Below are 144,179 nucleotides of genomic sequence, written 5' to 3' on the forward strand. Positions count from 1 at the left end.
ATAAAATTTTGCAAATTATTATTTTTTTCATGAATTTTGGCCACAATTTATACTGCTACATATCTTTGGTAAAAATAACCCAAATTAGTGGATATTATTTGGTCTTTGTGAAAGTTAGAGAGTCTACAAGCTGTGGTGCAAATCATGCAAAATTGATCACATCTGATGTACTGGTGGTCTATCTCATTTCTTGCGACCCGAACAAGCCAGGAAAGTCCAAATACCCCCCAAATGACCCATTTTTTTTTAAATTAGACAAGGTATTTAGTAAGAGGCATGGTGAGCTTTTTGGTGTTGTCATTTTTTCCCACAATTCTTTGCAAAATGAAGATTTTTTAATTTTTTTTATTTTTCACAAAATTGTCAATGTAATAGGTTATTTCTCTCACATGGCATGTGTATACCACAGATGACACCCCAAAATAAATTCTGCTACTCCTCCTGAGTATTATGATACCACATGTGTGGGACTTTTCCACAGCCTGGCCACATAGAGAGGCCCAACATGCAGGGAGCGCCATCACGAGTTCTAGGAGCATAAATTACACATCTAACTTGTTGACTAAACTATTAAACTTTTGAAGGCCCTGGAGCACCAGGAAGTGACACTGACATGGCACTGATGACAGATGGCACTGATACGTGGCACTGATGACACATGGCATTAATACGTGGCACTGAAGACACGTGACACTAATGACAGGTGGCACTAAGATGTGGCACTGATGACAGATCACACTAATACGTGGCACTGACAGATGGCACTAATACGTGGCACTGACACGTGACACTGATGACAGATGGCACTGATACGTGGCATTGATGACATGTGACACTGATGACAGATGGCACCAATATGTAGCACTGATGACACATTACAGTGATATGGCACTGATGACACGTGGCACTGACAGATGGCATTGGGGCAAATGGAACTGGGGACAGATAGCACTGACAGGTGGCACACTGGGGACAGATGGCACCGACAGGTGGCACACTGGGGACAGATGGCAATGACAGGTGGCACACTGGGGAGATATTTTACTTAGGGCCGCTGCAGCCGCTAATCTCTCCCTCCTTACACGCTGTCTGTGTGAGGAGGGAGAGCCGGCGCTGAGAGATGATCTCATATGTTTACATATGAGATCATCTCTCATTGAGCACGCCGATCGCGCTGTAAACAGCCGCTGTGATTGGCCATTTACAGCGATCTGTGACTGGCTGTGTCCAGGGGACACAGGCAGCACAGAACTTCAGGAGCGCGCATTGCGGAAGTAAACAGGAGAACGTCCAGGGACGGCCTCCCGGAAATTGGCGTCCGCTCTGCAGCCATCTTTCGGCTATAGAGCGGACGCCTAGTGGGTAAAAAACTTGTTTCCAGGGTTAAGGCAGCACTTCCTGTACTGTTAACCAAGCCTCCTTCTCAATCCAACGTTTCTATGGCAACCCAGCTTCCCTGTTCATAGCTGACTCGTTTTATTTCATAGTATTTCCTTGTGCTGATTACCTAGTGTTTGCCTATGTGAGTCTTATCAGCTTCAGTTTGAGATCTGGGCATGCTCAGTGACATCATTCTAAAGAACAAAAAGGATTACAACAATACTAAGCAAGTAAGGAGATATCTACAAGCAGTGTTCATTAGGGAATTGAATGCTGATTTACATGGGACAAAGTTGTGGGGAGAGTTTACAACCACTTTAAGCACTTCAATACTGGGCACTTTCACCTCCTTCCTGCCCAAGCCAATTTTCTGCTTTCAGTGCTGTCACACTTTGAACGACAATTGCGTGGTCATGCAACACTGAACGTCTATGAAATTGTTATCATTCTTTTTTTTACCTACACCAATAGAGCTTTCTTTGGTGGTGTTTAAAGTGCTTGTATAGTATTTTTTTCCACTTTACCCTACAGGTAAGCCTATATAATAATACATTACATGTGCTCTGAGTTTCCCTGCTGAAAGGTCCAGCAGACGCCAGACCTTGCCTAAAAGAAGTCTCCTGCGTGCATGCGCGGAAGTGACAGTATCGTGGCTCCGGCCACTCACAGCGCCGGAGCCGCGATACCCGGAAGACATGCCAAGGGAAAATGTCAGCTCTCTTGGCGTGGACCGAGACCACCTGTCGACGCATCGTTCTAAGGTAAGTATCAGCTCATTATGCCTTTTGCCTTACAGGTTTAAAAAAAATAAAAAATCTGCGGGTTTACTACCACTTTAAGGGGTTTGATAACCCACATGTGCAAATCAGTGCCAGCCCCTCTATTAGAGCCTGGCATAGCACACTGTAGAAGTCTTTTATAAAAAACAAGCATTGTAAATACCTATTTAGGGTGATCTTCAGGCCGGTCACATGACTTGCGGCTTCTGCAGGAGGTGAGGGGATCTCCCTCTGACAGCAACTGGGGGAGGTCACATGCCAGTTTTCAGGGCTACTGCAGTTTTCCTGCAGTAGCCCTGGAAACTGGCTGAGAATCACGTGATCAGCCTGAAGATCGTGCTAAAACTTAATTTACAATGCTTGTTTTTATAAAATACTTATACAGTGTTCTATGCCGAACTATATTAGAGGGGCTGGCAGTGAAATTTTATAAACTTTTATTTGTACTAGTAGCAGCAGGGATGGATACACAGACACAGAGCTGACAGACAAGGAGGAGTGGGTGAGGAGAGCCAAGAGCAGGGTTGCAAATGATGGTGGGACGTACGCTGACCACAGTGATCAGGGCTAGATTTGCCACCTCATCCCATTAAAAACGAACACATGTTAATTACACGGGTTCTGTGGCTGATTAAGGTGGTAATTAAACTCACTTGGTGTCTTATCTGCATTAAATTAGCCCCGGAACCTGTGTAATTCATATGTGTTCGGGTTTAAAGGGATGAGGTGGCAACCCTAGTCAGGGCTCAGCAACCCTGATTTTCACGGTCAGCGCAGAGAGTGGGATACAGGAAGAGGCAAGTTTAGGGAGGTTTTTTACCGTTTAGAGAGGGGTAAAATTACACAGCATAAGCACCGTGCTGTTTAATCTGCTTTAAGGGGCCAGGATCTGTAATTGTTTTTGGGGTCAACAAACACTTTAATCCTCACTGGGTTTCTTGTGGGCTCTGTTGGGACTGCATTGATAATCAGAACACTGACAATCATTGTAGATGTCCCTTTCACACAAATCAGTTATCGGCTCTCCTCTCCTCAGGCTGTCAACGCGAGGAAAGGAATGCCGATAACCGGCTTATTTTTACATCATGATTAGCTGTCCTTGGACACAGCTGATCACGTGGTAAAGGGCTGATGTGATTGGCCTTTACCCCCAATCTGTGATAAGCTGTGTCCTGAGGACGCATTGACCACAGAGGGCGCCACCCACAATGTAAGTCCAAAAGACATCTACAGCGTAGGCAGGAACTGGTTAAAGTGTAAGTAAAGGCTAAGCTTTTGGATGGATAGAGTGGAGATGGATTACAATACCTGAGGTTTTATTGCTGTATGTGCTCCCATTAGGGAGATTTACTCTGTTTACCATTATCATCGAAAGTAGATGAAAAACCTAAATTTTGGGTTGTCCCCAAAATAGTAATAGAGGGGGAATCTTTCAATGGGGACAGTTCTGGTGATATGCCAAGTTTCCCTCACTTTGGAGGGATTTCCTATCACTTCCTGCTTTGTTTATGGGACAGGAAGTGAAGTGAAATCTCCCTAATGGAAAACAGATGAAGGAAATAAAACTAACAGGGGTTATAGCCCTCCCTTACTCAATCCAAAATGAAAAAAGTTTGGCCTTTAGGACTATTTTAAAGCTCAGTTCCAGGCAACTGTCTTGTAGCAGGGGTGTGTGCCTACACTACAAGGGTTAATAGCTTGTTTTGTTTAGGGGAGAGGAGAAACAGTTTTACTTACCTGATCCTCTGCTCCCTGGTAGATGGTGCTCCCCCACACTCCAGCAGTAGAATGTCCCTTGGCGTCCACATATCTAATGCAAGGCTTTGGTTTTTATGATGTCAGGACCTTAGACTGCTAGAACGTGGGGGAGAAGAGGTTATAGGGACCAGTCTGGCAGAGGGGAGGAGGGGGAACACTGGGTAAGTAAGTTTTATCATTATGTTTGTTCCCTTTGACCAATGTTTCTCAACATTTTTTCATTTATGGCACCATTTGAGAACCTGCAAAATCCTAAGCCACCACAGTTTATAATGCGGGTCCCCCGTCACATCAGAGCCTCTGCCCCCCCTTTCACATTAGAGTCCTCAGTCCTCTCCTTCCCTCATCATATCAGTACCCATCTGTCACACCAGAGTTCTCAATACCCCCCCCCCCCCTTTTCACATCAGAGTCCTCACCCTTCCCCCTCTTTCCAAACCACATCAGGCAGCATTCCTTGCTCACTTCCTATACAGTCTCCTCTGATTCTAAACTTCTTCCTCGTATTACACTGGACCACTAGTTCAGCCTTATGTGCCATGTTGGTTTCAGCTCATCTCTGTACATGGGTCTGCCTTGTGGGTGCAGCAGCACCTCTCACAGTCCCTGTCATGGAAACCAAAACTACAACCACCATACCATCCCAGGAAGATGGCCCCATCTGGGACCCCTATTTGGGTTTTCAGCCATCCATTTTTTTTTTTTTTTTACATGTAAATAATTTTATTTTCATGCAGCCAATGTCTTTAAAGGAGAAGTATAGCCAAAGATTGTTTGTCTGTACTTCTCCTATTGATCACAGGAGTGTAATTCATTTTGCACTCCTGTGGTCCTTTTTCAGAAGAGCAGATTGATATCACCAATGTCAGTCCAGGCACTGTATCATCCAGACCATGGAGTCTAGATCCGCCAGGTGGCGGGACTGACACCTGACTCAGACTCACGGAGCTCTGAAAACCAAGCGATCTGCGGTGTTCGATCACTCGGTTCTCAGTGTAGAGGCACCAGGGGACCGATGCTGCATCCACCAAGGTAAGTATTAATCTGTAAAAAAAAAATAAAAAAAATAATAATAATCCTTTACTTCTCTTTAAATATTAATAATTTTTTCTCATTCTCCCTTCTTGGCATATTAGTATTTCTTCTTGCTGCTGCGTTTAGTATTTTAATTCTCCTTCATCGTGCCTACTTTTTCTCAGTAATCAACAGTTTTGTCCAAAGGACTCCTCCGCTATCTTCTTGTAGCTCTTTTGCTAGCGGAGGAGTCCGGCTTTCTTCCTCGCCGCCGGCCTCTTCTTCCGACTTCGGGGGTCTTGTCCCCCTCTTCGGTTCTTCTGCCGGGCCACCGCGCCTTCTTATAGCTCTTTTACAGGCGGTGGCCCGGTCTTCTGTCGCCGCCGCCGCCTTCCGTTCTTCGTCTTCTCAAAGAGATGTTGACTCGACGATCTCTCCGGCCGCAATGCCAGGGACGCACTGCGCTGCCACTTATATAGGGACAAGGGGCGGTGTCACATGGGTTGGCGTCACATGGTGACCCCGCCCCCTTACGATGTCACAGTCCCGGAGGATGCTGGGACTGTCGCCATGTGACATCAACCCATGTGACCAACCCATGTGACATAAACCCATGTGACACCGCCCCTTGTCCCTATATAAGTGGCAGTGCAGCGCGTCCCTGGCATTGCAGCCGGAGAGATCGTCGAGTCAACGTCTCTTTGAGAAGAAGAAGAAGAACGGAAGGCGGCGGCGGCAACAGAAGACCGGGCCACCGCCTGTAAAAGAGCTATAAGAAGGTGCAGTGGCCCGGCAGAAGAACCGAAGAGGGGGACAAGACCCCCGAAGTCGGAAGAAGAGGCCGGCGGCGAGGAAGAAAGCCGGAGCTGTGCAATAAAGTATTTTATCTCGTGTGTTGTATTTTTTTTGTACTTTTATTTTACAGGTGAATGGGTAGGGGTACATTGTACCCCATACTCATTCTCATAGGGTGGGGGGCCGGTATCCGGGGGCCCTCTTATTAAAGGGGGCTCCCGGATTCCGATAAGCCCCCCGCCCGCAGACCCCGACAACCAACGGCCAGGGTTGTCGGGAAGAGGCCCTTGTCCTCATCAACATGGGGACAAGGTGCTTTGGGGTGGGCACGCTGCCTGGTACGACTCAGGAGGGGGGGGAGCTCACTCGCCCCCCCTTTCCTGGCCGGCCGGGTAGCGTGCTCGGACAAGGGTCTGTTGTGGACTTGGGGGGGACCCCCACGCCGATTTTTTTTTCCGGCGTTGGGGTTCCCCTTTAAGTCCATATCAGGCGGCGGGGCCCGCGACGTCTCCTTCGCGGGCCCCGTCTACCTGGAGACCCGCTCAAAATGAGCGGACTTTTCTCCGGGCGGGAAAAGTCCGCTCATTTCAAAAGTACGGCGGACTGGCATACACACGCCTAGATTGTCCGCCGAAATGCGAGTCCGGCGGGAAGATTGGAGTGCAACACGGCATTCTAAGTCCGCCGTACTTTCGAGTCAAAAAAGTATGCCGGAGGCTACACACGGGGGGATTGTTTGGCGGACTTGAGTTTGCCGGACTTTTCCACCGGATTGTTTGATCGTGTGTACGCAGCATAAGAAACAGCAGAAACCAGTGAAATTAGCTAAAGATAGCATAACCAGAGAACAATAAACAGGACATCAAATTAAAACATTTAAATTATGTGCAATTGACTCTGCATGTCAAGCTAATGTACCTTGCACAGGGAACAAACATTGGAAACTCCCACCAAGTTGTCAGGAAGTGGGCTAGAGTTACTTTCCACCAAATTGGTAGCGGAAAGTAGTGGCATCTCTTGAGACCTTCTCCCTCACTGATGGAATGTAAGTCTCCTACTGTCTGTCTTTTGCATCAGACACTTGTCCATTGACCACAACTGGGGGTTCACGGTCTTTGCTAAAGGATCACTTCTGGAGGCAACAGGAACCAAAAGGTTGCCTCACTATGTGTGTTCTTCCCAACAAAGACCTTGTCATGAACCCTGTTGCCTGAAAATGGCCAATATCTCAAAGGTTCAGAGCTGTCCAACAACTAACATTCAATTACAACTTAATCTGCAAGTAAACATCACAAGGGTGCTTCTCTCCACCAATGCCTTGAACCTGTAAATTGCCCCTGCAGAAGCATATATTTCAAGTGCTTGTAGAAGTCTCTAGTCAGCAAAGTCACTTGATTCAAGCAGAGCTCCTGTGTAAATTCCTTTCACTGGCAGCAAGGACCTATCAAATCATCAGGGACTCTGGGAATATCAATTTGCATAGCAGGTCTAGTCAACTGGATGTTTCTTTCTTCTAGTGCCCAATGTAATGCTTTCAACAATGTTTTGGAGATTGATGACCATCTCTCTCTTGTACAGCATAACTTGATAGGGAAAGGCATCTCCAGTTGTCTTTTTGGAGCACCACATAAAGTACTTCTTAAAAATTTTGGGTCTGACTGTCACTGCCTCCCCAGGTGGAGCAGGTTTGTCTTAAGCCGCGTACATATGTAGCCGTCTGTCCGACGGACTTAGTCTGGCGGACTTCCCGTCAGACTTTCCGAACGGGCTACTTGCCCACACACGGCACTTTTTCAGCGGACTAATACGACGTACTAAGTCCGCCGTATTATCCGCCCTACTTTTGAAATGAACGGACTCGTCCACACACACACAGAGGAAAGTCCGCTCATTTCGAGCGCGTCTCCAGGTAGGTGGGGCCTGCGAAGGAGAAGTCGCTGGCCCCGCCACCTGGTATAGACTTAAAGGGGAACCCCAACGCTGAAAAAAAAATCGGCGTAGGGGCCCCCCCAAGTCCACATCAGACCCTTGTCTGAGCACGCTACCTGGCCAGCCAGGAAAGGGGGGACGAGCGAGCGCCCCCCCCCCCTCCTGAGCCGTACCAGGCCGCGTGCCCTCAACATGGGGGGTGCCTTGGGGAAGGGGGGGCATGTTGATGAGGACAAGGGCCTCTTCCCGACAACCCTGGGCGTTGGGTGTCGGGGTCTGCGGGCGAGGGGCTTATCGGAATCCGGGAGCCCCCTTTAATAAGGGGGCCCCCGGATACCGGCCCCCCCACCCTATGTGAATGAGTATGGGGTACAATGTACCCCTACCCATTCACCTGTAAAATAAAGTACAAAAAAACACAACACACAAGATAAAATAGTTTATTGCACAGCTCCGGAGGTGTTCCGTCTTCGGGGGTCTTCTCGCCGGACTCCTCCGCTATCTTCTTGTAGCTCTTTTACTAGCGGAGGAGTCCGGCTTTCTTCCTTGCCGCCGCCCTCTTCTTCCGACTTCGGGGGTCTTGTCCCCCCTCTTCGGTTCTTCTGCCGGACCACCACGCCTTCTTATAGCTCTTTTACAAGCGGTGGCCCGGTCTTCTGTCACCGCCGCCGCCTTCTGTTCTTCTGCTTCAGATGTTGCCTCATCGAGTCCTCCGCTCACAATGTCTCTGACCGGGCACGCGACGACTTATATAGGGATATAACCGGATGATGTCCCCGCCTATTATGATGTCACAGTCCCAGCATCCTCTGAAGAAGAAGGCGACAGAAGACCGGGCCACCGCCTGTAAAAGAGCTATAAGAAGGCGCGGTGGCCTGGCAGAAGAACCGAAGAGGGGGGACAAGACCCCCGAAGTCGGAATAAGAGGGCGGCGGCGAGGAAAAAAGCCGGACTCCTCTGCTAGTAAAAGAGCTATAAGAAGATAGCGGAGGAGTCCAGCGAGAAGACCCCCGGAGCTGTGCAATAATATTTTATCTTGTGTGTTGTGTTTTTTTTTGTACTTTATTTTACAGGTGAATGGGTAGGGGTACATTGTACCCCATACTCATTCACATAGGGTGGGGGGCCGGTATCCGGGGGCCCCCTTATTAAAGGGGGCTCCCGGATTCCGATAAGCCCCTCGCCCGCAGACCCCGACAACCAACGGCCAGGGTTGTCGAGAAGAGGCCCTTGTCCTCATCAACATGGGGACAAGGTGCTTTGGGGTGGGGGGGGCCACGCGGCACCCCCCATGTTGAGGGCACGCTGCCTGGTACGGCTCAGGAGGAGGGGGCGCTCGCTCGTCCCCCCTTTCCTGGCCAGCCGGGTAGCGTGCTCAGACAAGGGTCTGATGTGGACTTGGGGGGGACCCCCACGCCGATTTTTTTCGGCGTTGGGGTTCCCCTTTAAGTCCATACCAGGTGGCGGGGCCAGCGACGTCTTCTTCGCGGGCCCCGCCTACCTGGAGACCCGCTCCAAATGAGCGGACTTTTCTCCGGGCGGGAAAAGTCCGCTCATTTCAAAAGTACGGCGGACTGGCACACACACTGCCGGATTGTCCGCTGAAACGCGAGTCCGGCAGGAAGATTGGAGTGCAAAACTACTTTCTAAGTCCGCCATACTTTCGGGTCAAAAAAGTATGCCGGAGGCTACACACGGGGGGGATTGTCCGGCGAACTTGAGTTTGCCAGACTTTTCCACCCACTTGTTTGATCGCGTGTACGCGGCCTAAGTATCCCTGGAGAATGTCCCGTCCTCTTTTCAGCTCAGGGAAATTTTTAAAACCACTTCGCTTCCTCCACATCACAGTGTAACTGGGAGTTGAAGTCCAAGAACAAGCTATAATACAACTTACCAATATCAGGCACTTCGACACCTTCCTGCCCAAGCCAATTTTCAGCGCTGTCTCAATTTGAATGACAATTGCGTGGTCATGCTACACTGTACCCAATTTTTTTTTATCATTTTGTTCTCACAAATAAGAGCTTTCTTTTGGTGGTATTTGATCACCTCTGCAATTTTTATTTTTTGCGCAACAAATAAAAAAAGTTTTTCTTTGTTTCTGTTAACTTTTTTTTGTAAATAAGAAAGTTTTCATCTTCAATGATGGGCACTAACATGACTGCACTGACAGGCACTGATGATGGGCACTGCTATGCAGTACTGGGCACTCATAGGCGGGTGATGGGTGGCATTGCTGGGCATAATTGAATTATGTTACACAATGGTGCCAGTCAGTGCCATGTGGGCACTGATTGGCACAGATTTGGCATTTATTTTCACATGTGGGATGTACCTGGCCAACCACATGTTATGTGCCTCCTTGGTGGTCCAGTGTGGGCATCCAAGGGGGGGGCTGCACTGATAAACAATCAGCGCAGACCCCCGTCAGGAGAGCCGCCGATCAGCTCTCCTCTACTCATGTCAGTCAGACGTGAGTGAGAAAAAGCAGATCACTGGCTCTTCCTGTTTACATCGTGATCAGCCATGATTGGAGACCACTGAACACGTGGTAAAGAGAGATCGGTGTAGCGGTGTGTCAGACTGACACACCACACCACCAATCACCGTAATGTGCACCCCCACGGGCGTGCGGAGGCTGTTATCCTGAAGGATGTCATATGACGCCCAGCCAGGATAAAGGAACCACCACCCGGCCATCATTTTGCTGTAGGCCGGGAAGTGGTTCAATAGCTTTCCTAGCACTGCATTTCCCATTGTCCTTCGCACCTGTCCTCAGAATCTTCACCAGTTTATGACCTCAGTTCACCCCTTAGTCACTAGGGGTGTCCAAACTTTTTTGAAAGAGAGCCAGATTTGATGAAGTGAACGTGCGTGAGGGCCGACCATTTTGCCTGACATTCTTTAAACCAGGGATATGCAATTAGCGGACCTCCAGCTGTTGCTAAACTACAAGTCCCATCATGGCTCTGCCTCTGGCTGTCATGCTTGTGGTTCTAAGAGTCTTGCTATGCCTCATGGGAAGTGTAGTTCTGCAACAGCTGGAGGTCCGCTAATTGCATATCCCTGCTTTAAACCATTACAATTCAGTCTAAGTGTGTTCGTCCGAGCACTAATACACAGCCCAACAAGAATTATCTTGGCTATGTGGTGAAGAGATGAGCTTGGGGGTGATATTTGGCTACACGTTTAACACGCACCTTCACTTTAAGAGGGACGTTTCAGGAAAAAAAACATACATTTTAAATAAGGAACCGTGAAGCAAATTAAAGGTCAATACTCATCTGCAGCTCCACCGTTGCCAGGAATGCAGCCTGATGCGCATCTGCAACATCGTATGGGACAAGGAGGGGGCGAGACGAGCGCCAACAGATTACATACAGCAGAATCTGTTTTCTCGGCGGTCTCTTTAATAGAAAGTCCCGCCTCCTTTGATAGACAGAACAGTCGTCCAATGGAGATGGGACTTCATATTACAGAGGCTGCCGTACAAACAGGAAATTCACCTGTACAGACAGCCCCGTCCCTTCCAAGGCAGCCAACATGTATATTTTTTGTAGCCCCCGGGATTCGTTGTGGGGCCACAAAAGATATAAAAGTCCAAATCACCAGTTGGGCCGTTCGAAACCGGAACGCGGGCCGGACTTTGGACATGCCTGCCCTTGTGGATGGAGGGAAGCTTAACACTAGCTGCTCTGTGACAGCAGCCAATCCTACAAACTGTTGCCCCCCTGATGAGAAAGAATTGGAAACAGGAAACTGTCAGTAAGGTACAAGCAGCTGCTTCTTTCTCTGCCAGAATTACAGACTGGGTTACACTTTATTATTTGAGTACAGTGTGGCTTCAATAGACAATTTTGCACCTTTTTTGTATGTTTGTTGACCCCTATTTGACCCCATATTTTTTTTAGGTGAGCCTGCAGAATCTTCAGCAAGTCATTATCCTTTCCCCAAGATGATCAGCGCCTGCATCACTACTCTCCTCCATAGAAAAAAACAACACATGTGCACAATTTAAAATTGATGTTCATTGAAGGACACAAGTCATATATGGTCAGGTTATACTGCCACCTAAAGAAGGATTGGACACTGGCAAACAAAAAATCTGTAGGCTAGACCAGGATAACCCCACCCATTTCCAGCATACCTCAGTATCTCAACTCTGCTAGCAAACAAAACCAAGCTAGAATTATTTTTTTCTTCAATCAAGATTTCTCTCTATTTCAGTGCTCAAGCTAGTATCCATATACAGCTATTTGGTGCATCTCTTCCTCAGCAGGGCTTTGGAGCACCGTGAGCAAACCCCACTGCACTGGACATTGTGGGGCTAACCTGAAACTGACCGTCGGGCACTGGATTCCATAAAAAGGTGCTTTCCAGACGCTCTTCTAGTAAATAGCTGTACTTGCTGTGTCTGAAGACTTACTCTATTAGTAGGCTGAATAGGTTGCGCACTAGGTGCTACTCCATTGTTGGAACCACCTAATACCATTTTTCACTTTCATGCTACCTGTTCTCTTTGCCACCATTCAACATCAATGAAGTATCTCTCTGCTGCTGCTCCTGCTTTGCAAATAGCTACATGGAACTTTGATTTTTGGTCCATTCCTACTGTTCGCAAGCTACCAGCTGTATAGGTTTTTGTGAGCTCCAGAAGACTTGCTTAGTTGCATCAATGCTACGGGGTCACAATATATCTAAATCTAGGTACTGCATGGACAGTCTTACTGCAAAGGGTAATACATATGGATGGGGGGACCTGGTCTTAAAGCCCTGGGGACATTTGGCAGTTAAAAAAAAAAAAACATTCTGCAGTTGTATGTCGGTCTGCCCAACAGAGGCCAGCCATTTGGCTGGCTTGTTAGACATGCATGCAGGAAAATCAGCAGCCGACTGACCCCCAATCAGCGTTCTCAGCCAATGGCTGGACTAACCTCGCATGGTAAGTACAGTATCTCTGGAGACGTCAGCTTTATTTCATGCAACCTTCTGGGTTGCACAAAAAAAAAACTGCAGTGTATACAAGGCTCAACTGGCATTTAGGAAGGCAACTTTGTGTGAGTCAACAGGGAAATATTCCTGAGGGCAGATCTTGAAAAATAAATCTCTGAGGTAGGACTATATACACACAACACCTCGTACAAAGATTGGTGATCTTTGAAACAGGATCGCAAAGGCTGAAATCTCCCCCTTGATGGTAAACAAGACCATATGTTGCTTTAGACCAGATCTGGGAAAGGTTATGATCCTTCCCACAGAGTATTTCCTGGGATTACATTTTCTTGCCTTGCACCTGGCAAAGTATGCTTTCAATATGAGATTACTTTGTGCAGCATGGACTTCCTAGCTTTTAGGAACTACTGAATCAAGAAGCCCTTTACCCCCCATCCCTTAGGACCTGAGATTCAGCAGCAATGACATAAAATCAGGGACCATGAAGCAGGGACTCCTGGCAAACACCCTGTGGGCTCTTCCAGGTCATCTGGACCTTCTCTCTCAGGGATCAGTTTAGACAGTTGTAATTTTTCTGCAACCACAACATCCTGAAAAATAAGGTCATGTTGGTTATTTATTATCCTAATCCAGTTAGCTGCAGTCTGACATCCTGAAATAGCAACAAGAGCTGGTTGCAGGGCGAGGCCTACCAAGTTATTTAGGAGCATCTCAAATTTTCTTTCCGCAGAATCTTTAAAAGATGAAACATCTTTAATAGGTACAGTGAGATGCTTGTTTAGGACAGAGATGGCAGGGTTAACCACAGAAATAGCTCACTTTTTTCAACCTATTTTTCCACTAGCAACAACCTCCGAGTGCTGTAGGGCTATAGAAGAATCATGTCCTCAAAAGCTTGCCACTGTCCAATCACCTGGAGATATGAGCCTATAACCCATACCGTAGGAATAATTTATCAGTGTACTATTCAATTAAGATAAGGGGGGTAATAGGGTGGTGGACAGAACTCTTGAGTTTTCTTAGCTTAGAATAAAAGACCCGTCGTCCATTTGGAAACAGCATGTTAATACTCCTCTATAAAGATACGAATTTGCACAGAGGCTGCCCGAAAAAAATAAAAATAAAAAAAAGGTTTGGGCTAAATGGCTGGCAGAGCCATCCACTGCGATGCCTGACTACGCCGTTTGTCTTTTATCTAGTTGACCCTTTTTTAGGGCATCAATGGAGTGGTCTTGGAATTATATATAGTCTTTGAAGGCTGAGCACAAGCCATGTTCAGTAATTGTTTTGACCTTGCCACACTACTGGATATCCTTGTCATATTGTATAATGTTGCTCTAACTGAGCCCCTGTGTGGGCCTACTGGCTGGAACTGTGTAAAGGTGTATTTAGGTCAAGTACACTTTGTGTACCATTATCTTTTTCTTATATGTAAATAAAAAGAAAAAAAATAATAATTGGGGGGCAGTAATAATGGCACAACAGCACTAATAGACATAGTAGCCACAACTGTGGACCAGCTAATGTCACAAAATGGGTCCTGTTCCAACAGTCACATTCCAGGCATTTCCCACAATTTTTGGTGTAGCAGGGTTCTGGGTATTGCCTCCAAAGCTGCTGCTCAGGATCCAGATAGGTGCATAAGAAGCCCAACTCAGCAGCATGTAGATGAAATTCGAATTGAAGGAAAAAATATTTCCAAAAACAGTAAACCGTTAAAATGGTAAATCTTTTCTTATTAGTGAAAATACATGCATCCTCCAAGAATACAAAAAAAACCTGGAAAGTGGAAAGGGTACTGCAGCCTTTTTGTTTGCCAGTGTCCATTTCCTCCTGAACAAGGGCAGTATGACCAAAATTTCTCTGAACAGAATCATGTGTCCCTTACTAAAGAACTTTATTTATTTTTTTTATTGAAAAGATTGCAAAGTTCAAAACAAAAAGCTGCATACTCCCCAATCTACATTTTAAAGAGAATTGCAGGGTATGAAAAAAATAAAATAAACATTCATACTTAACTAAATGGATGCAGCATCGATTCAATGCTGCATATGTTCCTTGCCGCCTCTATGCCGAGGATTGCAAGATCAAACACCACTTATCCCTCCGCCCTCAGTTAGCAGAGATCTAGTGACTGTCAGTCACCAGCTCTCTGCTCCTCTCCTCCAGTGATCACTGGAACGCTGGGCTGTGACTGGAGTGGGAGTGTTTGGCTTTGGCTGCTGGTCAGGCATCTAGATGGATCGAGACATTAAAAGTAAAGGCCAGTACACACGGTCGGACTTTTTGACAACAAACATGCAAATTAGCTGTTTTGGAGCAACATCCGACTGTGCGTACGCTCCATCGGACAAACTTTTTCTGTTTTCATCGGACTTTTGTTGGCTGTGCGAACGGACAAACTTTCTGGCAACAAAAGTCCGATGGAGCAAAGTCCGACCGTGTGTACGCAAAAGCATCGGACTTTTGTACAAGGTACAAACACGCATGCTCAGAACCTATGCAAACGATCAGACTACAATACAGAAGTTGACCAAAGGTGGCGCTGGAGTCATTGAACGTCCTCTTTTGAAGTGGCGTCCGTACGTTGTGACATCACCACGTTCGTGTTTGTTGTCAAAAAGTCAGACCGTGTGTATGCAATACAAACTTGTGGACCACGCCCTTTGTACAAAAGTCCACGGAAAAGTTTGTACAAGTCCGACCGTGTGTATGAGGCTTTAGGATCTCTTCAGAGCCTGGACCAACAGAGTAATGTCAGCTGAATATGGGTCACAAGAGTGCCAAAAGAGCTTTGGCCCTACTTATCCTTTAAAACTGAAACAGATCTAATAGCAAAACTATAAAAATATGTAACGCAACCTTAAAAGTTATGCAACACAGCTCCCCAAGAGCATCTAGTCCCTCAGCAATGCGTTAAAACTTACCTTTAAAGAAGCCTCAAGACCCTTAGTATAATTTTTTTATACATCTCTGTAGAGTACATTGTCTCATTTTCTATGTGCTCTATAACCATAGTTATGATGTTAACCCTGCCCCCCTCTCCTTGATTTATAGCCGCAGTTTGTCTCAGCTATGTGCACTTTTACAAGCAGCAGCAAAAGGAATGCAGGGAAAGCAGAGAAATGTGTCAGTCAGCCTCTGCAATCATCTTGCTGTTTGTGTGTGGAAAGTGCTCACAACTGACACAGAGTGCAGCCTCCTTACAGTGGTTGTCAGATCAGCCGTGGGAGGAAAGGAGGGGTCAGGTTAGCCCTCCTAACTAGGGTTATAAAGTACTTAGAAACATGGTATAAGGTTCATCACCTATACAGGGCATCGTTGTGTCCATTGTGACTACAGCATGATACAGTGATGTCATAGAGGGTTGACAACACAAGTGCTGCATAGCCCCCTCCCACCACAACCAGTGGAATGAATGGTTCCTTCTAATTAACCAGTTTGCCTAACCACTTAGCACATACATCTAACTGCAGCACGTAGTTCTTGTCCATTTCATGCCCAATAGTGGAGAGTCGGCACTCTGATTGCTCTCATCCCCAGGTTAGTGACTTGGAAAGTATAGACATCATTGAATCAATATAAAATCTATTTCAGAGGTCAAACAATGACAGCTTATACCGTTGTGCTCATAAGTCTACATACCCTGACAGAAATGATGATTTCTTGGCCATTTTTCAGAGCATATAAGTGATAAAACAAAAACTTTTCTTTCACTCATGGTTAGTGTTTGGCTGAAGCCATGTATTATCAATCAACTGTGTTTACTCTTTTTAAATCATAATGGCAACAGAAACGACCCAAATGACCCTGATAAAAAGTTTACACACCCCAGTTCTTAATGCCGTGTTTTGCCTCCTTTAACGTCAATGAGAGCTTGAAGTCTTTTGTGGATGAGGCTCTTTATCTTCTCAGATGGTAAAGATGGCCATTCCTATTGACAAAAAGCCTCCAGTTGCTGTAAATTCTTGGGCTGAATTGCACGTTTGAGAGCTCGCCAGAGTGGTTCAATGATATTGAGGTTAGGAGACTGAGACGGCCACTTCAGAACCTTCACTTTATTCTGCTGTAGCCAATGACAGGTCGCCTTGGCCTTGTGTTTTGGATCATTGTCTTGTTGGAATGTCCAACTACGTCCCATGCGCAACTTCCTGGCTGATGAATGCAAATGTTCCTCCAGTATTTTTGATAACATACTGCATTCATCTTGCCACCGATTTTGACCAAATTTCCTGTGCCTTTGTAGCTCACATATCTCCAAACATCAGCGATCCATCTCTGTACCTTTCATCATGGGCCTTGTTGACTCCTCTCCAACTGTAGCATTTATGGTTGTGGCCAAAAAGCTAAAAATGTTGGTCTCATCACTCCAAATGACTTTGTACCAGAAAGTTTGAGGCTGGTCTCTGAGCTATTTGGCATATTGCGAGATACTTTGTGTCATCTGCATAGTAATGGCTTTCTTCTGACAACTTGACCATGCCACCCATCTTTCTTCAAGTGCCTCCTTATTGTGCATCTTGAAACAGCCACACCACATGTTTTCAGAGTCCTGTATTTCCCCTGAAGTTATTTGTGGGTTTTTCTTTGCATCCCAAACAAATTTTCCTGGAAGTAGCGGCTGCAAATTTTAGTTGGTCTACCTGACAGTGGTTTGGTTTCAACAGAACTCCTCATTTTCCACTTCTTGATTAGAGTTTGAACACTGCTCCTTGGCATTCTCAGTTCCTTGGTTATCTTTTTATAGCCCTTTCCTGTTTTATACAGTTCAACTTCCTTTTCCCGCAGATCCTTTGACAATTCTTTTGCTTTCCCCATGACTTAGCATCCAGAAACATCAGTGCAGCACTGGATGAAAGATGCAAGGGTCTGTCATGAGTCCAGAAACTCAGTGACCTATATATATATATATATATATATATATATATATATATATATATATATATATATATATATATACACACACACAAATTATAAGCAAATAGATCACAGGTGAGGATGGTCACCTTTAATAGCCATTCAACCCCCTTTGTGTCAACTTGGGTGCATGTTATTAGGCCAAAAGCACCAGGGTATGTAAACTTTTGATCGGGGTCTTTTGGGTAGTTTCTGTTGCCATCACGATTTGAAAAGAGTAAAGACAGTTGGTTGATTAAAAAAAAAAAAATGGCTTCAGCCAAAAACTAACCACGAGTAAAAGAAAAGTTTTTGTGTTATTCATATTCTCTGAAAAATGGCCAAGAAATAGTATTCTGTCAGAGTATGAGCACAACTGTATTTCTCTCAATACAGGTTTCATTGGAGGCTGCTGCCAAGTGCTTTGGCCTTGCTCGCATCAGGAGAGTATTATTGCAGTTTAACAAAACTTGCATCTATCTGAATAATCGTTCCAAGTTTCTAAAGGGAATTAGCAAATCATTTAGTACAAGACGAAAGGTTATGTACCAAATATAATTAAAAGCATCCACTGGATTTCAGTTTAGTAAAGCAAGATCAGCTGCATGCAGTTTTTTTCTCACTTGAGAACCAGACAGTAGAACATGCAATAGAATAGACCAGTGTTTCTCAACTCCAGTCCTCAAGGCACCCCAGTAGGTCATGTTTTCAGGATTTCCCTAAGATGAAACGGCTGTGGTAATCATTAACGCAGTGAAACTTATCAAATTGCCAGTGCAAAAAATGGAAATCCTGAAAATATGACCTGTGGGGGAACCTTGAGGACTGGAGTTGAGAAACACTGGAAAAGACCATGTATAGTCACATGTTCAGCCTTGACACTGATTAACATAGTACAGCATACTTGATATTGGAGTATGTAATGCCTTTCCTCATGCCACCACTTCACAGGATAGGAGCTGGGTAAAGTATACCTGAATTATTATAAACGTACCTTAATCCAGCACATAACAGGTACCTATACATCAGGTGCCTTGTCAGCATAAGGATCTTGGGGAATTCAGTAATGGGATGACAAGGATCATGGCCCCACTCACTTCCTATCCCACACTATTGCCCAGCAATGCTTCCAACAGTCATAAGCTAATAGGAAGGGTCGGGAGACACTACCAACGAATTTCCTCAAGGGGATGCTTATACTGAGAAAGGGACTGGAGATGACCAGAGCTAAAAAACATGTAACACTTAAAAGGATAAGTTCACCTTTGTGCAAAGACTAATAAATGTACCTTTTTGCAGATTTAAAAAAATAAAAAAAGTGAATTTTTTTTTTTTTTATCGAGAGCCTGTAAAGCATTGCACCAGCGATGAGGAGATCACTGATGCATGCAGGTCTCCTGCACACTGTCAGTGTATCCACTTACGAATATGGGTAAGCCAATACTTGCTGACAGGAAGACTCAATGAGCTACGAAAAAGGCTGTGGTAGCTCATTCAGAACTACAAGCCTATAGCCACCAAGGCTGTCGGGACTTCTAGTGCATTCATATACAGATCTCTGTGAATGAATGACACGGCTGCACTGCTTTCAAAAACTGGCAAGAATGGGGAACTTCTCCCCGTACTGCAGCACTAGGAACATGCTACATGTTCCACCCTAAAACCAAAGGCTAAACCTAACCAGCTTTTCTCTGCTAGTGACAACAGCACTGTGAAGCAAACCCTTTAGAATGTAGGCCTTTCTTGCACACCATGGCTTTTGATATTGAACCCTGCTCCCAGGTGACAGGGAATGTGAAGAGAAACATTACTCACACTGCTCAAAATACAGATCATAGCATGACTCTGCATGAAGCCTATCATCATGATTTCTAATAATCTTAGCTACAGTTTGAATCATATGACAACATTCAATTTTAAAACTCCATTAGGCTTATTTTACAAGGCAGTGCAGTAATGCACACCTTTGCAAATTCATTCTTTTGTCTAGTTACATTGCCCTATCACTTTCCAAGCAGATGACCAGGTCTGATATTGAAAAAAAAAAAAAAAAAATAAATAAAATTATATATATATATATATATATATATATATATATATATATATATATATATATATATATATATATATATATATATATATATATATATATATATATATATATATATATAGTGTTCTGCTAATATACCAACCAATTGCCAACATCCCCACTTTGTATAAATACTTTTCCAAGGCTTGCCAAAAATTATCTTTGCCATCACTCACAGCCACAAAACTTGCTACAATTAAAAAACATGTATTTTTTTTTTTTTTGCTTGCTGTATCATTCTTCATGTTTCTCAAATATTTCGTCAATCCTTATTGCAAAAAGTATGTATATTATGTTTATCTATACTTTACAACACCTCTTCAAACTTTTACAGAGCTGCAGCAAAACTGCAGCAGAAAAAAAAAAAACATTCCCCACCCCAAACACTCCAATCATTCAATAGAGAAGTAAAAATGAATAGAATCCTAATGAAGAGCAGGCATCCATCCTTCTGTACAAAGCCTCATTTGTGTCTAAATTTCTGCTTCAGCCAACCTGGCCAAGTTCAGTGCAAAAGCTGCAGCTTGAATTCGCTCCTTGAAGTTAGAATGGCAAACAGATGGATTTTTTTTTTGTTTGTTGACGCTGTGCGCTTCTGAATGTGAGAAATACTCTATATGTTGTGGTCTTCTGTATGCACAGACATTTAAAAATCCAAGTATAACAGTTTGTCAATGTGAATGGCACTTGGTGATCTTGTATTGTGCACAGTGATTTCATGGACCTGTTATCCACTAAAAAGCTAAGCTGTGTCCACTCTACAAGATCTCAGGAATAAACAGCACAACCAGAACCAGCAATCATCAAGAAAGAATAAATATTTTTTTTTTTCTGTTTGTACTTAAACATGATGCAAACACCGTGCGTCCCACCTCCTCCCTGCTCATGCAGATGCACTATTTACAGGTTTGAAAAATACTGCTGTCTTCTGTTCAGTTTAATCTTGTTTTGTTTTTAAAAGTCATGTACAAAGCTATTTTTTATTTTTCTTCAATTTTTTTCAAATTTCCAAAGCTGTTCAGCTCCAACCCAGGGTAAGAAAAGGTGCCAGGCATAACCTGAAGACATTAGGTAAAGAGAAGGATGGCTAAACAGTGGCAAGACAAAAGACTTGTATAACGCAGGACAGAAGACATAGGTTGAAAGGACAACTGGGTAGGGTATGGAAGGGAGGTCTGCCTTTCTGTAGAAAGCAGTGAAAGGGAAATCAGCTTGATTATGGCAAGCCAGTTAGGAAAAAGCACTGCAAATAGCTGAGGGGCTGTACACATTTTAACACCTTAGCAACACAAGGGACCAGCATTATTTTTGTCAGACAATTTGCCAAGAAAATTCAAGGCTTTGCCAGTCGCTATGTGCCAAAGGGTTAAACATGCCTACAATACTGTCAAAACCATTGCTTCTGCTAACTGCTTTCCTTTTATTATCACAATATAATTTACTTAAACTTTCAAAAAAAAAAAAAAAAAAAAAAAAAAAAAAAAAAAAACCCAAAAAAAAAAAAAATTAATAAAAATAAACTAAAGTCTGGCAGGAGCGCAAGAAATGAGAGCAAGAGAGGGAAAGGGGAGACAGCAAAATGTGCAGGGTCGGCCTCAGGGCGCATATTTGCATTTTAATGGGCATTGAAATCTAGTGTCAGGTGGCAACAGAGGTTGGTCTGTGTAAAGGGCTCAGTCCTCAATATATTCCCACAAGTCCTTTTCATAACCTTCGTGCACATGAAGCAGCAGAACCCGCCTCCTACTCTCACAGTATCTGAAAAAAGCAAGAATAACAAAGTGGTTAATACTGAATCAAGGTTTTAAAAAAGTCACAAAAGTAGCATGAAGGCTTTGATGGTTGACCTTGTTCTGAAAGTGCTAGTTGTTCATTTCCATTATGTTGTTATAAAACATCATAAAAATGTCAAGACAGTATAAAAAACACCTCCAACAAAATGGCCCTGTTTTGTAGACACCCTCAAGAACATCTTATCACAATGTTTTGAAAATGAAAACAAATGCTGGTATTGAAGTGGTTAAAACCTGAAGCTTGGTAATAGGGCACTAGATACAAGGCATCAATAAATGTACAAATCATACCGTGTTTCCCGGAAAGGAAGACCTACCCTCAAAAAAAAACCTAGTGCAATATTCAGGGAGGGCTGTAATACAAGCCCTACCCCCAAAATAAGCACTAGTTTAAAGGGGTTGTAAACTGCTAGAATCCTCTCTATTACAGTAGTATATAATGTAAAAAGGTGTGTCTCTCTGTAATCTGATTCAAGTACCTTCAGTACAGAGCCACTCAGCTGATTTCCCGCTGGTCCCCTCCTAGCTATCAGTGAGGGGATCTTGGGCACCCCTATGCAGTGCTCAGAAAGGGGAAGAGAGCTTTGGCAGGCCATTGAAGTGCCAAGCAGCGCTCGGCTGATTTCCCGCTGCTCTCTTCTCACAGTGGGGGATCTCTGGGCCCCCCTCCCTCTGCCATGCTCCGAGCAGGGAAAAACGGCTCCAGCGGGTCACGGAAGTGCCAAGCGGCGCTACAAGGTATTTGACAATTGGTATACAGGAAAACACCTTTTACATTATATACTACTGTAATAGACAGGATTCTAGCATTTAACAACCACTTTTACTATGTTCAAACTAGGGAATCCTGACAGGCAGGGAGGGAGAGGGGGGGGGGGGGGGGGAAGAGAAGATATCACATTAAATGGCAAGCCCTACCCCAAAAATAAGACCTACTGTGTTTTTGGCTGCCAAAATGAATAGAAGACCCGGGCTTTATTTTCGAAGAAACACGGTACACAAAGGGAGGAGGTGGTGAAGGGGTTAAGGTGCAGGATAAAGGAAAGGAGTGTTTATATCTGTAATCACTGTATTTGGTCATTACCATTGATCATAGACTCATATCAATTGGCTCTGTACATTAAACAAGAGGTCCACGCTGCTCACAGGTGAGCCGACTCCAACAGTATGATCTCCTCACTACAGCGTGCTCGCCCAGTCGCAGCTGAAGCAATAATGAAAGTAAAGTCCGGGTGGCTGCACACCAATCTGAGATCCTTCATTCACATAAAACCATAAAGAACATGAGCACTTTGATAAAGCACTTTATGTGCGAAACAGGTAAGCCATGCCTCCCTTGCTTGTACATGTAGTGCTCCTCGTGTTCTTCATTGTTTTATGTGTATAACGGCATTTGGATCTCAGTTTGGTGAGCAGCCATCCAAACTTTCTTTTCATGATGGCTCTGTACATTGTGCTGTGACCTGTGCAGTCCAACAATGGCTAAGATCACATTCATATTGGTGCACTGCCTGCATGTGTGTTTTCTGAAGTGCTGTTTATAAACACTCAAAACGGCAGCTAAATAGTAAAGTAGTATTCTATTTTAAACTATCAAAAGTGGAAGTTCTGCCCTGCAGACACCATGAGGCTCCTGATATTACATTAATTAGTGAGAAGACTTCTGTCACTCTTCTTGGATTTAGTTTCAGTGCGGTACTGGGGCTGGGCTTTCACTGATTTTAGTGTCAAAATCAAATTGAACACTCAGTTTATATCAAATATGGGCACAAAACAAACCCGTGTTAAAATTACCTTACACCTTAAAGTGGAACTACGCTGCATCTGAGCATCACAAACTAAAAACACATTCATTTTGAAAACCCAAAACAAACCTGCCCATTACCTAGGCTTTGAAACCAGGTAGAAACTTAAATGTATTAAAAAAAAAAAAAAACACAAACTGAACAGGTTATACTTTATCCATTTACTAAGGCTAGCAGCATAAGAATTAAAAATAGTCAATCTTGATTGAAATAGTGAAGTTCCGCTTTAGGTTTCTTTCTAAAGCACCTACAGTCCAGGCAGAAAAGCCTGTCCCCTGCCAACAGCTGCATAGTGGGACCCATGCTCACTATTGGGATGTACTGATCTCTCTACATAGGCCTGACACATGCCTTTACTGAGACAGGCCTTTAGCTCTGCAATCAAAAAAGCATATTCTCTCTCTGGGGATTTGAAAGCTCTGGCTGTGATGCAGTGGGAATATCAGACTTCTGCAGGGAGATCAAGGGCCCCACTATGGAGGAGATGGCAGGTGATGGGCCTTTTTTGGCTTAGACTATAGCTGCTTTGGAAAGAAAATGAACTTTAAGGCCTGGTTCATTCACTAGTGTGATTTCAGATACAACTTGAATCGCACAACAATTGAAATCACATTACGGACGCCTGTTCACATCAATGCAACACCGCATTGCACGATTTTGAGAAAGGTTCCTGTACTACTCTGGTGTGATACCAGTGGGATTTTGGTCCCAAAGCATATGCAAACCTTATCAAAGTTGCTGCTGCAGCTATACAATGAGGGTAATCCCGATTACTGTTACACAAAGGGTAATTCTGAGGCTGCTTGACATGATGAGGAAAGATCTGGGGCACAGGCATGTACAAGGGGCTACTTTCAATTGTGGCAGATGTAAATTTGTTTTATGGAGATTTTACTGCATGCAAGAGCCATAGCCCATTTTTACAATCCACAAGACTATTACTGAAACACGTGTACTGCTGCACTTGCCACCACTGCACCGAGATGCAATTCTGCACTCACCACCACTGGTGCACAATTCAGCATTCGTTAAGACTGCACCAACAAACTTTTTCACACAGCCATGCACTTTTGCACTCACTGACACTTCACCAATGTGCACGTAAACATTTGCCACCAGTGCAAAAATGTGAACTTATTTGCTACCACCTAATACCACTTAACAGGCACTTTTTGACTTGCAAGCATGTACAAAAATATAGGATTCCTATTGGTGTGTGTATTCACCCCATACAGTTATCAGAATTCAATTTATTTTGCGATAGTGTGATCCTTAATTAGGCATGAATACGTCTCTCAAAATTTGTCTTCCCCAATTCGACATATTTGCTGATGAACACCAGTATACCTATGGGGAACGTATACTCAGCATTTGCTTAGCAAAACCCTCTCAGAAGCACAGTCAGCCTGAAGATGGCTGCCTCATGCTGACAGTACAAAGAATTACAGAACAAGAAGTACTTGGTCATAACAAATCAAAGCAATTTGTTATATACAGTGTGTTGGTCTGCTTTAATGTGTCTTGTCACAACTATAGAACAGAAATTGCATCAAAAAAAGAATACCTGTACTTGTCTTGTACTTTCTGCTTTATGTCTTGAAGGGAATCCTGGGAAATATCCCTTTCTAAATATCCAGACAGAACTTCTGTCGCATTCTCTAAGTCAGCTTGATTATTCTACACAGGATAAAAGAAAAAAAAACAAAAAACACACAAAGATTGACAAATATATCAAACCTTTTACTATTTTTAAATATAGGCCACTGCACATACATACAATACAAAAATAATGTGTTCATAACACGTTATTGACATGGTAAAGCCCAAGACCAGGATTGCCCCGAAATTCACTTTGGCAGTGGGCTTCCCATCTGCAGTGCATTGGTTAAATGTGCATTAGGACCGGGGGGCCCTACCCACTTTAGCGCTGTTCTCCTCTGCCTGAAGCTCAAGGCTTTGAGCACAGTCTTGACAAAATTACCCCTTAAATGTATGTTTAGTAGGCTGGAGTGTGACCATGGCCGGCCACAGCTTAGAGGCATGTCACAGTAACAGAGAGACCATGATGAAGGAATAGGGTTTTTCTCCTTATTCCTCTATCCCTAGGCATGAAAAACCTTGGCAGTGCCAGGGGACCCAATGCAAGAATACATTTTTGATCTTCTTGGTGGACTTTAAGCTATAAAAGGTGCCCCTACACAGGCATGTAGGTATGTGGTATATTTCTGTTCCTGCCCTGACTTCTGTATATCTGCAGAAATGTGCATGCTGAATTTATTAGTCTTTTAAATGTAATTATGAAAGTTAGATTGTAAAGTCTCATTTTTTTCCTATAAAAATAACATGTTATACTTACCTTCTCTGTTGCAGTGAATTTGCACAGAGCAGCCCAGATCCTCCTCTTCTCTGGTCCCTCTTCCCTGCTCCCTCCCTTCTGCTGAGTGCCCTTACAGAAAGCAGAATGCTATGGGGCACCCAAGCAAAAATCACAGCTCCCTGTGTCCATTCAGGCACAGAGCCCTGACTCGGCCTTGCCCCCTCTCTCCCCTGATTGACCATCTCACTTTGACAGCAGCGGGAGCCAATGGGCGCCGCTGCTGTGTCTCAGCCAATCAGGAGGGAGAATCTCAGGTGGCTGAGATGCTCATGGATATCGCTGGACAGAGGGACCTCAGGTGTTAGGAAGGCTGCATAGAATGCATTAAGATGAAACACCTTCTGACATTACAACCCCTTTAACCACTTGACCACTGGGCACTTAAACACCCTTAATAACCAGACCAATTTTCAGCTTTCGGTGCTCTCGCATTTTGAATGACAATTACTCAGTCATGCAACACTGGACCTATATGAAATTTTTGTCCTTTTTTTCACACAAATAGAGCTTTCTTTTGGTGGTATTTAATCACCGCTGGGTTTTTTATTTTTTGTGCTATAAAAGAAAAAAATACAGAAAATTCTGTAAAAAAATGAATTTTTCTTTGTTTGTTAGAAAATTTAGCAGATTAGTAATTTTTTCTTCATAAATTTTGGCCAAAATTTATACCACTACATATCTTTGGTAAAAATAAGTACAAATTGGTGGATATTATTTGGTCTTTGTGAAAGTTATAGAGTCCACAAGCTATGGTGCCAATATCTGAAAATTGATCACACCTGAAGTACTGACGACCTATTTCAATTCTTGAGACCCTAACATGCCAGAAAAGTACAAATACCCCCCAAATGACCCCTTTTTGGAAAGAAGACATTCCAATGTATTTAGTAAGAGGCATGATGAGTTTATTGAAGTTGTCATTTTTTCCCACAATTCTTTGCAAAATCAAGATTCTTTTTACTTTTTTTTTTCACAAAATTGTCATATTATCAGGTTATTTCTCACACACAGCATATGCATACCACAAATTGCACCCCAAAACACATTCTGCTATTACTCCCGAGTATGGCGATACCACATGTGTGAGACTTTTACACAGTGTGGCCACATACAGAGGCCCAACATGCATGGAGTGCCATCAGGTGTTCTGGAGCACCCAGGACAATTCTGACATTTCTCTCCTACATGTAAAAATCATCATTTATTTGCTAGAAAATTACATAGAACTCCAAAACATTATATATGTTTTTTTAGCAAACACCCTGGAGAATACAATGGTGGTCTTTGCAACTTTTTATCTCGCACGGTATTTGCGCAGTAATTTTTCGAATGCTTTTTTTTGGAAAAAAAACAGTTTTGTGCTTAAAAAAAAAAAAAAACACAGTAAAGTTAGCCCAATTTTTGCATAATGTGAAAGATGAAGTTACGCTGAGTAAATAGATACCTAATATGTCACTCTTCAAAATTGCACACGCTCGTGGAATGGCGCCAAACGTCGCTACTTAAAAATCCCCATAGGCGACGATTTAATTTTTTTTTACTGGTTATATGTTTTGAGTTACAGAGGAGGTCTAGGGCTAGAATTATTGCTCTCGCTCTAACGTTCGCAGCGATACCTCACATGTGTGGTTTGAACACCGTTTTCATATGTGGGCGGGACTTACGTATGCGTTCGCTTCTGCATGCGAGCACATGGGGACAGGGGCGCTTTTAAAAAAAACATTTTTTTTTATTGTTCATTTTACTTTATTTATTTTAGTTTGACATTTTTTTCCCCAAAAATAATTTTTTTGATCACTTTTATTCCTATTACAAGGAATGTAAACATCCCTTGTAATAGGAATATGGCATGACAGGTCCTCTTTACAGTGAGATGTGGGGTCAATAAGACCCCGCATCTCACCTCTAAGCTGGGAAGCCTGAAAAAAAAAAAAAAAAAAAAAAAAGATTCTGGCTTTGATCGTATTAGCGATTCGGTAGAAGCACCGGAGGGCGGCGGGAGGGGGGGGATGTCTATGGCTGGGTATTGCAGGGTATCACCGACTATGGCTGGGTATCTCAGAGTATGGCGTTGCAGAGCATTGCAGGGTATTGGCGGGTGTTGCAGAGCGTTGCAGAGTGCTGCAGGGCATTGCAGAGTGTTGCAGGGCATTGCAGAGTGTTGCAGGGCGTTGCAGAGTGTTGCAGGGCGTTGCAGAGTGTTGCAGGGCGTTGCAGAGTGTTGCAGGGCGTTGCAGAGTGCTGCAGGGCGTTGCAGAGTGCTGCAGGGCGTTGCAGAGTGCTGCAGGGCGTTGCAGAGTGCTGCAGGGCATTGCAGAGTGCTGCAGGGCATTGCAGAGTGCTGCAGGGCATTGCAGAGTGCTGCAGGGCATTGCAGAGTGCTGCAGAGTAATGGCAGGGTATTGCAGAGTAATGCAGAGTAAGGGCAGGGTAATGCAGGGTATTGCAGGGTATTGCAGAGTAATGGCAGGGTATTGCAGAGTAATGGCAGGGTATTGCAGAGTAATGGCAGGGTATTGCAGAGTAATGGCAGGGTATTGCAGAGTAATGGCAGGGTATTGCAGAGTAATGGCAGGGTATTGCAGAGTAATGGCAGGGTATTGCAGAGTAATGGCAGGGTATTGCAGAGTAATGCAGGGAATCGAGGGGTTAATTTTCGGTGAGCAGCGATGTGGGCACTGCAGATGCAGCCCACATCGCTGCTGACACCGATCTCTTCCCCCTCCGCTGTACCGATCGGTACAGAGAGGGGGGAGGGAGGAACCGGCGTCATAACATGACGCCGGCTTGTTTACAAGTGATCACTCCGTCATTTGACGGAGCGATCAGCGGCCGTTTACCGTGATTCGTGATGCGCCGGGTCCACTGGACCCAGCGGTCACGGATGCTCTCGTGTGCGCGCGAGAGCAGAATTCTGGGAGGCCGTTAATTAACGGCCTCTCAGAGTTAAACAACCGCCCTGAAGCCGTTAATCGGCAATGGGCAGTTGTTAAGTGGTTAAATAAATATGAAAGCAAAGAGGGGTCTAATATAAAAAGAAAAAATTAAATAGGTTTTAAAACCGTGCTCAATACTCTTTTTGGGGAGGAAGAAATTCATTATACCCAATTCCAGTAGACCAGAGTTAAAGCGGAGCTCCAGGATGAGTGACAGAATACAGGGCATTCTGTGAACCAAAGGGAAGGAGGGCCATATAAGTGACACTAGTGTAAGTGGCTCTCATGGAGGCAACAGGCCCGAGAACTAGTACAGGAGTAAACAAAAAGCAGTTATTTTTAATCACTTCAATACTGGGCACTTTCACCCGCTTCCTTCACCGACCAATTTTCAGCTTTCCGTGCTCTCACGCTTTGAATGGCAATTGCGCAATTATGCTACACTGTATCCAAATTAAATTTTTATCATTTTGTTCACACAATTAGAGCCTTCTTGGTGGTATTTATTCACCTTTTTATTTTTTGCGATATACTCTAAAAAAAATATATATTTTTTTTTTCAAAATTTAATTCTACTTGGTTTTAAAAGAAATTCAATAAAATCAAATTTCTTCATAAATTTAGGCCAACATTTATTCTGCTACATATCTTTCATAAACAAAAATCCTGACATAATTGGTTTGTGTGATCACTGGCACAGGTGATTACTGGGACAGATATTTTTATTGTGGGGGGAACATTGTTTTGGGGACACTAGCCTAGTGATCAGTATGTAAAAGAAACCGCTCACACACACCGATTGGCTGGCTCTCCATTTAAATCACATGATGGCTGTGTTTGGATATAGCCATCATGTGATCAGGTGGGCCAATCACAGAGCCTCCTGCCTATCCGAGATTTACCGTGTCCGTGTGACACGAGCGCATCGGGATCACACCGCCACACAATTACGCTTCTGACAATGGGAAACTCCCTCACAGAGAGGTACATTTTATATACACACCTGAAATAAAAAAAATTAATATAAAACACAAAAAAACAGTACCTGGAATTCCACTTTATTAACACAGCAGTTTTAAACTGAGCATATGGTGTAAATTGCATAAAGAAAAGGTGACTGCAATTTCTTTAAATCCTGAGTTTTGCCCCACAAAGAAGGATGACCTTTGCTACCTCATGTTTTAATGTGCCTGCCTAAGGCATCAATAAAGTGCACATGCTACTTTTTATAATGTGGGGCACTACAACTCACTGTAGTGCGTTATAATGCACTGTGGTGCACTGCAAAAAGGTCCCTTGGCAAGGTGCATTGGCTTGTTTTTCAAAATGAAAGGCAATGAGTTGCACGTTAGTGCAGAGTGATCTCGTGAATGCATATTCTGGGGTGGCATTATTTAACGGCATTCAGTGTAGGTTCAAGTCACTATATGCATGTCCACTCATATGCACTGGCCATGTGGACTGCGGAACGTTTTTTGCATGTGCTACAGTGTGTTGTCTGCAAGCTTTGTGGTGGGTTTTATTTTTCTCTTTCACTGAAGCACACCGGTATGTGGTGCAATGTGCCAGTGTGATAACATGCCACCTGCCTTGTTTCTTTAGTGCGCATACCAACACAGCGCATTAGTGTGAACGGTAACAATACAAAATGCAGCTTTTGGATTTGTCCATGCATTAGGACTGTATTTACTAATGCCAAATATAAGTGGTGTGAACAAGCACTTTGATTATCACAAACCTGTGCGCTGTAGGTCTGTAGGCTGGCATCATGCAAGGCCTGTGGGCAGTACCAGCAAAGAGAAAGCCAGCTGATGAAAGAGGACACTGGCTTCAAAGGAAAAGTACAACGTATAAAAAAAATTGTGCTGCGGATGGCTCTCTGAGAAAAAAAAAAGTGCATCTATGGGCAATTTTTAAAATTGTTCATTTATGCTACACTTATACGGCAAGCTAACCTCTACTTATGCACAATTAAGGCTCCATTCAAATTCACCATATTTTGAACTTAAAATAAGTATCAAATTGGAGAAAGGGGAAGGGAAGCTGTTTAATTTAGAATTTCACATATTAAAAATAATACACAGGAGAAGATTGGAGTAACAAAAGTGTGCTGAGAAGTGAAAAATGAATTTCACCTTTAAAATGTAGGTCATGTGAATCATGCAGAATATTGCACAAAATCACAATTGTCAGAATCTAAGCAACAAAGCAAAAAAGTCTAGTCACAATTTAAGAATATCTTAAATATCTTTCTGCAAGTGACATGCACAAGAAAATTAGAGCAAACTACTTGATAATATTTCTCACAACTAGTCTGTTAAATGGGACTAATGCTTACCTCAAAGATAATTGACTGGTTGTTTTTCTTGAGGTAGAATGCAAAGACATAAGTGTACATGAGTGTGGAACGGCACTGGCACAACACATCCACTGCCTTTTTAAGAAACTGCACTTCAATCCATGACATGTTGTGCTGCTGCATCTCTTCCATTTTCTGTTTGACTTGGGCATACAACTTGTGCTCAAATCGCAGGCTCTGCATGTGGTTCATGTAACGATTGCAGTAGAATAAGTATCTTTGTAACGCTGCTCTGGAACGCTGCAGAGTAGGAAAAGGAAACAATCACTTCAGAAAAAATGAATGCAAAAATTGAGCAAGAGTCTGATCCATAAATTGTATTCTTACAAAGTGTAGCAAATTCTACAACCTTTTTGCCTGAAGTCTTATAATTACAGAACAAGACAATGAGTAGCAGAGGACTGCAGTGCAAACGCATTTCTGCTGCCAGAAGAGCTCCTGCACTAAAGCCCAGATTACTAAAACGTCAATTGACAATTGCATGTCCAAGTTCAATAATCTGCAACATTTGGTCTATTGCTTTTCTAAAATTTAACATGATTGAATATTTATGTTCACTTAAAAGTGGTTGTAAAGCCACTTGTTAAGTCTCTACAATCCACTCTGTTAGATAACATGTACCCCCAACGTATGTCCTTTATAAAAAAAAAAAAAAAAAAAAAAAGCTTTTTTGTACCTTATATCTGAGCGTCTCCCGGCACTCACGTGACTCCTAGGCTCCCTTCTCTCCCTGTCTGACATACAGCAGGAGGGGCCAAGAACGCCCACTGATGTCAGCTGGAGAGGAAGAGAGCCAAGGAGTCACGTGAGCGCCAGGAGACGCTTTGATACAAGATACAAAATGGCTTTAAAGAAAAAAAAAAAATGACATACAGTGGGGCATGTTATTAACAGAGTGGATTGTAGATACACAACACTCATTTTACCAGCAGGAGGGAAGGATCTTGAAGTGGATGAAGCTGATGATAGGCGCGGTGAGGTGGGGGTTGGGGGGTGGTAGTACGACAGGAGAACTATGAGAGGCACGAAAACTGGCCATGGTGTTAGGGGCTCAGCAGCCACCATGATGCCCCATGGTCACTTTACAGGGGGAGGGCAGAACCAGGCAGGATTAGCCAGGTTTTTTAGGTGATAAAGGGGGCCAAATCACACAGCACAAGCACTGTGCTGTTTAAGATGCTTTAGGAACAGGATCCCTTTTTTGGGGTTTCAAACACTTTAACAAACCAGATACAAAAGGTATAATGCTGCTAATTATATTATAGTAAAATCCCCCCCAAAAAAAAAAAAAAAAAAAAAAAACATTTATTCACTGGGTTGTGGCAAAATTTTATTCATCCAAGGAAAGACTATGAAGTGTCAATAAACACCACATCTAGCACTTTGTATATATTCACCTCTTGTGCATCTCGAGCAGCCTTTGCATCATCCTCATTGTAGCGATTACAGTTGTACCTGTAAATCAAATAAGTACATGTGCTGTATTGAATATATTTGTTAAAGTGTCAGTAAACTCGAAAAAATAACTTTGCTTACTTATCACCTCCCTTTTGGTCTGCTAATTATCATTAAACTGTTTTGTTACATATGTTAGTTACATGCAAAAAAAAAAAAAAAAAAATACCTGTTAGTTCTGCCAGAAATCTTAACGTCTTGTGCACAAGGAGGTGTTCTAGAGATGGGAAGGAGGGGTGGGGGGGAATAAAGAGGGTTGTGTCTTTTGTATTCGTTTAGACATCAGGTAGGCAAGGCTGACATCACATGCAAAGGATTTTACAGCTCAAAAGACACTTTCTTGTCAGTTCAAACAGTAAGGTAGAAACATATTTTGGCATATCAACTGTTCCCTTTACTGCAATTGTAGTAAATGCTCCAAATGTTATAAATGTTCTGACAGCAGAGACCTTAAAAAATAAAATGGTGGTGGTATTTTTAGGTCGCATTCTAGTGCAACAGTTTATCAAAGGTTGGTTTTAGTGCACACAAGCGCATTATCCAATGTTTTAGCAAAACATAGCAAAGGAGCTTACATCGAGAAAATAAACATGTCAAACCTCAATGCTGCCTGTGCCCATTAAAGGACAAACGTTGGAACCCAAAGTCTGTAGGCAACGCTTTAAGACCCCTTTTCACACTGGGCGGTTTTCAGGTGCTTTAGCACTGGAAATAGCCTCTGCTACCCTGTTTCCCTGAAAATGAGACCTAGCGTGATTGTCGGTGATGGCTGCAATCTAAGCCCTACCCCGCAAATAATCCCTACCCCGTTTCGGGGAAACAGGGTAAGCATATGAAAACCACCTCCCATTCAAATGTGACTTTTTACACTCGGGCGGTGCGCTTGCGGGATGTTCTGAAAAGTCTTGCAAGCAGCATCTTTGGGGTGGGTTGGGAGCGCTGTATGTAGTGCTCCCAAAACGCCCCACCCATTGGAATGAATGGGCAGTACTTCAGAAATGCTGCAACATGGGAGTTTTAACCCCTTCTTTGGGTTTAAAAGCTCCCCATTGGCACCCAAAAAGCACCACTTAAACAGCGGCAAAGTGCCGCTAAAATGAGCGGCGCTTTACCGCAAACGGGGCCCCAGTGTGAAAGGGGTCTAAGAGTTTAGAGGTAAAAGTGAATAAGGATGTTAAAATAATTGTTTTCACTTTGACATGTGTGGTAAATGCAACATGGGTAGTGCAACTGTCAATTTTGTACGCATGTTCTCTCAACGCATGCATTTACATGGAGGCTCAACTTTTTTCTTTCTTTTTTTAACTGAACTTTGTGCCCGGCGTGATAGCACATTTACAGGGATAGGTTCTCTTTATAAGACCTCGTTAACGCTAAATCAAGCACAGATCATGCTCCATTAGCCTCTCTGCCAGCCACAGTGGCCAGGGAAAGTGACATAATCCACATCACGTTCAGGTACTTACTAGCTAGAGAAGATCAGCAAAGACCCTAGGCACACTAAAATTTAACACCTCCCACCTTCTCAGTTGTAGCAAGCAGGCCAAAGAGGAAGGGTAATGAGGCAAATGAGCTGTGTCCCTCAAAATGTAAGAAACCTTAAACACTTAAGTGAACCAGCCCAACAAGAGAAGAAGAAGAAGAAAAAAAAAAAAAGAAATGAAAGTATAAACAGCCACTTGTAGAACCTGTCTAATCCATTTAGAAATCGTGGACCTAAGAGGTTCTACAGCTTCTAGAACCTTCCAAATTAACATGGAATGTGTCTGCCTAAAAGAAGCAGTGGTTGAGATGTAAACCCTGATGGTCCTCAACACATTCAGACAATGTCCAATCAGCACACGCCCCCAGTGTCTATTGCACAAAATGACATACAGGTATGTCATTTTGTGCAATAGAGCCAACCTGCCGCAGTAAGCGGTCGGCAAGTGATTACAGAGAGCACTAGATGATTCTTTTTTTATTTTAATTACATATCGTGGGGAGATCTTTTTCCATTGACTGCAAAGCTTTCATCTCCGGTGTCACTAATTGACCGCTTGACTACTATATTTTCCCATACGGGGAGGCGTCTGTAGACCTGTGGGTCAGAGATATGAGGTGAGCGGCTATGGATGTCTATGGTGGATGGGCTGGACTCACGCTGACATATGCATGCTTAAAGTTTGGATGCACATCCTCATCACAGTGGCACATTTTGTGTTCATCACGATATGTGGATGTATGGACTTTTAAAAGGAGGACATTTTCATACGGATTGGTCATTTTGCACCGCACTGTCCTGAGTTATATAATATATATTATTACACATTTTTAATGTTTTACATAGCGATAAGCAAAAGAGGCCAGCCTGAAGAGATCTAGCAGGACTTAATTTTCTGACTAAAGTTCCACTTTAAATAGTTATGAAAATGCAGCGTCTCTCCATTGGAACCCTCTTAGCACCAGTACACAATTTGACCACTTACCAGATGGTTAGAGCCCTAGTATCAGGGGGTCAAACAGTGCAGTTACAGTATGAGGACACTCCAACAGGACTCAATCAATGCTACAAGAGGTTTCTTTGCCAGATTAAGAAATAACCCATGTAAAAGAAAAAGAAAAACTCTGTAGTAGAGCCTAGCAGTGATTTCATCATGCCTGCTCTGCTGAGTAAAGACAAGTACACACCGTCTTAAATTCTTAGATTGAGAGTACCCTGATTCTAGTAAGGTTAAGCAGTGAAAGGGTGTACTAATGGTGGTGGCAACACTGAAGGGATAACACTAGAGTGAGACAAAAGTTTTCATTAAGTATAGAACATTTTTTGTCCCACTTGGTTGTGCTTACCACCAAGTTTTTTTTTGTTTTGTTTTTTATCACTTTGTGGATTGTTTATCACTTATTTTTACTTCTCTTTTTTACTTTTACTAGTTTTTGATAAAGTGAAGAAATTGCTGATGACCTTGAAATGTGTAAACACGGATCCTGTATGTTAATGGATGCCTATAAGTCCTTAGACGAGGTAAGGCAATAAGCAAATTGATTCAAACTTCTGAGGACATACAAAGGCATTGAGTGCCTTTAAATGCAAGTGGGGGTGTAGTCCTCCTATGTGCTTTGGTACTGTAATCCAGTTTGAATAAAAACCACAATGGCAGATGGGACTTTCAGTTAATTTATTCACAGATTCCTGTAACTGAATGACACACCTGTGTGCCAGTTTCCACAGAGGGGGGCTCCGGGTGAGGGGCCCGGCTGCCTAGTAACATGTCACACCCTAAATACAGGTGTAACATGTTACTGAAGATAAACCTATCCTTTAAAGCCTAAAAGGGTCAGTTTCTATGTCTCAAGTGATTTCTCTTGCGAGGGGAGGAATAACCACAGGGTTCCAATTACCATAAAGCTGTGTAACTCAGACAATATAAACATTTATATAATTTTTTTAATTTGACATATGGTTTAACGATACTTTGACACTAAGCCCATTGAACATCTATTAATTTAGGCATTGTATTGTAAGAAGTCCTGGGTAAATCCATTGCATCCTTACCAAGCGGATCCATGGGGCTCCCAAGGACCCAGGCACACCCAGCAAAATTCTGCCTTGCAGTTTTGGTTCCGGCATACCATGTGATTGCAGCCTCCATCTTTCTCTATGGTCACATGACATTTGGGACATTCCTGGGAGAATGCAAGTTTTATAAACAGTATAATAAAACATAATTAACTTTCTTCATATACAGACGTGGACAAAATTTGTTGCCACCCTCACACTTCATTGAAACAATACTTAATTTCTCCTGAAAAGTGATCTAAATAAAAGCAATCTTATGAACAACTGCATCCCTCAAGCCACAATACTTCTAGGAGAATGGCCTTTGGACAGGTGAGATGGAAATAGAGCTTTCTGGCAAGTCAACTTAGCACTATATCAACAGATGGAAAAGGAGGCGGTTTTCAAAGAAAAACACTAACATGGAGGAAGTGCAGTTAAGAAATTCTACAGTAAAATGTACTGCCAATTTTCACAAAGCTTTTTCTCAGTCATGGTACCCAAAACACAAAGTTAAAAGCAAAAACACTCGACTATTCTGAAGTGCTTAATTCACTCAGTGCAGAAAGAGAAAACCTAGATCATTCAGCATGAGTGCCTTGGATTTTCTGTTTCTGGACTGAGTGAATCAAGCTATTTTCTAGAACAAACTAGAACCACTGCTGTGGTTCCGCAGAGGAAAATAGATTGGGCTCTCTAAGGTCACCCTCTCTTATATCCACAGGTCTGTATTCCCTCCAGAGAATGATTGTGAGAGCCACGACTTTGTGTGTTTACCTATTCTGAAGTGGTCTGTAAAACACTGATCTGAATCCTATTGAATATCTATGAAAAAAGTTAAAACATGCTGTCTAGAGAAGGCACTTTTTTAAACCTGACAGCAAGAGCAGTTTGTTCAAAAGTGAGCAAAACTATATGTGTGTGCGCCAGGTGATTATATCTTACCGAAAGCTACAGAAAACTGTTTGCAGCAATTGCCAATAAAGGTTGTGCAAACAAAGCATTAGGGGTCCTATCGTTTTTATCAAGTCTACTTTCAGTTGTTTATGCAAATCTATTGAAACAAAAATTAAAAGCAAAGTCTGATTTTTACTAAGCACAGAAAAAACCCTGATAGATGCCAATTACTTTGTACAGATTGAAGTAGTTTCAGAAAATTGTGGGTTCATTTTTCACAGAAAAAGTACCAAAAACATCAGCCTCCGTTTGTATAAACTTTATGTAACCCACAATGTTAAAGTGAATAGGGAAGAAGAAAATGTGAGGGTCATACCTTTGTATTAGCCGCAATCCAGTTTGATGTCTCACTGTCATCATCACACTTTTTGATCCATTTTTTAAGCCACTGTCGAGGAGAGAAAAAAAAAAAACACTTTTTAGTCACTTATTCTCATTTGCCTGTAGCTACTGGATGAATTATCACCCACTTTTATGGTATAGCCATCAATATCAATTTACTCAATCAGTAGCCCTTCCTGTGTCAGGGCTGGTTCACACCAGAATCGTTGCCCTGCATTTGTCTGGGCTGCAAATCACACCTGAAAGCACAAAAATGCACTGCACAAAAATAGCATGGTACAGCAGTACCATGCGATCTGCTGCCTACAAATGCACTGTGTTTGCAATATGCATTTAGGGTGCCATTAACAGTGTATTGGAACCTGCAGCAGATTGCAAAGGCAGGGAGTCTAACACTGTGGGAAAGTGCACAGAACACGCCTTTCCCACATCACATTCTGGTGTGGACCCTTATGGTTCTGTCATAGCAGCTGCAACATTAAAGTGGAACTATACTCACCTCGGCTCCAGTGATGCGGCGTGCTGGAGCTCACCGCTGGCTGCTATCTTCTAGCTGCTGGATACTGGGTATTGAGTGCCACTTTCATTGGCCAGGCTGATCTAACGTCAGTCCTGTGCATGCAGGTGGAGCTCCCTGTACAGGGTTGGACAGGCAGGTGTGTCATTATAATGCAGGAGAAACAAAGCATGTCCTCCTGCATTAAAAATCTTGCCGTTTGCCCATTTTTGTTTTGTAAATAAAGTTACACGAGGGAACCAGGAGGAGCCAGGGAAATATAAAAGTTCACACACATGACTCAAAATTTCAGATTCCTACTCAATTGGCCAAAATTTAAGCCGTGGGTGGCCTTCAAGCACCACCTGGTTTGATATACTGCAAGTCCATAATCAATTGAACCAGGTGGAAAATTTGATGCAATCACTGTTCCAGTATTTGAGCAGCTATGAATGTTGTGACTGTCTGAATACAACACCCAACAGTGGAGATAGGATTCCTCCCTTCACACTGCTAAAGCAGAGTTTCACTCAAAAGTGAAACCTCACTGAAAAGAACCTTCTTGACCCATTACAGTCTAGCTTTCACTCGCAGCACTCCACGGAAACTGCTTTACTAAAACGCATTAACGATTTACTAACTGCTAAAACAACCAGTACTCCATACTCCTACTACTTGACCTCTCTGCGGCCTTTCATACTGTTGATCACCCGCTCCTTCTCAAACTACATTCCCTTGGCCTCCGAGATTCTGCTCTATCCTAGTTCTCTGCCTATTTATAACGGCGCTCCTTCAGTGCCACCTACAACTCTGTCTCTTCCTCTCCATTCTCCCTTTCTGTGGGGGTCCCCAAAGGCTATGTTCTTGGACCCCTTCTCTTCTCTAAGTACACCTCCTCCCTCGGTCACTTGATAACCGCCGATGGCTTCCAATACAACTTATACAATGATGGCTTCCAATACAACTTATACAATGATGACACCCAAATCTGTCTGTCTACTCACCTCAATCCTTCAGTCTACTCTCGCATTAATAACTTACTAACTGACATATCAGCATGGATATTGCACCACTTCCTTAAACGAAATCTCTCTAAAAACGGAGCTATTAATATTCTCCCGCCTGGTGGGGGGACACGGCAGATCCTGCTCCCACTTCTGTGGTTCTGCGCCACAGCCCATGACGTCACCAGAAGGGGTCCCTCCTCCTCTCCCTGTCGCCGGGCCAGTAGGAGAAGCAGGACCTAGCGCATGCTCAGTAGGGTTCCCAACGTGAAGCCGTAAAGGCCACATTGCTGGGTTCCCTTACCCGCAACCGCAGCACCCGACAGCTGATGGAAACATCAGCTGCGGTGCAGACATTGCTGGACTCCAGGACAGGCGAGTGTCCTATTAAAATTAAGCAGCTGCATTATGTGTAGCTGCTGGCTTTTATTTTTTTATTTTTTTTGGACAGACCTCCGCTTTAAGCCTGAAACATACAATGTGAATATCAGACAAATGATCCATTTCTCTTTGTATGCTAGTCTATTGAAAACGAATAGGTTACTAGAGTTACAAAATTTCTTGCAAGACACTTCCCACAATTATGTAATATATTCTATTCTTTTGTATCCGAGCATGTGCGGTTTTGTTCACTTGATTTTTTTCCAGACGAATACTATACTGATTAAACAAGAATTGTTCGTTATAATATCAAACAAGAAAACATTTTGTGATTGTCCCTTCTCATGAAATGTCATGATTGGCTCTCAAAGACGGTGTACTAATGATCAGATTATTGGAGGATCACTCCAAAAACCATCCACTTTCATTGTGTCGACTAGGCTTTAGTGGGATGAGTGAAAGCTAATCAGGCAGAGTGTAGTGGTTTAAGTATTCCAGTGGGTTTGAGTGTCAGACACACTAGATGTTAACATGTCAAATAGACTAACATTTTAGAGCGCCCCTCAGTGCCACTATTTTCCTGATATGGATGTGCCAGCAGATGAAGCTCTGGCCTCCTTTTCACAGATTTTTACTACAGCTACTTCTACTTCAGCTCTGGCTAAAGAAACATGGTACTGTATTTACAGAACTTGAATGCGTGCAACACCTTACTTTGGATTTATGCAAGAAAACATTTCTTGAACCTTACACAAACCTACCTTACATTTAACTGGGTCATGCCAATTCTCTCCACAATTGAAGCTGTAACAATACAAAAACAAAAATTCTGATTTTTCAAAGGCAAAAACACCAAAAAAGTCAAGTGTCAGACACCAGTTATAACTAGGGTTGCACCAATACTAGTATTGGTGCCGATACTGAGTATTTGCACAAGTATCGGTACTCATGCAAATGCACCAATACCTGAAACCGAAACTTTCAGGCTAGGTTCTTTGAGCTGTTAGTGAGTCTCCCCTGTTGGCAGCTAAAGTGTTAAAGAAGTCAGGTAATTGGAGCTGTGAAAAAAAAAAAAAAAAAAAAAAAAAAAAAGCAGCTGCAATGTTTATTAACATTGGCAGCCCTAAAACACTAAAATAAAAAGAAACATGGTTTCTTTTTGTAACTTTCTGTTTCTTCATCTGCAGATCAAAGGGATGAACACATGTTCCTCTGTTAAACACCTTATTAACCCTTAATTTACTCTAATCAGCCTCAACTCCCTATGCTCCTCAATTTATTTTCCTGCTCTTTTTTTGTTCATGTCTACTTTATAAAGGATAAACAATTAAAAAAAAAATTGTTTGCTTTGTTAGTGAATATTTTTGCACATACCGTATTTATCAGTGTATAACACGCGCCCCAAGGAGGGAATTTAAAAGAAAAAAAAACTTTTAGGAGGGAAGTTTAAGGAAAAAAAAAAAACCTTACATTTAAATGCCCATCAATGCAGCCTTGTCAGTCATTTGCCGTTTAAAAATGGTGCCGGGTATTTTCGGCTTTCCGAAAGCCGCCGAGAACGGCCGAAGACAGCCAAGTGCGGCCGAAAATACACGGAAGCCGCAGAGAACAGCAGAAAGTTAGCAACAGCGGGGGATCGGCGTATAACGCGCACCCCCGATTTCCCCCTGATTTTAGGGGGGAAAAAAGTGCATGTTATACACACGATAAATACGGTATATATTAACATATATTTACACATTTCACATTGAAAAAGCACAAAATTAAAAACAAAAATCAATTTAATTCATTTGTAAATAACTTTTCAATGCTACTGCAGGGTAGTCTTCCCAGTCACGATTGCAGATCGACAGTGGTGAGAGCCCGCGGCACGGAGGATGGTCTATGCGGACAGCTTTACCCAGGATGCCTGTGCCATGTGCCTATTTTAATCATCAACCATGTGAGCTGCTGAATGTTGTACCTTCATTAAATGTAACAGCTACACTTAAAGGCGTCTCTCTTCTCTTTTATACTCTGTAGCTCCTGCTGGATTTTGCTTCTTAACCCCCTGTGGAGGCTTTTTATTTGTGTACGGACATTTTATGGTTATGCAACCTGGTCACATTGCTATAATCTTTTTATATGGACTATAAACTGAAGGACTTATGAATAAATGGTTGTGGAACAAATCATTTGAGTTTCCGTTATTTCCTATGGGGAAATTCACTTTGATATACAAGTGCTTTGGATTACAAGCATGTTTCTGGAACAAATTATGCTCGCAATCCAAGGTTTTACTGTATTAAGGTTTGAAAATGGGCCAAATTTATTATAAATCTATAAATAGCCAGTGTTCTAAAACAGGCTAGTAACGAATTATACAAAACATGCAACAAACCTCATATTCAATCTGTGTTTCTGTTGGTAACAAACTTATGTGACTTACTGTATATCTGCTATTCATTTATATGTAAACACTAAGGCTACCATAACACCTAAACGACATAGGATGCACTTCTCATGCTTTTTCTTTGCTCGTTTTTGACGCAAAACATAGGGGCAGCCCATTTGTTTACACTGCCCTACCCTCAAAAAAAGCACCAAAATACTGTAGCTTTTGTACCATTTTTTGAAGCCAACTTTAGAATTGTGTTTTTTGCAAAATATTTGGGCATTTTGTTGCGCGACAAAACTCCTGTTTTTTTTTTTATTTTTTTTTTACACTACTGCGTTTTGGATGCCATTAACAGCAACTGGCACGCAAAGGCACGTTATGGTGCATTTTTAGCATGTTCTGGAAACAGACAGAATCGTACGATTCCACTACGCTAAGATGTGAATGGGGTTTTAAAATTAGCTTTTTCCCCCCCTCTCATTTGAGCATTGGTATATACTATACAGTGTATACCATTGAAAGGAATTTGTTAGTTCTGTTTAATAAGTGAAAAAGATGCTATTTAGCCCTACCAATTCTGATCATGGGCTACAGAATAACTGGCGTTTAAGTGGGAATGGTTGAATTGTTTTAGCAAAAGACAAATGGCAGGGGCTGACAACACTCAGCCCACAAAAAAAGTTGTGCGTTGGCAACCCACAACAGTCTTAATGTGTGCATTTCTGGAAGATTAACAGGTATTTTTCTATACTTGCATGTTTTTGGACTCCTTTGCTGTTGTTGACATAAGGATTATGGAGGCTAGAAAGCCGTTTGATCACTTCTACACACTTTAGAAGTGGCAAATCCCCCCCCCCCCCACCATCCACGTGTTCTGGGCTCACCTGCTCCTCCTGGGTGTCTAGAACTACCCATGGAGAGAGTTGGGAGCATGGCAAGAGATGAGCAAACACCCGTTTCTGCCTCCGGGTATTCCTGCAACCGGGATGCCCGGTGTTCCATTCCACAATCTGTGCACATGAGGGATCTTTTAACCAGTGTGCATAAGGCCTTACCAGGGTTAAAGGGACAGACATGGGGAAATGTTAATGTATTGCAGAGGTGTACTGCATCATTTTGTTTAATTTTGTCTTCTTTAACCTTCTTTGCAAACTAACATTCCTTGTAGCACAATAATTCATTTTTTTAACTCATTTTTGTTTTCATACTACAAATGCATTAGGCATACCTATGCATTCACAACAAGTCTCAGCTCTTGCACAAGTAACTCACCAGAACTGACGGCCACATTTGCAACGTACGGGTTTGGCGTCAGGATATTGAACTTTAACAACGTGATGGCAGTCTGGAGCAGGACACCACTTCAAAAGTCTATTACACTGCAAGGTACAAAGACAGATAAAAGGGTAAACAAAAAAAAGGAGGATTTTCATATGTTTAATATAACAAAAAAAAAAAAAAAAAACTCACAAGGTGACATTAGGTTAATACAAATGTAGCTGGGATCTGAAATTTAACCTGCTTATATCTTGCAAGTGACATCACTGGGTCTACATATTTCTCTATGCAACGCAGACATGGCATAGCTGAGGTGACGCGTTGAAAGTCCTCTGTGCATAGCTTCCTGAACATCAAAATCGCCCTGCCCCAGTATTTGTTTCTTCAATAGATGTCAACCATGATCCGATCACCAGCTTTGACATTAGGAAGCAAATCACTGCCTCTGCCAAGATAGCCAGCTCTACACAGAGACGGAGCATTGCAAGTTGGTAATGGCTAAAAGATCAACTGCATAAAGACTACGTGCTATATAAAAAGTGGTCTCTAGCCCTTTGCCCTTCGATTACCATTTTGTGAACAGCTTTCACTGTTCAAGTTCTCATTAAAAGTATTTTTTGGGGTTTTTAAAGATATTTAAAACCAATACATTTGAAAAGTGGCTTATGGAAAAAGCAATGAATTATATAACATACAAGTAAAAGTTTCTTCAGAAAGTTTTAGCAGAAATGTAAAAGTTAATCTGACCCAGTCCAACATTCCTAAGGTAGTAGTGCAGTCGTACAGGCACCATTTGGACACTTCAAGTACCTGAAAGTCTTTGAAGATGAATTACAGGGAACGTTTAGGGCCTCATGCACATCATATGTGCAGAAAAACCGATAGAAAACACGTGCAGATTTCACTTGCAGAGACATGTGTTTACATCATTTTTCATGCGAGTTTTAGTTAAACATGTTGCAGATTCTGGCGCAAAAAGAATTAGCACGTGACACCAGTGTAGTGTGAACAGGGCACATAGAGAACAATTGTTTTCTTTGTGCCCTTAGAGAACACGTGCAGAAAAGCTCAGGTTTTTGCACATGGTGTAAACAAGGCCTAAAACTACCTTGCAGTTGGGCTCCACCCACTCTGCAAGCGTTTAAATGCTTGTTTAACACTAATGAGGTGTGGGAAATGCCCCAATTCGTGCACATTTCCCGCACCAGATTTAATCGCACTGCCTTTGTGATCTGCAGCAGGTGTTTGTGCAATCTTAAGGACTCCTTAAACGCAGATGCATTTGCCAGCACCGTATCGCATGGTACAAAACAATGCGATCTGGTTGCAAAATTGCTGCATGCACATCTGTAGTGCAATTTGAGTCAATTCAAAATGAATGGGCGCAAATCCTACCTCACTGAATCACATGTGAACAGGAATGCGATGCGGTTCCTGTGCGATTTACATGTTTCATAGTGTGATCTGAGCCTATCCCTAGGGTACCATTAAAGAGGAAGTAAACCCCTTCAAACCACTTTGACCTACAGGTAAGCCTAGATTAAGGCTTACCTGTAGGTCCAAGCAATATCTCCTAAACCTATATGGTTTAGGAGATATTTGCCCGAAAATGGGCACCGCTGTCTACGGCGCATGCGCCGTAGACAGCGGCGCGCAGGCGCACTAAATGCGGCAAGTCCAAGAATGGATTTGCCTAATTTGTTGACTCCCGTGCGCATGCGCGGGAGTGACGTCATCGCGGCTTCGCCGAATGGCAGCGGCGGAGCTGCGAGACGCGACTCCCGTGCGCATGCGCGGGAGTGACGTCATCGCGGCTTCGCCGCTGTCATTGGTTGGAGCTGCGAGACGCCACCAGCAAGATGGATGCGGCGGACTACAGGGATCAGCGGCGACTTCGCTGGCTCCTGTGTCAGGTAAGTGACACATAATGAGCTACTATGCGATGCATAGTAGTCCATTATGCTTTACCTTTGCAGGGAAAAAAAGAGGAAGTAAACCCATCAGGGTTTACTTCCTCTTTAAAAAGGAATTTCGATTTACCTGTAAACTCCATATCTTAAAGTACATGACATACGCAATCTAGTCATACACCACGGATTATAGACCTCCACCTTCAGGTGATTGGCCGCTGAAAAGCTTTTAAAAGGACACACTCCTCTATAACCCTACTCCAAGTCCTCCGTTTTGTATCAAGCCATGCAGAGTTACAAAAGGGTGGGCCTGTGCTGCATTCCAAGATATCGAACAGGCAAGTCCAAATTCTTTTCAACTTAATCATGCAGTACAAGATACAGGCAATTTATTCATACACTATGGCATGTCCCCAAGAATACAAAGTGTGGTGAACAATTAGGCAAATGGAACGGTGTCAACAGGCGTCAAGAACCCAAGTTCAGAGGGCTGCTGCAAGAACCTTGCAGCTCAAAGCTCCATCTGCAGAAGATTGGACATCCACCTTCTAAAACTTTGAACGAAGAGACCGAGGCTTGGTGCCTAAAGGCTCAGGATACTCCTACAGTTCTAGTGGAGTTTGTGTGCAACAGCACAGGAGGTGGTTTTTGTTTAAGAGCATAGGCTCTTGCAATAGAGTTCCTTATGCCCCTTGCAATGATGGATTTTAAAGCAGGATGCCCCTTGCGAGGTCCAGAGGAAAGAACAGGGAACCAGTTTGTCCAATGGAAGAAGTAGCTTTTAGTTAGACTCTAAAGCTCTGACCCCATTCAAGCAATATGGAGAGAATTCCTTGGGATTCTTAGGAGCAAGGCACAAGGTGGCAGAACAATGACTTTGTTAAAATGGTGAGAAAGGGGCCGCCAGTTCTGACACAAATCTGATGCCTACCAAAAAGGCTGCCTTGCTGGCATGAATCTCCAAGAAAATATCCCTGATGGGATCAAAGGGTGGTTACAAAAAAGGTTTTCACAAGGCAGAACAAGGATAAGGGCCAATACCTGCCTTGTTAAGAGTGCCAGGTGCTAAATTCTGGTCAAGGCCTCACTGTAGGAATGCCAAAATGTGAGGCAGAGTAATCTCTGGGACTAAATTGTCTGCGCTTGCACCAGGCAAAGTAAGATATCCAGTATGAAAAGTGTGACACTAGATCTTCCTGGAAGTGGCCTTTCCTGCTTTCAGCACATATAATAACGTACTCAGAAATCCCTCTATCCTTTAAGACCTGGGTTTCAACAGCCATGCTGCTAAAGCTAGGCACTGTGAATCGGGGTGGAATAGAGGGCCTTGTGATAGCAGATCTGGCCTATTGTAAAAAGGCCATGTATCATCTGCTAGATGTCGGAGTAAGTCTTTGTACCAGCATCTTCTGGGCAAGTTCAAAGCAAGTAGACTCACCATTTTCCTCTCCTTAGTGGGACAGTCGAGGCAGAAATGAGGGGAGGCGTCAATTAGCCTGAACTGAGACTAGAGCTGGAGGATCCTGCATTCTGTCAAATAGAAGTAGCTTGTTGTATTCGGAGGCAGGAGGCAAGGTTGTCCAAATCTGCAGATTGAACTCATCAGGATGGAGACCATTCCCCTTGGTTCAAGTGGTGGCGAATAAGATAATCCGCCTTCTAATTGTCCACTCATGGGTTGAGAAATTGCTGGATAGCGAGTTTCTGTCTATTAGAGAATCTGTTTTTTTTCCTTAAAGGCAGCCAGGCTCCTTGTGCCCACTTGATGGTTGATATATGCCACTGTGGTGGCATGGTCTCACTGCATCCAACTTGGGTGTCCCTTTAGAAGGGGGGCACAGTGCTGAAGGGACAACCTGACTGCTCTGAGCTCAAGATGTTAATAGGGAGTTTGTTTTCCTTTCCTGATCAGGTTACCAGAACTTTCAATGACTGGGAGACTATCACAGCCTCAGAGACTTGAACCTGTTGTAAGAACTGTATCAGTTGTAAAGAAGGAAACATTTTTCCACTGTTATAGCTGGTGTGGTGATCCACCAGGACAAGGAAATTCTTGCCAGTCCAGAAGAAGCTACGCGACACACCGTTGCGAAACACGTTGACGTCAGCACGGCCCGGAGACGACGTCTGAGTGATCCCCCAATTCAAATGGAAAGTCGCAAACTGAGTGTTCGGTCTGCTCGCACTCAGCCGATATCTTTCTGGCTATACCGCTGCAGTGTTGCTGAAACCCTGTAATATCCCCCACCCATACGTCATGTCATACAGTGTCCTGTTTGGACCTTCTTTTTGGAATGAGGCGGCGGGGTAATCCTGTCTACTGGTGAGAGGGGAAAATACCAGTCAGCATACCTGTACAGCGAGTGGAAGCGGTAATGTAGGAAATCATTAGTCATACAAGTACATGCTATTTGACAGATTTTACTACTCTATATGAAATGCATGATCCATGGGCCAGTCTAATTTATGGACAGCATTATGTGTCTGATACAAGACTAATGATAACACATGAGAGAGCTATGGTTAATGGAACTTAGCATCTGTATTACTGGCTGTACCTTGACCAAAGAACATATAATTTGCTGTCAGCAAAAGTTATTTTCACTAGCCGCTCTACATTTTGAATCCAGCTTCCCATGGATATTCAGACTTTATCCCAGCAGCAATATTATTTTCAGAAACTATAGTCGCACAGTAGATGACATGATTATTACATGTGCATTTAACTGAGTATGTTGCATCTATAACAAAGGAGGAATTAACTGCCATTTAGCTTGGAAACGATCTATCTGCGTTATTCAGAAAATAGTCAGAGAAGCACTTTAATACTTTCATTCCACACCCTGAGGACCACACATGCATTGTTCCCTTTATATTTATTTACATTATCATTTAGAATTTAAATTTGGCAGTTTGACTGCCGGGTCTCACTGCATGTGTGGCGATTTAAGCACCCGGTCCATTTTTGTTATTTGTGTGTTCATTGTCTGTCTTGGTTTATATGTTTGTTGGTTCTGTGCATCAAATGTTTTGATTTAATGTTGGTGTTTAACTTTGATATTCAGCAAGATCAGCTCATTATGGCTATAATTTGCAGTTACTTTTTTAACTGTTGTAGTATGATACATAATAAAATCTGAGTAAATTTTACTATTTTTTGATAATTGCCCCTTACAGCCATAGTAGAACCCTCTTTCTCTCCTAGGGAGGTCTCTTTTTGTGACTCCCGTTAGAGAATATTTTGTTTATACAAGGAAATTCTTGGTTGGCTGTATAGGAATTTTACAGATCTCAAAGCAGTAAAGTATTTTATGCCTGTGCTGTTCTGTAGAGAAGGACTTACCTCCACAAAGCTATTAGTTATTAAATGTTGATACTTTAATTTCACCTTTGAATCTGTGATCAGACGCCTGTTAAAAAATAAAAAAATACCAGACAAAAATAAGTACCAAACACAGTGCAGAATATGTTTCAAACTCATTGCAGCTCCTGCCAATGCGTCAATAGCAATCATATCCTAGCGAAAACATACATGTACCAACAAAGATGATCACCAAGTTTGACGCGCAGTGGACAGCAGGGAAAGTAAAGGTGAAAGAGGGTACCCTTTAAAAAAATGAGGGGTGTAGCTTGAGGGTATTCAAATACTGGATTTTGGGCAGGGGTGGGGAGTGGCACACAAGGTGGTTTACAGGGCAGTAAGAAGTACTGGTAAGCATCTTGGGTTCTCTTAAGTCTGGTACACTTTTTTTTGGTTCAACCCAGCAAAAAACTGTCAGCTTCTGGGATGTGTTCTGACAGGGAGACCCCCTGGCCAGAACACTGATCAGTGCACTCTGCCATTTGCACTGATCGGGAGTTGTTTGTCTGCTGGTTTTCCAACAAGCACGTCCAACAGAAGCGAGCCAAAATGGCCAGCTTCTGTCCGACAGACCAATATACACATGGGCCAAATAGCCGGGTTTTCTTTTTTTGAACCAGCAAATGTCTTGACATTTAGTCAGTGTACCTGGCTTTAGAGTCATCACAGCTATAAAAGTCTCCAATCTAGTGTAGATAGGGCTGAAGGCTAGCTTGCTGTGTTAATTGGCATCTCAAACTTTGGTTCACCTGATGCAGTGCACAAGCATACATATGAAAAAACAAAATGGTTCAGTGGGAGACTTATTAACCACTTGCCACCCAGTCCAATTCTGGCACTTCTCTCCTACATGTAAAATTCTTTTCTTTTTTTTTTTTTTTTTTTACAGAAAATTACTCAGAACCCCCAAACATGTTTTTTTTTTTTTTTTTTTTAGCAGAGACCCTACGGAATAAAATGGTGGCCGTTACAACTTTTTATGATGCACAGTAATTTTCAAATGCTTTTTTTGGGGGGAAAAAAAAATTGAATTTCATGAATAATAATATTACATATCCAATTGTGTTTACAGGACTTACATTACTGTATTGTCATCAACTAATATGTCACAGCCATGAGCAGGGCAAGAAATGGTCTGAAATTAAAGAACAAAACATATTAAAATATTTCCAACTATAAAAACATTACTGACTAGAAAACAGACAAATTGGCCTTTTGATAAACAGATAGCCAACATCTGCTGACTCCATAGTATTGACGCCACACTGCACCTCTTTTTTATGCTTCATTCATAGAACGCAAGCTGTGGTGTGAAGTCTTGTGTGTCCACAGGGTATTCTTTACACAGTACACTAAGAATACTGATATAAAGGAGAGGAGATCCCGGTCACATGACACTCACCACAAAGCAAGCATAGTGATAATCACATTTGTGAAGGACAACGTTGTACTTTTTTTTTTTTTTATAAACAGTAGTATGTCAACAATAAAACCATACCATGGCTTTATAAAAGTGCCCGAGCTAAAGAGAACAGAAAGTAAAAAAACAGCAGAAATGAATGAACACTGGTCTCAATATACAAACTATTACCTGTCCCATTCCTTCCTCAATGATTTTGGTGGTTAGGTATTCACTCCAGCACTGCATGCAGAACTTGTGACCGCATTCAAGGCCTGTGAAATACTGCAGAAAAAAATTGAAAATGGATACATAAGATATGTTACATGTAATTAGATATGCCTAAACCAAAAAAAAAAAAAAAATAAGGCACACAGTTTCAAAGTGTATGTGTCTACATAATAGTTTGAAATGTTTCACAGATGTCCCATGAGGAATGATACATGCTATATTACATGGCTTACAAGCCCAGAACAATGGTACAATGAAGCTAGATTTTAGTACTACAAGTATTCAATGCCAAGAAGGTTAAAATCAAGCCCCCCTGCACACCCTTGATCCTTTTCAGCATTTTAGTGCATCGGGAAAGGACAGGTGCAGCTCTCAGCCCCCCTTGAATGCGAGTACTATGCAAAACAGCGTTCAGCCCCACCAAACATTAGCAGGGTGCAGGCAGCAGGGCTGAATGCCACACCTGTTCCTCCCAGACATACTAACATGCTGGTAGGTATGCACAACAGTTAGATGTGTACAAGGGACCTAATCCTTATCAGTGATATTTGACATCAACCTTCAGTGAGGCTGGCATGGGAGTCAGAAAGGGCTCACAAAGTTAAATGAAAGCTAACAGAACACACGAAACCTCTAGGTGCTTGCTTTTCAGACTTTGTTAAAATGAACTGCACACAAATTTGCCTTACGTTTATAAACAGCATTTGCCTTAAATGTACGTGTAAGGTGTCAGCACTCTATTGTGGTAAGCACAGGGAACACCGAGCCAGAGAATGATTACAAGTTTAACTAAAATATTACACATATATTTCACCAACATTTAGGTTCCATTCACACATTGTGATTTTTGTGATTACAAATCACGAAAAAGTCACTGCACAACACGCGTGTGGATGCCATTATCCCTTAATGGCACACCAAACATGCTGCAATTCTGTTGCGATGGTCGAATGGCAAAAAAAATAAAAAATAAAATCACATAAAGCTTGTCGCCTAAAGAGGAGCAGGAGATTAATTTCAGACAACAAACGCGCATAGACAATTCAACTGAAGGGGCCAGACCTATGCAATAGGCAGAAGAATAAAAAAATGGCATAGCAGTAACAGACTATGCGAGATGTGAACAGGGCCTTAATACCACGTATACCAAAGACGCTTGTGTTCCAGAACATTAAGAGACTCCCTAAGAAAGGTTTGCCTTAAGATTCTCAAGGCAGGGGGCCAACACATTCAGAGGTAGGCAAGTAAGTGTGCACATGCATAAATTTCAGTTTGAGCTACTGAGCTCTATAAACAAAAGGCAGTTTTAGCAAACCAAATATATAAACATGTGCAAAAAAGCAAACCCTTTCATCTGCTGGCTGGAATGCAGATATGAAATGTTAATATGCAAAACTGTATACTCACCTAATATTTAAATATTGAACATATAAAAGTATACATACACACTACACATTGTGTGGCATCATTATCACTTTGCGGTTAAAGGATAAGTTCACCTTTAAACAAAAAAATAAACGCAGGTAAGAAAACACTTTACTTGGAGCCTGGAAAGCATTTCACCTGTGATCTGCAGATCGTGGGTGCTATGCAGGACTCCTGCAGACTTTTCAGTGCATCTATCTGCTCGTACGGGCAGACAAATACCCACTGACAGGGACAGTTTAACTACCAGAGCACACAACAGCACCATGGTAACTCATTAAAACTACAAGCCAAGAGCCACCAAGGGCCGGGACTTCTAGTTTCCCATAGGACTGTGAATGAATGACAAGGCCGGATGAATGGAGCCCCACACTGCTACGTTATTTGCAAACCGTGACAAAAGGTGCCCAGAGAAGATGATGTCCACCCGCTGTCAGTGGGGAAGGGGTGGGGTAGAGATTGCAAATGCAGGAACATGTTACATGTTCTACCTTAAATACTGGAGGAACATGTACCAAAGTTCCAAAAGGTGAACTTCTCCTTTAAGAAAATTATTTAGAACCCCTAAGAATTACATATTTTCGGAAAGCAGAGGCCCTGGAGAATAAAATGGTGGTCGTAGAATTATTTTTTTGTCACAAGCTGTTTATCAAATGTATATTTTACAGACAAAATACTTTAAAATAAATTTTCATGTACACAAACACATTGTAACAATTTATTTGCAAATTTTAAAACAGGTGGTTGCATCAAGTAAATAGATTTCAAACATGTCAAGCCTCAAAATGTATATTGCCTGTGAAACTGGGAAAAATTACAGTACCTAAAATTTTGTATAGGTGATGCTTTAAAAGCCTTTACAGGTTATTCACTTAGAGTTAAGAATGATTAAAGCCCTAGAATTTTCGGTCTCATGTCCACAATTGTGGAAATAACTCAACTCACCTGTGTGGCACAAATGCTGGTTTACATAAACATGTGGAACCGTGGGATGATTTTACTTTTTTTCCCCAGGTACTCTTTATAAAAAGATCAGGGGAGAGCTCAATGTCTCCCTTGCAGCCAATCAAGAACTGATCATGCTTGATCTGCGGCATCCTTGGCCAACATTGCCCGGGAATGACAGCTCGAAAACATAAGTGAAAAATCCTAGTTGCTTCAAGGGTTCAATAGCCAAAAGAAGTGATAGAGGAACGGAGGTTAGCACTTCTATCAGCTAGAGCTGCACGATTAATCAATAGGAATCGTTAACACGATTTTTCCCCCTTGCAATCTTGACAAAGTATTTCCCAATTCTTTCTATGCAAAGAATTCTCTCTGCTCTGCTGAAGCCGACAGCTGTCAAAGGAAAGGGAAAAAAAAAAGAACCGGGCAGTCTGCCAAGAATCACAACATTCTTTAGCAGTAACTTTAAAGTATAAACATTGTAACGATTTGTCCTTTAGCTCAAAGGAATACACTTTTGTGTGAAAATGAGGGGAGTTTAACCACAAAATCTTTTTCTGACATTTCAAGTTAAAGCGGGGTTCCACTGCCGTTTTTATTTTTGTCCTAATTACAATAATTATGTTTTCTAATTGTGTCACTTACTTTTATTTTTTCCAAAAGTGTCTTGCTGCCGTTTTTCTGTCTTAGAAAGCATTTATAAAAACGTCTGACGTTTTCCATTTTGCCTGTGGGCATGTGAAGCCCACAGGCATTGTCTTCCGGGACACTGTGCTGCTAATGTCCCAGCATGCACCGCCCGTATAATCTCGGATCTCCTGGGCGCCGCAGACTCCTGGGAAATTGAAAAAAAAAACGATCCCAGGAGCCCGTGCAGCCGACAGGAAGAGCTGACCTGCCACTGAAGCCCCGCCCATATCGGCAGCAGCACTGCCCCTTTCCGGAATCTCCAGAAGGAGATTTAAAAATAGAGAAAAAAAAGAGAACAAGACAGCAGCAAGGTAAGGAGGATATCCAGCGATTAGGGAACCAGATCATCACATAGGTATAGGAGTAGGAATTCGGGTGGAACTCCGCTTTAAAATCATTTTTGTTTTGCTAGAAAATTACTTAGAACCCCGAAACATTTTTTGTAGCGACCCTAGAGAATAAAATGGTGGTTGTTACAATATTTTAATGTCACACTGTATTTGCACAGCAGTCATTCAAATGCATTTTTTCTCCAAAAAAATTAGTTTAAATTAAAAAAAAAAAAATTATCAGTAAAGTTAGCCCAAATTCTTTGTATAATCTGAAAGATGTTATGCCACGAGAATCTAAGCAAAAAAAATAGGATTTTTTTGTACTCACCTCACAAATCCTTTTCTCTGTAGTTCAACGACTAACACAGCTCCTTTCTTAGACCATCGGTTGTAACGCCATCTTCAGGAGAGGACTAGGCAGAACATGTTAACATGTTATAACAAAACCAGAACTTTCTAGTTAAGCCCAAGGGGGGGTCCCTTAGGTAACAACCCCCCAGCCTCCCTAGGAGGGGAGGGTGCTGTGTCAGTCGGTGAACTACAGAGAAAAGGATTTTATGGCGATTACAATAAAATCCTATTTTCTCTTACGATCACCAACTGACACAGCTCCTTTCTTAGACCATCGGAACGTCCCCAAGCAGTGCCAAAACGAGGAGTGGAAAACAGCATAAAACTTCACCCACAATGGCATGTGGGAACACGTATAAAAAAACTTCACCCCCCCCCAAAAAATAAAAATAAATAAACAGAGTGCTCCTCAATCTGGGAGTCACTACCTCACAAACCCGCCTCAAAACTTGCGGTAACAAATGCAACAGTGCATTTACTAAAAGGTACTGTGTTTTTACCAAAAACCCAGAATTTTTTTTGTGCAATTGCAAATTACACATCCGCCTGCAAAACTTTGCGACCAAAACAGGCATCTGCCGATGCACCATTTACCTTGTAGAATTTTGTAAACGTGTGAACAGATGACCAAGTCATTGCTTTACACACTTGAGCGACAGATGCTTGATGTCGGAAGGCCAAAGACGTTCCAATTGTCCTGGTGGAGTGGCACGGGACCAGAAAGGGGGGCACCACCTGCCCCTTCAAGGTGTAGACCTGTACTACAATCTGTCTGATCCACCTGGAAATGGTGGCCAACAAGACCGCCATGCCTTTTTTCGGACCAGCCACCGAAACAAACAAGGAGTCTGACTTCCGAAAGGGAGCCGTAGCAGACAAATAAACCCTCAGTGCCCGGACCACGTCCAGGGAATGGAAGGCCACCTCTTTAGAATGTGTTACCATCTCTGTGTCCAAAACTGACAAAATGTCTTCATTCATGTGGAACCCCGAATCCACCCTCGGCAGAAAAGAAAGTTGCGAGCGCAACACCACCTTATCCTTGTGGATAACCAGATTGGAGCGACTTGCAAGACAAGGCCGCCAGTTCTGAAACCCTCCTGGCCGATGTAATGGCCACTAGAAGGACCCCTTTCTGAGAGAGTCAGGAGGAATCTCTGATATTTTCAAATGATGGTTTCTGAAGCGGCGATAACACCAGGTTCAGATCCCACGGAGGTAACCGTGGACACACCAGAGGAACTACATGTCGGACCCCTCACTAGAGTGAGACGCCAGAGGTCGCTGAAAAGAGACAGCCAAAGCTGATATTTGTCCTTTAATGGTGCTTAAAGACAATTTATGGTCTACTCCTTGCTGTAGAAACAGCAACATCCTATATATAGAAAAGGAGCGTGGAGATGTAGGCCTTCCAGGTACGATGATATATCTTCTGAGAAGATTTCTGTGCTCTCAGAATAGTTGGAATCACCGAGTCCGAAAGACCCGGTTCCTCAACACCTGGCTCTCAATAGCCATGCCGTTAAAACCAGCGATGGTAAAGCAGATGGAGAATTGGACCTTGAGACAGCAGGTGCTCTCGTAACGGCAGTCGCCATGGGGCGTCTGCCACCAGGCGCACTAGGTCTGCGTACCAGGGATGCTGGGGCCAATCTGGGGCAATCAGTATTACTGGAATCCTCTCGGCTTCCACTTCAGCGGAGGAAAGGCATAGATCAGCTGGTACTGATCCCACGGAGCCACCAGCGCTTCTGACGCCCAAGGATCTCTTGTCCTGGACATGAATCTCGGCATCTCCTGATTGAGACGAAAGGCCAGAAGATCCACGTCTGTCGTGCCCCATTGCAGGCACAGTAGCCTGAACACCTCCGAATGCAACGCCCATTCTCCTGGGTTCAGCATCTGGCGACTTGGGTAGTCCGCCTGCCAGTTCTCCACTCCCGGGATGTAAATGGGCAATAGGGCCTGTAGATGTCGCTCTACCCACTGAAGGATGTGAGCGACCTCCTGTGCGGTGGCCGAGCTTCTTGTTCCTCTTTGGTGATTGATGTATGCCACCGCCGTGGCGGTGTCTGACTGGATACTGATCAGACACCCTCAAAGTCTTATCGACCATGTGGAGAGGCATAGCCTGATCGCTCGCAGCTTGAGCACATTGATCGGCAACTTGGATTCCTCCTCCGACCAGAGGGCCTGGGTGGACTGAACTGCCATTACTCCACCCCAGCCGGTTAGGCTGGTGTCCGTTGTGATAACTGTCCAATGTAGAGGTAGGAACGACTTCCCGGACCAAAGTGCCAGGGACCTCAGCCACCAGAGCAGGGAGTCCCCGACTAACTGGCTCACCTGAATCTGTCGATCCAGGGATAAATGGAGATTTATCCCATTTCGTCAAGATCTCCTTCTGCAAGACTCTGGTGTGAAACTGGGCATACGGTACTGCCTCGAAGGAGGCCACCATGAGTCCCAGGACTTGCATGCAGAAGCGCAACGACGACCACCTGAGGTTCATCAACAGTTTTACCGCAGCTCTGAGAGTCTGCAGCTTGTCTGAAGAAAAACCCTTGCTTCCATCCAGTCCAGCAGTAAGCCTAGGTACGCCAATCGCTGAGACGGTACAATCACCGACTTTTTTACGTTCAACAGCCACCCAAATTCCTGCAAGGTCTGCATGGTGATTGCCACATCCTCCACTAAATCTGAGGTGGAAGATGCTCTAAGGAGGAGATCGTCTAGGTAACCTACGATCATGATCCCGCGTTGTCGCAGCAACGCCAAACCAGGAGCCAATACCTTTGTAAAGACTCAGGGGCGGGGGGGAAGTGGGCTTCCCCAACTGCAAATCGGAGAAATGTCTGATGCCGAAGGCATATGGGTATGTGCAGGTACGCATCCTGGATGTCCAAAGATGCCAGGGAGTCCCCCTTGATGGAGTGCAGCAACTACAGAGCGAACGGATTCCATTCTGAACCTCTGTACTTTTACAAAGTAACTGAGGGCTTTCAGGTCCAAGATTCAACGTGCCCCTTCCTTTTAGGGGACTACAGATTGGAGTAGAACCCCTGGAACCTTTCCGGCTCCGGAACAGGCACTACTCCCCGCGTCTCAGTAGTTCCCTTATCGCCCCCATCAGGGCCTCCCGGCGAGCCGGGAGTATGGGTATGCTGGAGGAGAAGAATGTGTTTGGCAGCCAAGAGAGGAACTCCATCTTGTAGCCGGAGGAAATCAGATCGCAGACCCATTGGTTGGACAGTCGAGAGGCCCACCGGGCTGCAAACTCTCGAAGGAGACCCACCACCCGTGTTGCGGGCAGGGGCAAACCTTCATGCGGTAGCACTTTTGCCCGCAGGCTTGTTAGGTTTGCGGTTCCAGGGATGTATTTGTCCTTCAGAGGGCGTCCTGTCGGGGTGGGGGCATTTAGCCAAAGCCCCGGGCGGAGAAAAAAGCTGTTTGTGAGCGGAAAATTAGGGCCCTTGCCTACGGTGTGGCTCCTTAGGCTTCCTGGCATGTGGGAGTAGTGTACTCTTCCCACCTGTGACATTTAATAATGTCATCCAACAAGGCTCCAAAGAGCCACTCACAAAGGAAGGGTAAATCAGTCAAGGCTTTTTTCTTTTTTTTTTTTTTTTTTTTTTTTTAAGATGCCTGGTCAGCCGACCAGCATTTTAGCCAAATCAGGCTCCTCAGCACCACAGCTGACACTGAAGCCCTGGATAACAGAGGAAGAGTATCCAGGGCCGCGTCACAAATGTACTTAAGGCCTTGCACTAACTGGTCTGCCAGCTCCACGCAGACAGGAGGAGCCTGTTGCTCCCCCAATTCGCGGTGCAAAAGTTTTGCCCACTCAGTAAGTATCTGTGACACAAGTGCGGATGTCAGTACTGGTCGCATTGCTGACCCCATAACCGTAAACAAGGAACGGGCCACTGATTCTGCCTTGCTGTCCGTGGGGTCCTTAAAGGCAGGAGTTTCCTCTACCGGAATCGTGGTTACTTTGCTTAACCTGGATACTGGGGGGTCCACGACCGGAGGAGCCAAGCAATTTTTGGGAAGGCTCTCCTCAAAGGGATAACGCACCGCCACGTATTTGGGGACCGAAAAAGGTCCGTTGCGGTCGACCCCATTCCTTGTATATGAACTTATCAAAATAAGTCGGAAACCGAAACACCTTAGGTGTACAGGAATTTTCAGGGTATCACGCACAGCTGTGATAAGTGCTCCAACAAGCACTTTATCATGCACGGACCCTCACTGTCCGAACGGTCCTGGTCAGCGCCATCTGAAACGACAGAACAGAGGTCACCAGTAACAGCAGGGCCCGAGTCTGCGTCAGAGCTCTCCCCAGAGGACCGGGGGGGGGGGGGGGGGTCAGGGGCCATTTACCACCTTTGAGCCCACGCACCGCCTCCATCTTGGCAAAGAACATATTAAGGACTGCTGACAAAGCGTCCAGAGGCACTGCATTGTCTGCAGGCGAACCAGTTGCCAACTGCCTGGATTTCGGGGGAAGAAACACCAGTTTCTGAAGCCATGCTGACCCTAATCTGTCTGCCACATATTAGGGACTTAACTTAGGACAGTGATGGTCCCACCCTCTTAACTGCTGCAGGCTGAGGGCCCCCACTGCAGGACTCACCACCCTGACCGAGTTCTGCGCCGTCCAGATAGGTGTGGCCGAACTAGGGCAAAATGACTGGTCATGCCAAAAATGGCCACCAAACACTGTATGCAATGGCGGTAAACAGCGATTCAGCGATCAGCAGACACAGCCTCCAGACACACAGGGGAGAGACCTACAGACATCCAGGGCAAAGCTCCCAGTGCAGTCCCCAGCCCAGGTGAGAGCCCCCCCTGGGGAGCCCCGTCTATGGCACACACACACACCGCTCAGCAGCCCATGCAGCATCCCCCACAGGGAGGGGGGGGGGGGGGGATAGGGACAGGGAGAGAAGAGAGGGAGGTAAGGGACCCCCGAATCAACCCCCCAGGGAATGCCCAGCTGCTTAGCCCCACAGAGGCAGGGAGAGCTGTACTTACCAGTCCTGACGAGCTGGGAGACATTCCATCAGACCCACTCTCCGATCAGTACAGGGTGGCTGCTGGCCTGGCATACTGACGCAGACATCAGTAGCCGGTCATATGTGTGCCCCGGGGCATTACACCCACCGGCCGCCCCTGGAGCTGGGGGGCCATGTCGTGGCTGACCCAGTGCGGAGCTCTTGTCTGCACATGCTCGCTAGCCAGGCTGGGGAGACTACAAGGATAAGGGTATCCAGCCTGTCAACCAGCCGGCTGTTGATAGGTCACAGGATCTTTAATCTTGCTCAAAAGGCAAACGTCTGACGAAAAAAATCCACGGACCGATGGGCCCGCAGGGTTTCTAGGTCCTTCTCCACTAGGCAGAAAAAAAGGGAAGCTGCAGGAAGCAGGCTGGGGGGTTGTTACCTAAGGGACCGGCCCTTGGGCGGAACTACAAAGTTCTAGTTTTGTTATAACATGTTAACATGTTCTGCATAGTCCTCTCCTGAAGGTGGCATAACAACTGATGGTCTAAGAAAGGAGCTGTGTCAGTCAGTAAACATAAGAGAAATCATGATTCTAATTTTGGCCAGAATCATGCAGCTCTACTACCAGCTGATTGCCGTCAGAAAAAAAAGTCACCAAGCTCAAGGCTGCAGCTGCAGACACAGGAGCTTGTTTTAACCACTATGCAGGGTGTTAAAAACAGCCTAATACATTATGTGGTTAAATGGTGCAGCATGTTTTGACAATTTCACTGAGGAATGTCATTTGCGTCTACTTTCTAGGTTAAATTCAAAAGGTTAATTGCAGAAAAAATGATGCTCTTGTCAACTGTCCTTGTCCTTTGTTTCATAGGTTGCTATAAAGTAACTGCTTTGTGATCTAGTATTACAAAGCCAAGCACAGAAGGAATACGGTACCCATTCCCCTGCACCAAAGACACAGCATTCCAAAGCCCTACAAGACTTAAAATTGCTGCTTAAAGCGGGAGTCCGCCGTTTTTTTTTTTTTAAAGCCAGCAGCTACAAATACTGCAGCTGCTGACTTTTAAAATAATGACACTTACCCGCCCAGCGTGCCCACGATGTCGGCACCCGAAGCCGATCCCTCGATAGTCTCTCGGGTGCTGCCGCCGCCATCTTGGGTATGGGAATCAGGAAGTGGAGCCTTTCGGCTTTATTTCCCGGTTCCCTACTGCCCATGTGTGAGTGGCGCTGCGCAATAAGGATGGTCCCCGCTGTCTCTGGGATCCGTGTGTTCCCCAGCAGGCAGCGGGGGACCTTCGGAAAGGGGCGTAGATTCTGCGGAAAGGGGCGTACCTTCTGCAGAATCTACGCCGGAAGTGGGTGCAGATACCTGTACAGGTACCTGCACCCCCCTCCCCCCTGAAAAAGGTGACAATTGTGGCACTGGAGGGGGGGGGGGGTCCAATGAGCGGAAGGTCCACTTTAGGGTGGACCTCCGCTTTAATTTTTAAAATGCTTTATCTGATAACAAGCACTGAAACATTCAACCTAGTTCTCTATATTTATGAAGGCTTGTGTTGATGAGGGAATCCGTTCCACTGCACTATTGTATTATGACAGCAGGAGGTTTCCTCATCAGAATACAATGCTATAGCCAGCAGTAGTGATCACATGAAAAAACAATAAGACAGACTAGTTGTACTCTATGTGTTACTATATTATGCTTTCACATCTAGGCTAGCAAATAATATGTCTGGTGTGATAGTAAGGTCAGCCATTTTCTTTACAAAGTCGCAAGTCTCCTCTATATATGAAGATGGAGAACATGTAGACTATTATGTCAACATATTTACTCTTACAGTTAAATTATGATTTCCTGATAAAACCGGGCAGCCTGGTGGATCTTGTTGATTTTTATGTACCTTTGGTAAGATGTAAAATATTGCAATTGTTGAGATTAGATTGAGATTAATCAAATTCTATTAATCTTTTGAGATCAGTTCCATATCAATTGCATTATCAAGTATCTGTTTTAATTTATGTGAGTTTTCTTTGTTTGGATCTGCAGCCAGTTTCGACTTCAGTACAACCAGCCTCCTTAGAAAAATCCAAAAGGGTAAGTAGTATTTTTTGTGAATAGGAACACAAACATATTGGGACTGTAAAAGTGGAAGTAGATTTTAAAGAAACGAGACAAGTCTGAAAGGAGAAAGAGGAGTTCATTCAGAACTTAAAAACCTAAAAAATACCAATGAGGGGCACTAAAACCGTTCATGCAGTTATATTTATTTTCTTTAGTTCACCCAGTGGGCCACAGGAAAAATAAAAAAATAACACATTCCTCTATCCAAACAAATAAGGCTGATGGAGGTGAGAGTCGCTTGTATTTAGAATACACTTATCAGCGGGTGCAGCCATTAAACAGCAAATGTTGACACGCATGTCCCTTCAAAAGTCAACCAAATGATAGATTTCTGCTGTGCAGGAAAGGCTGCGCACTAATTGAAATCTGGTCAGTCCTTGCTGAACATGTTGAACTTTGATCCGTTTATGACCAGCTTACATCAACAGGGCTTCGAGCAACAAAAAATGTGGACTAAAAAGTCTGCCTGTTGGCTGCACCTCTTTTATGCTGCTCTAACAAGGTTGGGTCTTGCTTTCTTTCAGAGCTTTTCTTGGCGATTTCTCATGTAGAGCAGCAGGTAATGCAGGAAGTGAGGGCATTTTAGCTTTGCTACACAAAGACCAGCTCACCTCAATATGCCCACTCTGCATTGCCTCTTAGTGCACAATACATGCAGTCCTGCAGCTAATAAAACTGAACAGGATGATCAGCACATCACTATTACAGTGGAAAAAATAACAAATAAAAAAAAAAATCACTTATTACTAGTTCGCCATTTGGGAACGCACATGATTTACTTTCTGCCACATTGTGGAAACGTTTCAGTTTTATCTGAACTGGGGATAAACCAATATTCTTGTTGCTTAAATTTATCTGACGACGCATCTGTTGGCTGAACTGTTGAACAGCACTAATAATGAGGGTGCTTGTTTTGGGGAACTAATGTGGGCCAAGCACGGTGCAAATTTCTTTCCTGCAACCACCACCAGCTTCCCCCGCTGGGAGAAGACTGATTACCGCTAGCACCTGCTATAAAATCGCAAGAGAATCCGGCAGGCTAGTTGTACCCAATTTGATCAACTTGCTACATTCAGCCTGCCCATTAACTTTTAGAACAGTGTATGGCCGGATAAAACCGAGGTGGGGACTGGTGAGGACTTTGTTATTGAGAGGCTCATACTGCAGCACTAATACTGAAGTGAGGCTTATCAAGGTGGACAAATACCAAGGGTGCAATAAAAATGTTTCCTGAAGAAATGGTGTATATTAAAATGAGCTAACGGCCTATTGTTTTGCTAAATATTGCAGGCAATTTTGTCACTGCTGTCTTTGGGACAAATTAATTTTTTTCCTCTAATCAGGTATTCATCTGTGACCATGTAATCAGCCATTTACACATTTTATACAGGAACAAAACGTCACATCTTAATAAAATTGTTTCAACATTACTAAAAGTCCTACAATTCTCCTTTACTACATTGCCTCTGTACTTCTTCCAATAGGTATGGACCTGTGTTCCATAAAATGCACCGTTTACATGTGATAAAATCCTGTGCACCATACAGATAAATGCAAGCTGTGGAGACACACAATTTATGTTATTGGAGGAGGCGACACTGGGCAGAATATGCATCAGTAAAGGCTTTGTTTTGTCAGCTTACAAGAAGCCTAAATAGCTTTGAAAATAAAGTAGCCAATGGCAGTTAAAGGTCTTGCCCAAACAGTAGAATTTTGTTTAAAAATTTCCATTTTGTGAAAATTGTGGATTTTTTTTTTTCATTTAAAGAAGTAGGAAGGAAAACTTGTCAAAAACAAATTTCTAACTGTAAATGTGGTTTTCACTTGGGAAAAACTGCACATACTGTATTATAATGAAACATCTGGGGTTTTATGAAGGGTTTTAAAATAAAAATAGTTGATTTGATAGCAAGAATATGTTCTGATTTATCAGAATTTTCTGTATAAACAGTTGAACAAATAATCTAACCACATATGGCTAGCTTTAGTCTGACTTGGACTCAGGCTCTTGCAAAGAGTAACTTTATCACCAGTTCATAAAAGTACATTAATCTAAATGGTTATATATTATATATGCATTATGTTTTAGTCCTTATATTATGATTTACTCTCATTTACAACACTAAATATGTTGGCAATTTACAGCAGTAAATACACATTTACCTACTTGCATCTTTGCTTGCAGTTGCCATCATCAAGGTAGATAATATTCACACTATGTCAAAGTATATGCTGACTGCTTTTAATATATTAAAGAATACATACAGACTTTAAGCTGCTGAAGGTAATACATGGATCAGTGAAATGCAGGTGCTCAAGACACTGCATTTCTTATATGTAGAACATCAATTATGCACCACAATTCAGTTTTTGTTAAGGCTGTAAAATGTTTATGCATGTCAGTTGAAAAAGTGAGAGGCAGGCAAAAAAAAAACCATCAGTGCAGTTACACTTACTGAATTTGGATAGTTCAAGTAGCAGATCTGACAGGGCATATCCTGGGCAGAGGAACGTGTATTCATGGGCCGTGTTCGTGATTTCTTACTAGGGTTAATGACATGACATTCTGAGAAGAGCTTCTCCAAGTTGCCATCAAAATACCTAGCAGCAGAGAAGAAAAAACAAAATGTTTAGGACTAACATAAATAAATGCTTAAAAGACCACAACACATATCCATCATTCCACTCCTTATAAAATAAGCATCACAAGTGTATTAAGCTAGAAAGCATTTGTTTGAACATGCTTTTTTCTCTCTGTGTTCAAAACAAATCTTTTCTTTCACACTACGGAAGCCTGTTAAAGTGTAAGTACACCCCCCTATCGTTTTCAGCCAAGGAAGTTGCTGTCTTTGCCTCCGTTTAATCCACAGCTGCCATGATGCTGCACATGTGATCAGTTTAGACACCAGCTATTGGATGGCTTGACCGTTTGGTTGAGAGTACAACCAATGGTAGTGTTACATTTCTGGGACGTGCCGGAAAAATATAATTTTTGCACTCTGCATAAAATTCTTTTCTCTGAAGTTCATTGACGGACACAGCATTTTCATCTTGACCCTAGGGTTATATCGCCTCTTTAGGAGAGGACTAGGCAGAAAGTGTTAAAAAAAAAAAAAAAAAAGCAAAACTTGCACAGTACCGCCCAGGAGGCGGCCCTACTGGCAAACCCCTCACACTGCATCCAGCAACTCAGTTCGTTAAAAGCAGTACAAACAAACAGTAGGGGTGGGTGCTGTCTCAGTCAACTTCAGAGAAAAGGATTTTACGGTGAGTACAAAAATCCTATTTCCCCTTTCGTTCTGCGGACACAGCACCGCTTTATCCTTCTGGAGGATCAAGTAGGGAGACTTGCAAGAAAAGGCCACCAACTCAGAAAGACTCCTGGCAGATGGTAATAGCCACTAGAAAGACTACTTTCTGAGAGAGTGTCAATAAGGGGATGTCCCTAATGTTTTCAAACGGCGGTTTCTGAAACACCGAGAGCATCAGATTCAAATCCCACGAAGGTAGCGGTGGTCAAACCGGAAGGGCCACATGTCGAACCCCCTGAACAAACATACTCACCAATAAACAAGTCGCCAAGGGTCGTAAAAAAAATAAAAAATTAAAAAATAAATAAAAAGACAGCCAAAGCTGATATCTGCCCCTTGGTGGTGCTTAAGGCAAGTTTCTGATCCACTCCTCGCTGCAAAAACAGCAGGATCCTGGAAATTGAGTATGTGCGCAGACGCCACCCCATCTCCTCACACAGATGTAGACATTCCCCGTACGATAAATCTTCCAAGCAGAGGACTTCCGAGCCCTCAACCTAGTGGATATTACCAAATCCAACATACCTCGGCCCCTTAGCACCTGGCTTTCAACAGCCAGTGATGGTAAAGCAGGATAAAGTATTGGACCTTGCGACAGAAGGTCCTCTCACATCTGCAGTTGCCAAGGAACATCCGCCACCATTCGTACTATGTCGGCGTACCACCAAGGCCAATCTGGAAACATCAGAATTACCAGAATCACCTCTGCCTTCACTCTGCGAATCAGACGTGGTAGAAGTCTGAGTGGGGGAAAGCATAAATCAGCCGATAATGCCCCCATGGAGCCTCCATCGCATCCGCTCAAGGATCCTTTGACCTGGCCACAAACCTCTGTATCTTTGATTGAGTCGAGAAGCCAGGAGATGCACATCTGGCGTGTCCCCAACTTTGGCTAAGGAGCTGAAATACATCTGGATGTAGCGACCCATTCCCCTTGGTCCAGCACCTGACGACTTAGGTAGTCCGTTTGGCAGTTTACTACGCCCGGAATGAACACGGCCGACAGAGCCGGCATGCACCGCTCTACCCACCACAGGATGTGAGCAACCTCCAGTGCTGCAGCCGAGCTCCTTGTTCCTCCTTGATGGTTGATATACGCCACTGCCATGGCGTTGTCTGACTGGATCCTGACTGGACGCCCAGGTACTCCAGGCGTTGAGTCGGCACCAACACTGAATTCTGTAGGTTCAGTACCCAACCAATTCCCGAAGAGTTTGCATAGTGATGGGTACTGTACTGCCCCGAACTGGGCTTCCTGACGAGTCGGAAGAAGATGAAGGTTGGAGGGAAAAAAAATCTGTTTGGCGGACAAGAAAAACTCTTGTATCCTGATGAAACCAGTTCGCAGACCCACAGGTCAGAAAGTAGGGAGGTCCAACAGGCGGCAAACTCCAGAAGGCAACCCCCCACCCAAGAGTCAGGCGGGGGGCAAACCTTCATGCGGTAGCCGATTTGCTTGCAGGCTTGCGAAACCAGGACGCTTTTGTCCCTCAGCAGGCACCTTGTCGGACTGGGAACGTTTACCTGCCGATCCGGGCGGACTAAAAATCCGCTTCCGAGAGGAAAATAGGATTTTTGTACTCCCCACAAAATCCTTTTCTCGTTCGTTCATTGATGGACATAGCTCCAGTAATCTTGACCGTAGGGTTATTATGCCACCTTCAGGAGAGGACTAGGCAGAACATGTAATACACGTGAAAAACAGAACTTTACAGTTCCGCCCAGGGGGCAGTCCCTCTGGTAAAAACCCCTCAAGCCTGCAGCTCAGTACATCAACAATCAGTAGTACATCAACAAGTATAAGGGTGCTGTGTCTGTCAATGAACTTCAAAGAAAAGGATTTTACGGCGAGTACAAAAATCACATTTTCTCTTTCGTTCATTGACGGACACAGCTCCAGTAATCTTGACCATAGGGACGTCCCTAAGCAGTGTCATAATGAGGGGTGGGAACAGCAACATAACTTCACCCACAACCCGTGGTGCTCCCTAACAGGGAGTCACCATCTGAACTAAAAGCATCAGAACTTGCAGTCAACAAATGCAGCAAGGTGCATTAATATTCAAATGGTAACTTTAACAGAAGAAAGAGTGTAAAATTGCAACATTACACGGCTGCCTGCGAAACTTTGCAGCCAAAGCAGGCATCAGACGATGCGCTTACATCCATTTTGTAAAGGTGTGAATGGACAACCAAGTCGCCGCCTTACACACTTGAGCGACTGACACTTGATGTCGGAAAGCCCAAGAGGTCCCAATTGCCCTGCTAGAAATGGGCCGTGACCACAATCTGTCTGATCTACCTGGAAATGGTGGCCGACGAGACCGCCATCCCTTTTTTCAGACCAGCTACCGAAACAAACAAATAGTCTGACTTCCGGAAGGGAGCCGTGGCAGACAGATATTACCCTTAGAGCCTGGACCACATCCAGGGAATGGAGGGCCTCCTCCTTAGGATGTGTCGGTTTAGGACACAGAGATGGTAACACAAAGTCTTCATTGATGTGAACAGCCGAAACCACCTTCTGTAGAAAAGAAGGTTGCGGGGACGCAACACCACCTTATCCTTGTGGATAATGACTTGCAAGACGAGGCCGCCAGTTCCGAAACCCTCCTGGCCAAATGTAATGGCCACTAAGACGACCACTTTCTGAGAAAGAGTCAACAAGGGAATTTCCCTGATGTTCTCAAACAGCAGTTTCTGAAACGCCGATAACACCAGGTGCAGATCCCACGGGGGCAAGGGTGGACGCACCGGAGGGACTATATGCCGGACCCCTTGTACAAAGGTGCCCACTAGGGAGAGAGACACCAGGGCTCGTTAGAAAAAGACAACTAAGGCTGACATCTGTCCCTAAATGGGCCAGCTTCTGGTCTACTCCTCGCCGTAGGAACAGCAGGATCCTGGAAGTGGAATAGGTGCGCGGACGCCAACATTCTTAATAATGTCATCCATCGAGGCTCCAAATAGCCTCTCTCCCTGGAAGGGCAAGTCCACCAGTGCCTTCTTAGATGCCTGGTCCGCAAACCAGCATTTCAGCCAAATCAGGCGACGTAGCACTACTGCTGATACAGAGGTTCTAGAGAGCAAGGGGGTGGTATCTAAGGCTGCATCACAGACGTACTTAAGGTCCTGCACCAACTAGTCTGCCAGCTTTACACAGACTGGGGAAGCCTGCTGCTTCTCAAACTCATTCAGTAAGCGCCTGACACCAGGGGGGGGGGGGGGGGGGGGGGGGTCGTCAACATTCGGATGAGATGTCCATTTCTTCAGGAAAAGGCCCACTGCGGTTTTCCCCACTCCTTGTAAACTTATCAAAATAAGCTGGGTAAGGAAACATCTTAGCCGGGCCCTAGAAACAGGCCGCCACCCTACCAGGACCCAGAGCCCCCCCCGGAGGACCCCCTGCCAGGCACACGCACCACACCCCCATGTGCCCAGTCACACAGTGGCCCATAGCAAGGGAAGGAGGGAAGGGACAGGAAGAGAAGGGAGTGAGAGACCCCTCTAGCCGACCTCCCAGGGAAACCATACCCCTCCTGCAGGGACTGGTGGACCAATTCCACAGACAGACCCATCAACCGAGCAGTACGGGGTGGCTGTCGGCCACGGCACACTGTGACAGACAACAGTAGCCCGGTCATATGTGTGCCCCGGAGCATATAGCTCACCGGCCACCCCTGGATCAGACGGGGCATGTCGTGGCTGACCCAGCGCGTAGCTAGGGCCTGCTCACGCTCGATGGCCAGGCTGGGGAGACTACCAGGATCTAGATTATTCAGTCTGTCACCCAGCCCAGCTGTTGATTGTATGTCACAGGAATCAAAAATGCAGAAGAAAAAAAAATTCCCAGGACCAATGGTCCCACCGGGAGACAGGCCCTTCTACACTAGGCAGAAAACAACTGAGCTGCTGGATGAAGTGATGTGCTATAGCCAGTAGGACCGCCTCCTGGGCGGTACTGTGCAAGCGTTGCTGTTTTTAACACTTTCTGCCTAGTCCTCTCCTAAAGGGGTGATATAACCCTAAGGTCAAGATGAAGATGCTGTGTCCGTCAATGAACAAAAGAGAAAAATTGTTTTATGGATGGGTTTACTTCCGCTTTAAGCAGCTCCCCCATTCCCAGCCCTGATGCTAGCTAAGGTCCGGGCAGGATCTGAGAACACTCCTACCCATTTTCCGCCTGCAATGTACTGCGAACAGGCAGCTGGTGTAGGCAAAGAGCCATGACCGTACACCACAGCCTACCTCTATGGTTAAGGACACGTGCATACACGTGCCCCTCCCCACAGCCAGTAGCTGCTGTGACTGTACACAGCAGAAGCTGTCAGCAAGTCCCAGCCAATGATTAACAGCCGGGACCTTCTGATCGGCTGTGTACAATCACAGCCCAGAGCTCTGTGCTGACAATCAACACAGAGCTCTGTACATAGAACGATCTGTTTCTCATCCCTGTAAAGGCTAGTAAAAGCATCACACAGTTAGACACACAATAAGTCTAGGTTCACAGCTATGCGGCTACGCTTGATGTGTTTTTCTAGGCACGTTTTGCAGTGCATTTTGCATTTTTAAGCCCTTAATGTGTTTTTGCATGCATTTTATGTTCTTTTTCCTCTTTAACCAGTTACCGCCTGCTCAACATCAAATGACCGTGGGACGGCTCTCATTATGGGGTGATCGCGGCTCTTTACATGTGACAGGCTGTGATTGGCCACAGCCAATCGCATGGTTAAACACGGAGATTCCGGTAATCCGCACACCTCGCCTCACACTGACAGAGCGTGTAGCGAGGCGAGCCGATCAGCGGCAGCTCCACATGTAATCAGAGCACTGATCATCAGTGCCCAGATTACAATATAGTGCCAACAGTGCCACCAATCAGTGCCGCCTCAGCACACAGCGACGGACAAAAATTTAGTTACAAAATTTACTTACAGAAACTACGTAAAAAAAAATAAAAATAAAAAATAAAATAAAATTCTCTTCAAAATGTTGCCTTTTTCAGCAAAAAAAATAAAAAAAAAACAGCAGCGATTAAATACCACCAAAAGAAAGCTCTATTTGCATTTAGAAAATGATGAAAAAAAAATGTGTTTGGGTACAGTGCAGCATGAGCAAAGTGCGACAGCACTGAAAGCTGAAAAATGGCCTGGGCAGAAAGGGGTGTAAGCGCCCCAAAGCACCTTGGCCCCATGTTGGATTCCTGATAACCCTGACCGGTGGTTGTTGGGGGTCTGTGGGTGGGGAGGGAGGCTTATCAGAATCTGGATACCCCTCTTTAAGAAGGGGGCCCCTAGATCGTGCCCCCCTATGTTAATGGGTATTAGGGACATCGTTCCCCTAGCCATTCACCTCAAAAAGCAGTGAAATGCAAAAAGAACTAAGAAAACAAACAAAACTGTTTTTGACAAATCCTGGAGCTGAAGTGGTTTTTGATGAATGTTAAAATACAATGGAAACCAACATAGTGCTCACTGTTTTCATAAAAACAAAAAAGCCACTATTAAAAGACAAGGAGAATGCTTGTATTTCAAAATACAGTAAAACCTTGGATTGCGAGCATAACTCGTTCTGGAAACAGCTTGTAATCCAAATCACTCGTATATCCATGCAAACTTCCCCTTAAATAATAGAAACTCAGATGATTCGTTCCACAACTATTTATTCATAAGCACAGGGATGGTGGGAACCCCTCATAATGGGCACAACAGATGTACAGACCTGGGAACTCAGCAGAGGGATGGTGGGAACTCCTCAATGGGCACAGCAGATGTACAAACCAGATCTGCATTACCAACAGTTACATTTTTCAGTTTGTTTGCCCCCCCCCCCCCCCAAAAAACATTTGGAGCACCAGCCATCCTGGTTTGCCACTCCTACATAGGATGCTGGATACGTTCAAATAAATGTGTGAACAAAAACAAGTATGTACTTCAGGATCCCTGTATGATAGTTGGATAAGATGTGGTTGTCTAAGTGGGCAATGGTTTGATAGCACATATTTCAGTCCTCCTGGATGCATTCCTCCCATGATGCTAAAATTGTTGGCTGTATTGCTCTGTTTTTATGAATAACCTATTCACCTACAGAGTTTAATGGTAACGGTAGTCTTCCTGATTAAGCCAGCCGGTGAAACGCATTGAAAAAGCAACCCTTCACTTCTGACATGGATCATGGGGGAGAACACCATGTCATTTTTGAATGCGATGACAGATGTATCTGTAATGTGTTTCTATAAGTAGTTGGGATTTTAAAACATTATGTGCATTAACATTTGTACAAATAAAATTTGATAATTTACTTTTGTGGTACAGTTATAGTCCCCATAGTTTTTATAGTTAGGATTTGTTTGAGTTTTATTAGTGTATTGCATTTATGATCAAATTGAGCACATTTACATAATTAATATTGTTTACAGCGCATAATTGTGGGCAGTTAATCCAGATATATTCGCTGGTGCTGCAGCTGTTTGAGTACAACAAATAGCATGGCATATTCCTCTATTCTCACCAGGTAGGTTCAATGGGGGAACTAAGGAACTTCTTTTGTTCAGGCCACTGGGCTGAATGGAAATCTACACATGCAGAGATAACATAAGTGACCAAAATAAAATAAATAATAGTAATAATAATAAATAAAAATATATCCCATATAAGAACATCTACAAAATACCACTGTCTCTTGTGTACAAGTTATACATAAAACACACAATCATACAGGACTGTCCCTGCTATCTATCCTGTTACCTTATACACACACAAAAGCCAGACTGGTCAAGTCTCTTGTGTCTCTGTCTCAGACACTAGACAGGAGATTCTTGAGATTGTTAGGTCTCTAGCATTTATTTCATCTGCATCCATGTTGAATAGACTGTTCAGGTCTCATTTAAATCCTCAAGGAAAAATGGTAAAGAAAAAAAAAAAACTGCTGCAGCCCAGAGTATTGACAGCATAGGCTGAAAGAAAGACGTTACCCCACATTAGTAGAGCCACATAGGCGAGTTCTTACCTCTCCATTAACTTCTCCTTGTCCCAGTTGAAATGACTCAGAAGTATTCTAGTGATAGTAGCAGGGTTCTGTAAACATAATAAGCAGACTGCTGTAATATGTACATCACATACATGGCATTATTTTTCAACTAAATTTACATTAAACAAGCATTTGACTCAAAATCCCAAATATTACGTCTGCTAATTTTGTAAACTAGATTTGTAAACAAAAGTTAAAAGGAAAGGTTAAAAACATTAATAATTATCTATAGACTATAATGTAAAAATTAAAATAACTAGATTTAATACAATAGACATAGGTTTATGAAAAGCACTTTACTGATTTTATAGAACATGAGTACTTTGGACACATGTTATCAAAATGCCAAAATACAGAATGCCTCCCAAATCTAATCTACAGCTTTACTGGAGGAAATAATCATCCATCTCAAAAGGTGGCAGCAAAAACAGGTAAACTCACATGGTAAAACCACACAGGTCTCTAGCATTTCAGAAACCCAAAAAGGCAGAAGTCTACATATGCCTTGATCCAGAATATTTGGAATAAATCAAAGCAACTGCAATGGGTAACTGGTAACTAGCCTACAGCCCGATCTGGGGAAATCGCATTTATGCTGAACTCGCCAAACTCCAACAAGGGCCCAGATGTCCTGCATGGGGGATAACTCTCCTCTCCCAGGTGTTCCAACATGGGAGGATGTTTTTTTTTTTTTTTTAAACTTCAATGTAAATTTGCCCTACCAGCTCATATTTTACTACTACATACAGTTGTCCGATGCAGTTAGGGCACATCTTACTCATCCCCTGTGGCGGTGGCCGACATTGCATCGCTACCGCAGTGAAATCCTTTCCACCATCAATAGTGTGTTTCAAGCGAGTTTCCCCCTGAATCCTAGTCACGGTTTCCTTGGAATCCTTGAAGAAGTGATCCCTGAGGAAACAAGAGTGTCCTTCTCCAGAGCCCCATTTCAGGCAAGAAAGGTAATTTTGCTGGGTTGGAAAACCACGACTAACCCATCTGTAAAATTCAGAGAGAGAGCACGAGCGAGAACCAAATTGCCACCCATGTTAATTTTCAAACGGAAAACATTTGCGAAAGAAGTGATTCCACGAGGAGTTGTCGTACATGACAAAAGATGGATGGACGAAAATGAGAGTATGGGTTGAAAACATGTGGGCCAAACGTTCTGGAGGACTTCTGAAAAAAACCTGCACATAGCGAAATGACAAAAAGAAGTGAAGACTCATCTAACCCAGGGCTTGACAAATTTGCTTGGAATCTAGGAGCCAGCTTAAAAAGTTAGGAGCCAGGTCGGTAACGCCGATCCGGACCTGTCCCTGGCCTGACATGGAGACGAGTGCGGGGAAGATAGCGCCGCCCCCCCCCGTCTCCAAGTCATTGCCCGTAGCTCTTAGAGGGACATTTATTTTTTTCAAATGACAATTTTTTTTTTTAAATTGCATTTTAGTGTAAATATGAGATCTGAGGTCTCTCTGACCCCAGATCTCATATTTAAGAGGACCTGTCATGCTTTTTCTATTACAAGGGATTTTTAATTTTTTTACTACAACATTTGGATCAGAATCTTTTTTTTTTTCCCTCCTCTAAAACCTAGGTGCGTCTTATGGAGTGGAAAGTGTGTGTGTGTGTGTGTGTGTGTGTGTGTGTGTGTGTGTGTGTGTGTGTGTGTGTGTGTGTACACACACACATACCCCAGGATATGGGTCGATTAAATTTGAGAAAATTTGGTCTCAATGGGTTGATGTCCCAGGGGTAGCCCCAAAGGGGACTCGTTCAAATGAAGGTACTGTTGGGTCCTTCAGGTTGCGGGTACTACGCCAGACTCCTGGGAATGCTAGAGGGATGCAAGCGAGAGGGTTGGTGACACATAGGCAATAAAGAATTGGATACCCCTTGCCTGTTCAATGGGAGTGCCCAAATAGGGAGGATTTCAGGGGTGGCGACATGTATAACCTTGTAAGCTGCAGATGCAACCTGCCTATGTATCAGACTTGCTCGAACTGCAATTCACGCATAGATGTGTTTAATAGTATCCTGGAATGGGGTGGGAGAATGTCTTCTGTACCTGTTTATTTATACCCAGTATATTTTTTAAATCAAACAAGGTTTTTATTTAGAAATAAAAAAACTACAGTTTTCTAAAGCCCACCATAGACTGTTGCAATCTTGGTCAGTTCAACTTGGGTACAACCAGCATTTTGGATTTTTAATGCGAATATTGTCACCAAGTGTTCTCCCGGCAGGGGCAACTCCCCCCTGCCATAAGAACACATTAGCTCCACGGGAGAGGTTACAGCAGGGGTCGTCAACCCCCCGGTCGTAGCCTTTCTGCAGCCGGGTCATGGGTGCCAGCGGGGCGGCATGAGACAGCCGGGGCAGGCGGCATATGAGAGCCGGGTGGATGGAAGAAGCAAGCGGGCAAGCAGAGATGACATCTCTCTCCGTCCCCCCACATCACCGCACTTCCGCCCTCACAGCCGGTGTTCTGTCAGCCTCAATGTTGGAGGTGCGGAGGGGAGCAGAGAGATGACATCTCTCAACGCCCACCCTGCATCACCGCTGTCCTGCCTTCATTCGGAACCCACCATTGCACAAAGGCCTTCCTCTGTGCTAATTGGACTAGTGCTGCCACCAGTGCAGTGGTGGCAGGCGGTGTGCAAGTAACATTCCGCATATGGTGATAGGCAACATAGCAGGCGACGTGGCAAGTGACAATCTACATCTTGTGGCAGGTAATAGAAATAAATGCACTTCAATCATTGACACCATATCAAGCATGCTGCCATAATGATTGAAGCCCTAACAGTCATTGCCCGCAAAAAAATAAATAAGTTTACCCCGCATGCGTTCCTGTGTTTCTACGGAAAAACAAAGCTGGCGCAAGCAAGTCCACACACGTTCCCCCTAGCAAGCGGGGACCAGAGGAGGATCAGAACTGCTCTGCGCAAAACCATTACCCAGAGCAGGATTGAATGACATGTTTGTTATGAAGGAAAAAAAATTTAAGGGTTTACAACTACTTTAAGATTTTCTGAAAAGGGAGATGGCTGGGTCTTCGACTGGAACAGCCCATGTCTTCAGGATCCCAACTTCAATTGAATATTGCCGAGCAAAACACTTGGGAAAACTAAAGATCTTTTCTAGATGAGACCAGTGACTGTACAATACAAGCTGTATAGGCCTAAAATGTACAGGAAAGCTTTTGGCAGGCTGTGACATTTTTAGGGAACCCAGGCTGATTATGTTTGGCAAAGCCAAAAAAAGGCTGGATTAAGACTTGAGCACGAAGTGGCAATAAAGTTTAGGAGATCTATCAAACGCCTGAGCTTTCTCATGTACCAAGTCTTCCGAACCTGACAAGGCACCATCCTGATCTTCCTCTTCAGGATATGCAGAAGCAAATTGGAGGAAGATCGGTTATATACTTTGCTGTAGTGTATTGGGGGGGGGGTTGGGGAAAGCAGTCCAGCTTGCAGAATCAAAACACTTTGGGGAATTACTAGAGACCTCCACTGAACTGTTAACCGAACATAGGCTGGCAGGGCTCCCCAGCCCACCCCCTCTACCCTTATAACAAACCATAGAGTGTGAGGATGTCCCTCTAGGGGTACGATCACACAATCCACTGCCCTTTTAACATATAAATGTCATATTTTCTACAAAAAGTGATCTTGTAAAACCAGTACAAGTGTCACCTTTTCTCTCTCAGGTTCATGCTTACATTTAAAAAGCAAACCGAACAGAAAAACTAAAAAAACTATAAAAAAATAAATAAATAAATAAAAAAAAAAAAAAAAAAAAAAAAAAGGGACAAATGTATTTTTATAGCACTATATATGTACTATTCTATACAACTTTGAAGAAAAACGAATTGTTAATAAACAGATTATATAAAAAAAAATGTAATTTAACTGTCTAATAAGCATGCTGGGAAGGTGATGTTTGGAGTGCAACATTCGACTAGCCAAACTGGAGGAGTCAATCACTCATGTCTGTGGGAAATTCAAAACTCAGATTTTTGCAACTGAGCGGGTCAGAAAATCTGATCTCTAATTTTACCCAATGAGACAAGCAGAGCCAGTGCTGCTCATATCCATCCCTCTACATTTCTATGTACAACACACCGAATGTGGCAGAATGTTCCTGGTTCATGTACTGCATAGGTCTACACAATAATCATAGTAAAATTGCTGACCAAAGTCAAAGTTATATATCAAGAGAATGAAATTAAAATTCAAGGGGGTCCGGTCACTAAAATAAATCTTCCAGAAGAGGTTTGAGAGTGTCATACTAGTTATATGACTCAGGTCCTTCAAATCACAGCCTCCCATGCACACCACAATTGTTGTCAACTGCCCTTGCAGAGACCTGCGTTTTTCTAGTGCAGAACAAGTCATCAGTCCCCCTTCCACATCAGTGCCCCCAGCTCCCCCCTTCACAGCACATACTCCCCTTTTACATCACAGATCACCCCATCTCATACCCCCCCCCCATCATCAGACCAACCCACCATAGACACCCCAACTGCAGACTGTCCATCTCATAACATCGCAGCACCCCCCCACTGATTTTTCATGTTAAAGGGGGGTGGACTGATTGCTGGGACCGCCCGCTGCCTAGCAACCAACCCCCCATTTCGTAACTTGAAAAGTCCCACCCTTGTCCGGACCTGTCGTGCTTCCCATCTTGTGTGCACAAGGTATAGCAGTGAGGGGAGGGGGGGAGGGAGTGCTGTGATGATGAAAGGGACAGACCTGCTGCACCTCCCATGAAATTAAAGAGGATAGCGGCAGCAGTGTGCAGGCTGCAGGGAGAGGACACTCAGGCAACTATCTGGCAAGGTTGTAGTCTGGATCTGGACCGCAGTCTGCCATTTAGTTATGCCTGTTGTATATGATAGCAGTAGTTTACACTTGAACACTTGGAAGCTCACCTTTCCACTAACGAAAATGGCCCTGATCACGGTGGCGATCCGGGTGGAAGTTCACCCCCACAGCTTCTGGGACATATAACATGTCCCAGAAGACTGCAGGACCATTCACAAAGCAGTGGGAATCTGGCTGTGAAGCTGCAAGGTTTAACAACCTGTTTGAGTAAAGATGCTGGCACTAGGGACCCAAAGCCCAGTGAAGAACTGGCTTGGGTGAGGACAGCGCTGGACCCCTGGACAGGTAAGTGTCCTTATATTAAAAGTCAGAAGCTACAGTATTTGCAGCTGCCGATTTTTAATCTTGAGAGGGGAGACCAGCTCCTCTTTAAGATGGATCATTATGAAAGGCACAAAATATTACAACACCTTTGTTTCTGTACATGTACATTATTGAACTTTCCTGTAACAAAACACCTTGCTATAAGTGACTGCATTAAATCATACAGTTGAAAACTATGCAGGCAGGTTAGATCATTTTAGCTTCATATTGCCTCATTCTAGTTACTTATAACCTCTCGCACAGTCAGAAAAACAAGTCACAATGCAAATCAGACAGCCTAGATAAATAAGTATGCACAGGGCTGGAGGAATGTGATCCACCCTATACGATATGTGAGGTTGACAAGGATGTCTACTTGACTATGATTAATCAATGTAGCGTGCCTATTCAGACTTTTTAACTATGAAGAAAATTTTGTTTTACATCACGGGGTGCAACATGCAGAATAAAAGTTATAAATATTAAATTGTTAATGTCTGTATTCCAACCCTCAGACGTCAACCTATTCTTTATTAGAAAAGACCCTAGAGAATACAATGGCGGTCGTTGCAACTTTTTAACTTGCGTGGTATTTGCGCAGCAATTTTTCGAACACTTTTTTTTTTGGAAGAACTTTGCTAAAAAATAAAAATTAAGTTAGGTGCTCTTTAATTTTTTTTGCATAAATGTGAAAGATATCTATTTACTCTACGTAACTTCATCTAACGAGTCATGCTTCAAAATTGCACACGCTCATGGTATGGCACCAAACATCAGTACTTAAAAATCCCCATAGGCGATGCTTTCAAATGCTTTACTGGTTATATGTTTTGAGTTATAGAGGAGGTCTAAGGCTAGAATTATTGCCCCCGCTCCAACGTTCGTGGCGATACCTCACATGTGTGGTTTGAACACCGTTTTCATATGTGGGCGGGACTTGTGTATGCGTTAGATTCTGCGTGCTAGAACATAGGTACAGGGGCGCTTTAATTTTTTATTGTTAATTTTACTCTTTTTTTAGTTTGACACTCAAATTTTGATTACTTTTATAAATATTACAAGGAATGTAAACATCCCTTGTAACAGGAATATGGCATGATCGGCCCTCTTTACAGTGAGATATGGGGTCATCGAGACCCCACATCTCACCTCTAGGCTGGGAAGCCTGAAATCAAAAAATAAAACGCTCTCGGCTTCTCAGCCGAGGCGGCGTCATTTGTTTGAATGCAGAGGCCAGTCGTGACAACATAACATCACGCCCGGCCTTCAAATGATCATAGAGACTCCGGGACCATCTGGTCCGCTGGAAATCTCTATGATCACCATCCGGGGCTGGCAGATCCGTTCTCCAACTCACCGATGGAAGAGGTGAGTCGGTAGAATCACCGGAGGGCGGTGGGAGGGGCGTCCCCTCTTACCGCCTGTAAGAATGATCAAGCGACGCAACAGCTGCTATGATCATTCGTATGGTGTAGGGAATCACCAGTATGAATGATGCCTGTAGCTGCTGGCATTCAGATATACCCACACAAAGTCAAGGACATCATATGATGTACCTTGGGTGGGAAGTAGTTAAAGAGGAGGTCCGGCCCCCCTCCACGAAAAAATTAAAAGTCAGCAGCTACAAATACTGTAGCTTCTGAATTTTAATATTAAAACACTTACCTGTCCTGCAATCCAGCGATGTCGGCACCCCAGCTAATGTTTCCATCGGCTCTCGGGTGCTGCACCACCATTGCCTGAAAGGAAACCTGGGGGACCTCGCTCCAACCATGTCTCCTGTAAGTGGGGATGGGTACCTGTCAAAACCAGGTACCCGTTTCTCTACCTTCCCCCACCCCTCCCACGAAAGGGCACAAATGTGGCATGGGGGAGGGGGGGGGCAGCAGATCCTTTTTTTTTAGGTGGAGCAATATTAAAGCCTCAGTTTAACACTTTCAGCAGCTAATATAATCACTTACTGAGTATGCAGACTCCACCTTTTAAGCCTTGCCTAGTTTCCCGTTTAAGCTGGTGCCATGACCACTGCCCCAAATTTCTGGTTTCAGGGTAGCCATTTCTCTTACAGAAACCTATGGAATCACCATTGCATGCAGGGACTAGAGTTGTGTCCCCTTACACTGTGTGCATCAATGTAAAACACACAGTCCCACAGCCTAGGACCCTGGCTAACAGACTGCCTTAAGACTGTACTCTTCACCGCTTGTACGTTCAGGCAAGCAGCACTAAGAGCAGGAGCACTGAAAGTTGTAAACTGCAAGCGCTGAGGTAAGAATTTAAAAGTGGTTTTAAAGGCTAAACATTTTTTACCTTAAAGGGTTTCTCTGCATCCAATTTGCATAGCAGAAGAACACCGATTGGTCCCTTGGGGCGCCTTGAGGACTACAGTTGAGAAACACTGAACTAGAGGTATGCTTTGTGTCGTCGTGCTGAAGGGTGAAAATCCTCTTTGTCTTCAGATTTTTTTAGCCGAGGCCTGAAGGTTTTGTGCCAGAAATGACTGATACGTGGAATTCTTCATAAGAACCTCCACCTTGAATAAATTGAGTTTTTTGATGGCTTTGTACCAAACATACTTTCTGGAATCATGGCCAAAACGTTCACTTGTGTCTTCAGACTAGAACACATTTTCTGGCATGCTTCTGGCAGGCTTGACATAGCTTTTTGCCAAATGTAGGTCGGTCTTCTATATTTTTCTTAGGAAGAGCTTCTGTTTCGCCACCTACCCGACATAGCCCAGACATATGAAGAATAAGAGAGATTGTTGTCACATGTAGTACACAACCAGTATTTGCCAGAAATTCCTAAAGTGCCTTTAATGTTGGTGTAGCCCTCTTGCAGCCTTCTGGACCAGTTTTCTCTTTGTTTTTAAATCAGTTTGAGGAAGATCCAGTTCTAGGTCATAGGTCACTATTTTTTCCAGTTGTCGTCATTGTGTCCCAAGGTATAGCTAATGTCTTGGAAAGGTTTTGTACCTTCTCCTGACTGATATCTCCCAACAATGAGATTCCTTTGATGTTTTGTAAGCTCTTTGAGGACTATGGCTTTTGCTGTAAGAGGCAACAGAGTGACCCTAGGTTCACATATATGCAGCTGGACTTGGTGCGTTTTTTGGGCATGTTGTGTTTTTTTTAAACCCCGTTCTTTGAATGAAAAAAAAAAATCCTCTATATTTGGGACTCAGACTTGGAGTCTTCTTTTGAAATGTGATTTTAATTGTAATAAACTCTATACATTTTCTTATTCATTGACTGTTTGTCCTCTTTGTACTAGTATAGTCCAATCACATTTTTGGGTTTTCTTTTTCATAAAATTTATGGATTAGGCATGTTTTTAGTAACAAAGCTTTTTGTATTCAACCACATTATCCACTAGATCTCCAGAAGATTCACCCCCTTTCATGTCCGGGCCAATTTTTTGTGATACGGCACTGCATTACTTTAAAACTGAGTTCAATCCAAAAATGGAAGCTTTGCTTGTCTGCTTCCTCCCACCCCCTCCATTGCCACATTTGGGGGAGCGGGTATCTGTTCCCACTTCTGATTTCTGTCGCCGCAGCGAGATCACTCAGACATTCGGCCCCCCTCCTCCTTGCCTGCCATTCAGAAAAGCAGCGCGGTTGACGCATTTGCGCTGTAGGGAACCGGCTGTGAAACCACAAGGCTTTACTGCAGGGTTCTTTTACAGGCAAGGACGTCGGCAGCACCCGAGAGCCAATGGAAACGTTGACTGGGGTGCCGACATCGCTGGATTACAGAACAGATAAAATATCCCAATTAAAACCAGCAGCTGCAGTATATGGGAGAGTGGAACTCTGCTTTAATTGACAATTGCGCGCTCATGCTACGCTGTACCCAAATTAAATCTATGCCCCTTTTTTCCGACAAATATAGCATTCTTTTGGTGGTATTTAAACGCCTCTGGGTTTTTATTTTTTGTGCTCGAAAAGAAAAAAAATATGCAAAAAGGCCCCATTTTTGGTCAACAAAAAACACAATAAGCATATATTGATTGGTTTTTAAAAAAATGATTGCATCTACAAACTATTGGATGTATACTGGAATTTTTATGTATTGTGTAAACTAGTACTGACGGCGATCAGCGACGTATAGCAAGACTGCAATACTGTGGCGGATTACCCGACACTGACTTTGTGGGAACACTAATACAGTGATCAGTGCTAAAAATATGTACTGTCACTGTACTGACACTGGCTGGGAAGGGGTTAAGCATCGAGGCCGATCGAAGGGTTAAACGTGTGCCTAACCAGTGTTTGTATACACTGTGTGTGCTGTCATTACTAAGGGATCTGATGGTTTTTTTCCCCCCCTGCATTTCAGGGAAAGAAAATCCATCAGATCCCTGCTAACAGAACCAAAATAAAAAAATGCCTTTAGCTACCCTCTAACCTTCTTGATTAGAAACAAATTCAAGACCTTCTTTCCATACGAGTCAAAGGGAAAGCAAAAACAACTTGAAGCCCAAATCCAGGCAAAATAATACAATTTTTTCTTGCAGTGGGCCTATGCTCGTGTTTTTTATATCCAGGGGAATAAAAGGACATACATTTACCTGATCCTCCATTGCTCTCAATGGCTTATGCACCCTTGTGCTCCAGTGGTCTAGGGTCCTGACCCCTGGAAGTGAAGGCACAGAGACAGTCAACCACAGAGTTGAGTTGTGAGTGCTGTCTGATGGGGATCTGAGGACCAGATAAGAATCTTGTTTCTCTTCTCCCCTGGAAGAAACAAGCGGTTAACTCTTGCTGTAGGCACAGTCCCACAGCTAGGAATACTTTTTTTTCTGCCTGGAATTGGGCTTTAGACAGTTTATTAGTTAGCTCAAATGCAGGTAAAGAGAACACTGGGTAGAAGCCAGGAAGAAATAACTCTGAAGGAACCGTCTCAAGCATGCCCATGAGACGGTGCGGACCAATCAAAATCTATCTGGTTCATCCTGGAAACACTGATGGAAAAGAACGGGGGTTTAAAAACACTGGGCCTGCTAAAACCGAAATGAAGGTGATGATGCCAAAGGGAAGGTTCACCGCTTGCGTGTAGCAATAAGCAGCATGCCAGAAGAGCAGAGGCTCATGTAAGTAAAGTGCTTTTACTCTTCCCTAAATTAAAACGAGCAATTAAAGTGCGTAACCCACAGGATTAAAGTGGAGTTGCCCCCCAAAAAATAAAACCACTTAAAATTCTTAAAAAAAAATCAAAAAAAAATAATTGGCAAAAAAAAAAATTTTTACTCACCTCTAAATACCAGTTGCTAGGGGGTCCCTCGTAGTCTGCCTTCTTCATTGCCCGGGCTGGTGACATCACTTCCCCTCGCGCCGCACATTCACCTGGGACCTGTCACGTGTCCCAGGTGACTGTACGGCGTATCACGGCGCCCTGCGCCGCTCGCGCATGCGCAGTGGGTGCCCGGCTGTGAAGCCACAGCCGGGTGCCCACAGTATGCATGACGGCGCCGCGAGCGGAGCGGGGAGCGAGGGGGGGGCTTCGTTCCCCCGCATCGCTGGAACCCGGGACAGGTAAGTGTCCGATTATTAAAAGCCAGCAGCTGCAGTATTTGTAGCTGCTGACTTTCAATTTTTTTTTTTTAGGGGGTACCCCACTTTAAATTCACATTATTCTCTTGGTTGATTCATGTAATGTCCCCCTGTGAGTTTTTATTTAAAAAATGCAGCTATATACACCTGTTTACATAGCGCTGATCGGCACCCACCTGACCCGTCGGCTCTCCTCTCGGGCCTGACAGCTGCAGGGGCAGGGCTGAGTATCCCCCACTGACGTCAGTCAGGAAGGAAGGAGGAGAGACATGGCCTCGCCTGCTGCAGTTGTCATGCGAGCGTTGATCTGCGCTCTGTAAACAGTTATATAGCTGCATTTTTTTATTTTTTATTAAGCACAGTGACATGGGGTACATTACAAAAATCCACCAAGAGGATAATGTCAATTTAACCCTAATTTGAGCAGCAGGAGGGAAGGGGGCAGGCACGGACACAGAGCTGAAGGGCAGGGAAGGGAGGGGGGAGAAGAGCACAGAGGAGAGATGACAGGACACAGCAGATGACGGAGGCACATAAACTGACTATGGTGTCAGGGCTCAGCAGCCATGATATACACTGGTCAGTTTAGAAAGAGGAGGGCAGAAACTGGCAGGATCAGCCAGGTATTTCAGGTCACAGAAGGGACCAAATGACAGCACAAGCACTGTGCTGTATAACATTCTTTAAGCAAACAGGATCTTTAATTTTTATTTAAGGTTACCAAACACTAACTCTTTCAGTGCAGGTGCAGCCCCCACCACAAGGAATCATTTTCAGGCTTCCTGGAATAAGTCACTAACTCATACACTGAAACATGAACACAAAATATTAAAGCAAAGATCCAAAGAAACTACACTCTGAGGGAAACATGGATGCCAGACCATCATCAAATGCCATACAGACACGTTTAATAGATATAGCTTGCAGTACAATTCAAGTCATTTTAAAAAGGAGAAATACAGCCAAAGCTCATTTGATTGTAGTACTCCTGTGACCTGATTTTAGCTGACAGCAGGCTGAAGCCTGCTGTTGGCTGACATTGCAGAGCCAGGACTTGGTAGGGAACGATTGCGACCATATGGTCGGGATCCACCCAGGAGCCTTGACTGGCACCTGGCTCAGCCATCCGCTAAGAGTCTGAGCCAGTCGCTCCCGCCCGCTCCACAGCCCAGCACTCAAGTGAGGAGGGGGAGGTGTAGGTGCAGAGCGGACAGTGGTGACAGATAGTCCCGCCTCTCTGCTAAGAGCGACAGGGAGAACAGAGCAATCAGCATAGTTTGTGCGTTCGGTTCTTACCCTTAAGAGATAGCGGGGGACGGATACAGAATTGAATCCATGCAGCACCCACCTAGGCAAGTATGATTTTAAATAAAACAAAAACAAAAAACTTCTTTTAATGAACCCCAGGTAGTATGAGGGTAGAATACAGCACAACATATCTGAAGCTTCTACGTTTGGTAGTGGAAAGGTTAACTAGGACATTTAGTGACATTAAGTCTGGTTCTCTGCTTCTCTGGTTTCAAGGACACAGTGTACGCAACTCAGACACCTGACACAGCAATAGGAATACAATTTAGTGTCCACCTATCAGGTTAAAATAAATAAAAAATAAATAAATAAAAAAAAAAAAGGCCAGAACTGGTCAGTGCTTCGCCTTTGCGTGACATAGGAACTCACTGGTTTCATAATCCACACCTATAAATGGTCCTCAGTGCAGTAAGATATAAATATGGTTATAATCGTATTTTTACATTTACTTCCTTATATGTTGGCAATATACAGCAACATGAGCTGCAAGCATAAGTTCACCTTTCAGGAAAAATGAAAAGGTGAACACCCTTCAGAATATATACAAACTTACCAAACCTTAGGATGTAGTAACTGCATGTGTTTTATCGCCCCCCTCCCTTTACACCTACAGATCCTGCGAAAAACACCCTGTCCCAGGGTAACAACGCTCACTTATATGGTGTATAGATCACCGATATTGTCATTCTAAGCCGGGGACGGCAACCCATAGATTGCAGCCCACCTATCGACCATCTGCAGGTGACAGGTAGACCGCGAACAGGTTCCTGCGCCGCAGACCCACATTTTCTAGATGTCGGCCCTCGTCTTTGCTCCCAGTCTCCTCCTCGGCACCGATGCGCCTTCTATGTCCCGGTCTCTCTCACTTCTGCCTTCCGTGTGGAACAGCCGCACCTTCAGTCAAATTTCAATTTAGTTTTAGTCTTGACTAAAATGGCATTGCTGTTTTAGTCCCATTTTAGTCTTTTGACCTAAATGGCATTTCAGTTTTAGTCCCATTTTTGTCTCGACTAAAATGGCATTTTAGTCGTATTTTAGTCATCTCAGTTGTTTTAGTCGTATTTTAGTTGACTAAAATAATATTCATTTATTCAACTAAAATGTTTTAGTCAACGAAATTAACACTAATGTGCCAGTCTCTCTCTCCCTCCTGCCTCCTCCTCCGCTGTTGTTACCAGTGAACAGCAGAGATCAGGAGGAAGCACAGCTCGGGAACTAAGGGCAGGGGGGCATTGGGGAGGAGGAGCCAGCCAAATTAACTTTTTAAATAAGCCACTGGCGATTGGTTGCTAGGACACAGGGTGGTCCTAAGCAACTTATCACCAGCTTGCTATTATGAAATTTGACCTTGCCAGCTTCCGTCCTCTGTCCAGAACTGTGCTACCTTCCAGTCTCTGCTGGGGAAACAGGTAAGACATTGCCATGGGAGGGAAGGGGGCCAGAAGCTACTGCTATAGGAGAAGGGGAGGGGGTGCATTCTGAGCCCAAAACACTCCTGAACCCTTGACTTCATTAGTGTTTTTCAAGTAGATCTCAATCTCACCAATGATGCCTAGCCCTGTCCTAAGCCATGCGCCCCCTCATTTGGAATACAGAAAACCTCCCACTCATATCATCATCTTCATAAAATAGTGGTGGAAGTTGTCCTGTGGGTAACATAGGTAAACTTGACAGGGCTGAAAATGCATGGGGTTGATAAGCTCATTGAATTGTAGACACGATGAACAGGTATTTTTTACCTATCAGATGTAAAAATAATTATAATGGTGTATTTAACAGACACCAAAGGAGGAAATAATAAAGTTTAATGGTTAGGTTTTACATACTAAACCATATAGTTATGGACAAAAGCCTACTATCAGCTCACATAGCCATACTGTCTCTGAATAATGAATTCTAGTATTACAGCACCAGTGGGAACATTAAATAGTTCAAAGAATTTATTAAAAACAGTAAAATGAAAAAATCCTTAAAGTGTATGCAAAGGCAATTTTTATTTTTATTTTTTGCTTTGGATAGCAAGTTGAAAGGTTCGAGCCTCTCTCAGATTTTGATAGTGTCCCTGTTGGAGAAATTCACCCTCACAATTTGTCCTCTAACTACGGACTCCAGGCCAGAAAATTACGGCAAAAGCAACATTTTTGAGTTACAGAAAAAGGTCACAGAAGAAGGTGGTAATTGGAAATCTTCCAATGGAGAAACCTGTTCTGGTAACATTTGCCTAGCAGAGATTGTCCCCTATACATCCTGCTGTTACAGAGACATGAAGTGACGGAAAAGCCCCCTTATTGGAGAGCGACAGAGTCCCGGCCCTGCTCACAGGGATTTGTTAGACAGCAGCAAGAGCACTGTAAAATGTGTTTTGTTACAGCAAATATGTAGAAAGGTTAATTGTGATTAAAAGGTACCCTGAAAATACAACATACCATTTGCCTTGAATCCTTAGCAGTACCAGTGTACCGCCTAGCCTGCTGTACCCAGGCACTTCTGATCTAATAGCAAGATATATTCCAAATCTCTATTCTAAACACCGTGCTGATCATTGTTCCTCTGCTGAAGAGAAAGCTGTACCTAAGGACCTGCAGTGCAAGCATCTCCTCGCTTTATTTACTACAGGGGTCTCCTAACTGCAGCCCGTGGGCCAGATGTTGCCCTTTGCTTGCCTTTATTCGGCACTTGGGGCACGATTCCTCCCACTGACACTAAGAATGCAATTTTTTTACTCCCACTGACCATCAAGCCCACTGCACTGTTCACTCCTATTAATGCCAGGACATTTTCTACCTCCACTGGCCACAGTCCAGCCTCCCTAAAGTCCGACAGTAAACTGGCCCTTTGTTTTCAAAGTTTGGAAACCCCTGATTTATTGTGTGAATTCTGTGTTTTCTCCATCTCTAACACTTCCTGTGGGCAGATTAGTTACCAGTAGTCAGTCCTATGGATCATTTCTAATTTCCTATTAATTCGATATGTATAAAGCAACCATCTACAATCTGCTGTAGATAAGCAAAATCACATTTAGTTGCTGGATCACCACATTACCATGTCATTTAACCAATATAGGGCATTTTCACCCCCTTACTGCCCAAGCCAATTTTCCGTTTTCAGCGCTGTCGCATTTTGAATGAGAATTGCGCGGTCGTGCAATGATGTACCCAAATTAAATTTTTATATTTTTTCCCCAAAAATAGAGCTTTCTTTTGGTGGCATTTGATCACCTTTGCGTTTTTTTTATATATTATTTTTTTGGAATAAGTGTAGTATATATTTATTGGTTTGCGCAAAAGTTAGAGTCTACAAATAATTTTTTTTACTAATAACGATGACGATCTGCGATTTTTCTCATGACTGTGAAATTGTAGCAGACAAATCGGACACTTTGGACACCATTTCAGGACCATTAGCATTTATACAGCGATCAGTGCTATATAAACACATTGATTACTGCATAAATGTCACTGGCAGGGAAGGCGTTAACACTAGGTGATCAAAGGGTTAACTGTATGTCCTAGGGAGTGACTAACTGTAGGGGGCAGGGACTCAAGGGGAGGAGACCGATCGGTGTTCCTCTGTACTGGGAACACATGATCGGTCCTCCCTCACCTGACTGGACGTGGATCTGTGTGTTTACACACACACACACACACACACACACACACACACACACGGTCCTGCTCGGTTAACATTGCAGTCGCCGGGAAGCCCGGGGCCCCCTGGGCAAACAATGCTGTTCGCCCATGTAGGGCCATGTTTATCTGCATGAGGATGCACAAGTGTTCTGAGCATCCCTGCGAAGGCAGTCCCATTGATGTCTAAGGACACAGAAGATGCATGGACACAGCCACGGTGTCAAAATAGTACATTCGTGTGAGTACTGAAATGTGCAGCTACCAACTCCTTAAATGTATAATTGATCAGAAATGCTGTCTGCAAACTGTTGTTGTAAGAGTAATCCTGTTGAGGAGACCAGTCACCCCAGCTAGCTGTTCGCTAGGTGACCAGCCTCCTGTACACCCTCATATCCCTAGCTCAGCATACAACTCCTCCCCAAGCCAAGATTTCTATAGACAAAAGAGAGGCAAGTCAAAAAGAAAACGACAAAAGGGAAGTTACAGAGGGGTAGAGAAACCATTTAAAGAAAAATTTTAACTTGTACGGAGATGGGTTTTAAGAACAGTAGGTGTAGCAGAACAGAAAAGGAACACAACCTGCACTATCGCTCTCAGTAATGTCATATGGTAAGTGTTGGTGCATATTTGGTATCAAACACATTAAACCTTGACAGACAACAGTAAAAAGAAACACATGGTATGTTGATTCTTAAATAATCAGGACGATTCCCAAAACGTCTGTCTGCACAGACACATTCCATCTTGGAAGACAAGTTAATATTTCGGGGTCAGATCCTTGCAAGGCTCAAACTTTTGCTGCTGTAAATATAGGTGACAAATCTACACTGACTACAATTGACACACTGGGTAAAAAAGCAAACAGCGTCATCCTTATAAAATACTGGGTTGAATTCTGAAAGAGTGGTTATCAAATTTTATCAGCAGGTAACCTGGAAACCATACTTTATACAACTAGCTACAAGGCATGGCCTCATTCTAGTTTTATAGATGCTGGAGAGGTTTAAAGCTGATTAAAAGAGGAGTACAGGATGAGCAAAAATCCTGACACATTAATGGGGCAGGCATGGAGAGAGGGCACTGTGATTAGGCCCTGCGTCATACATAAGAAGCTTGTGTTGTGAACCAAGCATAAAGCTGTTTGTTTAAGGGGGCAAGAAGACTGCTCATCATTACTGAAGTATTTTCAGACATTAGGTGACAAAACAAAACACAAGGGCATACCAGTGATGACCCAGCAATTTGCATTTTAAATCCAAAAATATTTTTATGTAAACGTATACACAACTTTTTTTTATCAAGAACTGTCAATTTTACTATTTTATAAGTTATGAGAACTTTACAAACTTTGAGAGGGCAACATTTTTTGAACTATGCAAAAAGGTCCCTAAAGAGAAGCTCCAGTCTTCCACCTCAAAAAATGAAAAGTCTGCAGCCAGCAGCTACTGACTTTTAATATAATGAAACTTACCTGTCCAGGGATCCAGCGATGTCCGCACCCGAGCTGATTCTTCAATTGGCTTTGGGTGCAAGCATTGGCATTTTGGATAAGGGGAACCAGTAACGAAGCCTGTCACAACCAGTTTACTATTGTGCGAATCGCACATTGCTTTGTGAATGGTCCTGCAGTCTTCTGGGACCTGTGATGTGTCCCAGAAGGCTGTGGGGGAAAGGAGAGGGCGGAACGCTGCAGCGACCTAACCCAGAAGTGAGAGCAGGTACCTGGTAAAACCACTCCCCCTAAAAAGTGTCAGATGTGGGTGTGTGTGGGTTGTGTGTGTGTGTGTGGTGTGTGGTGTGTGTGTGTGTGTGTGTGTGGGGGGGGGGGGGGGGTGGTGTCAGGGGTTGGGGTTAAGCGATTGCAAACAGATAATGGAGGATAAGTAAATTCCTGCCCGGATGGTATAGGTGGGCTTTAAAGAGTAACTCCACTTTTGTTGAGAAAGAAAGAAATCCCCTCTGGGTGACAAACGTACATTTAAGTGAGCTTAAACTTTGTTTTCCAAATTTTGTTCTGGAGGAAATAACGGTTTGTCTATGATAACATGCAATGTGAGTGGGTGTGTCTTTTTCATTATTGATCTGCTGATGCACTTGTGGTGTTCAGATAAGGAAAACTGCAGTGTCAGTGTCCCTTCAGACGTGATTAACCCTTTGGGAGTTTTCCACCAAAAATGAAATGTTTGTTACAGGATGCCTAAAATGCGACTTGTATCTTTGTCTGAGAAAATCCGTAAGCCAATCACACAAGCAGGGAATTGTAATTTCTGGGTGGCTTTCAGTGCAGCAACTGTGTACAGAAGGCCTGCAGGTTGTTATATTGTAGAGCTGCACGATTAATCATTAAAGAATCGAGATGGTGATTCTACCCCCTTACTGATCTTAAAGCATTTCTTAGTTTTCTGATCAAGTCAACAGCTGTTAAAAAAAAAAAAAAAAATAAAAAAAAACGGGCAGCCTGCCAAGTTTCTCACAACATTACTTAGGTGGAGATAAAGAGAAACATTGGAACACAGTTCTTTAAGATCAAAGGGAAGAACTTGGTCTATAAATGGAGGTCAGTTTAACCACTTAAAGACTAAACCTTTTTCTGACACTTGTTGCTTACAAGTTAAAATCAGTATTTTTTTGCCAGAAAATTACTTAGGACCCCCAAAACATTATACATTTTGTTTTAGCAGAAACCCTAGCAAATAAAATGGTAGTTTTTTTACAATATTTTGTCACACTGTATTTGCGCAGTGGTCTTTCAAGCGCAATTTTTTTTGGGAAAAAAATACACTTTAAAAGGTTAAGTTCACCTTAACAGAAATATCTTACATGGTTCTCCCTCCTCCCCTCTGGTCCTACTGGCCTGGACAATGGCAATCAACTGTTCTAAGACCGGATATATCCACGCCAGGAGTCCGGGGCTTAGAAATCCCCTGAGCTGAATGTCCAAAACGTCCCTCGTTAGTGAGGAAGGGGACCTGTGTAAGTTCACCTTACAGATTTTTCTGTAAAGGTGAACTTACACTTTAGACTCCTTTCACACCAGGGCGTTTTGCAGGCGCTATAGCGTTAGAAATAGCGCCTGCAATCCGCCCTAAAGAAGCTGCACCATTGTGTGTAATGTGAAAGCCCGAGGGCTGCCCCACACAGCGCTGCCCCATTGAAATCAATGGGGCAGCGATGTAATACTGCCGGCAAAACGCCGCTATTGCGGCTTATTGCCGGCGGTTTTAACCCTCTCTCGGCCACTAGCGGGGGGGGTAAAAGCGCCCCGCTAGCGGCCAAAATGCGCCGGAAATCCGGTGGTAAAACGCCGCTAAAAATACTGGCGTTTTACCGCCCACACTATCGGCTGTGTGGTGTGAAAGGGGTCTTAATGAATGTAAAAAATAAAATAAAAAAAAAGTAATGTTAGCCCAATCTTTTCGTATAATGTGAAAGATGTAATGTCATGAGAATTGTGATCTTTATTCTAAGCAAAAAAAATTGTGATTCTCATTTTAGCCATATTGCATTGATTTTTTCTGAAAAATCACAGCTGCAGATTAAAAAAGAAATTGTAATTTGTAATAACATTCAATTATAACATGACTTGTGTAGCAACTGTATATACAGATACTCCTTGTTTAACAACTTACCTGTTTAAGGACCGATCAGACTCGCGACCAACTCCCCACCCGACCAATGCACATCATTGTATTGTACAGTACAGAATGTGTTGAGCTTTTCTATACAGTATTTAAAGCGGGAGTCCACCGGGACTCCGCGTTTTTTTTTTTTTTTTTAAAAAGCCAGCAGCTACAAATACTGCAGCTGCTGGCTTTTAAAATAGTGACACTTACCTGTCCAGCGTGCCCGCGATGTCGGCACCCGAAGCCGATCGCTAGGTCGTCTGTCGGGTTCTGCCGCCGCCATCTTGGGTATGGGAATCAGGAAATGGAGCCTTTCGGCTTCATTTCCCGGTTCCCGACTGCGCATGCGCGAGCCGCGCTGCGCAATGAGGACGGTCCCCGCTGCCTCTGGGAGCTGTGTGTTTCCCAGCAGGCAGCGGGGCACTTGCTGAAGGGGGCGGGCGCTTGCGGAACGGGGCGTAACGTACGCCCCTTTCCGCAGAGAGCTAGCCCGGAAGTGGGTGCAGTTACCTGGATTATCCAGGTAACTGCACCCCCCTCCCCCCTCCCCCCTGAAAGGTGCCAATTGTGGCACCGGAGGGGGGGAGGAATCCGATGAGCGGAAGGTCCATTTTAGGGTGGACCTCCGCTTTAAGAATGCTTAAAATATTGATTACTTGAGACTCCTCGTTTAACAACCTGGTTGTTACGTGAGGAGTACCTGTACTATATTTTTTTTATTTGCCATTTTTCCCATAAAAGTAGTGTTGCCCTGTACAGATGTTTTTTTCTCAACAAAAGTGGAGTTACTCTAAAGCCTCATACACACGGTCGGACTTTGTACAAACTTTTCCGTGGACTTTTGTACAAAGGGTGTGGTCCACAAGTTTGTATTGCATACACACGGTCGGACTTTTTGACAACAAACACGATCGTAATGACGTCACAACGTACTGACGCCGCTTCAAAAGAGGACGTTCAATGACTCCAGCGCCACCTTTGGTGAACTTCTGTATTGTAGTCTGATCTTTTGCATTGGTTCTGAGCATGCGTGTTTGTACCTTGTACAAAAGTCTGATGCTTTTGCATACACACGGTCGGACTTTGCTCCATCTGACTTTTGTTTGCAGAAAGTTTGTCCGTTCGCACAGCCAACAAAAGTCCGATGAAAACAGAAAAAGTTTGTCCGATGGAGCGGACACACAGTCGGATGTTGCTCCAAAACAGCTAATTTGCATGTTTGTTGTCAAAAAGTCCGACCGTGTGTACGGGCCTTAAGGCTTCATATACACTGCTGCTGGATGTTCAGAGGCAGTTGGATGCTTTTTTTTCAGCTGCCCTTGAACTCATCCAATGTTATCTTATTGTACATGTACACAGGTTCATTTAATGTCGTTTTTAGGCAGTTGAGTAGGGCTGAAACTACTAAATCGATTAATCGACAACTAATCGATTATGAAATCAATTACTATTTTCATAATCGATTAATCGGGCAGTAACATAATGGGGTTAAAAAAAAGCCCTTTATAGTACAAAAATATAATCACTACTGTAAATATTACTTTCACTGTTCTACAGTAAAAAAAAAAAAAAAAACCCCTTCCAGTAGTTCTCTGCTTTTTTTGTACTATAAAGGGCTAAATTTTAGTCTTTTTAACCTCATGTTACTAAACATCTTAGATCTGGTTCACATCTATATGTTTATTGGTGCTTTTTGCAGAAACGCACTACAGTTCATTTACATGGTTTCCTTTGGGACACGTTCATATCCGATTTTTTCAGCCGCTGCATATTTGGAAAGGGTCAGGGACTTTTAACGCAAAGTGGTGCTTTTTTTGGTTCAATGTACTTCAATGGGTAAGCTGCAGAAAAGAATGTAATGCGTTTTTGCAACAATTTGTGTTTTTTAATCTGCTGGGGGAAAAAAATGCAAAAATGCAAATTGCAGTAAAATCAAGTGCGCAAAAATCAAAACGCACAGCAAAAAGCACTGCAGAAACAGATCAAAAGCAAAAACTGCATAGGTGTGTACCGAGGCTTATGCTGGCCACACGGATCAATTTTCAGATGAGAATATTCAGATGAAAAATCTTTGTACATTCGCTGAATTAAAGAATTTTGTTTGAAATTTTCACTTCATTTCTGAGCAAAAAACACATACCGGTACACTGTCTGAAAATTCCTTTGACCAAGAAGTTTTCTATTATTTCCAAAATTTTCCCGTCACTGTGGTTGAAAATTAACATTACTTTGACCCACTTTGTTTTTTTAAAGGTTATTAACCGATTAATCGAAACAATCGGCCAACTAATCAATTATGAAAATAATCGTTAGTTGCAGCCCTACAGTTGAGTTTAGAGGCCTTTTTTGGAAAGCAAAACAATGAGTTCAGACGCTGAGTTTAAAAGCGTTTGCGCTTGAAATGCCTCTAAACGCAGCAACTCACACTTAGCCGCGTTTCATTTACAGGCGTTTTTTATTTTTGGCCATTAAAAAAAATATATATATATTTTTATTTTTTTTACACAAAACACTTCTAAACGCAGCAAAACACCGCTAAATGTGGCATGTAAACACGGCAAAACGGCCATTTTAAAACATGGGTTACTATCGGTTAAGTTTAATCGTTCAGAAGTTGTGAAAACATCCCATGTACATTAAGCCTAAGTTGTTTAGGTGATGATGCTTTTGTGAGAAGTTGGCTGTGACTTAAAGGTGTTGTGTTTTCATGCGTTTGTTTTTGCTTAAAAAAATAAAAATTAAAAAAAAATATATAAAAAAAAACCACATGCTTATACTTACCTGCTCTGTGCAATGGTTTTGCACAGAGCAGCCCTGATCCTCTTCCTCTGGGGTCCCCCGCTGGCGCTCCAGGCTGCTCCTCTTCATCAGTGGCTTTCCGTGGAGGCACCCGGGCGGGCTCTTTCCCGAGCCTCGCTGCTGCAACCATTGACACAGACAGCAGAGCCCGTGTCACTGGATTTGACTGACAGCAGTGGGAGCCAATGGCTGCTATCAATCTGTCCAGTGAGGAGAGAGACAGCGGCTGGAGCCTCTGTGCTCATGCACAAAGAAAAAGGAAAGTGGTCAACGGGACTTTAAATGAGGCCAATCACTATATAAACATGTGGGATATAAAACAGTGTGTTGCTTTTATGGGATCCAACAAAAAAGGGGGAGTTTTTGAATGAGAGATGTATACCAAAACAGTCTTAGCAAAGAACATTTTATTATACCGAAGATCTCACAGGCTAAATCTCTAAAGTCTTATCAAAGGCAGCCCATAGGCAATTCATTTCTTTTTGGTTTAACCTGCAAGTTGAATGGAAGAGAAGTGGCTCGATTCCCCTAACCACACATTCAAGGTGGATGGGGAAAGCCTTCTGCTGTGCCTTTGCGTTCTGAGACTTCTCTGCTGTAAGAATACTGATAGCTATAGCCAGCTTTGATCAAGCTGCAAAAATCCTACAGGAGTGTTTTACAGAAGTCGGTAGATCGACCCCTGTACAGCCACTCCCCCAATAATATTGATCAAAATTTGCCCGGTCCCTGCTGACCTGTCCGAAATCCGATCTATGTTGAGCAGACCTCAAACTTTTTATCCTTAAAAATCTCCATAGGCGACGTTTACAAAATTCCACAGGTTGCACATTTTGAGTTACAGAAGAGGTCTAGGGCTAGAATGATTGCTCAAGCTCTACCAATCGCAAGGGTGGTTTGAACACCGTCTACATGTGTGGGCGCTGCTCACGTATGCGTTCGCTTCTGCTCATGAGCTTGTAGGGACGAGGAGCTTTAAAAATCTATTTTTTTTATTCTACTTTATTTTATGGATTTAAAAAAAAAAATAATAATATCTGGGTCACTTTTATTCCTATTACAAGGAATGGAAAACATCCCTTGTAATAGAAAAAGCATGACAGGTCCGCTTAAATATGAGATTTGGGGTCAAAAAGTCTGCAGATCTCATATTTGGACTTAAATGCAAAAAAATTTTTTTAAAAATTCCCTTCAAGACGTATGGGCGGAAGTGACGTTTTGACGCAGCTTTCACCCTGGTATAGTATGGAGACGGGTGGGGGCCATCTTCCTCCCACTCGCATCCATGCCATGGGAAGGAGAAGGACCCGATTGCCTCCGCCAATACCGACGGCTCTAGTAAGCAGCGGAGGACACGGGGGGGGGGGGGGGTCACCTCTCCCGTCACCAATAACGGTGATCATGTGGCAAATCCACTGCAGAGACCACCATTATCGTAAACAGAACCACCCACTGAAAAGATAGATACCTCGGTTGTGGCAGCAGCTGCTGCTGTTACCGAAATATCCATCTTTAAACTGACAATGTATATATACAGAGGGCAGTCATTAAGTGGTTAAAATTGCGTACACCTGTGTACGGTGATAAACTACGGTACATAAAAATCTCCACAGGCGATGATTTAACAACCTTTACAGGTTACCAGTTGAGAGTTATACAGGTGGTCTGGTGTGAGAATTATTGCTCTCACTTTGACGTTTGTGGCGATACCTTACGTGTGGTGCGATCAGTTTACATATGCACGTTTGACCTACATGCAGTTTCACATTTGCACATGAGCATAGCTGGTTAGGTGTGCTTTTAATTTTATTTATTTTTTTTATTTACTTTTTTTTGCACTGTACCTTTATTTTTTTTTTAACTGAACTTTATTGCCATCACAAGGGATAACCAAGCCTCTTTATGGTGTGACCTGGGGTCTATTAGACCCCATATCGTTCCTCTAGCCTCCAAAGCATCTACTCAAACTCATCTTGGCTTGATCAGATGCTTTAAAGAGGAAGTAAACCCTGATGGGTTTTACTTCTTCCCCCCCTGCAAAGTAAAAGCATAATGAGCTAGTATGCATTGCCCGCAATGTCCCCCGCTGGTGGCAGGATCCATCTTCACTCCCCTTCCTTCCAGGGTCCTGGACTCCGGTTCTGTGACTGGCAGGCAAGCGGGAGTCGCCAGTCACGGCACGAGTCCCTTAAAAAATGTGCAGATAACGTCGGCGTAAGCATATATGGTAAATATCTCCTAAACTGTACATGTGTAGGAGATATTTTCAGTACCTACAGGTAAGCCTTATAGGCTCACTTGTAGGTAAAAGTGGTGTAACTAGATTTACAACCACTTTAAATGCAAGTAACCCAAAGCAAAACACGTATTATATTGCAGTGTAGCAGTCCTTAGATGTAGCGACATTAGTTTCCTTTTTTCAGGCTCTCTTTTTATGTTTTTTTAGCATAAAAAAAAAAAAAACCCACACACACACAAATTCCCGTTTCTTCATGTGTACTCTAATTTCTCTACTCTATGGATGCAGCCATGATTGTCACACAGACAATTATGTCTCCCTTTGTTCATCTCAATTGCATGGTGGATATTAGTAGTTGACAAAATAAAGATAAGTAGAACCAACAGCAACCATGTCATTTTAAGGCTTAGTTTACATCCATGCATTTTTTTATTGCATTTTCAGTTTTGCAGAAAAACACTACAGTCCATTTAACACGGTTTCCGATGGGTTATATTCACATCTGGGCATTTTATGGAAAGGGCCAGGGACTTTTTTCTGGTTTTTGGTTCCATAGACATTAATGTATCAAAAAAGGTGTACTGAAAACCCCAAATGCACCTGGAATATGCAACCTGCAAAGGGGTGAACCAGGCCTTAGTGCTCACTCCCCCTTGAACCTGTGGCATCTGTTGGGCTCCTGCCCAAGAGCATGTCCCCAAGCATGCTATATGTCAAAGAAGAATGTACATGCTGATGTCACGCTTTAAAAACCACCATTTCAATTATATAAATCCACAGCATAACATCGTGACTGTAATCCACCAGCTCCAAATCTGGTAAAAAAAATAAAATAAAACGTATCTGAATAAATTCCTTAATTAAAAGCCACCAAGGCTATTAACCACTGGGCACTTAAAGAGGTAGTAAACCCTGATGTCTCCCTGCAAAGGTAAAGCATAATGGCTACTATGCATCGCATAGTAGCCCATTATGTGTCACTTACCTAACACAGGAGCCAGCGATGTCACTGCTGTCCCCTGTAGCACGGAGCGTCCATCTTCTTCCAGGTATCGCTGCTCCGGCCACTCAATGCCAGAGCAGCAATCATGTCACTCCCGTGCATGCGAGCCACCACTAGTGGCATATTGCCGTTAGCAGCGGCAAGCTCAGTGTACCTGCGCGCCGCTGACAGCGGTGCCTTTCTTTTTGTAAATATCTCCTAACCTTAATCTAGGCTTACCTGTAGGTCAAAGTGGTTTGCAAGGGTATACAACCACTTTAAACCCCCTTCCTAACCAGACCAATTTTCACCTTTCGGTGCTCTCACACTTTGAATGACAATTACTCAGTCATGCAACACTGTACCCATATGAAATGCTTGTCCTTTTTTTCCCCCACACAAATAGAGCTTTCTTTTGGTGGCATTTAATCACCGCTGGGTTTTTTATTTTTTTGCGCTATAAATCAAAAAATACAAAATTCTTGGTTTCTGTTAAAATTTATGGCAGAGTATCGGCAGAGTATTGTTACTTAGTATTGCTGTGAGCACTACACATCCAGCCCCCAGCGCTGCTGCCATCTCTCCCCCTCACTGTACTGATCGGTACAGAGGGGAGGGAGGAACCGGTGTCACTTCATGATGGTTTGTTTACAAGTGATCGCTCCGTTATTTGACGGAGCGATCACATGGTAAACGGCCACTATCAGCTGCCGTTTACCGTGATGCGCCTGCGGCCACGGATGTTCCTGGGTTCACGGGTGTGCGGGAGCAAGGTTCTGGGAGGACGTCCCACAGATGTCCACCCAGAATAAGCCGACCGCGCTGTAGCCATCTTTCGGCTATGGCCTTGTCGGCATGTGGTTAATTCAGTTCATGAGCACCAAATTAATTTACAATCCCAGATGCCACCTTGTACAAGTAGCAGTAACATCACTGTGCTGTACATAGCCTGTGCAGAAAGCAAAGCTGTGGGAAAGACCCAGCAGCTTCACCCACTTCAGGCTGCCTGCAGAGTGTGTACAAGACCAGTCACCCTGCAAAGGAGGGAGAGAAGCAGCGACTAGTCTTCATTATGGAAAGCTTCTGCACATATCAATTCACACTGTATTACTGCGCCATTATTTGCTCATCCTGCTTTAATCTCACAGAAAGAGACAGCGACAATTCATTTCTGGCAAGATCGCGTATTTTCAGTATTTGCTGCAAATGTTCCTAGTCTGGGGAAAAAAAGGCCAACAGCCAACTTTTAATAATAGGACACTTACCTGTCCTAGAGTCCAGCGTTGTCAGCACCGCAGCTGATGTTTCCATCAGCTGTTGGGTGCTGCTGCCGCCATTGCAGGTAAGGGTACTCGGCAGTGTAACCTTACCGCTTCATGCCGGGAACTCTACTGTGCATGCACGAGGCCCCGCTCCTCTCTCCTACTGGCCCGCCGACAGGGGGAGGAGGAGGGAGCCCCGCAATGATGTCCTGGGCCGTGTCACGTATCCTGTCCGGAGGGGGGAGAGGAGACAAATGAGTGGAAGTTCCACTTTTGGGTGGAACACTACTTTAACCCAAAATATCCTGGTTTGAGTGGTGTGGATATTTTCTGAAAAACACAAGGCCATTGCTCTGTGATTGGGGAAGGGGAAATTGTGACATTCATACAACCCTTGTCCAATTCCAATTCTTTGAAAAGAATACAAGACAATTTCTGATTGGAGGAGCTGCCTTGCAAGTCAATCACTGTGACTGCTTTTCTCCAGCCCCGATTGTCAGTTTCTCTCCTGGAACTTCAGCAGCGACATCACCAAAGGCTGCATGCACGTTACATTTTTCAAGAAAAACAGCCCCTTGTGAGACACATTTAGGAGGTACCTTTATTGGTACCTAGATAATTGCTCAAAGTTCATCCTTAAGCCAAGCACTGAGCGAACCAGCTACTGCACTATAAAATAAAATCTAAGGAACTGCATTCCAACATACATTTATGCTTTAAATACATTTATACAAGCCAAGTGTGTGGGATTCTTGTCAAAATGTGCCACATTATGGCAGACTTTTCTACCTCACCACTATTCTCACAATCACTGCTTCTTCCAGTTTGCATCCCTCCTCTAAAAGCCTGTACACAGGATTCGAAAATCGGATTGAAAAGTTCGTAGGACGAGCTGTCTGCCGATTTTTGGATCATTAGTATGGTGTTCTACAGCGAATTTCGCTTTGTCAGACAAAAGCTGGATGTGCAGACTAGAAAATGTTTGTCGGATCTGAACTCGCTGTACAATTTTTACTTCATTGCGGTTTTTATGCGATAAAAATTGTAAGAGCAACAGACTACAGAAACAAAAGAATACATACAACATTTTTCAACACATTACGTCCCTTCTGAAGTATTCGGACGTATGAAAATTTTCATATTGTGAATAACCTTCACTTTGACATGAGACTAGCATGCCACAAAAAACAGAGGTGGGAATGAGCCAGGAGTTCACACTGCAAGGTAACCTCAGGCAGAGAGTTGGGGGGGGGGGACTAGGAGACAGGGGCAGAAGGGAGCATGCATACCTCTGCCGAAACGCAACCTCCCAAGTTTTTATCTTAAGAAGCATTTTTTGTAAATAAAATAAAAAAAATGCTTCAAGACAGATGTTCAGAGGCATTTGAAACGCCAGCTTGTAAACCTGTATAAACGCGGTAACTTGCGTTTAGCCATGGTTTTTTAGGGTTTTTTTTTTAAACACTCCTAAACACAAACATAGCATGTAAGCGCGACAAAACTGACTTTTTTTAACGTTGTTTACTATCTGCCAAGTTAAAGCTGTAGTAAACCCGCACAATTTTTTTTTTTTTTTTTTTTTTTAAACCTGCAAAGCAAAAGGCATAATGAGCTAGTATGCACCGCATAATAGCTCATTATGAAATACTTACCGTATATACTCGAGTATAGGCCGACCCGAATATAAGCCGAGGCCCCCAATTTACCCCCAAAAAAACTGGCAAACTTATTGACTCGTGTATAAGCCGAGGGTGAGACATGCCTGTCCATCCCTGTGTGTGTGTCCGTCCATCCCTGTGTGTCCGTCCATCCCTGTGTGTCCGTCCATCCCTGTGTGTCCGTCCATCCATCCCTGTGTGTGTGTGTGTCCATCCATCCATCCATCCATCCCTGTGTGTGTGTGTCTCCATCCATCCATCCATCCCTGTGTGTGTGTGTCTCCATCCATCCATCCATCCATCCCTGTGTGTGTGTCTCCATCCATCCATCCATCCATCCCTGTGTGTGTCTCCATCCGTGTGTGTGTGTGTGTGTGTGTGTGTGTGTGTGTGTGTGTGTGTGTGTGTGTGTGTGTGTGTGTGTGTGTGTGTGTGTGTGTGTGTGTGTGTGTGTGTGTGTGTGTGTCCAGCCTACCTTTGTCCCGAGCCTCCGTCCCGTGCCTTGCCTCCGTCCCGTGCCGTGCCTTGCCTCCTTGCATCCGTCCCGTGTCGTGCCTTGCCTTGCCCCCGTCCCGTCCCGTGCCGTGCCGTCCCGTGCCCTCTTCGTCGGTGGCCATTGTAAAGTTCAAAAGCTGCGCCGCCGCCTTCGCCTGTGATAGGCGGAACACTGAATTTCCCAGCAGCCTGTGTTCCGCCTATCACAGACGTCGTATCATCCTCGTCCGTAGTACGAGGATGATACGACGTCCGTGATAGGCGGAACACAGGCTGCTGGGAAATTCAGTGTTCCGCCTATCACAGGCGAAGGCGGAGCCGGAGGCGCGGCTTTTGAATAGAATGGCCGCTGTCTGTCTGCTCGACACGCTGATCGAGCGGGCAGACAGCGATGACTCGAGTATAAGCCGAGGGGGGCACTTTCAGCCTCAAAAAAGAGGCTGAAAATCTCGGCTTATACTCGAGTATATACGGTACCTTAGAACGAGGCCCCATCTGGCCCGATCCACGCCGAGGGAGCTGACATGCTCCCTCTGCGTTTCTTCCGGGTATCGCGGCTCCGGCGCTGTGAGTGGCCGGAGCCGCGATATCGTCACTCCCACGCATGCGCGCGGGAGATTTCATTCCGGCCGGCTGGCCACTGCCGGATTTTCAGGCCGAGAATCCCCTTGTGCACATGCGCCACTGCAGTCAGCGGAGCATACCGAGGGGAATATCTCCTAAACCGTACAGGTTTAGGAGATATTTTTTTTACCTACAGGTAAGACTTTCCTGTAGGTAAACGTAAAAAAATTGAGTATACAACCACTTTAAATGGTTTAGGGGAGGTTTTAAAAACGTCCTGTGTATAGTAAGCCCAATTGTAAAATACCAATATATTTATTAAAGCAGGGCTCCCATTTTGTAGATAAAAGTATGAATGCTTAATTACCTCCTAATGTCTGCCCTGTTGTCCATATTCCCCCCATGCCACCAGCCCTTTGAGCAACAGGGAAAAAATAAAAAATTATAATATATATTACTTCCTCCCACTGGCGAATGCCCCGTTTTCCGAGTTGTGTCTCATTAAGCGTCATACAGCCAATTCCTGTCTGAAACCACGTTGGTTTAGTCTACAGATGTGTTATCAATATGTTATAACGGTGGGGTAGAATTGATTGCAATTACCATACAATCCTGCCTACTTTAGAATACTCACCTGTACATTCTCCCTTTGCAAGCTTCCATTACAATGAACCTGCTTTCAGGAACAATAATATTTTATGTAACAGCATTGGTGAACTATGGGGTTGCGGGCGGTGATAAAAAGATTACTCCCCTTTCACTGCCCACAATGTCCAGAACCACCCTGTAACTACACTTGTCTCAAAGCATCATTCATGGGATATGAGGTTTCAGGAAAATATGTGGGCAGGACACAGGAACTGTCTCCACACACCCTAATCCTGAAAAAAGCACTTGAAGAAAGTTATGTCACAGGTACTTTTGAAAGCTGTATATGGTGCAAGAAGCCAAAAAAAATTTTTTTAAATTGAAAGTGTAGAAGCACTAAAACTTTAGAAATAGAACATATATTGCAGAGAGGAAATATTCTTGGATTTAAAAGGGCAAGTTAACCTCTAATAATAAAAAAAAAAAAAAAAAAAAAAAAAAATAAACTAAATGCACATCTTTTTGCAGGTAAAAAAAAAAAAACATGCATTTTTTTTTTTTTTTTACTCTGCAGCAGGTGTTGCGCATACAATGTCAGATCGCAGGTGCACTGCCTGGATCCTGCAAACCCTCAGTACACTGTCTGCCCATACCTCCAATACGAGCAGGCAGTTACTCAATGGCAAGAAGAACCAATGGACTATAAGAGCGCTCACCAGCACCCCATTGACAACTACAAGCTGTTGGCCATGGAGGTCAACAATAGATGTGCTTCATTTATTTACAGAACTCTGAATGAATTGACATGGCTGGGTGGAGCCCCTCATGGTTGCACCGTTTTTAAATTCTTACAGCGGGTGTGGGGAACAGATCCCCAGCTTGCTGTCACATGGAGGAGAGGAGGCCGGAGCTGTAATGTGTTACATGCTCTACCCTCAATATCGGTGGAACGTGTAACATGTCCCAAAGGTGAACTTATCTTTTAAGCTTTAAAAGTAAAAGTCAAGCCAATAAAAATCTCTTCACAACACAGTAATTCAATTTCAAAAGTAATTTCAATCTTTTAAAATCTGCAGCTTTCATTAAAATACCTGGTAATCCAGCCATGAAGGTCCTTGTTCAGGCACTTCCTTTTATGTGGTAAAAGCTATTATTCCCCCATCTCCCAAATGCTCTTCTTGCATTGGCACCCTATCACATAGGCCTCTGATAGAGACAATAAGCAGCCATGCCAACAAACACTGTGCAGACGCATTGTTCGCTGTTGTCACCATTAGAAAAACCCTCTGAGCAAAGACCTGCTACTGCTGATGATCAGCAGCACTGGGATGCAAAAAAAAATAATAATTAAAAATGGTGGAGTTCATAAAAGAAAAACAAATATGCCAATTGTTTATGCTTAGGCAAATAGAATATCAATAACTTACAGGCAACATCTAAACATCCATGTCCTTATTAATAAATAAAGCTTTTATAAACAAACTCCAGAAAATAAATTTACATCAAATGATGGTTCTCCTAGGTCTGGATGTTGTTACCTACTGTTTTCAAGCAAAAGCAAATTGGGGTGCCTGCAAGTATACATGTTATTTTTCAACCAGATACTGGTATCCCTGTGGAGGCCCTAGGATTCTAGGCCCAGACTATACATCAGGAGGGGCTACTGAACGCGGAGACCTTGCCCCCCTCCACTGCCACATTTGGCACTTTTTGGGGGGGGGGGGGAGGAGCAGGTACCTGGTTTTGACAGGTAGCCACTCCCACTTCCGAGTAAGATCGCCACCGTGATCTCCGAGTATTTCTGATGCCCCCTACTTCCCCGTAATGCCTCCTGCAACACACACAGGTCCCAGAAGATTACGAGACCACTCGGAAAGCACAGCTCGAGCATGCGCAGTAGGAAACCAGCTGTGAAGCCTGAAGGCTTCACATCCAGTTTCCTTAGTAAGGATGCCGGAAACCTGCACCTGAAGCCACCTGAGAGATCAGCTCAGGATGCCGACATCGCTGGATCCCTAGACAGTTAAAGCGGTTGTATAGTCATTTTGGGGACTTTTAGCTACAGGAAAGCCTATAATAAGGCTTACCTGTAGGTAAAAAAAAAAAAAAAAAAAAAACTCTCCTAAACCTGTACGGTTTAGGAGATATTCCCCTTGCAATGTGCAGCGGCACATGCGCACAGGGGATTCCCGGCTGGAAGTCGGGCAGACACCAGACCCTGCCAAAAAGAAATCTCCCGCACGCATGCGCGGGAGTGACGATATCACGTCTCCGGCCACTCACAGCGCCGGAGCCGCGATACCCGGAAGAAACACAGAGGGAACATGTCAGCTCCCTCGGCGTGGATCGGGACAGATGTCGGGGCCTCGTTCTAAGGTATTTCATAATGAGCTAGTATGCGGTGCACACTAGCTCATTATGCCTTTTCCTTTGCAGGTGGCCAAAATAAAAAATAAACAACAGCGGGTTTACAACCGCTTTAAGTGTCCTTGCATTAAAAGTCAGCAGCTACAGTATTTGTAGCTGCTGACTAAATTTTTGTTTTTGCCCAGGCTGGAGCTCCTCTTTAAGTTGGCCATATGCTGCTCTTTGGCTGGTTCCTGATGAAACAGGCAAAATTTGGACAGTAGAAGACCCTGTTGATACCACATGGGAGGAAAACTTTCAGCCGAACATCCAATCAGATGCAGGCAGTTTTCAGGTATTCACACAGCCAGTGAAACCAGCTGCCAAAACATAATATCTGCAATGGGAGAGTCCTCTAACTGCACTGGATGGTTTATTCTGTTTGATTCCTTCTGTTAAACCTGCAGGCTGAACGAAAGAAATCAATGGGTGTATGGAAAGCTTTATTCAGAATTTGAAGACCCTTCTACAGCGTGGGATTCTAGCAAGTTCCACAGAGATGTATGTGAAGACTAACACCACAAGGTCCCTTCCCTTGAAAGTGGTTACTACCAATATTATTTAAAATGTTTGCATTGTAAGGAATTATTCACATGATCCCCGACACCTACTTGTAACTGTCCCGTTAACGACAGGCATCACTGACAAAACGTATAACCGGACAATACTCCAAAACAGGAACATAAAACCCTTGAGAGCCAGGAACCCAAAAGATGGGTTATGACGGGAAGACACAATAACATAGCTATATTTATATTACACACACTGGTGTAAGCAATCACTGCCCTCTACTGGACAGAGAGCTGTTTATGCCTCTTGGTCAATGACCACATATTACTAAAGTTAAACAAACACGCCTGACATGAGTCAGTAACTAAATCTGCTTGTTCATACCATATAAAAAGGTCCAGTTCAACGCATGTTATTCAAAAAAAAAAAAAAAAGTTTGTTTGGAACTAAACTTTCTGAATCACTTTGCTTGCTTTAACTGAATGCCATAACTGCACATTTGGGGGCTGTATATTTGTAAAAGGTTTTAGGGCTCATTCTAACTCACAAAAATCAAACTTACCTAAAGCTGATCGCTATTGTTTTCTGTCACTTTAACCGCTTGCCTACATGGCACTTTCACTCCCTTCCTGCACAGACCAATGTTATACTTTTGGCGCCATCACACTTTGAACGACAATTGCACAATAATGTATCTAAAAACTTTTTTTTTATTTAATTATTTATTTTTTTAAGACAGAGCTTTCTTTCGGTGGCATTTAATCACCACTAGGTTTTATATTTTGCTAAACAAAAATTTTACTATAAAATGCTGTAAACAATTTTGCTCCTTCACTGGTGTAAACAGATGAGGCTGCACTAACAGGCAACGATAGGCATCACTGATGATCTTTACCCCTATTGTCAGTGCATATGTCCCCGCTGAGGAATGTCGCTTACTGGCTCTCCTCACGTGTGGTTAGCGTGAGGAAAGGAATGCCGATAACTAGCATTTCCTGTTTACGCTGGGATTGGCCACAGCTGATCACATGGTAAAGAGCCTATGTCATAGGTGCTTTACTGTGATGGGAGGGACACAACACACCACCGATCGCCACGCACCCCTGCAGGCACACATACACAGCGAGAATGGGAAGACGTCATGACGTCCTCCCAGAACAAGAGTGCGCCCATCCGTCATTTCACTATACGGGCAGGTGAGAAGCAGTTAAATAGTTTGTTCTTTTGGACCACATCGGTCCAAACAATTTTCGTTCACCAAGTCCTGCACTGGCTCTAAAAGCTGTATGTAGTGCATTTAGCTTCAGCTACATGAAGTGCACGGTGCTTGGTCCCAGATGTGGGACGAAGTGCACGGTGCTTGGTCCCAGATGTGGGACGAAGTGCACGGTGCTTGGTCCCAGATGTGGGACGAAGTGCACGGTGCTTGGTCCCAGATGTGGGACGAAGTGCACGGTGCTTGGTCCCAGATGTGGGACGAAGTGCACGGTGCTTGGTCCCAGATGTGGGACGAAGTGCACGGTGCTTGGTCCCAGATGTGGGACGAAGTGCACGGTGCTTGGTCCCAGATGTGGGACGAAGTGCACGGTGCTTGGTCCCAGATGTGGGACGAAGTGCACGGTGCTTGGTCCCAGATGTGGGACAAAGTACACGGTGCTTGGTCCCAGATGTGGGACAAAGTACACGGTGCTTGGCATCACATAGTAGCCCATTATGTGTCACTTACCTGACACAGGAGCCAGCGAAGTCGCCGCTGTCCCCTGTAGTCCGCCGCATCCATCTTGCTGGTGGCGTCTCGCAGCTCCGCCGCTGTCATTCGGCGAAGCCGCGATGACGTCACTCCCGCGCATGCGCACGGGAATCGACAAATGCGGCAGCTCCATTCTTGGAACTGCCACGTTCAGTGCGCTTGCGCGCCGCTGTTTACAGCGCATGCGCCGTAGACAGCGGTGCCCGTTTTCGGGCAAATATCTCCTAAACCATATAGGTTTAGGAGATATTGCTGGACCTACAGGTAAGCCTTAATCTAGGCTTACCTGTAGGTCAAAGTGGTTTGTAAGGGTTTACAACCACTTTAAGTGAAGGAAATAGTTTATTTGGACAAGCTGGGTCCAAACAAAGTATTTAAAGAGAAAGAAATCATGAAAATCAGCTTTAAGCTGGTTCTCCATGCAGAGCCGCAGGCAGTCCATAAAAGTGGATGCACAAGCAACGCTGGCACGGACACAATTGCATTTTAAAGTCTGGCATGCAGACAATGGCTTAAAGTGGTTCTAAAGGCTCAAGACTTTTTTACCTTCATGAATTCTATGCATGAACGTAAGAAAAAAAAAAAAACTGTGCAGCATGCCTCCCCAAATACTTAACTGAGCCACCTCTCGATCCAGCGATGTGCACGACAGCCAAGGCCCTTTAGGAACGCTCCGTCCTCATTGGCCGAGACAAACTGTCAATCACAGCCAGTGAGCCAATGGGGAGAGAGGGGGCGAGGCCGGGCCATGGCTCTGTGTGTGAATGGGCACACAGAGTAGCGGCTCAGTAGCACGTCTCCCTGGGTGCCCTTATTTTAAGCTGCTTGCTCTGACGGCACCTGGCAGGAGCCAGCAGTGCAGGCAGGGAATCTGAAAAGAAGAGGATTGGGGCTGCTCTGTGCAAAACCACTGCACAGAGCAAAGTATGACTGGTTTGTTATTTATAAAAAAAAATTTAAAAAAATGATAGCCTTTACGATCACTTTCATCGCCCATCTGAATGAGCCCTTACACGTGGCTGCCTATGGCCACACAACATAACAGTTGGAAAGGTTTTCGTGCCGGTGCTCATTACAGCCTCCACAAGCTCGTAAATGACACTACGCAGCTGTATGCGGGTATACGATGGTACTTGATAAAGCCCTGCATGAGTACAGATGTAAAAAAAATTTCTCCTTATAGATTGAAAGCTCCTTGCGGGCAGGGATTAACGTGAATGTATAATATATGTAAAGTGCTGTGTAAATTGATGGCGTTATACCTGTAATAAATAGAAATAAAATAAAAACAAAAAACAGGTTTGTCAAGAAAAAAAAAAAAATACCTGGATGACTTCATTCACTTCACGGATGCACTCCACCATGTGCTGAAGGATCTGTTCAGCTGTGAGGACCTCATATCGATAGTCTTCATCTTCCTCCCCACCAGGACCGGGCCCAAGGACACCTACTCCTCCTTCTCCACATATCCCAGCTCTTTCCGACCCACCAAGTCCAGCTTCCACCAGTTCTACTTCTCCAAGTTCCAACTCATCGTCATGCTCATCTGCCGCACTATCTTCGCTGCACTCTTCGTCTTCGTCATATTCGTAGTTGTACCCTTCGTCTGAGTCCATGTTCCCAGTCGGAGAAACTGATAGGAAACGCGAGGCAATTCTGCAAATGAACTCAGAAGCCCCGCCGCCGTGCGCTGGGGAGTCCCGTGTCACCGAGGGGAGGACACAGGTGGCATAAAGGACAACAAGAGAGGCGTCCTTTGCTCTAAAAACAGCTCACACCACTGCAAATCTAGCCTGTGCAAAAGAAAATCTACCCGAGGGGGCGATCCTGGCCGGCCTTGGGATGTCAATGAGAGGAGGACACCTCAAAGCGCCTACAGGCAGCACAAACTTTATATCTAGACACCGGGCAGATAAGTCGCTGCAAGGTTTTCTAAAAGGATTCTACACCCGGTGAATGTTGCGATGAAAAAAAAAAAAAAACAAAAAAAAAAAAAAACTTTAGACTTCCTAGTCGAGGTGGGACGGTTACAAATTATTAAACGCCACCTTCCCACCGTGTAAACGATCGCCGGAAAAGTCCGAACAAACAAAAAGAAAACTGATTAGCTATGTAACATGGCATCTGTCCATGGGGCAGGGCGAGAGGTGATGTGATGACCCAGCTAGGAGGGTGGGCCTTAAGTCAGTAGTGTGTGCCCATACACATACAATGTAATGGGAGACTGGGGTCAGGACTGGCGTAGTGTGTCTCTTCTAGAACCCGGATGAATGAGCCTCCTCTCCCCCCACACCGGGCTCTGCCTGTCTACTAGTACGGGAGGCTGTAGCGTAGAACCCGGGGGCTCCCTCTGTGCTCCTATGTCCGGTGTAGAGACCCGGCTAGCCCGGACTCTCCTCAGCACACAGGGGGGGCTCTCCGGTGTGTCCGAACCAGGCAGGCCTCAGGCCCCTGAATCACCGCCCCTTCTCGGAGCGCGCTCCCGTTCAGGTCAGAGCGCGCCCCCCAGGAGTTGAAGGCTTCGCCGCTGTTCTTTACCCTGTGAAAGCTCCGGCTGCGCTGTTCTCTGCGCTTACGGGTTTTCCCCCCTCCCCAGCGGACTGACAACCCCCCCTCCCCCGGTACCGGTCTCAGGGAGACACCGAGCAGCTCCCGTCGCTGAGCCAACAAAGGGGCGGTCGCGTCACGCACGGGCACGTTAGCGCATCACCACCTGGGCGACTACGGCACGGAGCTTCCGGCGCGGCCGGTCCGCCATGTTGGAGGAGGAAGCCGGCAGAGGCGCCACATTGAATGGGGAAGCGGGTTAGGGGGAGTGGGAGGAGTCTGCGAGGGGACATTTTGGAGGTGGCAATGTGTGCACAGGCAGGACTCGGGGTTCGCGGTCATAAAGGAGTCATGTCCTTATAAAGGTGCTTAGGTAGTACAACGAGCAACTTATCAGGTCTGGATTAGAAGCAGTGACGGCACACAGGTGGCAGCGGCCATGTTAGAGGTGGCAGAAAGTAAAGTGTTTCTGGAGAACAGAGAGACGAGTAAAGTTGGAAGCCAGTTTAGCCTGTTTTACTGATATGCACAGCTTCCAACGGTCCCTGATTTCCAGCAATATCCCTCATTCCCCCTCATTTTGGTCTGATCTATATAGATGTATATAAAATGCACTTTTTATCTTTCAAAAAGTGTTTTCCGGTTCTAAACCTTTCACCTGGTTTTTAAATTGTTGCATTTGTAAATTCAAAAGCCAATATATAGGAATAGTGGTAAAAAAAAACACTTGCGGGTTTAAAGCGGGGCTCCAACCTAAAGTGGAACTTTCGCTCATAGGAACCCTCCCCCCCTCCGGCGCCACAATTGGCACCTTTCAGGGGGGAGGGGGGTGCAGATACCTGTACAGTACAGGTATTTGCACCCACTTTTGGCATAGATATCTGCAGAATCTGCATGGAAAGGGGCATGGAAAGGGGTGTGTCCTATGCCTGCATACTTTTGCTCATAGGTGTCCCTCATTCCCATCTCAAAAAGCGAGGCAGTATGCAGTTATGCCTGGTACACACAATGACAATATCAGACAAACGAGCATCCTCTTTTTTTTTTTTTTGTTTTCATCTCATGTAGAAAATGAACAAGTTACTAAAGTTACGAAAATTCCTGAACAACAGATTAAAAATTGGAAAGTGATGTCATGTATTTGTATTGCACTTTCGGATGAACGCTGTACTGATTAACCACTTAAAGCGGAGTCACACCCATTTAAAAACTTAATTAATAATCCTCTCCCCGTCCTCTCTGTGATGCCGGTATCATTACTGTGGGCTCCTGGCTGTGGCTTCACAGCCAGGCACACACTGCACATTCACAAGCCATGCTGTGATCGGCCGGGCAATCTTATGTGACATGTCCGAGAAGATTGCAGGGAGGGAGGGGGGAGAGGTGAACTTCCTTCCAGCGCCGTGGAGCCCGGGAGGAAGTGGGAGCTGGATGCCTCTAAAAAGAGGGTCTCTGCCCCCCCCCCCAAAAATGACATGCCAAATGTGCCATGTCAGGGGGTCACCGTCACTTAAAGCAGAAGTTCAATTTTTGGGTGGAACTCTGCTTTAAAGTGGTTGTAAACCCATAAACAAAAGAAAAACAAACTGCAAGACAAAGGCATAATGAGCTAGTATGCATAGTATACTAGCTCATTATGAATTACCTTAGATCAAAGCCCCTGTATCGGTCCTCATATACAGCTCCAGCTGGCGGCATCGCTCCAGGAGTTAATTCCGGGTATCACGGGCTCTGGCGCTGTGATTGGCCGGAGCCCCAATGACGTCACTCTGCTGGTAACAGTATACTAACTGAAGCAAAAAGAAACAAACTGCAAGACACAGGCATAATGAGCTAGTAAAATAAACTAGCTAATTATGAATTACTTAACCTAGATCAAAGCCCCCGCAGCAGTCCTTGTACACAGCTCCGGCCGACATCGCTCCAGGAGTTACTTCAAGGTATCATGGGCTCTGGAGCTGTGATTGGCCAGAGCCGCAATGAAGTCACTATGCTGGTAACAGCATACTAGCTGAAGCAATGGCATGGACGTGCCGTTGCTTCAGTGCGCATGTGCCGATGACGTCGGCACATGCAGATACAGGGAATAGCTCCTAAACCGTGCAGGTTTAGGCTATATCCGGGGTAGCTACAGGTAAACCTTATAGGCTTACCTATAGCAAAAAGGGTTGTAAAGGGGTTACAACCACTTTAAAGACCTAGGCTCTTTTTTACACTTGGTTTTTACAAGTTAAAATAATTTGAATTTTTTTTTTGCTAGAAAGAGACTTAGAACCCCTAAACATTATATATATTTTGTTTCAGACACCCTAGAAAATAAAATGGTGGTCGTTGCAATATGAACAAATAGGAAATTGTGAGGAAGGCCCAAAAAATTGCACATCTATACATATCAAAAAACATACAAACACACAAAAACTGCACATAAAACATAACCAAAACCAACTAGTACTCCTTGAATACAGGTTCTTGGTGGCTCCCCTATGGTGGAGCACAGTGAGTTGCTGTAATTTCGATACAGTTTGCCCTTCCCAGGAGATAACCCTCTTCTTCAGGAAAAGCTTCAGCAAGAAAGCTCATGGTTAATAGTCAAAAACATCAAAATAGAAACACATTGAATGGTCCTCCTACAAATGGTCATTGCCACCCATATAATGCCACAGAACGGTCCCCCTCGTTTTCAAAGATAGTCAATAGTTCCTATATAATTGGAACTAGGTACCAATAGTAAAATCATTTAGTATGCACCTAGTGATATACAAGGTATTATATTAGGTAGGTAAAGAAATTACCATCATGTTGTTCCTAAGATCAGCATGGCGTGAGATAGATTCTGGATTCTAGGACTCAGATCTCACATTTAAAATTAAAAGCAATAAAACATTTTTTTCCAATACAAAAAACTGTCCCTTTTAAGGCCGTTGGGCGGAAGTGACCTTTGACGTCGCTCCGGTCATCCAAAGGCATAGAGTCGAGTGGGGACCATCATGCCCTCACTCAACCTCCTGCCCATGAGGCCACAATACTGGATTGTCTTCCAATGGCTCCAGAAAGCGTCAGAGACGCCTGGGACATGACGGGAGTTGGGCACCTCTCCTGTTGCCCATAAAAGTGATTTTGCAGCAAATCCGCTGCTGAGACCACTTTTATCTTAAAGTGGACTGCTCGCTGTGAAGAAAAATACCAGGGTTATGGCAGCTATCTGCTGACATAGCAATGGTATTTAGCATCAAAGTACCAATTTATAGCCACAGTGGTCAGTCAGGAAGTGGTTAAATGAAAATCGTCTGATCTGGTATCTTAGTAGAAAATTTTTGTTGTTTATCCCTTTGGATAATATCGGATGAACTGTCATGATCAGCTCTCGAAAGCTGTGTGCTAACGATCAGATTAACGTACGATCGTCTCAAAAGAGGTATTTTTCATCCAAATGTTCGTGTATGGGCCTTTAGGGCTTGCTTTATCATTTTAGATGCCATGCACATCCATTGACCCACTGACATGTTTACACAGTGTTTAATAATGCTTTTCCTTGCAGCTTTCAGAGTTTGTAAATTACCCCCCCCCCCCCCCCCCCACCATACATTTTCTAAAAGCTCATGACCAGGAGAATAAAAAGAAGGTGCTACAAATTTTTAAAGAAAAACTCCAGGGAAAAGTTTTATTTTCCCATGCAGTAGATCTGTGCCCCCACTACATGGGTTAACTGAGCATTTTGTCCAGGGGCACACAGGCTATAATTACCTCATCCTCTGGAAAATAGTGCTCCCTCTTGTCCAGAGGTGGATTGTTCCTGCTATCCCTAAGTTCAGAGGTGGTCTATGGGCACCGGGAACAGTCCATGCACAAGACCACTAGCATGCGGCAGGCAGGAGCAACGGGGACCAGTCTTGAACTCAGAGGATCAGTGGATTAGGTAATTATATCTCCGCTTTTTTCACCCCCTAAAAAAACGAGCAGTTAACCCATGCAGTGCGGGCACAGCATCATTGTATGGGGAGAAAAACATTAGTGCTTGCAGTTTTTCTTGAAGGCTACATGATAAGGTGGGGAACATTATTATTTAATCCCCTTTCAGACTTTGTAAGTTTGCCCACTTACAAAGAAATGAAGGATCTATTTTTGTTATCATAGGTGTATTTTAAATGATAGAAACAGAATATCAAACAAAAATCCAGAAAAAAAAACAGGAAACAAATGTTATAAAGTGAGTGGCAGCTCAATGGGTAAAATAAGTATTTGATCCCCTACCAACCAACAATAAGGCTGGCTCCCAAGACTGGCTACAGTATGTGCTCACGTGGTAGACAGACTAGTCCTGTCAATTTAAGAAGCTGCTAATAAGGACAGCTTGTTATGTGTATAAAAGACACCTGTCTACAGAATCTCTTTCTTCCATTCAAATCTCACCATCATGGGCAAGACTAAAAAGCTGTCAAAGGACGTCAGGGATAAAACTGTAGACCCGCACAATGCTGGAATGGGCTACAAGACCATCAGCAAGAAGCTTGGTGAGAAGGAGACAACTGTTGGAGCAATTATTTGCAAATGGAAGAAATACAAAATAACCATCAATCGCCCTCTGTCTGGAGCTCCATGTAAGATTTCGCCTTATGGGGTAAAGATGATTATGAGAGAAGTGAGCGATCAGCCGAGAACTACACGGGAGGAGTTTGTGAATATTCTCAAGGCAGTTGGGACCACAGTCACCAAACAAACCATTGGTAACACAATATGCCACCATGGATTGAAATCCTACAGTGCCTGCAAGGTCCCCCTCCTCAAGAAGGCACATGTACAGGCCCATTTGAGGTTTGCCAATGAACATCTAAATGATTCAGAGAAAGATTTGGGAGAAAGTTCACTGGTGGTCAGATGAGACCAAAATTGAGCACTTTGACATTACCTTAACTCGCCTTGTTTGGAGGTATAAAAATGCTAACTATGACCCTAAGAATACCATCCCTACAGTCAAGCATGGAGGTGGAAACATGCTTTGGGGCTGTTTCTTTGCTAAAGTTACAGGCCGACTTTGCTGCATTGAGAGGCCAATGGACAGGGCCATGTATTGTAAAATCTTGAATGAGAACCCTTTTCCCTCAGCCAGAACACTGAAGATGGGTCGTGATGGGTCTTCCAGCATGACAATGACCCAAAACATACCGTCAAGGCAAAAAAGGAGTGGCTCAAGAAGAAGCACAGTAAGGTCATGGAGTTATTAAATAAAATAGTGCTGCGCAAAAAAGGGGAGGGGAGAAGAGGGAGGGGAGAGGCTGAAGGAAAGGAAGAAAGGAGTACAGGGATTAATGTGTCAGAACTGAGGCTCATTCAAATCAGATAAACACAAAGGTGTAAAAAACTCATAAATGTGATGTAAAGATACCGATCACTACCTATCTATATAAATAGACGAATTCTAATGCAAAAGTGCAAAAAAATTTTGAGTGCACAATCAATAAATAATTAAAGGCCTCTCTGGTCAAAATAAATCATAAACCAAAAACAATTTCATATAAAGCTCAAAAAATTGCCATATAGGCTAATGCCATATAAAGTGCAGCATTGTGGTAATCGAGAAAAAAATATATATATATAAAGTGCAAGTGCCAATAATATACATGCAAACACTGCAAACAATGTGCAAACTCCGCAAACTCCGAAAGTCCGCAATTCAATGCTATAAGTGTCCGTGCAAAGGAACGGACTTGCCCACACACGGAGGAAAGTCCGTTCATTTTGAACGCGGCTCCAGGTAGCCGGGACTAGCGAAGGAAGTCGATGTCGCTGGCTCCGTCACCTGGTATGGACTTAAAGGGGAAGCCCTACGCCGAAAAAACTGTGTGGGTCCCCCCCAAGGTCCATATAAGACCCTTATCTGAGCACGCAGCCCGGCCGGTCAGGAAAGGAGGTGGGGACAAGCGAGCGCCCCCCCCCCCTCCTGAGCCATACCAGGCCGCGTGTTTTCAACATGGGGGGGTGCTTTGGGGAAAGGGGGAACCTGCGGTCCCTCACCCCAAAGCACCTTGTCCTCATGTTGATGAGGACAAGGGCCTCTTCCCGACAACCCTGGCCGTTGGTTGTCGGGGTCTGCGGGCGGGGGCTTATCGGAATCCGGGAGCCCCCTTTAATAAGGGGGCCCCCAGATACCGGCCCCCCACCCTATGTGAATGAGTATGGGGTACAATGTACCCCTACCCATTCACCTGGTGAAAAAAAAAGTAAAAAAAAAAAAACAACACAAGGGTTTAAAATAATTGATTGCACAGCTCCGGTCTTCTTCCGTCTTGGGTGGTCTTCTCGCCGGACTCCTCTGCTATCTTCTGCTCTTTTACTATCTCTTTCACTAGCGGAGGAGCCCAGCTTTCTTCTTCGTCGCCGCCGCCGTCCGGGGGTCTTCTTCCGACTTGGGGGGTCTTGTCCCCCTCTTCGGTTCTTCCTGCCGGGCCTCCGCTCCTTCTTTCAGCTCTTTTACTGGCGGTGGCCCAGTCTTCTGTCGCCGCTGTTTTCGCCGCCTTCTCTTCTTCTGTTCTTCTCTTCTTCTTCCTTGAGATGTTGACTCGACGCTGTCTCTGGCTGTAATGACAGGGGTGTGTTGTGCGGTGACTTATATAGGAGCAATGGGCGGGGTCACGGGGTGATGTCCCCACCCATTAAGATTTCACAACTACTTTCTAAGTCCGCTGGACTTTTGGGGAAAAAAAGTCAGCCGGAGCCCATACACGGGCGGATAGTTTGATCGAGTGTACACAGCATTACGGTATCGCCGGACCGGCTGAAAGATTCTGGTACACTAAGAAAAGTTCCTACTTCTATCCTTCCGGTTACAACAAATTTTTACAACCAAGTCTGTTTGAGAGACTTTGCAAAGCTAGCATTAGCTGTTGGCTGCTAGACCCAAACTCAAGGATTTATCCAACAGTTAAAGAATCCAGTTGCGAGCGACTGTTCCCTGGATTATGTACAGAGAGATACTTTTATTGAAGTCAGCAGTTCCAAGCACCTAAGCTAAACTTTACCCTGATGCCCTCTATTCCCAACTTAGAGACTGAGTTTGTTCAACTGTTTTATGCAAAATAAAAATCCTAACAAGGAATTCAAGTGTCGATCTCTTCTATTACTGGGTTATCAACCCTGGGAACCCCTAGACAAGGGCAATGAGTACGAGCTGGTGGAGGTAATCAGTTAGCCCAGAAAAATTCAGCAGCTCCTTTGGAGGTAAGTGTTACACTTACAGTACACATGCATGATCAGTAGGCTGTTGAAAGTTTTAAAGCTAAAGTACAGGTTTCTTGTTACTTTAAAACAGAACTAATCTACTTGTAAAATACCTCTCCCATCCCTCTTCAGCACTGTCATTTTTAAAAAACTGGATACAATTAGTATCTGGGACCTGGAAGAGACTGGCAGCGCATCTGCACACATGCAGTGGATTTTCACACATGCACACAGATGGATGGACAACATAACGCCTAGTGGCATTTGTGTGTATGAGTGGAAATCTGCCACAAATGAGCAGATGCACCTCTTAGTAACCCACGGCCTCCCGGAATAGCTTTTATGTAGCCTAGAACAGTGTTCCTCTGCCTTTTTTTAGTCACAGTACCCTTTAAAATTGTGCACATCAGCAGATGCATCTGAGCATGCTAGTTTTTTGTGTGTTTTTTTTTTAACGGGCTGCTCTATCCGTGTGAAAGAAAAAAGGAGCAGGCACAATTGGTAAAATTGTGCCCCACCAAAATTCATGGGACTGCAGTCCCATGCATTTTAGTGGGTGTGAACGCACATGCATATGCTACATTTGCTGAAATTTTGTGTGGTGCAGGAAAACATGTATTTTACACACAATAGCGCCCTGCACCTAGTGTGAACTTACTAGCAAAATCCCTCCCCCCGCCTAGTAATTTACAGGAAACTGGCTAAGTAGGCACAGTAGCAGTGAGGAGGAGAGAGCTAGGAGGAGGCGTGGGCTGTACTCCCACAGCTCCATTCCCTGCTATTTGTGCAGAGGAGATAACACAGAAAACTCTCAGCTTGGGACTATCCAGGGTTTGATTACCACCCCCCTACCCACAATTTCTGGTGCCGGGATGGGAGCATTCTGGGGAGGAGATAAGGGGTAGGTAATCAAACCCTGTACCCTGGGTGATTTTGTGTTAATTCCTGTGTACAGACAGAAGGGAGAGAACACAGCCCGCACCTTCACCAAGCTCTCTCCTCCTCTCTGCCACTGTCACTACTTCTGTTGCCTGTGTATTTGCCCAACCCTTGCCTTCTTAGTCCTGCTGAAAGTTTAAATTATCTTGGGTCTTCCCTGGCTGCAGCAACACTCCCCAACTTTAAACTGGTCCACTCTTAAGGTTCTCTCCTGCAGTTCTACCTGTCTGATGCATTCTTATCCTTCACTTTCAAAGTAATACCACTGGCCCATACCATGACTCCTCCACTGTTTGCTGATGTTTTTCGAAACGTGATGCTGACACCCTGCCACCACACCACCCCTTTGATTGTGCTATTAACCTTGCCCCTGGATCTTCTCCTTCGTGTGGTAAAACCTATCCTCTCTGAATCCTCATAACTTTCCGTAAATACACCTCACCGGCTGGAGGAAGGGTGGATATTTAAGATGTATATTTCTTATAGGGGGTATGAACACCATCACCATAAAAAAAAAACAGTATCCACTGTCTCTCAACACCAAGTGGTTTGATTGCTTAGGTGGAGCTTAGGTCTTCACCAAACTAGACGGGGGTCTATGATTTGATGCGGACAAAAGAGGGTATTGAATTGAAGGCTACCTTTAACACTTAAGAGGAGCATTATGGCTTACGCAATGTACCCGCAATCTTCCAACATTCCATGAAATAAATCTTTTGGAACCTCCTGTATGTGTGTGCTGTAGTATATCTTAATTATATCCTTAGCTTCTTAATCTTCACAAACGTTGGCAACACATGTGGACGGTCTTGCAAGGTAAGAAGTGTCTCTTTGAAAAGCAAGAATTACTGTTTCCTGAATGGATCTCGTCAAGGTGTCAGTAGTAAGAAACTGGCAATCCGCTAGTCTAAAAGACATCCAATGTTTTCTAGACTTCACAAATGATTCTTGCCAATATTTTGTTAGCTACCCCCCTTCGGTGGCTCACGCACTGCCCTGACTAACAGGGAGAGATAATTCTAAGAACTTACCACACAAAACCAAGAAAGCTCATGGCCCTCTGAATCAAGCCTTTCTAAGCAGATGAGCTTAACTTTGGTTTGCTACTGATAAGCTCTTCTACCTAGAACTTGATGCATCCACTGTTGGAGTCAGGGCTTTGTGTTTCCAAGATTATTCCTCGTGTTCCCTGTGTTTCCCAGTGGAGAAGATTCCTAGTGACCTCCAATGCTTCCTTCTTTCCCCGGCTTCCTGCTAAAATTCCTTGTGACTCCCATTGCCTCCTTGTATGCCTGGCTTCCTGAAAAGATTCCAAGTGACCGTTATACTCCTAGTCTTCATCATTCTAAGTGACTCCTAATGACCCCAAAATTCTTAGTGTTCCTGTAGCTGAATTCCCCCTTGTTCCTAGTGTCTGTTTGAAAGTGCCTTCCAGTATGATCTTCGTAACTTCCACGTTTCCAGTGTCTTCCAGCCTAGCTCTAGTGACTCTTTGTGTGTTCCTGCTTGCAACCATGCCCTGCCTGCGTGTAAGACCAGCACTCCAGTGCTGTGCTGTATTCCTTCTGTAAACTGTGAATTCAGTTTTTGGTGCTTTCCCAGATCTTCATCTCTGTGCTCTCCTGTATCAGGTTGGATGTAGTCTGCAAAGCATGCACTGTTTTGCACCACCATCCAGCATACAGACTGCATTATCAGTCCACAATTACAACCATACAGTGCCTTGCGAAAGTATTCGGCCCCCTTGAACTTTTCAACCTTTTGCCACATTTCAGGCTTCAAACATAAAGATATAACATTTTTATTTTTTGTGAAGAATCACCAACAAGTGGGACACAATTGTGAAGTGGAAAGAAATCTATTGGATTTTTAAAACTTTTTTAACTAATAAAAAAATGAAAAGTGGGGCGTGCAAAATTATTCGACCCCCTTGCGTTAATACTTTGTAGAGCCAGCTTTTGCTGTGATTACAGCTGCAAGTCGCTTGGGGTATGTCTCTATGAGTTTTGCACATTGAGAGACTGAAATTCTTGCCCATTCTTCCTTGCAAAACAGCTCAAGCTCAGTGAGGTTGTATGGAGAGCGTTTGTGAACAGCAGTTTTCAGCACTTTCCACAGATTCTCGATTGGATTCAGGTCTGGACTTTGACTTGGCCATTATAACACCTGGATACGTTTATTTGTGAACCATTCCTTTGTAGATTTTGCTGTATGTTTGGGATCATTGTCTTGTTGGAAGATAAATCTCCGTCCCAGTTTCAGGTCTTTTGCAGACTCCAACAGGTTTTCATCCAGAATGGTCCTGTATTTGGCTGCATCCATCTTCACCTCAATTTTAACCATCTTCCCTGTCCCTGCTGAAGAAAAGCAGGCCCAAACCATGATGCTGCCACCACCATGTTTGACAGTGGGGATGGTGTTTTGAGGGTGATGAGCTGTGTTGCTTTTACGCCAAACATATCGTTTTGCATTGTGGGCAAAAAGTTAGATTTTGGTTTCATCTGACCAGAGCACCTTCTTCCACATGTTTGGTGTGTCTCCCAGGTGGCTTGTGGCAAACTTTAGACGAGACTTTTTATGGATATCTTTGAGAAATGGCTTTTTTCTTGCCACTCTTCCATAAAGGCCAGATTTGTGCAGTGTACGACTGATTGTTGTCCTATGGACAGACTCTCCCACCTCAGCTGTAGTTCTCTGCAGTTCATCCAGAGTGATCATGGACCTCTTGGCTGCATCTCTGATCAGTTTTCTCCTTGTCTGAGCTGAAAGTTTAGAGGGACGGCCAGGTCTTGGTAGATTTACAGTGGTCTAATACTCCTTCCATTTCAAAATGATCGCTTGCACAGTGCTCCTTGGGATTTTTAAAGCTTGGGAAATCTTTTTGTATCCAAATCCGGCTTTAAACTTCTCCACAACAGTATTATGGACCTGCCTGGTGTGTTCCTTGGTCTTCATGATGCTCTCTGCGCTTTCAACAGAACCCTGAGACTATCACAGAGCAGGTGCATTTATACAGAGACTTGATTACACACAGGTGGATTCTATTTATCACCATCAGTCATTTAGGACAACATTAGATCATTCAGAGATCCTCGCTGAACTTCTGGAGTGAGTTTGCTGCACTGAAAGTAAAGGGGCCGAATAATTTTGCACGCACCACTTTTCAGTTTTTTATTTGCTAAAAAAGTTTAAATTATCCAATTGATTTCGTTCCACTTCACAATCGTGTCCCACTTGTTGGTGATTCTTCACAAAAAATTAAAATGTTATATCTTTATGTTTGAAGCCTGAAATGTGGCAAAAGGTTGAAAAGTTTAAGGGGGCTGAATACTTTCGCAAGGCACTGTAAGTGTTAGTCCCCTTCAATCCCCTTCACAGTATTTTCTTTCCTTTGGCTCTGCCTTTCTGTCTCTATCCATTATGAGAACTGGGTCTCTCTTTTGCCATGGGCTAAGTTTGCTCATAACTAACATTGTCAATGTGGGGAGTCTCCATTCTTTGTGGTTTATGGTGGGAATCCTTGAGCCCCTGCTCCCATTCTTCCAACTAATGATTTGCCCACTCTTGCTACCATGCAAATCGAGTTAACCCTTTCCCGCCGAGCGTACGCAGATCTGCGTACTCGGCTTCCGGGGGTTATACCGGGATGATGCCCGCACCTGCAGGGTACCGTTTTTTGCAGCAGGCGATTGGCTATCCAGGCATAACAACCGATGCGGCTAAAAGCCACTCGGCTGTTATGCCGGAGGAGCGGGAGGGGACGTCCCCCCCTCCCGCCGCCTCTCGCCGCTGTTACCGGTGCTCCCGCTCGATCGGGAGCACCGATTAGTGATCCGACGCCTCCGGCTGCTGGGGAGGAACTGGAACAAAGCCGTAATCGGCTTCGTTCCAGTCTCCTCATCGTAAACACGGAAGCGACGTCATGACGTCACTTCCCGTTTACTCGGCTTCCAATGGCGGTGGTTTTAAAAAAAGTTTGGTAATCACCCCTCCATGGTAATAGACATTATCTTTTGGAAAATATTTTTTTTACGTTTTTCCTTGCATAGAAATAGTAAAACAAAACATACAATAATAGCAAAGTACAACCCAGTAATAAATCTCACCAGGTCGGTGAGCCTAACTAACACAGAAAACTAGCTAGGTATAAAAGAAAGAAACATCCCCCCTTCCCATTTGTGCAACATTCCATAAAGTGCGTAAGATAACCAAAACAGGACTATTAGCCCTATAAGTTGAATACAACACCATTACTGAGCATTAACTACATGAAAGCGGTAAGGTACACTTAACCAGGGGCAAAAACTCTAGTTTGCATACAAGGGTAAAGAACATTGTTGAAACCCTCCCTGCCTAAATTGTTTAAAATTTCACTTTAAATAGATTTTTATTGAAAGAAAGATGTAAAGGTACAAAACATGGCATATGAGAACTTTTTGAAATTGTCAAGAAGATAGTAGACAGCTAGAAAGCCAAGAATGTAAAAACATCCAACAATATATATTGCTTAAAAATATACAAAACATGTAGCCTGTAAGTTAGAGTAGGTATTAATAAGCCAGGTAATATCTCTACAGGCTGCGAAACAACAAGAAGGTCCAGACGTCAAGTATGAATCAACGACAAAATCTGCAAAAAGGAAATAAGAAAGAAGGAAAGAGAAAGGAAGGATGTCCACAGTAGGAGGATGCGAGAGAGATGTAGAATAAGGGGAAGGGGAGTGAGCGTCAGGGAGGCCCAAAGCCAGCACCCCAATTCTGGACTACTATAATAAGTTATAGCTCTCCATGGATAATGAAGGATGAGCATATTGTATCCAAGGGGTCCATATCCGGGAGAATTTATTTTGCGCGTCCAGTAGGATGCTGGTCAATTTCTCATTAACAAAGAACCCATCGATCCACTGATAAATTTCCTCAAAAGAAACAAATTGTTTCTTCCAGGCCTTGACCATGGTCTGTTTTGCCGCTAACAAAATGTAGGCCACCAATTTGAATTCGCTTTTAGTGAAATGGGGGGGGGGGGGGGGGGGTTAAGGTGTATCAATACATACCAAGGATCTCTGAGGAGAGGACAATCAAACAGAATGAATGAGCTTCAGAACCTTGGTCCAAAACCGTGCGCACATGGGACATGTCCATCAGGTATGTAACAAATTGTTTTAAAATGTCTTTCTCTTATATTCACTGACTGACACAGCTCCTCTCTTAGCCCCTTAGCGCCTTGGGTTGTTATGCCACCTTTAGGAGAAGACTAGGCATTACATGTTATAAAAAACACAGAACTTTTAGTTCCGCCCAAGGGGTGGTCCCTCAGGTAACAACTCCCCAGCCTGCCATGCAGTCATCAGTTTTATTTTGCCTAGTGAAGGAGAAGGACCTAGGAACCCTGACAGGCCCATCAGTTCATGTTTTTTTCTGCAGAAGCTTTGCTTTTTGCGCAAGATGAAAGATCCTGTGATCTGCTATCAACAGCCGGCTGGGTGACAGGCTGGATACCCTTATCCTTGTAGTCTTCCCAGCCTGGCCAGCGAGCTCGTGCAGGTCGCAGCTGCGCGCTAGGCCGACCACAACATACCTCAGCTCCAGAGGTGGTCGATGAGCTTTTATGCTCCGGGGCACACATATGACCGGGCTACTGATGTCTGCTTCACAGTGTGCCAAGGCTAACAGCCACCCCGTACTGATTGAAGAGTGGGTCTGTGATGGAATGTCTCCCAGCTATTCAGGACTGGTAAGTACAGCTTTCCCTGCCTCGGTGGGGCTGAGCAGCTGGGGATTCCCTAGGAGGTCGATTCGGGGGTCCCTCGCCTCCCTCTCTTCTCTCCCTGTCCCTATCTTCCCTCCCCCCCTCCCTGTCGGGGATGCTGCATGCGGCTGCTGAGCGTTGTGTGTGTGTTTCCCTGGAGGTGCCTGTGAGGCTGTGTCTGTGATCTCCGCAGCGCTGATCACCGCCATTTTCTATCACTGTCCCTCATGGTTTTTCAGTGTCAACGGTCATCTTAGGTATGGGCAAGGGACAGCATGCTCTCCTGTTTCTCGGCGGCCATTTACCCTGTGGTTTTGTCCCTTATACTGGATGCCGGTGGCCATTTTCTCGAAGCCTGAGCACATATTTCAGCATTCTCTAGAAACAGCATGTGTCCCTGTAGTCCGGCGGCCTTTTTCCCAGTGCTTTATATCCTTATGCTGGACACTTGGCGGCCATTTTCTTTGAGCCTGAGCACATTGCAGAGCGGTTTCAGTGCCATAAGCAGCAGCCTTGAATGACACAGAAAGGATTCCTCTGCACCTGGGAGCTGACAGAGAACACGGGCACTACTTGCTGGACAGCGCAGAACCTGTCAGGGTGGTGAGTCCTGCGGGAAAGAGCCCCTCAGCAGCAGTAAGGAGGGTGGGACCATCACTGTCCTAAGTCCCCTTCAAGTGGCAGACAGGGTAGGTGTCACGTACCTTAAGGCAGAGCCCGGAGTGCAGGGAGTGGCTTCTCGTAGACCTCTGACTCGAGAGACCCTGGTAGTGATGACAGGGGCTCGGGAGCACAGAGGGGCACAAGTGCCAGAAAGATTCCTGTAGTCCGGCAACGGGATGCAAGTGATCGCAGGGTACAGCGAACAACGGGAGGGGTTCTGTAGTCCGACAGCGGATGCAGGTGCAAACGGGATACTGCGGGAAGTGGGAAGAGTCCAGTAGTCTGCAGCAAGAGGTAGAAGGCACAAGCGCAGAGGGAGTAACAGCCGGGTAGGGTGGAAGACTGGGAGGTGTCCTGTAGTACAGCAGCGGTGAACAGGCAACTTACAGATGACGGGTGGTGTAACAGTCCAGGTCAGGCACAGGCGAGCAGATCAGGTACAGAAACGGAATCCAGAAGAGTAGTCGGGTACAAAGCCAAAGTCGGGGGGCAGGCAGCAAACAGCAGAGTCGGGAACAGGCCGGGTTCAATACGGATCAGGATACAGATGCAGGTTCAGGTTCAGATACAGGTTACCAGGAAACACGGGAACGTTGTTGATCAGGCAGCAAGGCAGTGAAGCAAGGATCCAGTTTAAATAGCGCTATTGGCGCCAATTGCGTCAAACGGCCGCGCACACCCGCGTGCGCACTCCCGCACGCACGCACGCACCGCTGATCGCGGTAACGCTCTTGAAACTGCACAGAAGATCTCCTGCAACTTACGCCGCTCGGACGCCTGTGAGAAGGATCTTCCTGACAGTAGGGCATCCGATCAGGATCCAGTCAGACAACGCCATGGCAGTGGCATACGTCAATCACCAAGGAGGAACAAGAAGCACGGCCGCCACACGGGAGATCGCTCACATACTTCGGTGGACAGAGCGACATATACCGGCCCTGTCGGCCATTTATATCCCGGGAGTGGAGAACTGGCAGGCGGACTATCTAAATCGTCAGATGCTGGACCCAGGAGAATGGGCGTTGCATCCGGAGGTGTTCAGGCTACTGTTCGTGTGGTGGGGCACACCAGACGTGGATCTTCTGGCGTCCCGTCTCAATCGGAAGATGCAGAGATTCGTGTCCAGGACAAGAGATCCGTGGGCAGACGCGTCAGATTCGCTGGTGGCTCCGTGGGATCATTACCAGCTGATCTATGCCCTTCCTCCACTGAAGCTGTTACCACGTCTGCTTCGCAGAGTGGAAACCGAGGGGATCTCAGTAATACTGATTGCCCCAAATTGACCTCAGCATCCTTGGTACGCAGACCTAGTGCGCTTAGTGGCAGATGCTCCCTGGCGACTGCCGTTGTGAGAGGACCTTCTGTCTCAAGGTCCGATTCTCCATCCTGCTTTACCATCGCTGGCTTTAACGGCATGGCTATTGAGAGCCAGGTGTTGAGGAACCGGGGTCTGTCGGACTCAGTGATCCCGACTATGTTGAGACCACGGAAATCTTCTTCTCGGAAGATAAATCATCTTACCTGGAAGGCCTACATCTCCATGTGTGAGGAGAAAGGATGGCATCCCCACTCCTTTTCTATATCCAGGATCCTGCTGTTTCTTCAGCGAGGAGTAGACCAGAAATTGGCGTTAAGCACCATAAAAGGACAAATATCAGCTTTGGCTGTCTTTTTTCAGCGACCCCTGGTGTCTCACTCTCTAGAGAGTACTTTTGTCCAGGGGGTTCGGCATGTCGTTCCTCCAGTGCGTCCACCGTTACCTCCATGGGACCTGAATCTGGTGTTGTCGGCGCTGCAAAAACCGCCATTTGAAAATATCAGAGAGATCCCTTTGTTGACTCTTTCCCAGTAAGTGCTCTTTCTAGTGGCCATCACATCAGCCAGGAGGGTTTCGGAACTGGCGGCTTTGTCCTGCAAGTCACCCTATCTGGTTATCCACAAGGATAAGGTGGTGTTGCGTCCATAACTGTCTTTTCTGCCGAAGGTGGTCTCGGCGTTTCACATCAATGAGGACATTGTGTTACCATTTCTGTGTCCTAAACCAACACATCCCAAGGAAGTGGCCCTTCATTCCCGGGACGTGGTTCGGGCTCTGAGGGTGTATCTGTCTGCAACGGCTCCCTTTCGGAAGTCAGACTCACTGTTTGTTTTTCGGTGGCTGGTCCAAAGAAAGGCATTGCGGTCTCCTCGGCCACCATTTCCAGGTGGATTAGGCAGATTGTAGTACAAGCCTACACCTTGAAGGGGCAGGTTCCCCCCTTTCCAGTCACGGCCCACTCCACAAGGGCAATCGGAAGGTCTTGGGCCTTCTGACATCAAGCGTCTGTCACTCAAGTGTGTAAAGCGGCGACCTGGTCGTCTGTGCACACTTTTACAAAATTCTACAAGGTAGATGTCAGTGCATCGGCTAATGCCTATTTTAGCCGCAAAGTTTTGCAGGCGGCTGTGTAGTTGCAATTGTATACACAATTTTTTATTTTTCCTGTTTTTTTGGTAAAAATGCAGTACCTTTAAGTTAATGCACTGTTGCATTTGTTTCCGCAGTTTCGGTGTGGTTTGAGGATAGTGTCTCTCAGTTGAGGAGTACCCTGTTTTTGTGTGGTGTTTTTTTCCACACACTGTCGTTTTTGTGGGTAAAGTTATACTAGTTCCCACTTGCCATGGTGGTTGAAGTTTTTATGCTGTTTTCTCATCCCTCATTTTGGCACTGCTTGTGGACGTCCCAATGGCTAAGAGAGGAGCTGTGTCAGTTGGTGAATATAAGATAAAATAGGATTTTTTTGTACTCACCGTAAAATCCTTTTCTCTGTAATTCACCGACTGACACAGCACCCGCCCTTCCTAATTTTCTTTACGTTATACTGCTTGTTGAAGTACTGATGGCTACATGGCAGGCTGGGGGGTGTTACCTAACAGACCGCCCCTTGGGCAGAACTAAATGTTCTGTGTTTATTATAACATGTAATGCCTAGTCTTCTCCTAAAGGTAGCATAACAACCCAATGGCTAAAAGAGGAGCTGTGTCAGTCGGTGAATTACAGAGAAAAGGATTTTACGGTGAGTACAAAAAATCCCAATTTTGTGCAGCCTCTATATAAAAACTGTTTTTAATTCTTAATTCCTAATATATTTTCACAGTCAACACCAGTTGTTTTCCCTGAAGCTGCTTCCTCCAAGAAATACATGGTTCAGCAAGTTTTGGCCTATCTCCAGGGACAAGTTACGGTATATCATCTGTTGCACTGGAAAAGCTCTGACCCGGAGGGATGCTTTAGCACATGTGCATCCAATGTTTTCTCTCCTTATTTACAAATTCCATCACTAGGCCCTCAGATAGAGGGGGAATAGTGTCATGGTCACTTACATATACTCCAGGCTTTATTACTGGTGCCTCATCTGTCACCTGTAATTGGAGACATTTCTACCTGGGTCACATGATGTGGTATGTTATACAACACCTAAACAAGAAGTCTTTTAAAACTCGAGCTGTAGATGCTGCCCCCACCCAAGCATTGTGTCCTTATATTATCTCTCATTGTACCCAAGCATACTGTGACATACCACTACAGTCTGCCTGCTAATATGCCTGCTACAATCAGTCTGCTACCAATCTGCTTGCTACAGTCACTACCAGTCAGTCTGCTACAGTCACTACCAGTCCCTCTGCTACCAGTCAGTCCTACAGCTGTCAGTTTCTGTTAGCTCCCTGTCAGGTCTTGGCACCTATAAGCCATGCCAGTGTGTTATTTAGTGTTTTCTTGTCACCCCTTATTTGATGATGTTATCTATAAGGACTAGAAACATCCTGTTCTCCAATCCAAGGTGCTTCATTGCACTTTACCCTCTGGCAAAGCATTTTATACAGAAATATTTTTCCCCATTGGTAGTCCCCATGGTAATCCCTTACCTTAACAAGGTGCTTACTCTTCCAGGAGGATGCTCCTTTATCCAGTGGCCCTATGGGCAAGTGCCTTGTTCCAGTCAATGTTTGCAATCTCCAGTTCTGTTATGCAGTTGGTGTTGATTCTGGACTATTCCAAAATGTAATTCGCTCAGTTAGAGGCAAGGGTTGCCACCATGCCTTTACATTTTACATACCATGGGAGCACCCTCTATTGGGACTTTTTAAGGCAACCAAATAATCAAAAATGTATTTTAATCAAAACCATACATCTTTATTAAAGACTTCTTAAAACACTATATGAACAGTATAGTCATAAAAAAAAACTGTCAGTATTGTTCCACAAGTAAGTAACTACATAAAGTGCTGGGCGGTACTCCCAAAACCATTATTCACTGTACAACAACATGTAGCTTGTTTAAATGGGATGGGAAAGCCAATGCGTTTAAAATAACTTCTTCCTCGGGGATATTGTGCCATCCTGTAAAGCAAAAAAACTGTAGATAATGTCCGTTTTACAAAAAATATTTTAAAAAGATGCTTACATTTCATATATAATACAATACTTACAAATGAATGACAACACATTACTCTCTGAATTATCACCATCCAATCCTGTCTCCTAGGCAGCAAGACACCCACACGCAAGGACAGCATGCATCCAAAGTATGACCAGTATATAAAGTACTGTCCCAAGAGACCTTGTAGCAAAAAAGGGGGGGGGGGGGGGAGATAAAAAAAGTTTTTATATTAACTTGCTTTTACACATCTGGGTAAGATTATATAAACAATCATAGCATGACTCGTGTAGATAAGAGGTACACCTCCTTTTTACCCAACCTGCTGTCCCATCGTTACACCCCCACCCAGTTCCCCATCCTCTTACCTTATGAGACCACACTTTCTTTCTTTTTGGGGTATAACCGGCCACAGCAGCCTTTTTATTTACAAAATATAAAACATGTATCAAACTTCAACCATAAATAACAAACTTCAGAAAATATCAGTTTTACCCGGTGGTCTTGTACAGCACTTCCCCACATAAATGTTCCACTTTTACACTGCGGGCTGGCTAACGTACTAGGCCTCAGGCCCTGATAACTTCAGCCCGGAGACAACACACTACCCGCAGTGTCCACCTTCCCATCCTCCGCTAACCCGTGTTAGCTGTAACCAAGGGAACCCATGTCCCTAATGAGTCTCCCACACTTCCATCTCCTGGGTCAGTTACCACCATACAAGACCACTGCCATCAGCTAACAAGGGGGACCCCCTCACCCTTGGGAGCCCCGCCACACTCTAAGAGCTCGCTGTATCCCTCCTGCAAACCCAGGGCCCACAGATCCATCCCCACATCCGACAGGTGCACCCCATCCCTCAGGAGGTACAAGCCCACATCACGCTCCAACTCCCGATGGCGGACCACCAAACCCCCATTCTGGATCACAAACTGCCCCACTCGTTTGTTAACCTTATTACGGGTCTTATTCAGATGGTCAACAGAGCTGGCCATTCGCCAACTCGTCCTGGCCACTATATCAGACCAGACGATCAGCAGCCCGTGGAAAAGGGTACTCAAATGAAGAAAGTCAAGCTTAACGTTCCAAATGAGTTCTCTGGCTGGCCAGCCCCCCAGGTCGTTGCCCCCTACATGCAACACTTGTCAGGAACCATGAAACAGACTGAGACAGAAGTAAAATCAAATCACACTTGTTTATTAATAATAAAAATAAAAAGGTAAATAGAAAAAAGCGTAGTCAAGCATAGCCAGGGTCCAGTAGCCAGATCGGGTAGTCAGCAAGGCCTAAGTTCAGAAACCAGATCGGGTAATCAGCCAGTCCAGAAGTCAGGGATCCAAGGAGAGCAACTGCAAGCTGGATAAGAAGCCAGGAGGGATGTCAGCAAGCCAGTCTTGAAACAAACAGCAGGATATGGTTCCTAGTGATGTGACCAAACGTGAAGGCAATGGAGAAATGAGCTGGGAGACTTTAAATAGGCAGGTCAGACGAGCATCATCGGGAACAGCTGGTAACTGTGGAGAGAGAAGAGAGCTGGCAATTAGCTGACAGCTGAGCGGCCCGCCCAGACGAGGAAGGGCTAAGCCAGCCCTGACAACACTAGAACGTCAGGCGGCCTATCCAGGCGCGCCACGTGCAACACTTCTGGCAAAACCCTAGCCCAATGCATGCCCCGGCTTCCTATCCACCGTACACAGGCTTCCTCCCTAGCAATCCCCAACTGCCTGCCATTCGGCCTCATGTCCGCCCTCCTGGCCCCCCTGAACACATAAAAGTGCCCCAGTATCCAGACGAGACTCATCTGGATTCCATCTGAAAGACATGGAAAAAAGACCACAGATAACAATCAATGCACCACAGTACAACAACATGCACTCCCACACACCCCCCTTCCACCCCAGCAGGGGCCCCAATTAGTGGGCGGCCCCCACTTCGACCACTAATTCCGGCCGAATGTAAGACCGAACCCGAAGAGAATCCCACTGACCGATCCATCTAACCTCTACTTCGTCCAACCCGCAACGGTTGGCCTCCGTAGCCTCTCCGATGTGAAAGGAGTGCGAAGCATACTGTGAGCTGTCCAATCCGTCCGCCTTCAAACACTTTTTGAAACCGTCACAAATTTAAATTTAGACAGCAACGAACCGTCTTCATGGATTAGCAAAACCCCGCCCCCCTCCAGATGCACTCCCAAAAAAATCACGCACCGCCTGCACTGGGCACAGAGGAGAGCCCGGCAAGCGAAATAAGCTCACCTTTGCCCCTTTACCTGACTGATCCGTCTTGGATCTCCGAAGCCAGACCTCCACCCCCACCCCTGTCAAAACCACGTCGCAAACCCGAAGGCCCCCGGGAATCCTCCTGGATGGACTCACCAGCTCGCTAACCCAGAAGGCGCCAAAAAAGGGCAGCAAAAATGCTGCCCGGAACAATGACGCCTCGTACCCAGAGGAACACACCAACCCCAAAGCCTTCAGGTTGCGGAACGTCACTGGCCTCCTGGCATCTTTTCGTTTTAACGCCCGGCGATAGTCCTTCATCACCTGCTGAATGCAAAAGTCCTTGGTAAAATCCACTGACCCATGTAACTTGAACCAGAAAGCTAGGCCCGCAAGTTTGCGGTCCATAACCGAAACAGACACACCCCGCTCCAGGTTCCTAGACACAAAATAAAGAATTAACAGCCTCACCTCCTCCGCCGCTGGATCCCCGCCGACTTGTCTGACCAAGTCCCACCATTCGCTCCAGACCTTCCCATAAGCCGCCCATGTGGACTCACTCACCGACCCTTTTATCAATCCCGTGAGGACTCCTCGACAAGAGACCACATCCAGTGGGGACACGGAACCCCTTCCCGGTCTGCCGCTGGCGCCAACTCCCGAAACTTGTCCCACTGAAAACGAGACAAGGCGTCAGCCAACATATTGTCCCCCCCCAGGGAGATGCACAGCATACAAGAATATATTCCATTCCAGACAGCGCAGCACCAAGTGCCGCAGCAGCCGCATGACTGGCAGTGACGACGCCGAAATGCAGTTAATGACTTGAACTACACCCAGGTTATCACAATTCAGCCAGACCTTCGAATCCCAAAAGTCCCTGCCCCAGATCTTGATGGCCAGAACCACCGGAAACAATTCCAGCAGCACCAGGTTTCTGCACAAGCCAGCTGCCACCCACTCCGCTGGCCAGGGGGAAGCGCTCCAACGGCCCTGATAGAAGGCACCGTACCCCGTTGAACCCGCGGCGTCCATAAACAGCTCCAACTCCCAATTGCTCACAGGGCCGCTCAGCCACAATGATTTGCTGTTGTATCGCGCCAGAAAGGTGTGCCACACCTTCAAGTCCTCCCGATGCTCCCGCGTGAGACGGATGAAATGAGCGGGCAACTTAATCCCAGCGGTGGCTGCCGACAGCCGCCGACAAAACACCCTTCCCATGGGAATAATCCGACACACAAAATTCAGCTTACCCAATAATGACTGGAGCTTCCGTAGCTGAACCTTGCGCATCCCTGCCACCAATCGGATCTCCTCCCATAGGGCCACCAATTTCCCTCTCTGGAATGCGGCACTCCATGGCCTCTGAGTCAATGACTATCCCCAGGAAGCTAAGCACGGAAGTCGGGCCCTCCGTCTTGTCTTCCGCTAACGGAATGCCAAACGAAGCCGCCGTTTGCTGCAAAGTGGATAAAAGAACCCTGCGGGTATTCGTCCCCGCAGAACTGACGCACAGAAAATCATCCAGGTAGTGAATTATAGAACTCAGACCTGAAACGTCGTGAACCACCCACTCCACAAAAGAGCTGAAAGTCTCAAACAATGCGCACGAGACAGAACAACCCATGGGCAGGCAACGATCCACGTAAAACCCGCCCTGCCAACAGCATCCCAGCAACCGGAAACTGTCAGGGTGGAGCGGCATTAGGCGGAACGCCGATTCGATATCCACCTTTGCCATCAGCGAGCCTTGCACACAGCGATGCACCCAGCCCACCGCCGCGTCGAAAGACGTGTACGACACCGTGCAGGCGTCTGGGTCAATTTCGTCGTTAACAGAGCCCCCTTTCAGGAACGAAAGATGGTGGATCAGCTGAAACTTATTCAGCTCCTTCTTAGGGACCACCCCCAATGGGGAAACCACCAACCCAGGAATCGGAAGATCCTGAAAAGGCTCCCCCATGCGTCCAAGGGCCACCTCCTTCCCCAACTTCTCCCCCACCACCCCAGGGTGCAGCAATGCTGACTGCAAGTTCCGCGCAACCGGCGGAATCACGGACAAAGAACTAGGGATTCTAAAACCCTCAGAAAATCCCTTCTGCAACAAACGGGCAGCCGCCCGGTCCGGGTACCTACTTAGGAAAGGCTCCATCCTTTCCCCCCTCACCGGCGTCGTCCCCTTTGTTGTCAGACTCCCCAGATCGACCCTTCCCTTTTTTAAAACAGCGTTAACCTGGGTGAGCTCCGCCGCAGCCGGAACACTCGTGTTTGAAGCGGCAGGAACTTCCAAACTTACAAGTGCCGTCATTAAATTGCCAGCAGACTCCCCTTTTTTGAGAGGCCGGCTGTCCTGAGGAAGTTGGACCCCCGCCCCCCCCCCCCCCGGAAAAAACTGGTTGGGGACCTGCACCGAGGACATCAACTGCATCCAGAGGCTTATGTCCTTGTGGTCCCACCGCAAGGAGGGACGCACTGCTCTGCACTGGCGAAATTGCTCGTCATACCTGAGCCACGCCGTACCGCCATATACCCTGTAGGCCTCTCCCACCGCGTCCATGTAGCAGAATAACGCCAAACAATGTTCGGGGTTCTTCTCTCCAATCACACTGGCCATGATGGCGAATGCCTGCAGTCAATTTGCAAACGTCTGCGGGATCAACCTATACCGCCGTTTGTCTTCATCCTCCTTCTTACTATCATCGGGTTTAACCCTGTCGAGATTAAACTTCTCGAGAGGCAGGAGCGAGAAAATCTCCACATACTCACCCTTCACGACCTTCTCCCTGACCCTGGGCTTCAAGTGCGAACCCAGCGGTCCCTCGAAGCATACATATACTTCACACTTCACAGCATCCGCGATGCGCACCACATCCGTTCTGCCACCCCCATCCGACACAGCAGCCTTTTCCCCCACCACCGGCACCCCGGGTGGGGTAGGCCCCGGTCCCGCCGCAACACCTGGGTCAGCAAGAGGAGCCAGCACGGCGGGCGCCACCAACGACTCCCCCGACCCAACCCCCCTCCACTTGGGGCCCCAGAGACGGGCAGCCACCACACCGCCGCCTGCGACGCCTGCCCACGCGTGTCCAGCGCAAAGCGCTGAACCAAATCCCGAAGCCCCTCTAAGAGCACCTGTAACTGCGATTTGGGGCCCACGGGGGCAGGCACGGTACCCGCCGTCCCATGCCCCCCTGGGGGGCCCTCCGTACAGCGACCCACCCACTGCGGCCCCTGACCCAACCCTGACAACACCCCCAGCCAACTCAAGCAAAGAATTAGAAACAGACAAGGATGACATAGACACTGACTTACTGGGCCGACCAGGGTTGGTCCCCGCCGCCGCTGTCCTGACATCCACCACAGCCGGACGCTCCTGCCGATCCTCCAGGTCAGATGCGCTAAACTCCCCCTCCGACAGGTCCCCGGGAGCATGCAGGGGCTCCCCGTCCTCCAGGTGCAAGGAAGAAGATCTTGGTGCCACTCTGCTGGGCTCTGGCCGGCCCCGCCGCACGACCTCCGCTCCGCCCACAGCTGGATGCTGCTGCCCCACCGGTGCTCATGAAACCACGCTCCTCAGAGGTCCCCATCTGCCATCTTGACACCTCTTCCGACCTCCTGAACCGCCGGCCGATGCTGGGGAAGGCCCTGCGGTCGCCGCCAATGTTGCCCTGCAATGAGGCCTACCCCCCTCCACGCTAGCGGAGGTGGGGGTGCCCGTGCCTGCACGTTGACTCTGCCAAGCGGGCAGGGGGGAGGCGCTGGCCCGTGCTGAAGCCCCACCCACTGAGCGGCGCCGAAGCCGAGGATTCCGTCCAGGCCCTGAACCGGCAGAAGCTGTGGTACGCTTCGCCGGCGGGCCTGGTGGGTCCCGCATGGGGGGGGGCTCCTATCGTGGCGTGCTGCTTGGGGGGAAACATCCGGCGAAAAACGCTCCGGAGGACGAGACCTCTCTGTGCGCGTGGCGTGGCCGGCCCCCCAGCATCAGCCTGTTCTCTAATCAGCGGCGCCACCTGCCTCTCTAGCCAGTCTGGACCGTGGCAGGTGGCAGTCGCTCTCAGCTGGGCAAAAATGTGATCTAAATCAGCCATAATGAATAAAAGTGGTGTTGCGCTCCGGCTAAATAAATGTGATAAACGAATGTGATAAACTAAAATAAACTAGCTAGTACCTTGGTAGCAGCAGGAAGGTAAGAGATAAATGTTAAACTACGTGTTTAAATAAACTCAGACAATGTGCGTAACCTCTTGGGTGCAATACATCAAATAGTGCATTTAACAAAAAACAAACTTAAATCAGGTGCTATAAAAAATCCTCCATATAGAATCCAGAATATCAGTGAAACAACGTGCAATACACATAAATTAGTAAATTATATAGTGTAAAGAACAAAAATAAAAATGAAATACCTATATTAATAGAAATTATGCTAAAAATAACAAATGAGATGAAATTTATAAATGCTAAAAGTGCAACTTTAAGAGGTGCAATAAACAGTGATGATTAATCAAAAAATGCACATAGTGCTAGTAATAATATTTGAACTCCAAGCACAGTGAAGATGTGCTCTAAAATAAGGCTCCAATGTAGCTATTAAAATAAAGTTCACTATAATCATGCAAAAAATGTCCATTCAGTGGTAAGCAAAACGATATCCTGCGTGCCCGGCAAAAAACGGGGGGTGAGTTCCACCAGTGCTCCTGTGCGTATTGTGTCCTCACACTAGGTGCAGTAATTACCTTACCTTACTGCTGTAAGGTAAACAGCACTCTCAAAACAACACTTGTTATCCGCTGGTGTGGGTTCAATAAGTAGCACAACTCTGGACACTCATTCCACCGTAGGCACGATGTATCATGCAGAGAAAACAAGGGGAACACTCCAATGGTGAAGTATGTATTCACAGTTTTATTTAGATACAAAACGAAGCTTGGGTACTCACATTTAAAACGAATAAAAATATGCACAATAAAACGAACGAGCGCCACGTTCGTACTTCCGGACGTCACTTCCGGTGTCCTCACTAACCAATTGCGTTCCTACGCGTATCGTCATGTGACTTCATCAGGGATAGTCACTACACTCACGGAGCTCAGTGTAATTTCCTCTCCTTCTCCTCATGAATGCCGCCTGTAACTCCTCCTCTTCCTTGACTAAGGTAAAGCCTCCTCCCCTCCAGTTCTTTTCTAACCACCCCCCTTTTTCCTACCTCCTCACTAATTTACCCCTGCTGCACCCTTTCCACACTGTCATGCAGGCCCTTTTCCTACTTTGCTCCTCTCGTTCCTGGGCTTCTCTTTATGGCTGTTGATGGCTTTAAACCCTCCAGTGTACCTGCAACACCTTGTGGATCCTCACTGGGCCCCAAAAGGTCTATGGGATTAAAAGGTTATTACTGCATTACCTCCACCAGAGCGCTTCCAAAGTTTTCATCCCAACACTTTCACTGTTCCTAAAGGCCCAAAATGGAGCATCCAACATTCTTGAACTAAAAAGTGCTCAATGGGGGTTATTTACTAAAGGAAAATCCACTTTGCACTACAAGTGCAAACTACAAATGCAAAGTGCACTTGAAATTGAACTGAAAGTGCACTTGGAAGTGCAGTCGCTGTAAATCTGAGGAGTAGATCTGAAATGAGTGGAAGCTCTGCTGATTTTATCATCCAATTATATGCAAGCTAAAATGCTGTTTTTTATTTTCCTTGCATGTCCCCCTTGGATCTACAGGAAGATCTACTTTACTTCCAAGTGCACTTTCAGTGCAATTTCAAGTGCACTTTGCATTTGTAGTTTGCACTTGTAGTGCAAAGTGGATTTGCCTTTCGTAAATAACCCCCAATATGTCTACAAGTTCTGTATGTATTTCAAGCTGTCGGCCATTGTCTGATTTTGGTGGACATTACCAATCACTTTGTATGGATCCTTAACCTCAAAATGATTGGTTTCAACCCATCACCTCTACCAATCCCATCCACAAGACGGGAAAGGAGAACTTTAAATATATGTGACTTTAAGGGCTCATGCACACTGGACGTAAAAATAATGTTATAAAAAACGCCAGTAGCCTCGCAGTGAGTTTTCCAATGTTTTTGCAATAGTGTTTTTCCACATTAGCGTTTTTTTTTTTTAAGGATCAAAAACATAAAAAAAAATATTGGGGAGCTGCATTTTTGGTAGTTTATCAGCGTTTTTTTTACGTTAGAGCGTTTTTGCAGCTGAAAAAAGCTGAGAAACTCCTCTCAGAACCCACTCGTTTTGGGTTTTTTTACAGCCAAAAAACGCCCCAGCCAAAAACAGTTGATAACAGCCTATGTGTGCATGTATACATAGGATAACATGATGGAGAGTTTATTGACTGTAGAAAAAAATGTCTGAAGCCAAAAACAGCAGCTGTAAAAATGTCCAGTGTGCATGAGGCCTAAAGGTGGGAGATCTCTCAAAGAAATAAGGTTACATACAAATATTTAACATACAATTCTTTCTTGACATCAAACCCTAGAAAAAAAGGGGAACAGATGGCTGGAAGACTACTACCAATTTTATTATATAGATTTGGCTGCCCATTGTATGTCCCTATGCGTATTGATAAGATTAGAGAGTGTTTAATTACTGAGGCCTGGACAGGGTATAATTTGTTGACTAACTTGATGTTATCTTCATTCAATGTTTCCTGGGTTGTGTGGTTTCCAGGTTGGCTTGTATTGCAAAACATTGGGTCACTATACTTCTATATGTTTTTGAACACCCTTTCCCTGAAGAAGCCTTTGGGTGAAATGCATTGGAACTCTAAAACCCACCCACAGCATATTCTTTGATGAACGAATGTAGACTTGCTTCCATAGAAGTTGTAGACTTGCTACCACCCAAGTTGTAGAAACAGGGGTCATAAAGCTTTCTATAGCTCCACTGCAGCGTGTCAATTGATTGAGCATATAGTGTTGAATATAGCTGTGGAGGGTTTTATTAGGGTAATGTTCTAACATTTATTTACTTTATTTGTCTTTGTATAATGTCGCATTATGTTTTGTGATTTTAATTATGATTCAGCCACTGTAGTCATTTTTTACAGCCGCAGGTTTTTTCTGGGGCTGGATGTCAATACAAGAATTGTATTTTTTAAAAAATGTTTTTTTCAAATGTTTTACATAGGAGTATGGCAATTAAGTATAGAAAGAAGTACAGTAGTTTTCGAGGAGAAATAAAGCCTAATGCATAAATCATCAAGAAACAAAGCAAGTATACAGCCCAGCTAAATGGACAATAGATGGTGAATATCTGCTGATGACATACTCCAACATCATATATAAATATTTATTGGCAATTTGAATCCTGTATGTTCCAGAACTGGTATTGCAAAGAGTAAAACCTGCGGACTCGATCGTCGCGGGGATACCCGCGATCGTCTCACGGGGAGGCTGAACAGGGAGATGCCATTGTAAACAGCATCTCTCTGTTCTGCCTAGCAACAAGTGACACTGATCTCTGCTCCATGTGATTGGAGCAGAGATCAGTGTTCACTAACACAAAGCCCAGCCCCCCACAGTTAGTAACACGCCCTAGGAACACTTAACCCCTACACTGCCACCCCCCGGTTAACCTGTTCACTGCCAGTGTCATTTACACAAGAATCAGTGCATTTGTATAGCACTGATTGCTGTATAAATGACAATGGTCCCAAAAATGTCCGATGTGTCCGCCATAATGTCGCAGTCACACTAAAAATCGCTGATCGCCGCCATTACTAGTAAAAAATACATTATTAATAAAAAATGCCATAAAACTATCCCCTATTTTGTAAACGCTATAACTTTTGCGCAAACCAATCAATAATTGCTTATTGCAATTTTTTTTAACAAAAATATGTAGAAGAATACGTATCGGCCTAAACTGAGGGAAAAAACATTTTTTTATATATTTTTGTGGAATATTTATTATAACAAAAAGTAAAAAAGAATGCGTTTTTTTCAAAATTGTTGCTCTATTTTTGTTTATAGCGCAAAAAATAAAAACCGCAGAGGTGATCAAATACCACCAAAAGAAAGCTCTATTTTTGGGAAAAAAAGGACGTAAATTTTGTTTGGGAGCCACGTCGCACGACCGCGCAATTGTCAGTTAAAACGACGCAGTACCGAATCGCAAAAAGTGGTCTGGTCTTAAGCCAGCAAAATGGTCCGGTCTGAAAGTGGTTAATTTACAGAACATGCCCACAACTTTGAAGATTTTTATTTTTTTTTCAATTGTGAAGCAAACAACAAATAGGACAAAATAACAGAAAAATCAATGTGCATAACTATTCACCCACCCCAAACTCAATAATTTGTAGAGCCACCTTTTGTGGCTATCACAGCTCCAAGTTGCTTTGGATAAGTCTCTATGAGCTTGCCACATCTTACCACTGGGATTTTTGCTCATTCCTCCTTGCAAAACTGCTCCAGCTCCTTCAAGTCGTATGGTTTGCGCTTGTAAACAGCAATCTTATAGCGGAGTTCCGCTTACAAATTTTTTTTAAAAGTCAGCAGCTACAAATACTGCAGCTGCTGACTTTTAATAATTGGACACTTACCTGCCCCAGGGTCCAGCGATGCAAGGGAACAAAGCCCCCGCTCCTCTCCCCCTCCTCTCTGCGGCATCAGCATTGTCACTGTGGGTGCCCGGCTGTAGCTTCACAACCGAGCATGCACTGCGGATGCGTGAGCCGCACTGTACGCTGTGACTGGCTGGGCAATCATCTGGGACCTGTGACGTGTCCCAGATGCTTGCCAAGAGGGAGGGGGAGAGGTGATCTTCCTTCTGGGGCCGCGGGTGTGCCAGGAGGAAGTGGGAGCCGGAACCCTCTAAAAAGAGGGTTTCCACTCCCCCCCCCAAAAACAATGACATGCATGTTTTTTTGGCATGTCATGCCAAATGTGGCATGTCAGGGGGGTCACCTTCCCTTAAATCGGAAGTTCCATTTTTGGGTGGAACTCCGCTTTAAGTCTGACCACAGATTTTCTATTGTAATGAGGTCTGAGCTTTGACTAGGCCATTCCAACACATTTACATGTTTACCCTTAAATCATTCAAGTGTTGCTTTAGCAGTGTGTTTGGAGTCATTGTCCTGCTGGAAGGTGAACCCCCTTCTTAGCCTCAAATCACACACAGAGTGGTACAGGTTTTGCTCAAGAATATCCCTGTATTTAGCACCATCCATCTTTCCCTCAACTCTGACCAGTTTCCCAGTCCCAACTGGTGAAAAATATCCATGTTTCACTGTGGAGATTTTGTTCTTTGGGTAATGTGATGTGTTGGGCTTGCTCCAGACATAGCGTTTTTTTTGATGGCCAAAAAGTTCAATTTTAGTCTCATCAGACCAGAGCACCTCCATACATTTTGGGAGTCTCCCACATTCCTTTTGGCAAACTCAAAACGTACCATTTAGTTTTTTGCTGAAAGTAATGGCTGTCAACTGGCCACTTTGCCCAACTCTATGGAGTGCACGGCTTATTGTTCCCTTTACAGATACTCCAGTCTCTGCTGTTGAACTCTGCAGCTCCTCCAGGGTTACCTTAGGTCTCTGTGCTGCCTCTCTGATTAATGCCCTTCTTGCCCGGTCCGTAAGTTTTGGTGTGCGGCCGTCTCTTGGCAGGTTTCCTGTTGTGCCATGTTTTTTCCATTTGGTTATGAGAGATTTGATGGTGCACCTAGGGATCATCAAAGATTTGGATATTTATTTATAACCTAACCCTGACTTATGCTTCGCAAAAACATTGTTCCTTACTTGTTTGGAGAGTTCCTTGGTCTTCATGGCAGTGTTTGGTTAGTGGTGCCTCTTGCTTAGGTGTTGCTGCCTCTGGGGCCTTTCAAAAAGGTGTGTATATGTAATGACAGATCATGTGACACTTAGATTGCACACAGGTGGACATAATTTCACAAATTATCTGGCTTCTGAAGGTAATTGGTTGCACCAGAGCTTTTTATGGGCTTCCTAACAAAGGGGGTGAATACAAACTTACATGCCAATTATAAGTTTTTTTTCTGAAAAATAGTTCTATGTATATATTTTTCTAATTTTACTTCACCAACTTAGACTATTGTGTTCTGATCCATCACATATAATTCAGATGAAAAAAAACATTAAACTAACAAGTTCCCTTCTCCTAGAAGAATTTTTCAAAAGGGCACGCTGCCGAATTACCTTGACTCAAAAACTGTTTTATGAGCAGAGTAACAAGCCAGGTAGGTTGTTAGGTACAGCCACCCAACAACGTGAATTAGCATCCATGATCCATCATATTGTGGATTCCTCAGGTAGGACATATACTAAAAACGAGGACATTGCACACCAATTCCATTCCTTTTATAGTAATCTATACAACCTGCGTTTGGGAGACACGGATCATACTGCACGATGGAACCGTCAGGAATTGATTAAAGAATTCCTGAGTAAACATAGTCCTTCTTCCTTGTCGGCAGATAATTCTCAAGCCCTAGAGGCTCCCCTGACAATAGAGAAGTTTCTAGAAGCTCTTAAAGCCATGGAACCAGGTAAAAGTCCAGGTCTGGACGGCAATATGGCCCTTTCTCAAAGCATTTAATTCACTCCCCACCGCTCCTGGCAGGTCAGACAGACTCCTGGAAGCTTATATCTCTGTAATCCCCAAGGAAGGGAAAGACCCCACCAACGTTGCTAGTTATTGCTCATTCTCCCTCCTGAACGCAGACATCAAGCTTTTTGGAAAATCGCTTATTTTTCTACATCCTGAGTTGAGTGGGCCTGGACCAGGTTGGATTTGTCCCTGGAAGAGAAGCCAGGGACAATACAGGAGGGCTTCTTTTACAGGAGGGCTTCTTTCTGGCAATGGATGCGGAGAAGGCGTTCGACAGAGTGGCCTGGGACTATATGGACTCCATCTTGACTTCGCTGAGACTTGGACCTCATTTGCAGGCTTTGATCCAATCGTTATATGCTAACCCCTGGGCTCGGGTTAAGGTCAGTGGCCACCTGTCGGACGCCTTCTCCATCCATAATGGAACCAGGCAGGGGTGCCCCCTTTCCCCCTGGCTTTATATACTAACGCTAGAGCCCCTACTACACTGCATAGGAGCCAATGCAGATATCATGGGTATTCAGATCCGGGAACAGGAATTTAAGAATTTAATGCCACATACACACAAGCGGAATGTCCGACGGAAGCTTTTCCTCATATATTCTGATTGTGCCTCATTGGAATTTTTTATTCGAATATTCTGACAGACCTAGAAATAGAACATGTTCTAAATATTTCCGACGGAACCAATTCCTGTTGGAAAAAACACTCATCTGTATGCTGTTCCGATGGACCAAAAACGACTAAGCAAGTACGAGATGGAAGCTATTGTCTACTGGCTATTGAACTTCCTTTTTCTAGTCCCGTCGTACGTGTTGTACGTCACTGCTTTCTTGACGATCGGACTTATTAAAGGGGGCTCCCGCATTCCGATAAGCCCCCCGCCCACAGACCCCGACAACCAATGGCCAGGGTTGTCGGGAAGAGGCCCTTGCCCTAATCAACATGGGGACAAGGTGCTTTGGGGTGGGGGGGGCCGCAGGGTGCCCCCCTTCCCCAGAGCACCTACTCCCCCATGTTGAGGGCATGTGGCCTGGTGGTTAAAAACAGGGGTTTAGTCCGCATGCATTTGGGGACACTGTGGGGACACTCATATTTTAGTGTTAGGACCACAGATACCAGGGTGCCGTGATGTGGCTCTGTGGCTCACGCATGCATTTGCAAATGCGTATGGACTAAACCCCTGTTTTTAACGCATACTGTTAGACAGGTCAATTTGGTTGTCTGCGAGCTGGTGGTAAGTAGGCTTTGGTTTTTTCCTGGGCATTCCCCAGACTTTGTTGTTACCTATTTTAGCCTTCCAATGCCGCTTACTGCGATAGCCAGCTATAGTAGGGTGACCAGATGTTCCTGGTTTCAGGGGACAGTCCCCGGATTGAGGACACTGTCCCCGGACCAATTCTGTCCCCGGTTTTGTCCCCGGATTGGACTTCAACAGGAGTTGGGGCAATTTTCAAAGACAGTCAGTGCAGAATAAAAAAAAAATCTGAATTACACCCCTCCCCCCCCCGCTCTTACTAGCTTAGGGGGTGTATTTTTTCCATTATCTGTATCCCTTTCTGATGATGATGTGCTGGTCAGAGCGGATGGACTATTTCTTCAGTTTCCGGTACATGCCCATTCAGCTCCGCTCACATGTTCTTCTGCCTTGGCTCAAATCCCGGCCAGCCATCTGCCTGCTTATATCCTTGCCTTCCCCGGCAGAGTAATTTTCCTCTGCTCCCCACCCAATAGTAGCCATGGCCCAGAGAGTGAGACCTGAGAGACTGTGAGGCAGGTGGTGGAGGCGGCAATGGGCAGAGAGAGGCAGCTGAGCTCAGCTGATGATGTCCAGCAGCAGGAATAGAGGGGAAGCAGATCCAATCGTGGGGCTGCCAGTGCCTTCAAGGCTTCAATACAGGTGTGCTTTGGGGGTGTCTGTGAATAGACTACATTGCACTGTGTCTGTCTCTCTGGCTTAATGGATGGTATCAGAACTCACAGGCAGCAGGCACCTATTGGTCAGAAGTTAACAAAATCAGCACCCAGCAGCCATGGTATATGACACACTGTGACAGAGCCAGCCAGAGCCATGATAGAGTGCCTGTTGCCTGTGAGCTATCATAATGCTGATGATCTTAACCAGTTGCCGATCGCCTGATAGCAGATTTACTACTACAGGGTGGTCGCGCTGTGCAGGATCACGTATATACGTGATCCTGCATTTCTGGGTATCAGAGCCAATCAGCGGATCTGGCAGACTCGCCTAGTGGTCTGCCTATGTAATCAAGGCTGTGACGTTGCTCTGTGGCTCACGCATGCATTTGCAAATGCGTGCGGACTAAACCCCTGTTTTTAACGCATACTGTTAGACAGGTCAATTTGGTTTTCTGTGAGCTGGTGGTAAGTAGGCTTTGTTTTTTTCCTGGGCATTCCCCAGACTTTGTTGTTACCTGTTTTTAGCCTTCCAATGCCGCTTACTGCGATAGCCAGCTATAGATGAGGGCGGTGGCAAGTTTTTGTTGTCACGTGTGTGTTTGTCTAAGGGAGGCCTAGCTTTCCCAGATTTTCATAAAAATTATCTCGTGACACAGCTGGAAGGGTGCAGGTGCCTGCAGGCAGATGACTGAAGTTTGGGGACACAGGAACCTCTGTTGAGAAGATGTAGACACTGATTACTGGACTTGTTCAGCGGAAGCCAGATCAGGATCACTTGCAGAGTCAGGAACAGGCAGAAGTTGGCAACAGACTGACAGCAGGGTACACAATCAGAAGGCAGAAATATAGACAGGGACAGGCAGAGGTTGGTAACAGGCTGGTAGCAGGGTACACGATCAGAAGGCAGAGTCGTAGTCAATAGTCATAAGTCCAAGCCAAGGTCAGTATAGGAAGCAGAGGCAGACAAGCAGGCAGGGAGGATCCAAGAGAATGGTCAGAGGAAGCCGGGTTTTCAGGAACAAGGTCAATCAGGCAGAGCAGCAAACAGGAACACAGGGACGAGCTGAAGACAATCCAGCACTGATACTAAGCACACAGACACGAACACACGCACCAATGAATCCTGGTGCATGTGTACGTGCGTGTGTGCGCGCTAACGCACACTCGCTCGTATGGGTGTGCCATTGCGCATACCTGATCTGGACCTCACTTGTCTCTGTCTAAAACTCTGCACATATGCATTGGCTTTTGAGTAATGGAGATTGGCAGCTGGCACACGGGAACAAGCATTTGTTGTTGTGGTTCTCTGACAGATTCACTTCAATTTCTTTTATTTTGTGGCCCTGAAGCTCCACATAATTTGACTCCCCCCATGGTAGCCACTATTAGGGCTTGGAAGATGGGGTTGGCCTGTAAAATGATCCCAGGTCTGCTCTATCTCTGAATACCCCTTTGTGGTGTAACCCTTTGTTACCTCACTTGGGTTCCATCCCAGATCCAGGAGCTTGAGCTAAGTTTAATATAAAAACTATTGATCAAATAGTGTGTCAGGGAGCCTTATTGTCTTTTTCACAATTGTCATTAGATTATAATATACCTGTGGGTTATTTTTTCATTATATGCAGCTTTCACATGCTTTCCGTGGTCAATTTCCCCAAGGTCTGCCTCAACTTGAAAAGTCCATGTTGGAACAGGTGTTGAGAACTGGTTGTTCTAAAAAAAGCTACCTCACGTTTATATGCCCACCTTATTTTTGTGTCTTTACCTGATATGGCTAGGCTCCGAATATGGTGGTTGCGAGACATTTCTGAGTTGGATGGGGATAAATGGGAAGATATTTGGGCTTTTCTGTTTCAAGATTTGGTCTTCCTTTGAGATAGACTTATACAATTTAAGATACTACATCAAGCTCATTATACCTCATATAGATTACATAAAATGGGCCCATCGCATTCCCAGGGTTGCTGGAGATTTTTTTACATATATTCTGGACTTGTCCCGATATTATCGAATTTTGGACAGAGGTTTTGGATTTGATTGTAGATGTTACATCCATTTCTCTGAGACGAAAGATGAAGATCTGCTTACTAGGGTTTGTGGGGAATATCATCCCTACATTATGTTGGAAAAGGCTTGTTCCCCCTTCATTGGCTTTTTGGAAGTACTTAGTAAATAATAGTCTACCATTGTGTAAAGACACCTATTTTAACAGAGGGTGGTCAACAAATATGAAAAGATATGGTATAGTTAGTTAGCAGAGCCTATAACCACCTCTGAATAGTCTATGTTTTAAATATAATATGCATTTTTCCCCCTTTAGAATGAGGACGTATATGAGGGCTATATTATACATTACAAAGCATATTTTATAGGAGCTGAGGTATTTACAAGCCACACCATAGTATTAGTTTTATATGGTTTTGGGTGAAGCTCCTATTGATTCTTCTTGAATATGTATTTTATGATTGTTGTATTGAGATTCATGCAAGAGCTCACCTTGGGAATATGTTTAATGGATTTATATTATGTGTATTATGAAATACATTAATAAAAATAATAAAAAAA

General features: G+C 44.6%; 1 protein-coding gene across 1 annotated transcript; it reads right to left on the minus strand.

Annotated features, from left to right (window-relative positions):
• Positions 1–20,393: 20,393 nt before the first annotated feature.
• On the minus strand, positions 20,394–108,040 carry ARIH1 (ariadne RBR E3 ubiquitin protein ligase 1). Its single transcript, XM_077471950.1, has 14 exons — positions 106,691–108,040; positions 70,786–70,853; positions 62,923–63,067; positions 49,554–49,646; positions 49,042–49,097; positions 47,945–48,011; positions 42,686–42,792; positions 39,798–39,840; positions 37,130–37,201; positions 35,854–35,984; positions 32,261–32,318; positions 30,843–31,103; positions 24,756–24,868; positions 20,394–21,351 (listed from the first exon to the last, which is right to left on the minus strand). Exons 1-14 carry the CDS (start codon positions 106,979–106,981, stop codon positions 21,267–21,269), a joined length of 1,590 nt encoding a protein of 529 aa, XP_077328076.1. The 5' UTR covers positions 106,982–108,040; the 3' UTR covers positions 20,394–21,266.
• Between the last annotated feature and the right edge of the window lie 36,139 nt (positions 108,041–144,179).

The sequence above is a fragment of the Lithobates pipiens genome, unplaced genomic scaffold, assembly GCF_037356315.1.
Source record: "Lithobates pipiens isolate NorthernLeopardFrog02 unplaced genomic scaffold, aLitPip1_a1.2 Scaffold_8, whole genome shotgun sequence".
NCBI classification, from domain to species: Eukaryota; Metazoa; Chordata; class Amphibia; order Anura; family Ranidae; genus Lithobates; species Lithobates pipiens.

Excerpts from the sequence above, each read along its gene's own strand:
- ARIH1 (XM_077471950.1), bottom strand. The coding sequence starts at position 106,981 with ATGGACTCAGACGAAGGGTACAACTACGAATATGACGAAGACGAAGAG. Across the intron at positions 63,068-70,785 it reads AAGGAGAAGTTAATGGAGAG|GTATTTTGATGGCAACTTGG; the intron begins GTAAGAACTCGC and ends CTCTGCTGCTAG. Across the intron at positions 49,647-62,922 it reads ACTTGAACTATCCAAATTCA|TATTTCACAGGCCTTGAATG; the intron begins GTAAGTGTAACT and ends TTTTTTCTGCAG.